The 113962-nt window shown below is 33.0% G+C and overlaps 4 protein-coding genes and 2 long non-coding RNA genes across 6 annotated transcripts; 4 read left to right on the top strand and 2 right to left on the bottom strand.

Moving 5' to 3' along the window:
• Positions 1-3369: 3369 nt before the first annotated feature.
• LOC133333688 (uncharacterized) lies at positions 3370-94307 on the top strand. Its single transcript, XR_009754464.1, has 2 exons — positions 3370-3461; positions 93973-94307. It is a non-coding gene; the product is annotated as an uncharacterized LOC133333688 (long non-coding RNA).
• LOC133333689 (uncharacterized) lies at positions 3872-78447 on the top strand. The gene is made up of 2 exons (XR_009754465.1): positions 3872-4037; positions 77966-78447. It is a non-coding gene; the product is annotated as an uncharacterized LOC133333689 (long non-coding RNA).
• Positions 36707-44137, top strand: LOC133333660 (proton-coupled amino acid transporter-like protein CG1139). The gene is made up of 7 exons (XM_061541950.1): positions 36707-36748; positions 37570-37643; positions 37705-37933; positions 42613-42734; positions 42810-43349; positions 43630-43874; positions 43949-44137. Exons 1-7 carry the CDS (start codon positions 36707-36709, stop codon positions 44110-44112), a joined length of 1416 nt encoding a protein of 471 aa, XP_061397934.1. The 3' UTR covers positions 44113-44137.
• Positions 60169-65173, bottom strand: LOC133333687 (chromatin-remodeling complex ATPase chain Iswi). The gene is made up of 6 exons (XM_061541975.1): positions 65119-65173; positions 64726-64946; positions 64399-64653; positions 60716-62831; positions 60496-60656; positions 60169-60424 (listed from the first exon to the last, which is right to left on the bottom strand). The coding sequence occupies exons 1-6, from the start codon at positions 65170-65172 to the stop codon at positions 60169-60171; spliced, it is 3063 nt and encodes a 1020-aa protein (XP_061397959.1). The 5' UTR covers position 65173.
• LOC133333696 (protein preli-like) lies at positions 68569-71528 on the bottom strand. Its single transcript, XM_061541982.1, has 3 exons — positions 71434-71528; positions 70948-71161; positions 68569-68964 (listed from the first exon to the last, which is right to left on the bottom strand). The coding sequence occupies exons 1-3, from the start codon at positions 71523-71525 to the stop codon at positions 68569-68571; spliced, it is 702 nt and encodes a 233-aa protein (XP_061397966.1). The 5' UTR covers positions 71526-71528.
• A 9009-nt stretch (positions 94308-103316) lies between the features above and the next one.
• LOC133333666 (transmembrane protein 164) lies at positions 103317-108355 on the top strand. Its single transcript, XM_061541956.1, has 3 exons — positions 103317-103674; positions 105592-105885; positions 107660-108355. Exons 1-3 carry the CDS (start codon positions 103345-103347, stop codon positions 108353-108355), a joined length of 1320 nt encoding a protein of 439 aa, XP_061397940.1. The 5' UTR covers positions 103317-103344.
• The last annotated feature ends 5607 nt before the right edge of the window (positions 108356-113962 follow it).

Here is a 113962-nt window from a genome sequence, read left to right as displayed (position 1 = left end):
AGAGGATAAGGTCTTCGGATGAGCAGGCGACTGTCAAATCCGCCAAAAAAGGGCTTCCCGTCGACCGATAGTAAGAGAAAGCTGAGTCCAGCTGAGAATCCACTGAGCAGGACAGAAGAAGCTGGCTCTGATTTCAGGAAGACGAGTGCAGAGTCGGAATCTTCCGCAAAGACCGGGAATCCCAAAAGGACCAATCGGTATTTGCGAAAGAGGAAGATGACAGCAACAGATGGTAAGCAGATGCCGTCTTATGCCAAGGTTGCCAGGAAATGCTATCGAGACGAGCTCTGCTGACCCATAAGGAAGTGTTAAATGCGGTCAACAGCAAGATTATGGAGGAGGGGACTCTATTGAACTGGATAGCTGCGCTTTCAAAGGGGGCTATCTAATGCTGGAATTTGAAACTCCAAAAAGCATAAAAGCCCTGAGGAAGATAGTGGCAAGCATCGGACCCATAGATGGAACAATGGAACTCAAGCTGGTGAGGAAAAAAGACATTCCTCAATTAGAAAAGGATACAGTCTTTGTCAGAGGTTAGGTCAGGGATTTCGACACGGAACACATGCTCGAGGTTTTTAGACTACAAAACAAGACACTGCATGTGAAGAAATGGGAAGTCTTTCACAGGGAGAAGAAAGAGGAAGGGATTGTATTTGTGTTAGGCTTCGACAGATCTTCAATGGCAAATTTTGTCCAATGCCGTTTATTTCGAAACCGGGAAGGCAAGGATCAGAGATGATAAAGCCAAGGACAACAGCGAGGGTAAAGTACCCAGCAACAAAGAAGAGGGAGCCGAGGACAAGATTACGAACTCCCAAGAAAACCGTTTACTGGAGGACAATTGATAGAAGTCATCCAGATTAACCTCCATCGGAGCGAGACGGCAACCCTGGCCCTGATGGACAAAATAATAAAAGGTAAAATACACATCGGACTGATCCAGGAATCTTGGACAATAAAAAAAGGGTCTGTGGATGTTAAATGTGACTTTCGATTTCTGTCAACTTTGACAGTTAGAGTTATATTTCCGAATTTCAAGCTTCGTCCTTTTATTTTTTGTCAAATCAGAAATTTATTGGACTTAAGTCTTTCGCTGATCCATGACTACATACATGCTCTTATCCTGGTTTTATAATATTTTTATATGTATTTTCGTACATTAATATGACAATATAATTCATCAAGCCTATTTGACATTTATTTCCCACATCGTTCGACCCCATTGTATATCTCTAAATAGTATGTTTAAAACATGAAGTCCAATTTTATTTTGGCATGTAAACCATAAAGTCAGTAGTCAATCATTAATTGATTTAAATGGTCATTTTGAAATTCTTGTTTGGGGCTTTTTGTTGTTTCTCCCTCTCTCCATCTTTTACGGCCTTTTTTACAACAGATTTTAGAGAAACGTGTAACCAAATTTGGTATTTATGCTGAGAGTGGCCATAACTGAATATGGGCAGCAATAGGTATGGTAGGAGATAAATGTGTGTTGTTTTTGTTGTTGTTAGTCGTTTTGTATTGGTGGTAAATGTAAACAATATGTTTGTTTACATTTCTGTTGTCGTCGTTTATGTCAAATGGGATATCCTCACGTTTGAAGGGTTAAAAGGCTTGTGATTTTTAAGGCACTTATATAAAGTTTGGCACCCTAAGTACAATATGCAACTTGGCATCACTTTGGATATCAGGTGATCAAAACAAAAACATTTGTTTTTGTCTCGACCATCTGACAAATTTTTCCTTATAATATTTTAAAATGTTGGCAGCATTGCATGAATTCAATATGACAGTTAATCAAACATAGCTGTTCAGTTCTATTCATTGTGCCATGGATGATATGATAATATGCCTTCGTACTATTGCAGATAATGTATCAAAACAAAAACGTCTGTTTTTTTTTACTCGACCATCTGTCAAATTTTATCTAGTAATATTTCTTATGGTTGGCAACATGTCACATCGAATTCAAGTAGAAATTAGGCACTTTGACAGTTAATGGGATAGTCAGCTCATGATGCAATAGTAAGGTGATTTGACCATCTGTCAAATTTTTCCTTATAATATTTCACATGGTTGGCAACATTGTACATCGAATTCAAATAGAAATTACGCACTTTGACAGTTAATCAAGTCATCAGCTGCGCTAAATAGACTACCTATTTATTGTACCATGAATAAGCTGATCTAAATGGCCGATGGACCTATTTATTGTGGCATGGTTGTAATCAATCTGATTTTAGGGTAGTCAAAATTTTTTAAAACACATTTGAAATATTTTGTTACTTTTATATATGACTCATAAGAAAGATATGAATGGAAACATAAATCCTGAGTGCTTAGTCACACATCATAAATTAGCAATTTCAATTTGAAATTCTAATCAATAGTTTATGAACCACAATGACCTTCGATTTAACACCCTCTGGGGTGTTAATTCTTTTGACGTATTTTATTTACTATTAAATTCTTAAATATTTCCTCTACAAATTACTTGGAATAAAAATTTATGTTTAATTGAATTTTATATTACAAACATGATTTTCTGTTCGTGTACGTTGAATTAAACTTCCGTTTTTTGCGTCATAACACATTTTTTTTCTGGGAAATCCCCCTATACTCTACATAGGAAACCAGTAAGAATATTCTTTATAAACTCAAACGACAACAACAATAACAAAAAAAAAACTAGCGTTTCCTTACATGTCATCAAACTGTCTCTAAACGTTTCCTCAACCAGTTCCAACCAAGTCAATTTTACTTTGTCACAATCAACTCAATTTCTCTTTTTTGAAATGTGTGCATGCTCTCTCTGATGTTTTCCTTAATCTGAATTTTATATTAGTAGATTGTTTACATCATACCAACATTCTATGAGATTTTCTCAGAAAAAAAAACAATCAAATCAGACAGATGTTCATTCATTCATGCAGAAAGTTTAGATTTGGCACAGTGGTTTCGGAAGAAATTTGTTTTTTTTTAATTATAAATGGAAAAATCCAAAAAGAAAAAGAAACATTATTAGTTGAAGATTCTCTAAGGTTCTGGAACAGCCAATACAGATGCGAGAAAAAAAACTGAGATGAAACAACTGCAACCAACTTCAGACTGCTGTCATTTCTATGAAACTCGTTCGACAGCTGTTAATATTATTACAGTTCATTATATTGTTTACAAGCGTAAAAAAGCATTTTGGTGAGAATTTTACAGAAAAAAAGTTATTCGTGACTGAATTCAAGCATGATAGTGCGATTTCTTTGTATTTGGCTGAAAAACCACAGGTGGCAATCGCTAGAGCACTCCAGCATTTCAAAGTGAATAAATCTTTTGTGTCTCATACCATCGCTGGTCACCGTAATACTGGCAGCGTAGCCCGACGTCATGGAAGTGGACGGAAGAAATCAGCAACATCAGCAGAAATGGTTCGAAAAGTAAAGAAGCGACTTGATCGAAATCGAAACGTCGCAGTGGCCGCGAAATGGTTCGTGAGCTGAAAATATCACAATATTCCATTCGGAAATATTGGAAAATTAGCTCGGCGTAATGCCACTGAAATTCCAAAAAGTACAAGAACTGATAGTACGTTTACATTATACCGGATTTCGTTAACCCAGTCGGTTTCAATTGTCAATTCCATTGTGTATATGTCAAATAAATCCTCATGAAGTAGGTTAACCCGGTAAAAAGTTCTAATGTAAATGCCGTTTTACACCGCAACAGGAAGAAAATAGACTCAACAGAGTTAAACAGTTGCTTGGCTTGGCCGAAAATGGTGAACTGCCGAATTTGGTTTTCTCAGATGAGAAAACATTCGTTGCCCAGCAGTTTGTAAACAAACAAAACGATCGTGTTTACTTGCCAAAGAAGTCAGCCACCAGAACGACCGAATAAATGCCGAATATTATCGCGAAAATATTCTGGAGGTTGTATTAAAGCCTTGGGCAGGCAAACATTTTGGACGCAGACCTTAGATATTCCAACAGGACTCAGCGCCATCGCACTCAGCACGCGTCACCCAAGAACGGTTACAAAATGAGGTTCCTCGCTTCCAGGAGACCACCTGGATATCAGATGTTTCTCAAGTTTGCTGTCAACATCGATTATTGTGAATTAGCTTCAATTATGAAAACATAAACAAAGTCCAATGTGTTGACTTTAGACTTGAGAAAAAACAGCTGACTTTCGCTTCCTGAATGACTATATTAATAGATCTAGGTCCCATCTTTGACAATACCTCAAATGATCCTCATTGAGTTGTTGGCGCCCAACTTAAGTAACAAATCGTAAATACAATCGTACTTTAAAATCTACTGAAGATTACGTGGTCGGGTTTTTTTTTACTTTTGCCGCAAAATTTCTAGCAAAATCTCGAAATGTAAAGATTAATTATTTAAGAATATCGAAACCCGCGTCGCGTACAACGGATATTTTTGTTAAAAATTCTTGTTCGATAATCGAATAGCTACGTTGGACTGGTTTGTGTCTCATCGACATAAATTAACTCTTCTAAAATACGCTTTCATATATGCTCATGATCTCTTCGTAGTGCTCCATAGTTTTTCTATTAGTCATGGGCCACTTCATGCACTCTATGATTAGAGTTTTTCGCAATTTGTAGGGTATTTCCTCATAGAACACCTCCTAGGGCAATCGTTTTTTTTTTTTTTTTGTCTTAAATAGCTCTCATCCCCTTAATCATTATAAACATTGAGAGATATTCCATCTATAATAGACCTATAGAACCCTATTTTCAAATCACTTTTTAATATTGTAGGCAACTCTGGTTTATAGTCTGAACCATGATGCAATAATAAGGTGATGTATCAAAACAAAAACCTTTGTTTTTGTCTCGATTATCCGTCAAATTTTTCCTTATAATATTTCACATGATTGGCAACATTGCACATCGAATTCAAGTAGAAATTACGCAATTTGACAGTTAATCAAGACATCAGCTGCTCTAAATGGACTACCTATTCATTGTGCCATGGTCGAGACCTGTCGTATATTTCCATATAATATTTGACATGGTTGGCAATATTGCACAAAGAATTCAAGTATGAAATATGCACTTTGACAGTTAATCGAGTCGTCAGCTGCGCTAAATGAATTACAAATTTATTGTGCCATGGTCTGAACAAAAAGTATCCAAGTTTCGAAAAACAAATATATTTGGTTATTTTTCTATGTAAATCTCAATTTTGTGAGTTTTGAATAATTTCAATATTAATTTCAAATTTGTTTTCTTTTTGTGTTCCTATATTTTAATTACGTCCGATTTCGAGCCACTGTGTTCAATGTAAACAAAGCCTAGACAGTAGCGCATGCGCTTTGTAACAAATGAATAGTTTTTTGCTGAGTTTGCGTCAAGCCATATTCACTTGTTAATTGAACACAATATTGACGTTTAAATTGTTTGCTGTTTTGTTGTTGTTGTTAACGCTTGATGCTGCTGTTGGCTACTCTCTGTCTCGGTAAAGTTTGCTGCTGCCGGTGGTGATTGTTTTTGGCCTTTTTTATTCCGAGTTTGATGTTGTTCGGCGGCTCAACGATCAACAGCAGCAACAACAACAATATGTTTGTCACTCTCCGTACATATCATCACACATTGTTGCTGTTGTTGTGTTTTTTGTTTTTGTTTAGTAAATCAATAAGTTTTTTTGCACGATCTGTTTTAATAAAAAAGTCAGTCACTAAATGTACGCGCCACTGTTAACAACGTATCAAATCTGAAAAAAACGACGACGCGTACTCGTACATCATTATAATAAATGCGCGCCAAACATTAAATATCGAAAACGAATTTGAAAACTCAACACAATAATTAGATTTATTTACATTTTCCTAGCTAAAAAAAAAGGCGGGGTAAAAAGTTTTTCAGTTATTGTGTTTTCGTTTTTTTTTGTTACCGGAAAGCAACAAAAAATAATTATTTTGAGCCGGGTATCATCACGCTTATTTTTGTGTGGAGCATAGCAAAGTGTGAAAAAGGTGAAATATATATTTTTTTTCAAATTTCTGTTAAGAAAACTTCTGTGGAATAATTTGAAATATAATAAAAATCGAAAAAATAAAAAAGGATTTTTAGTAAAAAAATAAGAAATAAGTGTCATAAAAAATTGTGGTGCGGAAAAATACCCTAACGGATTTGTGTTCAGAATTCCTAATCGTATCGTAAAGTTTCTAGAAACTAAAAGGTAATTTATATATACTATATCAAAAATTTGTACCGGTTCGTATCTGTGAATTGTGTTTAATTAACCAACATGAACTGTGGGAAATTTTATTATTAATTAGTTAGTTTTTTTTTATTTCTATATATGCCAAGGTGAAATATTGCTGTATCTAATAAAAGAATAATTAGCACAAACATAATAGTAAAACCGGCAATTATTTTTGTGTTTAAAGGCGGATCTAAATTCATAACAGATGTATTTACTATAATAAGAAAGTTAATTTACCGAATTTATAAGCAGTTCACACAACATACGTTTTTGTCAAATACAACTCTGATTGGATAACACATAAAAAGGAATTAATTATTCTCGAACAGCTGATTGTGATTTTTTTCTGTCAATGACGATATTATGGCACAATAAATAGATACTCCGCTTAGCGCAGCTGACTATCCGATTAACTGTCAAAGTTCACATTTTCTTCAATTCGACGTGCAATGTTGTCAACCCTGAGAAATATTACTAGATAATATTTGACAGATTGTCGATTAAAAAACATATGTTTTGTATATGGTGCATCATCTTATTATTGCATCATGGACATTAATCATGGATTTTAATAATACGAACGTTTACATTTAACCCAGTGGGTTTCAATTGCCAACCCTGAGAAATATTACTAGATGAAATTTTACAGATTGTCGAATAAAAAACATATGTTTTTGTTATGGTGCATCATCTTATTATTGCATCATGGTCATTAATCACGGATTTTAATGATACGTTCGTTTACATTTAACCCAGTGGGTTTGAATTGTCAATTCCTTTGCATATATGTCAAATAAATCCTCATAAAGTTGGTTAACCCGTTAAAAAGTTCTAATGTATATGCCGTTTAAGCTTTCTAATTTTGAAATTAATTATACCTTTGAGATCGTATAAATCCGAAAAGAAGCCCTAAAAACCCCATCAGCTGATTTATTATGCCAAAATGAGATCTTGCAGTATTTCTTTTCATACCTTTTTATATACTTTTTTAATTTCCAATTTTTTGGGGTTTACACAAGACAATATTCCTTCAAATAAACAAAAAATGAGATAATTTAATTCAAACAGCTGATTGTAATTCTATTGTGTCTACAAAGGACGACATTAATACGCTTTATAATTGTAGTGTTAATTATTATAATTAATTATAATTGCTAAAATGAGATCTTGCAGTATTTTTTGGATTAAACACATATCTCAGTTCATAAAATATGTATTTTCTTGAAATCAAAAATTCAATTTCTAATTTTTCACAAATTTTCTTTTTTTCACAAATACAACGCTGATTTTGGAATTGCCATTTCAAAATTGGCAATTCCAAATTTATTTATTAGTAAAAGCAGATTTACATATAGCATTTGATCATGATTTAAGGCCGAATCAGGTTTTATTTTTTTAATCATGCTGAATTTACCATGATTTATCATACAAATTTAAATCATCTTACGGCAGGGTTTATTTAAAATCATGGTCGAAATCATGATACTGATGTGATGCAACGCAGTTTTTGTACGAAAAAATACATCAGTATCATAATAAACTATCATAAAATTTGCCACGATTGTCAAATGCAAAATCAAAGGAAAATAAAAATTATGAGATTTTTTACTTTCCAAACATCATTGCAAAAACATTTCCATTGTTGTAGTTTTTCTTTTAATTTTCAATTTGCAAACAAATATTTTTGGCGCAAATTAATATTTTTTATACTAACAAACATTAGCTGATCAGCAAATTAATATTTTTTATACTAACAAATATCAGCTGATTGACATTTAGACCATGATTAAAGTTATGTGTAAACAATTAGGTTGTATTTTTGGATTTCATTAATTGAGTCGATTTAAAATCGTATATGTAAATGTACTTTAAAACACATGATCAAAACAAAAACATCTGTTTTTCCTTAGATTTAGTAATTTTAGTTTTTCGTGGTTGGCAACATTGCATGTCGAATTCAAGTAGAAACTATGCACTTTGACAGTTAAGGGAATAGTCAACTGCGCTAAATGGAGTACCTATTTATTATGCCAAAGTAACGAAATAATTAAATAAATTCTAACATTCTGCACCTATTTGGAGATGATACAAATTACATTCAATTAGTTATTTTTGACATTTACAAAGATAAATTGTAATTTAAATAACAAATCTTGTGCCGTAATGTGATAGTTATCAATTTTAAATACATTTGAATATTAGACTACGTTTAGACTACTAAATCCACCCGATCTCAAATGTCAATTCAATTGCGCATACACCACCTTAATCATATTCACAAATCTAGTGGATTATATTCAACGTATGCGCTATGGAATTGACATTTCAGATCGAATGGATTTCGAAAATCTATACGTTCAAAACCAGTGTTGCATTTCAATAGCATTGCATTTTGTCACGTTGGATGATTTGATTTGCAAAATCCTGAAGACACTTTGCCTATAAATCGAGGTTCAAAATCTAGCTGTTTATATTAGTATTATGAAATATATAAATTTAAAGCCTGTCAGCTGATATTTGTTTATGTATACAAACGCATTGGTATAGTTTAAACTTTATACAAACAAAGCATTTGAAATATATGTCAGCTGACAGTCATTTCATATGGTTTCAGAGTTGACATTTCATTTTCATAATAAAACATATAATTTATATTGTTAAATGAGGTAGCATTTTAAAACGTGTAATTTAGTAGCCAGTGATAGTGGTGGCTAAAATCTTACAAAGGCGTCCTATTGTTTTTTTAATTTTCTTTTTTTCTATTAATATCGTTTAAGACAATACACTTTGAGTTGAAACCGACCAATATTTAAACAACAACAAAAAAATACACATATAATTTTTTCAGAATATACAACTTCAAATAAAATATTAATATTGAATGCTAATTAAAATTCATAAAGTCATTTGACCATGTCACAGTGGCTAAAATATATACGCTCATAAATGGGTGTGTGTGTATAAAAAAAAGTACGAAAAAGTTATATTTTGCCGGGGATATTTTTTTTGGCTTTTATTTATTTACCACCGCCACCACAAAGAAACTCTTGGTTATTGACATAATGCAGAACCGTAATATTTAACAAAGAAGTTCACTTTTTATTGTTTTTTTTTTTGTTGTTAATTTTAGCCAATAACACATTGTTACTAAGGTGTTAATAATTGGTTTTGAGACAAAAAAAGCTTTTGTCAATACAATAAAATATTTAACACATTGGAAACTTTTGAAAATCGTATCGTTAACACACCAAGAAAAATTCTATATCCACAGAAGATATCCTTAAATGTCAAAATTCTTGTCATTAGACACTTTTAGTAGTTTTTTACTATTAATAAAAGTATTGGAACAAAGCTCATAACCATGATGCAATAACAAGGTGATGTATCAAAAAAAACATATGTTTTTGTCTCGACTATCTGTCAAAATTTTCCTTATAATTGTTCACATGGTGGGCAACGTTGCACATCGCAGTCAAGTGGAAATGACACACTTTGAAAGTAAACCGAGTCGTCAGCTGCGCTAAATGGACTATCAATTTATTGTGTCATGGCACATAACAAAAGTTATAACACAGGGTTTACACAGGCCAATTTTGTATAATGTTTAAAATTAAAATATTTAGAATTTTTCAATAAAAAGAAAATATTATGAACAGGAAATGAGTCAAAATAAATATTTAATAATTTATTAGATGCGTCAGAGTTATTTTCCTTGAATCTAATGTATTTTCTTGATAGTTAATAAATTATCTTAAGTAGTAAAGGAGTAGTTTTTAAATCACAGTATTAAGCTACTTTAAACGGCATATACATTAGAACTTTTTAACGGGTTAACCTATTTTATGATGATTTATTTGACAAATATGCAAAGGAATTAACAATTGAAACCCACTGGGTTAACGAAATCCGGTTAAATGTAAACGTACTATTATGTTGCCTATTATTAATTGTCAAATTAAAAAGAAGTATCTCTTTTATATATTACCGCCTTAATTGTGTAATTTCTTACATTCACCCCCTAGAGATTGACCTACATTTTTTTGTTTATATTTTTAAACAATTTATATAAATACAACTCTTTGAAATATGAATGTAAGTTCATTGACCAGGTGAATGTCCTTTGCTTAAATTTAAAGTAAACATTCAACTTTCAGTTATATTTGATGTAAAATATAATGAACTCATCTCGTATATATTTTTTTTAAATACAATAGGTATGTCTTAATCTTAATTAAAAGCTGGATCAGAGTTTATTTTCTTAATCAGGCTGAATTTACCATGATTTATCTGGGAAATTTAAGTCATCGTGCGCCAGGGTTTATTTTTAATCATGATACTAATGAGATGCAACGAAGTTTTTGTACGAAAAAATACATCTCTCACAATGAACCACAATTTGCAACTGTTTTCAAATGCTAAGAAAAATAAAAATTATTTATAGAATTATTTTAATTTAATTTTATTTTTGAAACGATCACATCATTGCAGGATATTTCCATTGTTGTAATTTTTCATTTCGTTTTGCAAACAAATATTTTTGGCGCCTATTAACAATTCTGTATGTATACTAACAATCATCAGCTGATTGACATTTAAATCATGATTACACGTATATATAAACGATTGGGGTTTATTTCTGGATTTCGTTAATCGAGTCGATTAAAAATCATATATGTAAATGTACTTATAATAAGATATTAAAATCGGCGGATTTAAAACCATCTTTTGTTTGGAAAATCTACAGATTTCTTGCAGACAGCTTAATTTTGATTCCTATAAATATCAGCTGACTGGAATTTGCATTATCTCAAAGTTTATATACGTTTAGATGATGCAAATTTCAGTCAGCTGATACTGGTACAAATAAATTAAATTTCGACAAAAAATTAACAGTTTAGTTTCAATTTTTTTTTTATAAATATCAGCTGACTGGCAGGATTACCGTGACGTATATGCAATGGAATTGACATTTGAGATTGAGTGGATTTAATAGTCTAAACGTAGCCTAATTTTACCAGAGAAGAACAGCTGTTTCTCAAGTTTGCTGTCGAAGAACATTATTGTGAATTAACATCCGTTATGAAAACATAAACATTTAGATTAGGAGAAAACAGCTGCCTTGTTCTTCTTTGTTGATATTTTTAATAGGTTATAAATTTCAAAAAGTGTAGCTTTGTAATCAAGGCCTATTAATAAGGTCATCGAGGGATACAAGCTGGATATTAGCTGCTTTTCAAGTTTGCTATCAAAATCCATTATTGTGAATAGACTTCCATTATGAAGAGATAAACATAGTCGAAATGTCTGACATTAGACATGAAAAAAAAAAGCTGAAATTCGCTTGCTGGGTGACCTATCTAATAGATCTTGATTGTAATATGACAGCTGTGGAGTTCAATCAGCTGATATTATATTTTCTTGTATTTTACCTTGCGCCGCCATACATATTTTTATATTGTCATGATAATATAAAAAATTACAAACAATGACTATAATATTACTAAATTATCAGTTAAGTTGTTTATTTTAATTCTTTTTGTCGCTTTAACATTTTTAATAAACCATAACACATATATAATTATTATATGCATATTATTACAATAAACCGGCAGTTAATTTCCATATGTCACAGACCAGATAAAAATTCGTAATTATTTGCATTTCAATTAAATTTAATTTTTATACAAATATATTACCGTATTAAAATTTTGTCACTTGTGGATATTTTTGTTTTATCTCCAAAACAATGACTCGAATTTATTTTGTTTGGGTTATTGTTTTTTTCCTAAAAACCCCTTAAAAGTCATGTCGCATACAAAGTTTATAATCTTTCAAAAGTTTAGATAAATGCAAAAACATAAACATATTATTAAATTATTTTATAGTATTTATTTAATGCAAAATACGCAAAGGAAATTTTAGAATAAAATTAAAGAATAAAATTTAAATCATTATTTGACAAGTAAAATTTGCATTTAACTGGTTAAGTTTGGTTGAATCTTTGAAACGAGAAGTTCATTTTGATAATTAACCTGTTAAGAACTTAAATTATGTGGCGTTCACACAACACATTTTTGAGTAGACAATAGTATTTATAATTTTTTTTTTGTCAATTGCTATTAAGAAAATTTGTAAAAATAAGAAAAACCTACGAATATTATAAAACTTAAAAAAAAATAAACGATATAACAAATGTGAATGCACATGTAAACAAACATCAGCTGACAATCATTTCAAATGCATTAATTGGGTATAATGCCTCTCAAGTTTGCTGTCAAAATCTATTATTGTGAATTGAATTTCATTATGAAAACTCAAAGTAAAATTTTTTGACATTAGGCTTAAGAATAAACAGCTGATTTTCGCTAGCTGGGTGACCTTATTAATAGATCTTGATTGGATAGTTCTGGAACGACCTAATTCATTGAAACTATTCCCATAAAGGAACGACAGGAACTACAGGCAGTTCTATAAGTCCTATAGTTCCATTTTGCGATCTTGTTCCTTTATTTCCATATTTTTCATTCATTCTCGTTCGTTTTTAAGATTCTGGCGTATTGTTAAAAATATATAAACATATGTTCGTCAATATATTATTGTGTAAATAATATAATTATTTATAAAAATAATGTTTGTTATTTGAATTTTTGTGATCATTTTGAAAGTGATTTTAAAAAATCTGCTTTGAAAAGGACTGTTCCTAGAATGAAGACAAATGTCGAACTTTGACAAATTTGAATTTAATTCGCATATGCAAGTTTCGCATCAGGGCGGAATAAATACAAGTTATCAACGTACGACCTTTGTAAAGCCACATAGCCCAATATGCCTGATGAGCCGCTTAACCAACGGCGAAACGCGTCGCATAATGGTGGGTACGTAGGTTCTTCTCCCGGCTTTCCTTTTCATTGCAAAAATTTAGATCATCAAGCTCGACTCGAAAGAGTATAAATAATCACTTAAAAAAAAAATATATAAAAATAATGTTGATAAATAATAAAAATATATGTTATTCTTATCGTTCCAATACCATTGAATTCAAGTCCTATATAAAATATGAATTTTCATAAAACGCATATTTTAATCGCCATTATGTCGCACATTTTATAATCTTTAAACTGCTATAGACTATTTACTGATCTAATTCTAGAGATATAGTATAGAGTGTTTAGCAATGTTATTTATCAAGTTTTTGTTAGTAGACGATCGCAATAATTATCTTCTAAATAACGCGATTAAACATATTAATGTTTATTAATATGAATTGATTATCAATATAGAACATCTGTTTAGTTTAAAAAAAAATCTACTCGATTTCAAATGTCAATTTCATAGCGTATACGTCAAATATATTGCATTCGGTTTGTGAACAGGATTAACGTGACGTATACATTATGGAATTGACGTTTGGAATCATGTGGATTTAGTAGTGTAAACACGGTCTAATCATGCTGAACTTCACATGATTTCTTATACAAATGTAAATCATTTTGTGGGTAGGATTTATTTTAAATCATGATTCTCAATTTTGGTACATTTTTTTACTTCACAAATAATCACAAAATTGCGGAGAGATAACGCTTGTTATAATTTTTCTTTCCATTTTCAAATTAAACATATATTTCTTGTAAAAATTAATTATTTAGTATGTATACAAATAAACATCAGCTGATTGTCATTTTGATCATGATCGAAGGTATGTGAAACAATTAGGATGTATTTCAGTTTATCGCTAATAAAGTCCTTTTAAAATGGTATATGTAAATGTACTTTATCTCCTATTCGAATACTAGCTAGCTGTTTGCAATTACAAATATTTATTTAAACGTAAACAAATATCAGCTGATTGACTGTATATAATTTTAATACTACTCTAAACTAGAGTTAGTAAAGCGATTTAGAAATAGAGTCGATTTAGAAGGCATAGCCAAGATGCACTTTTAAATAAATTTATTGTGTTTTAGGAAATATGTCAACAAACTGCCTTATAAACATCAGCTGATTGTTATATTACAGTATGTGTAAACAATTAGGGTTTATTTCTGGATTTAGTTATTGGATTCGATTTAATATCATATATGTAAATATACTTTAATTCCTATTAGAATTGTGAGAATATTTGCCGGCTACTTGCAATTTGAAATGTGTATTTATACGTAAACACATATCAGCTGATTGACTTTATGGCATTCTAAACAGCTAGGATTTAGTACATTGATTTAGATATAAGATTTATATAGAAAAACATCAGAAAATTTACAACGGTTACAACTTTCTGTCCATTTTCAAATAAATATTTGTTTCTGAAACTTAATTATTTAGTATGTATATGAACAAGATCTGGATAAAAGGTATGTGTAAACAATTAAAGTTTATTACTGGATTTCGTTAATTGTGTCGATTTTAAATCATATGTGGAAAAATAATTTAATTCCTATTATAATTATGAAAATACTAGCCAGCAGTGTAGAATTAGTATGTAAACATACACAATGATTGACTTTATATTTTATTTAATAGTCCTCTAAACAGCTAGGGTATATAATTCGATTTAGAAATAGAGGAAATTTAGAAGGCATAACCAATAGGCGCTTTTAATCTCGAAAAATTTGTAATAATTTAGGAAATAAGTCTATAAAATGCGTAATAAGGTATAGTGCAAATGTTCTATTGGGGATTTACATAAAATCGATTTGCATAAATGATGGTTTTTTGCATCAAAAGCAGGGTTGTATTTGAAATAATTACTATTTCCAAATTGCGTTACTTAATCCTAGCTGTTTGGACTAGAATTTAAATGATATACATTCAGTCTGCTGATATTTGTTTACGTATACACACATATTTCTAATTCCGAACTTCGAATAGGGATTAATCAACATAAGGCGAAAAGTGCATATAAACATATGTTATTTTAAAATCGTTTAGTGTTCATAATAATTACAAAAATATTTTTAGCTGTTGCCAATAAACTATCTTAAATCATATCAGGCGGTATATTTAGGCGCGTTTAGACTATGCGTTTAGGTGGTCTGCCTGGAAGACTTTACGAATGGACCTTGACCAGCTGTTTCTCAAGTTTGTTTTCAAAATAAGTTATTGTGAATTCTAGAAGAAAGCCTCAGTCATTGCCTATAAATAATGTCACCCAGGGAGACCAGCTGGCTATCTGCGCCACTCAAGTTTGCTGTCAAAATGCATTATTGTGAATTGACTTCCATTATGAAAACGTAAACAAAGTCGACATTTTTGACATAAGACTTGAGAAAAAAAACAGCTGTTTTCCGATTTCGATTGCTACCTGGGTGAACTTATAATAGATCGTGGCCTCAGTCAAACCTGCGTTTGGCAAAGTTTTGAAAAGTGTTGATATCCCTTTTCTAATAAAACAACTGGAGAGAAGTAATTTTTTTTTCTGCATCACCCCTTAATGGGTTAAATTTATTCTTTATCATATTTACAATAGACAAAAGTAGGAGAATATTGCAATAAACTCTAATAGACAGTTCACAACAAACATAATAACAATGACATATATGATAACAATTAAGATATGACAAATACGTCACTTATCACCCAAAAACAAAAAAAAAAATAAATAAAATAAAACGAGATAATATCACCTACTCACCTGAATAGTTCACTCTTAAGCGCCACGCTTAACTTTTTAATACTCATACAACTTGTGTTTATTTTCTTAAATACGTAATTATGATATAATTTTTGTTTGGTACGAATTTTTGCAAAACACAAATAAACAAAAAAGAAAATAAAACGTGACCCATTACCATATGTATACACATACAAAAAATTTGTCATACCGAGGCAATTATGATAAGAACAGTGTTTTTTGTCTTTCGCATTTTTATGTAAATTAAAACCTGTATGGAATTCGAGTTTCAGGAATGTTCACGTTTTTCATTATGTTAACAAATAATAAAAAATTTGTTTTGTTTACCTTTTATTTTTGAAAATTGTTTTCATTTTTTTTTCGAATTGTTATTTTAAATTTGAAACAACTGCATTGTAAGCAAAATTCTTTTTTTTTTTTAAATACGACCTGTGTATAAAATTTAAATGAAACGCAAAAGTTTCAAATTTTATTTTTTGTTATTTATGAGTAAGAATTTGTTAGGGTATTGGGTTTTATGTTTTATTTTTAATTGGCTGCCATTTCATTTTTTAGGAAATTTTCCATTCGACTTTTGGAGTAATTTAAGATGGGGAAATGGGGACATAATATAAACGTGAATGGTTTTTTATGTACCATTTGCAAAAAATTGTCTATTTAAACTGTTGATAAATCTCTATTCGAATGCTGTTTAATGTAATTAGAAATATGTATACGTAAACAAATATCAGCTGATTGACTTTAGATCATCTGTAAACTAGGGATTTTTAGTAACATGATTTATAAGGCATAATGTAAAAGCTCCTTAATATACCCGACTGATATGTCTTAAAATAATTTAATAATGGCAACTACCCGACTGAATTGTTTTAAAATAATTTAATAGTAGCAGCTAAAAAATTACATAAAACAATAAACGATTTTAAAACCCTATAAGTTTATATGCACTTATAATTAATCCCACCTTATGATTACCTCTTTAAGAATTATTGAATTAGAAATATGAATGTATACATAAACAAATATCAGCTGACTGGCTATATATAATTTTAAACTAGAATATTTTTTACCGTAATTTAGAAACGGAGTCCAAGGATCATTTAAAAAGCATTTTAATAGACCGAATAGTTAATGTTTTATGCATATTTCACCATATGCTGATAAATTCCTATTTAAATAATGAAATTAAAAATATACATGTACGTAAACAAATATCAGCTGACTGGCTTTATATACTTTTAAAACTAGTATAAACAGCTAGTATTTTAAATACCTGGATTTAGAAATTGAGTCGATTTAGAAGGCATAGTCTAAACGCGCCTTAATATACGCGGCTCATTTGTTTTAAATTAATTTAATGGTGGCAGCTAAAATATTGTTTTTTTATAAAATATTTAATTTTTTAATCGAGTTTTAAACTAAACGTAGCCTAAAATATTAAACAGTTTTAAAACCACATATGTTTATATGCACTTTTCGCCTAATGTTGATTAATCCCTATAAGAATTATGGAATTAGAAATATGTATGTATACGTAAACAAATATCAGCTGACTCGCTATATATCATTTAAATATATCAGCAAACATTTTTTGTACCTGAATTTAGAAATTGAGTCGATCCATATTAGTATTAATGAAATGGAAATATGAATATATCCATAAACAAATATCAGCTGACTGATTTAAAATCATTTTAATTCTATTATAGTATAAACAGTAGGGATTTTTAGTAGCTCGATTTGTAAATCGAGCCGATTGATTTGATTAAAAATTATATAGTTTACAATAATTTTTTACTTTTTTTAACATTTGAACTACAATGTTGATTAATCCCTATTATAATTATGTAATTCGAAACATTTATATGTAAACAAATATCAGCTGATTGGTTTTTTATCAATTTAAAAGAGCTAAGATTTTTAATATATCGATTTAGAAGATACATATATCTAAACGCGCCTTTAAAGGCATTTACATTGGAATATTTTCACCGGGTTAACCTAAATCATGAGGATTTATTTGACATGTATGGAATTGGCAATTTAAACCCATTGGGTTAACGAAATCGAATACAATGTAAACGTACTATTAATATAACTCGATGATAGACTGAATTTATATAAACAAAAAAACTAATATACCCTCCATACCATGGCACAATGAATAGGTAGTCAATTTAGCGCAGCTGATGTCTCGATTAACTGTCAAAGTGGGTAATTTTACTTGAATTCGATGTGCAGTGTTACCAACCATTTGAAATATTATAAGGAAAAATTTGACAGATAATTGAGACAAAAACAAATGTTTTTGTTTTGATACATCACCTTGTTATTGCGTCATGCTCCAAACCATGGTGGAGGATATAAAAATTAATTTACAATTATCATTTATTTATTTAATTTTTTTGGGACTGCAAATTTCATTTCTTTACGTGAATGTAGCAATTATCAACTGTATTGTAAAAAAATAAAACTGTATCGAGTGTACAGGGAGAAATGTACAAAATGTTTGACATAACCATGGCATTAAGGCGAGCCTCCTTTTTTTGGGCGTAAGTCTATATTGATGTAATGCCATTATTATCATCATCAGGTTGCAAAAGAAAAAAAATGCCATGCACGTGTTCATGCGCATTAATGGGATCGCCTCCACTTAACCACATACATATGTATGAATGTACCCATCCACAAGTGAAATTTTTATTTTCATTGAACACAACATACATACCAACAGGAGAGTCAGAGTAATTTACTTCATTGAGTACTTTTTTTGGGGATATTAAAACATTCAAAGGGTATGCAGAGTTTTCGTGAGGATTTTTTTAAACTGGGATTTTATGAAAATCGCAATTAAAATAAATATATACTTGACGTATACCCTGTGAAATTTACATTTGAGATCGAATGGATTTAGTAAATATAAACGTAATTATAGACTAGTATTAAAATGATATAAAGCCAATCAGCTGATATTTGTTTACATATACATACATGTATGTAAACGTAAACAATAACATGTATGTCAACAATAATCAGCTGACTGTTATATACATTATCTCAAGGGATGTCTAAACGGTTAGTGGGAATTTCAGGATTTAATTAATCCCGTCGATTTATAATCGTATATGTAAAAGTGCATTAAGAATCATTCTCAAATAAAATTATTATTTCCTTAGTGTGTCAGTATGACAAGCGTTCTTTTTACACAATTAATCACTTGAGTTTTTTTATTTTGCGCAACATTGCATCACATGTAAACGCAATTGGGAAATACCACTTATTATTCTAATTAAAAAAAAGTGTAGTAAGTTTTTCCAAGAACAATGTAAAACTGCTTAGCATTCTCCAGTATTGGGTATTCCCAACACTTTGGAAACTCTAACCACATCAACATGCCCATGCAACAAAATAAACAGACGATCAACCAAACCAAGAAAGGAGAGAAGAGAATAAAAACAAGTTTCCTTTGGCCATCACCTGATATTTATACCAACCAGCAACATGTATTGCACATCATCATCATCTCTGAGATCATTGATGATAAGGTAGCAGTCCTCACACACACAAAAATTGCATCCCATTGAAGGGAATACGTCATACTTACATGCGTCTTTTTTTTTGTCTGTTTTTGCTAGTTAATATATTCCTAAACCCTATATTAAATGGAGCGCTATGTGAACATTGTGTGCATGAGAAAATAAGACGAAAAAACTAGAGTGAAGCAAGAGAAAAAATTGTCGGCAACTTTTGTTATCTTCGCGGCTGTTTTATATAGTTCGTGTAAATCTCTTTTTTTTTTTTTTTGTAACGGTACACCCATCCCTTTTTTGGGATGCTACCTTTCGTTATGGGAAATGTTCGTGCCTTGTGTAAATTTGGTGAAATTAGGACAAAAGTTTATTTTAAAATGAATATAGGATTCATTAAATATTTTTTATAATGGGACTACGAGATGAAAAGGAAAATGAATAAGTGTAGGGATTATTTTTCAAAAAACTATAAAATGTAATGGTTTTTTTCCTTGTGACTAAGAAATGAATGAAATGAATGACGGAATAGATCTAGAGGGGTTTCCAACATGAAGAAAATCAAAATTATCCCTTTTGGACATGGAACAGCTGTTTAAAAATAACAACACTAATAATAATACATACGACGTGTGTTTTTCTTCATCATTTGTGTATTTACATGTTAAGAATAATCAGCCGACAGTTTCATATTATTCCTTGTGACCACGAAACAGCTGATTAAGACATCAGCTGATATCTTAATCATTTTGAAATGCAAAAACGTTATGTAGAATAGAATTTTTTATACCAAATCGTGTACAATGTAAATGTACTATAAGCGAGATAATTTCAAATACAACACTGTTTTTGTCTCGACCATGTGTCAAATTTTTTCCTTATAATATTTCACATGGTTGGCAACATTACACATCGAATTCAAGTAGAAAATACGCACTTTGACAGTTAACCTATTTATTGTGCCATGGAAAGTACCAACCAAGATCTATTAATAAGGTCACCCAGCAAGCGAAAGTCAGCTGTTTTTTAGTCTAATGTCATTTGGACTTTGTTTGGCGTTATCATAATGGAAATCAATTCACAATAATGGATTTTGACAGCAACCATGAGATGCAGCTGATATCCAGCTGGTCTCCCTGGATGACCTTATTAATAGGCCTCGATACCAACATAGCAACGCTATGCAACGCTTTATCAGTTGTCAGTAGTTCACATTAAAATATAATATCCGTTAAAATTCAAAATAGTTGTAAAAACTAGTTTTTGAAAAAGTTTTGAAATTTAAAAAATATAATTAACATTAAACGATTTAAAAAAATTGCATATTGATATGCATTATTCACCTGATTGAGGGAAATTCCTAATATTATTATTAAAATTGGGCAGTTACGTGGAATTAGACTTGTGTATGTTTACGTAAACAAATATAAACTGACTGATTTCATATCATTTAAATACTGGTGTAAATGGTTGGGTTTAGTACCCAGATTTTAAAATCGAATCGTAAACAAATATCAGCTGACTGATATCAAATCATTTAAATACTGGTGTAAATGACTTGGTTTTAGTACCCTGATTTTAAAATCGAGTCGATTTAGAAGGCATAATCTAAATGAGTCCTTGATATGCTCCATCTCTAATATAATATGTAATTGTATTTTTAAAGCGCGTTTACACTACGAGACCCACTCGATTTCAAATGTCAATTCCATAGCGCATACAACATTTGAGATCGAGTGAATTTCGTAAAGCTTTTTACTTAATATCTCTCAGAATTTCATAATCGTGAAGATTTGTAATCACAAATGTGAATGTGCTATAATAGCATTCCTAAAGATATTCAACATTATCGATTAAAAAAATCGTTTAACATTACACAAACTTAAATTATAAGGATATATTAGACGATATTAAAAATACGCATGTTTGTAAGCGTTTTTCACTTTATGGACATTAATTTTTATTATATTTATGAGAATTATGGTTAGCTACGTGGAATTAGTTATGCGTATTTATAGGGTAAACAAATATCAGCTGACTGACTCTTTATAATTTTAATACTAGTCTAAACAGTTAGGATTTAGTACAACGATGAAGAAATCAAGTAGTTTTAGAAGGCATAGTCTAAATGTGACTTTAATTTGTTCCATCTAGTATCTTATTTGCAATCGTACTTTTAAAGCCCGTTTAGACTACATAACTCATTTGATTTCAAATGTCAATTCCATGACACAATAAATAGGTACTCCATTTAGCGCAGCTGACTATTCGATTAACTGTCAAAGTGTATAATTTCTTCCTGAATTCCACGTGCAATGTTGCCAACCATTAGAAATATTAATATGTATAATGTGACAGATGGTCTAATTAGAAAAACATATGTTTTAGATTTGATACATCACCTTATTATTGCATATTGTTCATCATCTTATTATTGCACATTTATTTCAAGTAAATCCTACTCATAAATCCTTTGGATTTTTATATGCCGTATACGCCATTGAATTGACATTTAAGATCGAATGGATTTCGTAAATCTTTCGTAATCGTGGCGATTTGTAATCGCAGATGTAAACGTACTTTAAGAGCTTTTCCGCAGGTATTCGACCTTATCGATTTTACAAAATTCCATTTAACATTAAAGAACTGAAATTATATCACCCAAATACTTGACGTTTTCATGACCTACAGAAGTCGGATAAAAAATAAACGGTAATTCATTAACCTTCATATGCGATAAACTCTGCTGTTATCTAGAATTTTTTTGTTTTGTTTTTGGTGGTCATGTCATGATGCGTGTTTTGGATCGGACGAGGTACTAAAACAATCACCTACATATGTACGTAATTACCACCTAGGTGTTTATATGATGTTTTTTCTTGTCCAATTTCAAACATTTTAGATAAGATAAACCATACCAAACCAAAAAATGACATTTGATTGGTTTTATTATTCTGTGATTTGTTTTCAGAAATTGTGCAACATAATGTTGAAGTAATTGAAACATGTGGTTGGTTTATCGGTGGTCGTGTTGTTTTTTTTTTTTTTGTCTGGCTACTCCAGAAAAAATCTCATGATAACACACTGGCATAGTGTAAACCTATTATGGTTTATTGCGTCGTATCGAAGGTAAACATAACAAATAACATATTTATCAACTATTTGTAGGTGGTAGGTAGATATTAAAAAAATACGTCATTTAGTAGTAGTTTTTTATTTTGTTATTGGCCAAGATATTTTCAAAGGATGATGATGGTAATAATGATAAAAAAAGAAATCACCTGCAAGATTTCATTAATGGATCAAATAAATTTCTTAGAATTTACTATATCAAATATTTTTTGGTAATAATTAAAACATTTCCTGTAGTAAAATCTATTAGATTTGTGGACTTTATGGGAATACTAATCTGAAAAATTTATTACATTATTTGCAAACACAATTAGCCTTAATAATTAAAAAAAAATAATAATGTTAATTTCTAAATAAAAAACAAGATAAATGTTAATGACCCTTATCTCAAATTGACTTGTGGCCAGTGCATTGGAACTTTAAACAAAAAATGTTAACATAAAGGCAATCAATCTCTTCTGAAAATGTCAATATAAATATCAGTAATATACGAATTTCAATGATAACAGGTAATAAATTCCAAGAAAATGTTAATGACTTTCCAATTTATTTTCAGATTTTAGTTTATAGGCATATCTTTGTCTCTCTCCATATATATATACATATATATATATATATATTACAGATGCATTGATATCAAAATTTTATTTTAATATATTAAAATTAATTAATATTTATACCATGACACAATGAATAGGTAGTCCATTTAGCTCAGCTGATGTTTTGATTAACTGTCAAAGTGGGTAATTTCTACTTCAATTCGATGTGCAGTGTTGCCAACCATATGAAATATTATATGGAAAAATTTGACAGATGGTCGAGACAAAAACAAAGGTTTTTGTTTTGATACATCACCTTATTATTGCATCATGATCTATGCATTAAATAAAAAAATACTACGTTTACACTACATCTTACGAACGAGCATAAATTATAATGGATAATAAACGATTATAAAAATACCCATGTTTGTAAAAATTTTCTACCTTATGGAAATTAATTCTTATAAGAATTATGAGCATTTTGGCAATCTACGCGGAATTAGATATATGTATGTATAAGTAAACAAAAATCAGCTGACTGACTTTATATAATTTTAATACTAGTTTAAACTGCTAGGATTTAGTACCTCAATTTAGAAATCGAGTCGATTTAGATGACATACTCTTAAAGCGTCTATTCAACGTAGATTTTATATATAATCGTAATTTTAAAGAACATTTAGATAAATCCTCCCAACAAAAACATCTCATGTAAATGTCGTTTTATGAAGAATAATTCCTAATCGAATTAATAAAATACAGACCACCTACCTGAAATTAGAAATGTGTATGTATTGGTAAACTAATATCAGCTGACTGTTCACTTTATATCACTTTAATAGTAGTCTAAACAGCCTCTAGCTGCTTCACAAGTTTGCGGTCAAAATCTCTTATTGTGAATTGACTTACATTATGAAAACGTAAAGGGAGACCAAATTTTTGGCATTAGTCTTAACAAAAAACCACTTATTAACATATTAGGTTGTCCCATAAGTTTCTTCTGCGCCATGCTATGAATGAGTCTGTTTGGCTATGCTTATATAAACATGCAGGCCTATCTCTTTGTCGTTTATGGCATCGGTTTCAGTCGCACGAGAGCTCTTAAAAATTAAGTTTCGTTGGTGACAAAGCCTCTTTTTAAAATGTTTTCTGTCCCGTTCAATATGGAGAACCAAAAGTCGCATTTATGCTTCATTGCTTTAAAAAAATGCAATAGTTTAAAGGACTCTGCAGAAGAGATTTGCACCGTTTACGGGAGTGGTACTACGACCATTAGGATCATCGGCAATTGGTTTAAGAAAATTTTAAGCCGGCAATTTTGATTTGCCAGATGAAGACTGCATCGGCCGCCCAGTAACGACGGATTCGGACCTTATCAATGCTGTGTTCGCTGAAAATCCGCGATATAGTGTGCGCGAGATAGTGGATGACACTAACATTCCAAAGACAACGGTACGTAGGCATTTGATCAAGATGTGATATGCCAATCGGTATGAAAAGGGATAAAACTTATGGGACAACCTAATATATTGGTCTTCACCATGGCACAATATCAAGCTCAGTGGACTATTCGATTAACTGTCATCATTCCTTGTTCTTAATTATATTTTACATGAAAGTTTTGTATTTTAATGATCGTAAATATTTGGTATTCACAATAGACCTGGTCAGTAATTATTTACAATAGAGTGGTTTCCTTTACGATTATTTTACATACATACTAATAGTACGTTTACATTACATCGGATTTCGTTAACCCAGTGGGTTATAATTGTATATATGTCAAATAAATCCTCATAATGTAGGTTAACCCGGTAAAAAATTCTAATATAAATGCCGTTTAAGCTAGGTCAGTGCAGCTCAGGACCTCTTCACCTGAGTCATTCGTCTTCCACAATCTTATGTTATAAGCTTCGATCACTCCATCATCAGGGATTTGGGTGATCTGACAACTTTTAATGTCTTTGACTACGTATCTATCAATTGGAAGCATCTTCTTTATGACATAAGGACCCTTAAATTTTGGCAATAGTTTTTTGTTAACTCCTATTGTTGTGCCTACATTCTTTATTACTACAAAGTCTCCGAATTTTAATGAGCTGACTTTATAACCATTTTCCTTACAACTTTGCTTGTCGAACTTTTGTGTCTTTATAATAATGGCTTCTGCTTTGTCTCTAATTTCTTTAAAATGATAAATTATAATTTTATTATTTACCATACAAATTCTTATTTATGAATTCAGTTCAAATCATGATACAAGTAACAATAATAAGAAAATGCAACACTGGTTTTTGACCTGAAATAAAATAACTTTTTGTAGAGAGTGGAAAAATTTGCAAGCTTAGTTAAAGCATCAAGAATAATACGTAGGGAAAAAATCAACATTAAACATAATGATAAAAATCGAGATATAAAAATGTTTGATATATTGAACAATTAATTATCAGCTGACTGTCATTTATAAAAAATGTCGAAGTAAACAGACATGCATTGACTCATAACAGACAATGATGTTCAATTGTTTTGATTCGTTTACAATAAAAAAATATTTGATTTTATTAAAACACTCTGAAATCTCAATAAATTACCATAACAATTAAAATTGCATGTTATGTATGTAAGCATTATAACGTTTAATTGAAAAAATACACTAATCATTTAAAAAATGTTTCTACTTATTATAATATATAAAACTATCGTGCTATTTTGCATAAATAAATTTTAATTAATATCTATCGATGTAAATATAAAATTTGCATAATTCTGGGGAATGTGATATTTGCATTAACATCATCTCCGTTTTCATAGTCGAATTAATTTTAATAATGATGACTAGCATTTTTTCTGTGGGTTGCAATTCTTATGCCTTCAACAAAAAAATGGTGTTTTCAAAGTCAAGTCTATACCCTTTAACTATCAAATAAATTACGCACTTTATGAAGAAAGGGCACGAGATACGATACATAATCAAGAGAATTGTCAATCTAAATACTACGCTTAGATGAAAATGTGATGCATAAATCTAAGCTTCAATAACGCAGTGACATCCTTGTCAAATAAATTCACTTGCTTGACAAGATAATTAACAAATATAAATGGTATATTTTATTAAAACATCTTTGATGTAAACATATAAACTTATCTCTAAAGCAGATAATCTGTCAAAACTTTATGGAGTATTATCATCTCTTATAGGTTATTTACATACATTCACATATTAACGTGATAATCTCACATTATCATAAACTAATGTCAAGTTAATCACGTGCGATGACACGTTACTTATTTGATGTATAATCAATGGAATTGACATAATCTAATTTTATTAGAAAAACGTTTATGTAAATAAAACTGTTTGTACAGATAAATGGGTAGTCCATTTAGTGCAGCTGGTGTCGCGATTAACTGTCAAAGTGCATAATTTCGACTTGTATTCGATGTGCAATGTTGCCAATCATGTGAAATATTATAAGGACAAATTTGACAGATGGTCGAGACAAAACAAATGTTTTTGTTGTGATACATCATGTCACTAATCAAAATAATATGTCAGTAATGTCAGACAGCTTAATCAACTCTTACACATCGTTTACATATGCTAAAATTAGTTCCTGGTAAGAATTTTATCATGAGTTGATTATAACGCTATTTTGGGAAATATAAATCGTGATTCACGCTTAGATTTATTAATATGTACTGAAAGTTCGTTAACATTAATTTAGGTATTTTCATTTCGTTGTAATTCTTGTTGTAACAAAATAATTCCTATAAGGTAATGTATCAAATGAAAAACATATGTTTTTTATTCAACCATCTTTCAATTTTTATCTAGTAATATTTCTAATGGTTGGCAACATTGCACGTCGAATTGAAGTAGAAACTATGCCCGTTGACAGTTAATCGGATAGTCAGCAGGCTTAATGGAGTACCTATTTATTGTGCCTATTTAGTGACCCGTTCTATCCAATTAAAATACATATTTTCTGTGTGAATAGTTAATTAAATTTAAATATAGTATATCAATTAATTTTGACATAGTATTCAATATGTCAAAATTAATTTATATATATTAAAATTTATTTAAAATTAAACCTAATTATTACAGCATTTGTCTGGAAGAAATTACTCTGCTATGAATGAAAATAATATATATATATATATATATATCTATTTTTTTTTTTTTTTTACGGAAGAAGCCACTAACAAAGGAGTTGTGTTTTGTTATTCACCCCAAAATATTATTTTATTTTTATATATTTAAATAAGAAGTCATTCGAGTCTAAACCACATAAAGTTTTGCATTCAAAATATAATTGTTTTCAAACAGTTCACCGTTCGATCAGCTGTTTCGACATTCTTTTATATTTAAATGTCTGTAAAATTTTTCCTTATAACATTTCTCATGGTTGGCAACATTGCACATCGAAATCAAATAGAAACGAGACATCAGCTGCTCTAATTGAACTATCAATTTATTGTGCCATGGGAGTACCTGTTTATTGTGCCATAGCTAAACCCTACATTGTAATAATTATACCATGTTTACACAATATAAAAAAACTATAGTAGCAAAGTTGATACTCTCCATACATTTCAATTTCTCCTTGATCTCCTGATCCTCCACTTTTGTTAAATCCTCATTCTTATATTTAATTCCTTATCACTGTTTGATTTCGAAAAAAAAACTAAAGGGAATTTTCTTTTTCACTTTCATTGCATTCAATGTGACAATGTCTAATATCTATAGAGCATATAAATATATGTCAAATTGACGTTTAGATACACTTGAAAATGACTGAAATTTCAGTTCGTTGTCGTTGTTGCTGCTCGACTAACTGGAAATTAACAATTTAATTAAAGACCATAATAATTGATTACCTGAAAACAAAAAAAAAATACAAAAAACTGTTGTTTTTATCAAAATATATAATTGCACCCACACACCTTTACATATATACAAATACACCCTACATACACACACATAGAAATATATATGTAAGTGCATGCTAACTTTTCTAAAGAAAACAAAAAAAACATTTGAAGTATATATTTGCAATATGAGAAAAATAATACCTACATACCTTAACTGATCATCAGCGAAATATATACCTAGCTATGTGTGAGTGTGTGCACCACTCACACACACACACAGCGTTACCTGTAAACATAGCCCGGCACTTCACTTAACTGTGATTATCGGCCACATTGACGTTTCAGTCCGCAGTACTTCTATGTAGCACTCAATACTTAATAGTGAGTGGATCGATCGTTGTTGTTTTTGTTGTTGTTGTTGCTGTCGCTGCTGCTGTTTCAATAAATCGAAAGAAAAATACAGCAACAATAAAACAAAAAATCGCAACAAAAAACTGTCGTCGACGGCAGCGACGTCGTTGTCGATACCAATTTCAGTCAAAGGCGCCTTAATTCAATTCAATTTTTGGTATGATCAGTTAATGTTGGTCAATCACTAAGAACGGTTGACTGCTGGGCTCTCCTGCCAATTTCAAAACGAAAATCAAAAAATAAAAAATATAAAGTTCGAAATAAACATTAAACAAAAAAAAACTTTATAAAAATTCAATATTTATTTTAAAAGGTAATTTATATTTAAACAACAACAAAAAAAATTAATAATGAGTGAAAATGATTGATGATCGCTTGAGTGTTTGTGTCCCTGTGCCATTTTAATTTTATAAAAAAAAACCTCGTGCAAAAAAGGATTAATATTTCGATAAACAAAATATTTCAGTGACATGAATTGCAAAAAAAAAACAATAAATTTAAATCGAATCGAATTGTGATGAATATTAATTAGTGGTAATGAAAATAAAAATAAAAAAAAAATATCCTGCAAAAACCCCCCAAATGAAAAATGGTTCGAGTTGAAAAAAAAACACTAATAAATTTAATGCCAACGTTCGTTAAATAGATTTTGATTTAAAAAAAGTGTATCTTTTTATTTAAAAACACTGAAAATAAATTTAAATATATTTACATTCCTTTTAGTGCCACTACCCAACAAGCAACTTTTAGTAGTTGAACTTCATTTACCTAGAGTTTAGACAAGACATTTTGCACAATACGATACAATAAATAGGTACTACATTTAGCCCAGCTGATTATCCCATTAACTGTCAAAATGATTACTTTCTACGTGAATTCGATGTGCAATGTTACCAACCATTAGAAATATTACTAGATACAATTTAACAGATGATCGATTAAAAAACACAGATGTTTTTATTGTAATAAAAGCGAATTTACATATAACATTTAATCATGATTAAAGGCTGAATCATTTTCTCAGGCCCATGATTTACCACACAAATTTATTCATTGTGCAGCATTAAATCATGTTGAAATCATGATAATGAGATGCAACGCGGGTTTTGTACGAAAAAATACTCTCTCACAATGTACCAAAATTTGCAACTGTTTTTACATGCCGTTTTTAAATTTAACGGCTGACAAATACAAAAATGACAGATCAAAGGAAAATAAAAATTAATTATAGAATATTTGTATTTTTAGGTGTTTTTTTTTACTTTCCAAACGATCACAGTATTGCAAAAACATTTCCATTGTGGTAATTCTTCTATTCTTTTTCAAACTTATTTTTGAAATATAATTTTGTATGTATACTAACAAACATCAGCTGATATTTAGATCATGATTAAGGGTATGTGTAAACAATTAGGGTGTATTTCTGGATTTCGTTAATCGAGTTGATTCAAAATCGTATATGTAAATGTACTTTAAATCACCTTATTATTGCATTATGTTAGAGATGGTTTAGACTACTAAATTTATACTACTAAATCTGTAAACGTCACCTTAATCATGTGCACAAATCCAGCGGAATGTTTGACGTATACGCTTTGAAATTGACATTTGAGATCGAGTAGATTTCGTAAATCTAAAACCAATTTTAGCTACTGAAGCGGGTTTACACATATAAATGTTGATCATAATAAAAATTCCAATCAGGATCTGTTTTCTTAATCATGCTGAATTTCAATCATTTAAATTTGCAAAATAAATATCAGCTGATTGTCATTCATGGTCATAATCAAAGGTATGTGTAAACAGTAAAGTCAGCTATTTTTTTTTTCTCAACTCCAATGTCAAAAATTTGGACTTTGTTTACATTTTTTTAATGGAAATCTATTCACAATAATGAATTTTTACAGCAATCTTGAGAGTCAGCTGATATACAGCTGGTCTGCCTTGATGATCTTATTAATAGGGCAAGACTTATTAATAAGGTCAGACAGGAAGGAATGATATCAGTTTTTTCTCATAATCCAAAACAAAAACATCTGTTTTTTATTCGATCATCCGTCAAATTGTATCTAGCACATCGAATTCAAGTATAAACTATGCACTTTTACAGTTAATCGGAGAGTCAGCTGGACTAAATGAAGTACAAATTTATTATCGTCTTCAGACCGGAATTAAATGTTATAAAATCAGTCAGCTGATATTTGTTTACGTTTACATACAAATCGTAGTAATAAAGTGATTTAATTTTCGTTTTTTAATAACTCGAAGTAAATTCAACTCGATTTTACAATTGGATGAGATAGTTTTAGTTTTTAACATATGTAAAAACAAACAAATATGAGTGTAGCTTATAGCGAAGTCTTTTAATATTATTATTTTTTTTAATAATGTATGTCTATGGCTATGACACCTTTTCAACCCACTTCACATACCAGAATAACACATTTCTAAAGGTGAACTGTTTTTAACTATTCAAATAAGACACGTGCTGGCTTACGACATAATATTGACGTCTATAAATGTGTAGCAAACGAACGTGATGCAAAGAATTTTTTTTTTTTTTGAAAACAATTTATAAACATTTTTTTAATTATATGAACGTTATGAAATATTTTATATGCAATGTTAGAATGCTATGGCTTACGTTCCTTTTTATTTATTTCCTTGTCCATAATAAGAAAGGCAAATTTAATAATAAAAATAGTTAATTCCATATTGAGAACAGTAAATTTCATAAAAATGTATTTATAGCCTACTAAATCCACTGATCTCAAATGTCAATTCCATAGTGTATACGTCACCTCAATCATGTTCACAAATCCAATGGCTTATATTTGACGTATACGCTATGAAATTGACATTTAAGATCGGGTGGATTTCGTAAATCTAAACGCAATTTTAGGGCATAAATCTATCGTATTATGTCTCATTCAGAATAAATTCTTGTCGTTTTAGAAGTATTAAAGAGTAGATAAATGCTACTACTATCATAATCAGCTGATTGTCACTTACAATCATTGTAATGAATTCGAGAATAAATAGATGTCACTTACTACATTTCTCTATTTACATATGTTTACATCAAACATACATACATTGTATGACATATAATCAAATAAAATGCAAAATTTAATAAAGTGATTTATTTTTTAAACATGCCATGAGAATATGTCAAATACTAATATATTTTCCTAAAACATATTTGTAGTAAACATATATTTAATTTTCATTTGTTGCAATGAAATTACTTGTCGTTTTCGAAACTTGGCACAATAAATAGGTACACCATTTAGCACAGCTGACTATCCCATTAACTGTCAAAGTGCATAGTTTATATTTTGCAATGTTGCCAACCCTGAGACAAATGGTCGAATGAATAACATATGTTTTTTTTTATATCACTTTTTTATTATAGCATGTTTCCAATTGAATCCATTTTTATAATAAATACCTGCCTGTCTTTTAATAATGCCCACTTCTTTTCCATTTAAAGTTCATGGCTATTTTGTAAAATTGACAGTCAAGTCGAACAAACAACCACATGCAAAATTGTTCGATAAAACGTGATTAAAGCCAATGAACCTTTTATTCGCCTAAACAATTGCACCTTTAGAATAGATAACTAATAAGCTTTTATAATCTCTCAGATATAATAAATAGTAATGCCAATAATACCACCTTAAGAACGACAAATAATTGGCAAAAGTAGGCGTCTTAAAGTGGTTATTTAAATTGTGACAAATTGTCATTAATTTACACAACAAAAAATATATAAAATCTATGAAATAAAAAAAATATTTTAAAACTATACATTTTTATTCAATTGGGATTTAGTTTCACTATTTATAAATCGAATAATTAATAAAATCACTCCGAAAGCGAAAGTCAGCTGATTTTTCTCAACTCCAATGTCAAAAATTTGGACTTTGTTTACGTTTTCGTAATGGAAGTCTGTTCACAATAATGGATTTTGACAGCAAACTTGAGAAGCAGCTGGTCTCGCTGGATGCGCTTATTAATAATATACATTGATATAAAGTTGTCAGTCAGCTGATATACATTAAAGCATATTATTATTGTCATGGCTGCCTAATAAGGTCAACTAGAAAGCGAAAAAACAGTTTTATCACAAATTTATTATCAAAAATATAGACGTAATTTACGTTTTCATAATCAGAAGTCAATTCACAATAATGATTTTTTACAGCAAACTTCAGGATAGCTGATATGCAGTTGATATTCCTGAAAGACGCTATTAATAGGTCGTTTTCATAATGTAACTTCAATGCACAATAATCCATTTTTACGGCAAACTTGAGACCAACAGCAAGCGAAAGTCAGCTGTTTTTTTCTCAAGTCGAATGTCAAAAATGTGGACGTTGTTTACGTTTTTGAAGTCAATTCACAATAATGCATTTTTTACAGCAAACTTGAGAACAGCTGATCTTCCTAGACGGTCTTATTAATAGGCCTTGAATAATGCATTTTAAAAGCAAACTTGAGAACAGCTGATATGCAGCTGATCTTCCTGAAGGACGCTATTAATAGGCCGTTTTCATATTATATCTTTAAGATCTGATTAAGATCTATTAATAAGGTTACCCAGTAAGCGAAAGTAAAATGTTTTTTTTCTCAAGTCTAATGTCAAAAATTTGGACGTTGTTTACGTTTTCATAATGTGAAGTCAATTCACAATAATGAATTTTTTATCTTATCTTCTTTTGATCTCCCTGTGGGAATTATAAATAGGTCATTTTCATACTGTAAAGTCAATTCACCATAATGAATTTTGACAGGAAGCTGTAAGATCTTAACATAAATTAACCTAGAAAACCTGTAACTATAAATCGATAAGTAATTACAACCAATCGATTAGTACTTATAGTACGTTTACATTGTCCCGTATTTCGAAAACCCAGTGGGTTTCAATTGTCAATTCCTTTACCCCGGTAAAAAGTTCTAATGTCGTTACGTAAAAAAAAAATTAAAAAGAATATTTATTGTAATTTTTTTTAATCAATGTACTCATTGACCTTTGTCTCAAAAAAAAAAAAAAAATACTTGAAAACAAAAACCCCAATTATAAATCACTACTCATTTTTGTATAAATTAATTATTCTTTTCCCTTATTTTAAAATTTCCGACACATGCACTTCACTTACTTATCACAAGTACCTAGGGACGCGTGTAATAACCTTGATTATTACTATTATCGCAGATAATTTGTAGTAAGGTATGACAAAATACTCTCTCACATGTGTTACTTTCCTATGGCTCTTAGATTATCTTAAGTGTGGCCAGCCAGCCATCCAAAAAAAAAAAAACTAATCAATAAATAATTTCCTTGGGAAAAATAAGGCAATTGACATTAAAGATAATAATACAATAACAAAAGAAATGACCACAATCTCCAAAAAATTGATTGAGTTTATCAGTGTGTAATTGTCAAACGTCAAACGATCATAAAATGAATTGTCAAAATGGCTAACATATTTATGTTTTAGCTAACGTGTGCCTTAGATTATCAAGGGGTAATATTTTTTGGACTCAACGCCTTCGGTAATCGCAAACGATTAATAAATTCCTTAGAGGGGCATAAATAAAATAAGGCAATTTGTTTTTGGCATATAGGCCCACAAATCACATGCCAAAAAGTAAAACCTACTGACCAAAATTTATGAAATCTCATGCTATTGACTTATCAGACGTCAAATTCAAAACGTCAAATGTATTATAACAACAATTTAGCAAAAGCTTACTTTAAATCATTGTTAAATATGAGTCTTATTGCTTTTTTTGTTTACCATTATTTAGCAATTCCGACAAGAAGTTATAATAATTTCTGCTGGTTTTATGTTTTTGACAACTCAGCAATGACATCAATTGTATTTTATATGAACCTACCATAAAATGTCACATGTGACTGCAAAAGAAACAAAATTATACTTTGTTCACAGCATGTTATCATTTTATGACAGCGAGTACCGGCAGCGGCTGCACTTACCGATGATAAATGGTTAATATTAGTATTGGATTATTGATAAATAAATAATAAACTGTTCGGGGTGTATGAACTACTTGTACGCAATATACATACAAATATACAACAATAAAATAGTCTTTTAGATTTCCCCTTTTATAATTTGTTTAACTTTTTGATAAGAAATCTTCGATTTTCTTTAATGCAAAGGAGAGGTGTAATAAATTGAAATATGTATGCCACTTATTGACATAGTAATTTATGATAAATAAATGTTTTCGCGGAATCCAATCATGTACATATTTTATAAAATCAATAGACGATAGATAAATGAAAACAAAAAAAAAATAATATGGAAGCTGATAAAATATAATCGTGTCAGCTGATTGGCGCCCGGCGAACACACTATCGATTAAAATGTGTTGCTTATTTAATAGTACGTTTACATTTAACCAGATTTCGTTAACCCAATGGGTTTCAATTGTCAATTCCTTTGCATATATGTCAAATAAATCCTCATAAAGTAGGCTAACCCGGTAAAAAGTTCTAATGTATATGCCGTATAATAGACAGAATTAAACCGGTTTGATGTAAACTTAGTCATATATGTGCATATACTTAATATTAAAATATAATTCCATTTAATGAAAAATGTGTCGAATTGATCCTCGAGATATAAATGTCCCTTAAACTAGCTCCTTGTCACGTGATTTAATAATTTAATTAATAAGGACACCCAGAAAGCGAAAACAGCTGTTTAAAAAAAATTGCTCTTTACGTTTCATAATGTGAAGTCAATTCACAATAAAGAATTTTAACTTGAGAACAGGTGATATGCAGTTTATCTTTCTGGATTAATAGGTCCTGACATTAGTCGTGACCAAAAAAAAAAAAAAAACAGCTGATTAAAAAGTCAACTGAAAAGTCAACTAAGAATTATTTAATAAGCGCAACCAGAAAGCGAAAACAGCTGTTTAAAAAAATGATTGCTCTTTACGTTTCATAATGTGAAGTCAATTCACAATAATGATATGCAGCCCTGACATTAATCGTGTTTAGACCATGCCTTCTAAATCATCACTAATTGACGAAATCATGATGTTATTTAGACTAAACAAGGCATACATTATCAGTCAGCTGATATTAAAAACGAATATACCTAACAAGGTTTATTATAAGGTAACAAAAAAGCGAAAAACAGCTGTCAAATATTTGGGTTTTTTACATTTTCATAATGTGAAGTCAATTCACAATAATGAATTATGACAGCAAACTTGAGAACAGCTGATACACAGATTATCTTCCTGGTTAACCTAATTAATCGGCCTTGATTCCTTTTTTTAATAATTGCTACCTTAAACGCGTTTAGAATATCCCTACCAAGGCTTATAAATAAGGTCATCCAGGGAGACAAGCTGGATATCAGCTGCCACTCAAGTTTGATGTCAAAATTGGCTTCCATTATGAAAACGTAAACAAAGTTAAAATTTTTGACATTAGATTTGAGAAAAAACAAATAGATCTTGATCCCTACCATGGCACAATGAATAGGTAATCCATTTAGAGCAGCCGATGTCTTGATTAACTGTCAAAGTGCGTAATTTCGACTTGAATTCGATGTGCGATGTTGCCAACCATGTGAAATATTATAAGAAAAAAATTGACAGAATATCGAGACAAAAACAAAGGATTCTGTTTTGAGGCTATCCATGAAGATCAGCTGTTTACCATACGTTTACAAGATACAAGACAGTCAGGGTTTATTCACTAAATTGTCAATTTTTTACCTAATCCATTACTTTGGTTTCAGAATCTATAAGAATAAGTCTATTAATCGAATTTATTGCCGATTTTCCCTTTATAAATTTGAAAAGTTTTACCAATTTTTGGAGTTCGGGAATAGATTAATATCAAACAGCTGATATTAGTTAACATACCCATATGGTCTGCTCCCGTACACAAAACGTGGTAAATTTTTCTAAATTTATATCGAAAACAATTTCTAATCGTAGAAGACCCATGCAGGTTCTTGAACAGTGCATTAAATTACAAAAAAAATTCAAAATTTATTCAAAAATATTTTCATAAAAAACTGTCAGTTGTGTTCGTTTACTGTCGCAGTAAATATTGCTCCTTACCATTATTAAATTAAATAGTTTTTTCACTTTATAAATGAAAATTTTAATTTTGTATTGGTTTTTATTTGTTATCCACCCTTTCTTAATTCATTTTTTGCAATATAAACAAAAATTAAACGAATTCTATTTACATTAACATCTAAACGATATAAACACCAATCAGCTGATATTTGTTTACATACCCATATGGTATGTTACCGTACACAAAAAAGTGTCAAAACTTTTTCAAATTTATTATAGTATACAATGAATAAGAATAAATATGGTAATAATTATCACGATCTAAAGGTACGTTTAGATTTACAAAATCTAATGGATCTCAAATGTCAAGTTCATAGCTTATATGTCAAATATAATCCACTGGATTTGTGAACAGGATTAATGTGACGTCTGTGCAATGGAATTGATGTTTAAAATCGAGTAGATTTAGTAGTCTAAACGTTTTCTAAAATGTAGTCAGAACGCGATTTAAAGGTTCGTTTAGATTTAAGAAATCCACTCGAACACAAATGTCAATTCCATTGCGTATACGTCAAATATTGAATTGTGAACTGAATTTACGTATCGTATACGCAATGGAATTGACGTTTGGGATCGAGTGGATTTATTAGTTTAAACGTAGCCTTAGTTTTAAATGCAACTCTGCTGATACTTTGAAGAGCCGTGATTACACATTTCGGCGGCAGAAACCACATTTACACGATTATGATTAATTTGACACAATTTCCTTAGAATAACGTAAAAAATGTGAAAGAAATCTAAAAGTAGAAAAACTCACAATTGAAAAATATATGAAACACCCCCTTTCTTTTAGGCCGCCCTTCATGATAAGATATTGAATTCATTCATTTTTTTCACAATTAATTATATCTCAATTATATTTCAATTTCTCATTGCAAAAATCTAAAACTAAAGTATTAACATTTCAACGCAATGAGAAACGAGATTAAAAAGTTGTGAATAATTAATCATTTAGGTATTAAATAGTAAAACAAAAACAAAAAAATGGTGCACACACCCCCTCAGAAAATATATCTACTAATTAATTAAAAAAAAATTAAATTGAAACAACAACTAATTACTTTTTGTTTATTTTTATTTTTTTATAGATGTCTTCAGATAGCATATCTACATCGAAAGAGAAGTCATGTTCAGTGGCCACATTAAGTGATTTTCACTCCAGGTAAGATTGAAAAAATATCTATATTTAAAAAAAATATATACTAACTGTCATATTTTCTTAGAACAAATCTTACCGAAAAGGGCCAACAAATCGATGAATATGATCCCTTTGCCAATCGTGATCAGGAGGGTGGCGCCTCAACAAGTGGTGCCTTGGCCCATTTACTAAAATCTTCATTGGGTACGGGTATCTTGGCTATGCCCTTGGCCTTTTATAATGCTGGTCTATTATTTGGTTTAATTGGCACAATTGTTGTGGGTTTCCTGTGTACCTATTGTGTACATATTTTGGTAAGTAAATTTATTAAAGTTTTTAATTTTTTCCTTGAGTGTAAACACAACGAGAGAGAGACAAAATTTTCAAAATTTTGGATGCAAGATCAATTAATATAAAAAACAGCTGACATTCGCCAGCTGTTTTTTTTCTCATATCTAAGGTCAATAAAATTGTACTTTGTTTACGTTTTCATAATGGAAGTCAATTCACAATAATGGAGTTTGACAGCAAACTTGAGGATCAGCTGATTTGCTGCTGGTCACCCAGGATGGCCTTATTAATCGGCCATATTTGCATACATGCAAAGATATATTTTATAATGTGACACAAGTAGCAATCGAAATCGGAAAACAGCCGTTTTTCTCAAGTATAATGTCAAAAATGTTGACGTTGTATACGTTTTAATAATCTGAAGTCAATTAACAATAATGCATTTTGACAGCTAACTTGAGAATCAGCTGATTTGCAGCTGGTCACCCAGGATGGCCTTATTAATCGGCCATGTTTGCGTACATATCGTACGTCACATTATCGTATTGTCATTAAACACTGTCTCAATAGGTCCATTATCACATTGACGTGTTTATTTAATTTGATGCTTAAATTGTATTAATAATTAGTGACAAATGGCAGTCAATTTTGACACTTCACTTCACTTGTTTTCATTCGTTCTCAGAAGAAGTTCTTAGCGACAACAAAAACATATATATGGGTAATTTTTTTTTTATTTATCAGTGGACATGTGAATTAAATTTTGCTACCCAATGATTGATCACACTCTTCTTGTGATAAAAAAAAACAACAAAAATTAGTTCAAGGCTTGAATTCTAATCATATCGTTGTAATATAATATTAGGGTGTCAGACATATTTGCTAACAATTTCCGATAAAACCCATTGCTTTTTTTTTAACAGCCATTGTTCTATATTCTGAAGTAGTTGATAATTTATATTAGCAATAATTGCATTGAATTTATCAAAGGCATTTATATTGTGGTTAAATATGCACATTAATGGCAAATCTATGTTGTTTTTTCTGCGACAATAAAATTTTAAATCAATTTAATTTGTTGCCTACGATATGAAATTTATATCTAAATGGCTTTTTGAGTAATAATTCTAGATAATAGCATTTATGCGATTTAAACGGCATGCACTTGAGAACTTTCTGCAGATGTTATAGTACATTTACATTGTACTGGACTGGGTGTAGTAAATTCAGTTGGTTTAAATTGTCAATTCCACATACATATATGTCAAATAAATTCTCATAAAGTACCCTTCAAAAAATTACAATGGATTTGTTTAAATTCAGGTACGTTTAAATTTACGAAATCCAATCGATCTCAAATGTCAATTATCATTGCTTATACGTCAAATATAATCCACTGGATTTGTGAACAGGATTAACGTAACGTATACGCAATAGAATTGACATTTTAGATCGAGTGAATTTAGTAGTCTAAACTTAGCCTAATATGCAATGAGATTGACAATTTAAAACCATTGGTACAATGTAAATGTACTATAATGTAGATAAGATTGTGATCTTTATATCAAGATTTATTAATAAGGTCACCAAGATAGCAATCGAAATCGGAAAACAGCTGTTTTTTTTTTCTCAAGTCTAATGTCAAAAATTTCGACTTTGTTTATGTTTTCATACTGGAAGTCAATTCACAATAATGCATTTTGACAGCAAACTTGAGAGGTATCGATTATCAGCTGGTCTCTCTGGGTGAACTTATTTATAGGCCATGCCATGATGCAATAATAAGGTGATGTATCAAAACAAAAACATTTTTTTGGCAGCATTGCACATCGAATTCAAGTAAAATTTACCACTTTGACAGTTAATCAAGACATCAGCTGCTCTAAATGGACTACCTATCCATTGTGTCATGGCCTATGCTTTATATGTTTCATTTACTTAAGCGGCCTATACACGATACATTTAAAATTTATAATTAATGGTTATTTTTTGGGTAATAAATTGCATTGCTTATAACTCGATTGTTTATGTTTTCAAACTGTGAATAATGTATTTTGACACAAAAAAAAAATAAGAAACAGCTGATGGACATTCTTATTAAAAGCCATTGACACAAATATATTATTCAGCAAGGACTATCAATAAGGTCATCTACGGAGATCAGCTGCTTTTCAAGTTCGCTGTCAAAATCCACGTTCAAATGTTTGACACTGGACTTGAGAAAAAACAGCTGTCTTTCCTTGGCTAGGCCAACTTATTAATAGATCTTTCAAAATGTTTACATTTAATTTGAGAACAGCTTTCAGATCGAACTTATTAATAGACCCTGTTCTTCAGAAATCAATAAAAAAAAAATGGTAATAAAATTTGATAGTGTGTTGTATAGGCCTTTATAGATGAATTTTAAAAGCGAGTATACACGAAGTTTAGAATGGCCGTTCGGCCTAAATTTAGGGAATTTTATATATGACATTTAATGCGACTTTATATATTCAGCTTGAAAATTTATTCGAGCTTTTTTTAGATTTCGGTTTGTATTGTATATTTTCAAATAATATTAATTAAAAATTATTTAAAACGCTATTTACGTTAGAACTTTTGACCGGTTTTACCTACATTATGAGGATTTTTTTAAATATTGGAAATGAAATTGACAATTCCATTGGGTTAATGAAATCCGGTACAATGTAAACGTATTATTAATTGGTGTTTGTAAGGAATTTATCATGGTACAATTATAAAAGGTAACAGCAAATCCCAGCTGATTGGATTCCAACGTAATACTAGTGTCAATATTTATATAAATTTGAAAATGGTCTTTATTAAATGTGCTCTTGTATTCAATTTACTCAATCTGCCTGCTGGGAAAGTTTCTCTCTTCAAGGAATAACTCGTATTCCCAGCATTTTCATATGTGTTGCACATATATATGGCAATGGCTCAATTATAGGAATGATGTGGAAGCGATAGAAATATAAATTTGATAGATTTTCATTCATGTTTTTCAATTTTTATTTTGAGGATTCGAAAATATTTCATTTTCAAAATAAAAATAATTTGATGATAATTTGTTTACATTTTTCTGTCAAATGAGTTGACACTAGTAGAACTTACAACAACAAATTTCCATGTGGTTGTTGTATCGTTTTTTGTACAACAACACTTGCTGTTACCTTCTATTATTATACCATGGGAATTTATATAAATGACTTTAAAGGTGCATTTGTTATGACCATGACACAATGAATAGGTAGTCCATTTAGCGCAGCTGATTGATTAATTGTCAAAGTTGGTAATTTCTACTTGAATTCGATGTGCAGTGTTGCCAAACATTTGAAATATTATATGGAAAAATTTGACAGATAATCGAGACAAAAACAAAGGTTTTTATTTTGATACATCACCTTATTATTACATCATGGTTATGACTTTTAATGCGTGTTTAAAGATGACATTTAATGCATATTTACATATGACTTTTGCGCCAACCTTCTAGATGATTTTTTAAAGTACGTTTAGATTTACGGAATAAACTCGATTTCTAAATGTCAATTACATAGTGCATTATTCAAGTAAATCCTATTCATAAATCGAGTTGATTTTATGAGACGAATTCGAGATTTTCATTCTACAAATGATCACAACATTGCAGGAACATTTCAATTGTTACAATTTTCCTTTTCGAATTCCAAAAAAAATATTTATATTTGTTGCGCACATTAATAATTGAAGTATGTATGCAAACATCAACTGATTGTCATTCCTGGCCTAGGATAGTTGTAAACAGCTAGGGTGTATTTATGGATTTTGTTAATCGGTTCGATTTAAAAACTTATATGTAAATGTACTGTTACTATTAAAAAAAAAGTACGGGTACGAGCCATCATATATATTGTTTGCACACCAGGCCCGCTAATGAGATCATCCAGAGAGACCAGCTGGATCTCAGCTGATTCTCAATTTTGGTGTCAAAATTCATTATTGTGAATTGGCTTCCTTTATGAAAACGCAAGCAAAGTTCAAATTTTTAGCATTAGACTTGAGAAAAAAAAAACGTTGAATTTTATTAGACATGTTTTACAAAAGCATTTCATTAAAATTTTTAATATTTAACATTTGAAATTAAGATAATGTATGAATATAATAGAATATTCAGTTTTTACTCGATTTTTGGTAAAAATCATAACAATTTGTTCGCATTTTTAGTTGAAAAAATTTCAAGTGAACACACATATTTATTTTATAGCTGACAGGAGAAGCCATTCCACACAGAGTTGCATTTTTGGGTTATTCACCTCAAAATGTACTACTTGTATTTTCATACCATGATTATTTTCTTTTCGTGTCTTTTGAAGATATTTTTCGTTATAAGGAAAACATGTTTATATCATGCATGTTTTATGCAAAGATTTAATTAAAATCTTTAATATTTGAAATTAAATTCATATTCATAGAATATTTAGATTTTACTCGATTTTTAATAGAAATCATAATCATTTTTCGCGTTTTTAATTATGAGAGGAAAAATTCAAATGATGTTCCTAAACACAACAACATGTTGGGTATATTTGATTCATATGTGACGGAAGAAGGCAATACATACAGAGTTGCATTTTTGTGTGAATATCCTATTTGTTATTATTATACCATGATTATCTTTTCAAAATCTTTAATATTCTCAACATTATTTGTTTTCTTTTAGGTTAAAACATCCCATGATATTTGCAAAGATGCCAAAGTACCATATTTGGGTTTTGCTGAAACCGCTGAGAAAGTATTTGAATATGGCCCCAAAGCCTTGAGACCATGGTCAAATTTTGCAAAGTAAGTGTAAAGGAAAATAAAAAAAAATAAACCCTAAATAAATTTTCTAATTGTTTTACTTAATTTCTTCCCTAGACAATTTGTTGATGGATCTCTGATGGCGACATATTACGCCGCCGCCTGTGTTTATATTGTCTTCATTGCTACCTCATTCCACGATGTTATCAATTATGATTTGGGCCTTAACTGGGATGTACGCATTTACATTGCCCTAACCCTGATACCCTGCCTGTTTATTGGACAAATTCGTAATTTAAAATGGCTGGTACCCTTTTCGGCAATGGCTAATGTCTTTATTGTGGTGACATTCGGAATTACCCTTTATTATATGTTCAGTGAACCATTGGTGTTCAGTGATAAACCATTGGTGGCTAAGGTGACACAGATTCCATTGTTCTTTGCCACGGTCATTTTTGCCATGGAAGGTATTGGTGTAGTTATGCCAGTGGAAAATTCCATGAAGAAACCACAACATTTCTTGGGTTGCCCGGGTGTTTTAAATACGGCCATGATAACCGTGGTGTCGCTGTACGCCATTATTGGTTTCTTTGGTTATGTGCGTTATGGTGATATTGTGCGCGGTAGCGTTACATTGAATTTACCCGATGGTGCACCGTAAGTTTTGAAGCAAGATCTATAACAAGATCTATTAATGAGGTCACCCAAGTAACAATCGAAATCGGAAAAAAGCTGTTTTTTTTCTCAAGTCTACTGTCAAAAATGTCGACTTTGTTTACGTTTTCATTCAATTCACAATAATGCATTTTGACAGCAAACTTGAGTGGTGCAGATATCCAGCTGGTCTCCCTGGGTGACCTTATTTATAGGCCATGTTTTGAAGAGATTATCATTTTTCCAAATGTGAATTTGATTTTATTTTGATTTTCTTTTTTAGATTGGCCGATGCTGCCAAATTGTTAATGGCCATTGCCATTCTCTTTACCTATGGCCTGCAGTTCTATGTGCCCAACGATATTCTGTGGAAGAAAATCAATCATAAATTCGATCCCAAAAATCACAATAGAACACAAATTCTGCTTAGAACGGGTATTATTTTAATAAGTGGTGGTATTGCTGCTGCCATACCAAATTTGGAACCCTTCATCAGTTTGGTGGGTGCTGTATTCTTCTCACTGCTGGGTAGGTGTAAAATAAATGAAATCTTCTTTTGTTATTTTTATTAATTTTTTTTATTTTGTTTATTTTCTTTTCAGGCATCTTTGTGCCCAGTTTTGTAGAATCGGTGTATTTGTGGCCCAATATGGGTTTCGCCAAATGGAAGCTAATCAAAAACGTTTTGTTGTGCATCTTGGCCATTTGTGCCTTGGTGGCCGGTGCCACAGTCAGTATTGAAGAAATCATTGACATGTATAAATAATTTCAAGAAAATAATTATACAATCCTCGCCCCCTTCTTCGATCCCATTAAAAAAAAAACATTCCCACAGTTTTTAAATACCATAAATTAGTTTTTTAAGCATGTAGATATAATTATTAATTAATAAAATGTATTATTATTTTTTTGTTTTAGTTATTAATATTGAAATTGTGGATACTATTTTATAAGTTAGAAAAAACGACAACCCTATTGTTAATGTTTTTGCTTTGCTTTGTTATTTTTTAAATTGTATTTATTATATATTTTATAAAATTATATATTATAATATATATATATATATATATATATATATATATAAGGTGCTTTCTATTTAATTCATTTGTTTGCAACATAATAGACTGCCCCTTTGCAAATTGATATTATTTCATAAATCACTTTTTTTTGTAATTTTAATATGGAAATTCTCTCTGAGTATCTGTTTTTAACCATTTTGTTTTAATATACATTTATTTATTCAACTAATATTATTTTTAAGTAAGATTTTTTAAAAGTAATTTAATTTTTTTTTTATCAAAATTCTATCTAACCTCAAAATTGTTTTCCCACTTTGCATTAATATATTATTAATATTATTATTTGTAATTAATTTTTTTTGTAATGTTGACTCTTTTCTTTAACAAATTTTTGTTTAGTTTTTTATTTTATTTGATCAAAATTCTACCTAACCTCAAAATTAGTTATTTTTTTAATGCCAGCCCCTAGTGATATTTTTTCTTTCCATATGTATATGCGCACAATTTGTACTTAAAAACAAAATTATATTTAAGTTTTATAACATAAGAAAAAAATGTATTAATACGACGATTTTAAAACTAGTTTAAGAATGTCAAAAAAATAAATTGAAAAAGAAATATATTTTTTACAAAAACAAATTTTATACTCTAGAATTGTTTTGGATATAAATAAGCAATTTGAAACAAATGACATACTTAAAAAAAGTACTAGAAAGAATACGCCAATAAGTCCAATCCAAAATCTATTAATAAGATCACCAAGCTGTCAAAAATCAGCTGTTTTTCCTCAAGTCTAATGTCAAAAATTTGCTATTTGTTTACATTTTCATAAGGTAAGCTTGAGAAGCAGCTTATATACAGCTGATCTTCCTGGATGAACTTATTTATAGGCCTTAGTTCAATCTTCCAACAATATACTGGCCAAGATCTATTAATAAGGTCATTCAGCAAGCGAAAGTCAGTTGTTTTTTTTTCTCAAGTCTAATGTTAAAAATTTTGACATTATTTACGTTTTCATAATGGATGAATTTTTGCAGCAAGCTTAAGAAGCAGCTTATATCCAGCTGGTCTCCCTGGATAACCTTATTAATAGGCCTTGATACAGGATTGAATAAAATATTAGGTTGTGCAAAGTTTGGCAAGCCAGGTAAAACCTAATTAAATCCGTTTATAAAGCCGTTTGATTTGTCTGTGTATCGTTATGAAGATTTCCAGAAAACTATAATTTTGTGTTAACATGGCGACTCTGCCAAAACTCGGTTCTAAGCAAGATCTATTAAGAAGGTCACCCAGCTAGCAAAAGTCAGCTGTTTTTCCTTAAAGTATTAGACTTGAGGAAAAATTTGGACTTTGTTTACATTTTCATAATGGAAGTCAATTCACAATAATGGATTTTGACGGCAAGCTTGAGAAACAGCTGATCTCACTGGATTGACTTCCATTATGAAAATGTAAACAAAGTTCAAATTTTTGACATTAGACTTTAGGAAGAACAGCTGACTGTCGCTAGCTGGGTGACCACATTAGTAGATTTTGGCTATTACTATCCATTCGAATTATTTCTATATCCTTGCGCATTCAAGTTTTGAAGAAAAGAAAATTCCGCTGATTTTTCCTAAATTTTGGCATCACTGGCAAATACTTGTCGTCCGCGCCATCTATTGAATATGTAGATCCAAAAATCTATTTTGCAAAATTTAAACCTCGATGAACAGCAATAATCTTGTCAAGATTTATATATTTCGAAAGTTGGACTCGAAAAACTGATATGCACTGATTTGATTCATGTCCATCAATAGATGGCGCTGATGCCGACAGATTTTTAAAAAAACAACACACCTCATTTGTTTTTGCCATAACCTTTTTTGTCGTGCAGATATTAAAATAAAATTGGTGTCATATAAAAGGTACAGTCGTATACTTTCTTGTTAAATAAATAAAATCTGAAAACTTGCTGAATATTTATATGAAACTGGTATTTATTGGCTTCCAAATTATCCTTCATAATATTTTATTTTTTAATGACTAGCAATGTATTATATTTTTTCTGTTAACATGGCAACTCTGTCAAGGAATACTTCATAGTGTATGTTCCAAGCGAATTATTTCTGTATCATTACGCATTCAAAAGTTATTAAGAATCTAAAAATTAGATGATTTTCTCTAAATTAGGTAGCACTGGCAAACACTTCTTGTCAGCGCCATCTATTGGTCTTAAGAATTATTTTTTATAAAATCCAGGCCTTAGCTGGACTTTAAACATGATTTTTTATAAAATCCAGGCCTTAGCTGGACTTTAAACATGATTTTTTATAAAATCCAGGCCTTAGCTGGACCTTAAACATGATTTTTTATAAAATCCACGCCTTAGCTGGGCCTTAAAATTATTTGAAAAATATTCACGGCTTAATTGGGCCTTAAAAATTATTTGAAAAATATTCACGGCTTAATTGGGCCTTATTATTAAAATCCACGCCTTTCTTGGGCCTAAAAATATTTTTTAAAAAAATCACGCCTATGTTGACCTTTGAAAAAAAATTTTAGAAATCCACGCATGTGTTGACCCTTAAAACATATTCCCTAAAAAAATTCACGCCTATATTGATTCATGAAAAACCATTTTTAAAAAAGTCTTCCCTATTGTGTATATTTTTGATATCGTCGTTAAAAACAAATATTGAATATATTAATATTAAATATTGAAATATTATCAATATTAAATATTGAAATAGACACCTTTACATATTTTTTTTTAATTATGTATATTTACAACATTTTCATTTTTTCCTTCTCAAATATTTAACAAAACCATTTGCATTTATATATTTAACTGTACGACTTAATACGATTAGGCAGCAGGGTAATCTTAACAGCCCGTGCATCATATTCCTCACCATCAATGGTATAGGTGGCCATATCGAATTCTTTGGGTTGTAATTCAATTGTTCGACTCTTCAGCAATAGACTAGGTTCCATTTTCTTTTTAATGTTGGTAATGAAATCAATTCCCGCCGATATGGTTTCAATAATTTCAGTATTTAATTCGGCAAACGATTGACCATTTTGTTTCCACACAATATCCATTTGTTTGGCCTCAACGGTATGCTCCTCTTTTTCGCCACATCTATCATTGACCACCGTTGTTGCCATGGGCGTCGAGGGTTTCGATACAAACAGTTTTTTGAATACACGTTGGGTATGTGTCTTGGTTTCAGCACATTTTGTACAACCCGGACAGGGTGGTGTACACGTTAGATTGGCTTTAATGCTGTGTGACATTTCATTGGTAAAGCTAGTGGCCAAGGCGGCAGCATGATGTCTTAGAAAACCAAAATACCAATATTTATCTTTTTTAGCTTCAATGTCACGCAACAGGCCCCATGAAAACTTTTGCAACCCGTAGATGGGTCGATGGGGTTCTGGATCATTTTCATCGGGTAAAACTTCATATTTCAGAACATTGCGATAGCGTAAACGTTCCTGTAGCAACGACAACACACAGGCCGACAAACATTTGACATATTCAACTTTCTTTTTCGAATCGACGGGTAAAAATGCAGACACAGTTTCATTACGTTCACCCAAGGGCAGTAGCAATATTGGACAAGGATCATCTTTGCGGCGCAGTAGACCGGTTACCACTTCGGAGGAGGTGCCATCACCACCGGCAATAACCAAAACATCAGGTAAATTGGGTAAGGATTCAATTAAGGTTTTGGCATGGCCAATTTCTTTGGTTTTTAATATTTCCACAGAATAACCGGCTAAATGCAAGATGGGTTCACAATATTTGCGAAAGGTTTTCTCACACGCCTTATCATTGGCCACGGGATTTATTACCACCAAGGCGCGTTGTGGTATTTTTGATGTCGATTCGGGTAGATTTCGACAAACTTCTTGCATATGACTTGATATTTGATGTTCGGTCCATAAATAATTGCCGCCATAGCCCAAAGGTACAGAGGCAAAGGCCAATTTTTTCCAATGATTTCGGACAAATGTGAACATGGTGTGGCAGAGGCTATTTTATTCTGAAAGAGAAAAAAGGGGATTAAAAAATGGAACTTTACTTGTTTGCCTACCAGATTTAAAAGTGAATGATATTCCCCGTAAATGCATGTAAGGCACCCTAATATTGTTTTGCTGTTAAGTAAGAGAGCCAACCACTGGGAAAGTTGTGAATGTGAAAGAAACCTTCTGTTTCTGAATTGGAAAACTTAAATATTATATATTTAATAAAAATATACTTTATTTTATTATATTACACTTATGTCCTTGTTTATTTTTCAATAAATATTTCATTTAATTTCAGTTATTTGTTCATCAATGTCCCTTCATGGTCGCGATTGGAGCGAGAGAGCATATATTTGACACTTGTTATCACTTCATACAAGAGTTTACACGTTATGTTCTTATGTTTGTGTTTATATGTAATTGTTTCTATTTTAATTTTTATTTATAATTAATAAACTTACACATAAAAATAACAAAAAAATAGCCCAGCAACACACTTTTTATATTTTGCTGATGATTGGCCCCCTTTTGGCAAATGACATTTGCCGCAAAAGTTGGGGTTGTCATGTTTGCAAGTACTTGGTAATCGATAACAATATTCGATAATTGAAAATGTAATATCGTTGAAAATAAAAAAATAGATTGTTATAATAAAAATTAAGATACTTAAGTACTATTTTTGTTAAAATGTATAGAAATGAATTAAATAATAATTAAAAATGTATAGAAAATTCTTAAAATTAATTAAATATAAATCTAAAGGGAATATCAAAAAATTTTTGAAGGGAATATCCATATATGTTTTCTTTACTAATTTTTACTAGAAGTTAATTGTTTTTTATTTTTTTCTTGTCAAAATGAAATCCATCTGCGTAATATTACTGATTAATATTTACTGGATAAGTAAAGAAACGAAAAACATTTTTTAATAATAAAGGAGAAATACAGCACTTAAGTATGGCTTGTTATGTCGAAATAAATAAAAACAAATTCAACTGATTGTTTTGGAAATAAAAATAGATGGCGTCAAGAAAAAATTAAAAAAATGTTACTCTGTTCCAGAACCTTTGACCGTATAAAAATTTATTTTTTTTAACAATGAAGGAAAAATACAGCACTTAATTATGGCTTGTTATGTTTAAATAAATAAAAACAACTGCCACAGATTGTTTTGGATTGGCTAGGTCTTGAGTTAACCTACAAGCTGGATTGCAACTGTTTTCCAAGCTGAAATCTTCGCGATTTGGAAGGCAGCGGAATTGATAAAAAGTCTGGATGCAGAGGTCGTTGAACCGGTGACTATCTTCGTGGATAGTCAAGCGGCTCTTAAAGCCATCACATCTAGTTATATCAAATCTGAGGCCGTTCTGAAGTGTAGAGCAGCTTTGGAAGAAATTCCAGCTATCGGTTTTGTTGGGCACCAGGACACTTTGACATCTTGGGTAATGAAAGACCATACGAATTAGCTAGACGAGGATCTCAATCCACAGATCTAGCAATTGATGACTCAACAAACCACGAAAGGGCCTATGAACTTTGGCACAACGAACCTAGCTGCAACGTGTCAAGATCCAATTTTTTTTCCTTTATGATATCGAAGAAAATATTAAAAATTAGTATATTATTGGAGTACTACAAAAGACCAAATGTAATAAAATTTTATTAACAAACTTATTACAAAAATTTTAAATATATAGCAACATATAGGGCTTGGGAAACAGCTTTTTATTATTTGATGTGATTAAATTGTATTCTAAATTAGTTATTCGATCTTTTCATCCAAAAGTTGCCGATTCTTCTCTATTATTTTCTGTGTTATCATGGACCAATAAAACAATGTATTGGAAAAAACGCCTCAAGTTTGTGTATAACAAAAAAGCAACTCTGTAGGTAGTGGCTTCTTCTGTCAAATATAAAATAAATATAAAAGCTCAGAGGAAAAGCATAGCTCCAAATGTCAAGAATAACTAAAAAATGGTTTTCTTAACAAAGTTTTTTTTTTAATTAATTTCAAAAAAAATAATAATAATATTTCAGAATTTATTATCTTGTTTGCAATTTGTTAAAATGAAATTTGTAAAAAATTCAAATAATGCAATAATAATTTATGTGGATCTTATATTTATATAAATATTTATCATATTTTATTCAGTTGTTGTTTTTTTAATTTTCATTTCACGCAAAAAATACTTCCAAATCAAAATTTTCCAAATTACTATGAAGAAACATGATTTTATTGATTGACGACATCGACTTGGAATATATATTGTATTTTTTATCGGTTATTAAATTACGAACTAAGGTAATCTTATCCTTGCAATAGGTGCTACTAGCCGGTGTGGCTAAAACTCTACAACTTGTCTTGTATAACAAGGGGAATGTATTTTTATTTCGATACCACCATTGCAGAACATTAAAATCATCTTTATATTTAATTGTTGTATTTTCATACATTTCAATTTCATGATCAATAGAATTTATTGTTTTACTAGTTTCGGGTTCTGCAATAAAATCGGAAAATAAATCATTTGTTTTCGACGCTGCTGCTGCTGCATCATGTTTGTCATTCTCGTCCTCCTCCTCCTCATCTTTACTCAGTGTCGACGAATTGGTAAGATATGTTTTCATTAGTTGTTTACATTTCGATTTAATATATTGTCGATCGGTGGCATCGTATTGTATCAGCTTATTGGCCGGTGGAAATAGAAATAGGGCAATTTTGTGAATTATACCCAAGCTTGGCATAATTGTTTCATCAAAAATTTTTAAAATGTTCGTTTTTAGTTGTTTTGTAATCTCCAAGTCATTGGGTTTGTGGGCACACAACTTCCGCAGACGATGTATGTAAACAATAACCAAATGAAGTGTGGGCTTCGTCGTGTCAGCCTGTAAATCTTGAACAGCATCTTCAAATGGTTGCAGTAGATTGACAATATCTTCGATTTCATAAAAACCGATTTCTTCTTTTTCTTTGTCCTCTTTTTCTTCCAAAATGCTTTGCCAATTTTTAACAATACAATTGAAAACTTTATAGATTTCTCTCCTGTTAGTTGAAGATGTCCCCTCTTCGATAAAACTATTCTGCAATGTTTTATTAATACTTAAAAGTTCTATACAACGTTTATATAGAGCTACAACTGTGGGGGTGTTAAGAAATGCCTTTTGTATCGAGTCTTGAATTAATTCCGAAATACAAACGATATTGTGACGGCTACCAGCGGCAAATGTATTTTTCAGATTCGTTTCATTACCGGTTACAACGATGGCATTATTCTCGAGATCACAATTGAATTTGCTGAGTACATTTTTGGTTGTTTGCAATATTTTTTCATCTGAAATTAGGAAAAACAAACATACTATCAAATTTCAGCCAATTCGGTAGCAAAAAGTGTCACAAAATCCTCAAAAACCGGAAATTTTGAGGTTATGTTATATGGCAACTGTACCAAAAAGAGGACCAATATTAATACCAAATTACAGCCAAATCACTTGGAAAATTTTTCGAAAATCCTAAAAAATCTGAATTTTTAGGGTACCGTTGTTTGGGGGCCATGCCAAAACTTGGACCAATATTTATAATTTTTGGTAGGGAGATTTCCCTTCCACAATTAACTCAAAATACCAAATTATAGCCTGTTCGATTGGTAAACGTGCTTAAATTTTAAAAAATCGAAAATTTTGGTGTACCCTTATATGAGGACTACACCTAAAAGAGACTCAATATTGATAATTTTTGGTAAGGAGATTTGTTACCCACTCAGAACGCAAAATACCAAATTACAGCCAATTCCATTGGAAAATGTGTCTGAAATCCTCAAAAATCGGAAATTTTAGAGTACCATTATTTGGGAGCTATGCTAAAAGTTGGGTCAATATTGATAATTTTTGGTTGGAAGATTATGCACCCAATGAGATCCCAAAATACCAAATTACAGCCAATTTGATTGGAAAACATGTTCAAAATTCTCAAAAATCGGAAAATTTGAGGTTACGTTATAAGGCGACTGTACCTAAAAGTGGACCAACATGAATTATTTTTTGTAGGCAGATTTGCTACCCAATCAAAATATCAAATTATTTATTTATTTCAATCTTAACATGTATTACGCCCAATCCGCTTGGAAAATTGGTCGAAAATCTTCCAAAATGGGAAATTTTAGAGGGTACCCTTGTATGGGGGCTATGTCAAAAGTTGGACCAATATAAATAATTTTTGGTAGGGAGAATATCTACTCAATGAGATCCCAGAATACCAAATTACAGACAATTCGGGAGCAAAAAAGAGTACAAAATCCACAATAAAGGAATATTTTGAGGTTATGTTGAATGTGGACTATACCTTAAATTGGACCAATATTGATAATTTTTGGTAGCGATTATAATCATTATAGCAACTAATTTCGCAGGTCTGACACCCTTGTGCCTCCTCACATGTTATTATTTATGACAAATTTAAATATCCTTATTTTATTTTTATTATTATTATTAAATATTCCACTTACCTGAACATGTGTCCCCTTCTATTGCCTGGATTCCCAACAGTCGATTAAAAATACTTCCACTCCATATATAGTGTATATTTAATATTAAAAATGACATTTTCAGGTGGGTATCAGTCCAAATGCCAGCCGTTAAACCAAAACCATTATCACGAATCGATGATATTTCCGATGTAATGTGTTCGAAACATGCCGGAAATATACCATTTATTGTTTCGCGTATTGTTGTCGGTGTGGGTAAAATACTATCGATATTCACATGTTTACCATATTTTGCTCCAATATATATAAAAAATTCCATCAATTTGCGAAATCCCGAATCTTCGACAATTTCCATCGGTCGGCAATTTTCTACAAACCATTCGGTAAAAATCCGTACAGCTGTTTCTTTGTAATCATCGGCAACATCAATTCGAAGTGTTTCTTGGTCGTCCGACGACGACACATGTTGCAAATAACATTTATGTCTGACTAAACTCGATGTTGTTCGACAATTAAATTTGAAAATACCATTACAAACACGACATGCCACCAGATTTGGCGACACATCTTGTTGCAATTGATTTTGAATTTTGCCAAATACATTCCAAACATTGCTGCGTCCTTCTTTGCCAACTATTTGATATTCACCATTGAGAAGTTTGTCTTTTATCGCTGACACACTGCTGTCGTTGTTGGTTTCCGTCGTGACATGGTTGGTGGGACTTGAAATCGTTTGCTAATTGGAAAAAGTAATTAATTAAATATTTAAATATTTGTTGTTGTTGTTTTTGTTTTTCAAAATTATTCACTTACATTATTAGCATCATCATCTGCAGGAGCAGCAGCACCAGTAGCCAGTGATATATCCAATTCACCAACTGACGACCCAGCCATTTTTTCCTTGGCTGCATTCTCCTCCATTTCCATGTAACATTTATGTTTAACCAGATTCGATGTTGATTTCTTGTTGCTCTTGTAAATTTTATAACATAGTCGACATATTACGAGATCGGGATACACATCTTTACCCAGTTCATTTTCAATTTTATAAAATAATGTCCAAACATTACTGCGTCCTGATTTGGGGACTATTTTCCACTCGCCATTAAGTATTTTACACTTGATTGCCGAATATTGGCCACCATCAATTACATACTCGGCATTGTTTTCACTGGCGTCGCCATCGTCCATTGTCTGGCAAAAAGAAAATATTTTCAACATTTATTTTCTTTGAAAAAAATTTTAAAGCCTCCAAAATCTAAAATTTTGGAGACCTTTTAAAAATTAAAAAAAAAACTCCAGCAACTTTTTGTGGCTTTTGGAAAAAATTTGGCTCAAATTTAATATTTTGTGTTCTTATTAGGTAAGCCCCCACACAACGATACCCCCGATTTTGGATATTTTGAGGATTTGACACTCATTTTCCCATCGAATTGGCTGTAAATTGATTTTTTTGGCTTTTTACTAGGTTAGAAATCTCTCCACCAAAAATTATTAATATCGGTCCACATTTAGGTCTGGCCCCCACACAACGATAGCCCCGATTTTGGATATTTTGAGGATTTTGCACTCATTTTCCAATCGAATAGCCTATAATATGATATCTTGAGTTCTCATACCAAAAAGTTTCAATATCGTCCATTTTTTAGCTATAGCTCCCATTGAACGATACCTCCGATTTTCGAAATTTTGAAGATTTTTGACACGTTTCCCCACCGAATTGGCTGTAAATTGAAATTTTGGTTTCTTATATGCTAATAAATCTCCTTACCAAAAAGTTTCAATATCGGTCCACATTTAGATCTGGCCCCCAAATAACGATAGCCCCGATTTTCAGAAAGTTCCAATATCGTCCATTTTTTAGGTATAGCTCCCATAGAACGATACCTCCGATTTTCGATATTTTGAAGATATTTCACACATTTCAACACAGAATTGGCTGTAATGTGATATTTTGGCTTTTTAATATGCAATAAATCTTTCCACGAAAAATTATTAATATCGGTCCACATTTAGTAATTTGATATCATGGGTTCTCTTAGGGTGACATACCTAAAAGTTTCACTATCTTCCATTTTTTGGTATAGCTCCCATAGAACGATTCCTCCGATTTTCGATATTTTGAAGGTTTTGGACACATCTCAACCGAATTGGCTGTAATTTGATATTTTGGCTTATTACTAGGTGAGACATTTTTCCAACAAAAATTATTAATATCGGCCGACTTTTATGTCTGGCCCCCACCCAGCAATACCTCCGATTTTCCGCATTTTGAGGATTTGGGACACGTTTTCCGGCCGAATTGACTGTAATTTGGTATTTTTGTTACTTACAAGGTGAGAAATCATTCCACGAAAAAATATTAATATCGGTTCATATTTAGGTCTGGTCCCCACACAACGATAGCCCCGATTTTCAGGATTTTTATGATTTTGGACACGTTTTATCACCGAATTAGTTGCAATTTCATATTTTGGTTTCTTAAAAGGTGGGAAATCTTTCCACCAAAAAATATTAATATCGATCCACATTTAGGTCTGTCCCCCACCCAGCAATATCTCCGATTTTCCCTATTATGAGGATTATGCACACGTTTTCACACCGAATTGGCTATAATTTGGTATTTTGGGTTCTCATTGAGTAGAAAATCTCCCTATCAAAAATTATAAATATTGGACCATCTTTAGGTATGGTCCTCTTGTGAAAGTGCCCTTAAAATTTTCCTTTTTAATGATTGCGGACAAATTTTCCAACCAAATTGGTCGAAATTTGAGGTTTTGTGTTATCATTGAGTGACAAACCTTCGAACCAAAAATACTAAATATTGGACGAAATTTGGATATAACCATCGTATATCGTTAGCTCCGATTTTCGGTATATTTGACAAGTTTTTCAATCAAATTGGCAGGTATTTCATATTTTGGTATCTCATTAGATAGAAAATAATACCCCGATTTATATCCTGAGGATTTCAATTCTATAATCTAAAATTTGGTAATGGTCCACATGACATGCGCTATACATAAAATGTTCTAAAACCAATTTGGCCCAAAGTCTAAAGCAACAAGGGTAAGGATATGGATTCATAATATATAAAATATAATCTACTCACCTCTGCATTATCTTCATCAGTATGGTTTTCATTTTGTATCATCGATTTCCCAACACCGTGGGTGACAAATGAATTTTCCTTTATTTCACTTTCCGATTTGATAAATTCCATTTCACTTGATGATGCAATATCGACAGCATCCAAATTACGTGAAGAATTCTCCACTATTTCAATTTCACTTTTAATTTCATTGACATCACCATCATCATCCTCGTCGGAGATTTCATCTATTTTATTTGAGCTTGTATTCTCCACGCCAGAATTGTTAAGTAAACATTTATGTTTCAATAAATTTGTTGTTGATCTACCATTGTATTTATAAATTTTATAACAAATACGACATGCCACAATATCCGGATATATATCTTCATTCAAATGATTTGCAATTTTGCCAAAGATATTCCAAACATTACTGCGGCCTTTTATGTTTGTGATTTTAAATTCACCCTTGCTGATTTTCATACCAATCGTAGAGAAACTGCAAAATTGTTTTGAAGGTGTTAACTAAAAAAAAAGGAAACATATTTAAATTTTATTCATAATTAATAATTTTCAAAATATTTCATGTTCTACTCACCTCATTATCACCCACAACAGGTGATGCAGAATTTGCGAGTTCTGGCTCAACACCACCTCGGGATTCTTTTGATGATTTCCTTCGTTTACATTTATGTAGTACCAAATCGGATATGGTCTTTGCATTGTATTTAAAAACATCGTGACACGATCGACAAGCAACAAAATTCGAAAATAACTCCTCCCCCAGGTGATTTTGAATTTTTCCAAATATAGCCCACACCGGTGAATTGCCACGTTTTCGACTTAATTGATATTCACCATTTTTTAATTTCGATTTTATGGATTTGAAATTGGGATCTTCAATTGATATATCGGAAGTACTGTTACTCTCTGTTATTATCTGATATTAATGATGCAGAGAGAGAAATTTATTTTTTGAGAAAAACTAAAATAATTTAATTTAAATCATTACTTACTTCGTTGTCGCACATTGTGTTTAGAGGTTAGGTATTTATTTTCTGGAAAAAATAGAAGAGATTTCAATTAAAAATTAAGCTTGAAAAAATGCATGATATCATATTCATAAAGTTAACCGGTAGGCGAATTCTTGCCATAGTCTTCTCTTGCTGTAAACTTTTTAATCGCGAAATACCAACCAGGACATTATAAAAACTCAAAACATATTTAAAAAAAACGTATTGATATGACTGTACACGAATATTTTGTTTTGGTTATTTATTCTCAAAACAATAAATTTGACAGTCAGTGAAGAAGACTGAATTCGGCTCCCTGTTATCCTTTGTAATCCATTTCATTATAAATGTTAACAATTTTACGTGTTTTCGGGCCTACCGTAGCATATAAAATAATAAAAAACACTTATAAAAATTTCGAAAACATTTAATTAACAAACCGTAATTATTCTCTACTTGATTGCCATAGTTACCAATGCTCTTTGTATTTAATTATCATAAAATGAAGTCTGGCTTTTGAACCAAAATTTGCCATTTAAAATAGATGTTCCAAAGGCAATTAATATATATTAATTTATACTAAAATAAAATTCACAGTAAAAAAATAATAATATCAAATATTAAACATATATATCTCATTTAAATAATTAATTATAAAATACCTGAATCGTTTCGTTTATGTATAGTCTCGTTTACTTTCTGCTTACATTCAATTGTCTTGTTTTGATTTGATTGTGCAAATCATTTGCATGCCCGGAACATTGAAATCAGCCGTGTTATTTTTTTTATAGACTTGAATGTATTGGCGATCAACAAAATATACACAATAATAACAATAAGTTATTTTTTTTTATAATATAACATTTTATTTTAATAGTTTTTATTTATTTCTTTGGAAAAATATTTGCTTTTGTTTGTAACAAAACAAAAAAACAAAAACTACCTTTTGATATTTGATGCCTTTCACGCTCTCTGACTCTCTTTCTCTCTTAACAAATTTATGCGGTTAGTGTTGTTGCCGTAATGCATTCGAGTAGTCGATACTTGTTGCTGCACCGATTAATCAAATAAAATTAATTAGGAAAATTTAGTTCAAAAGGGAAATTAATATTTAAATTTGATTTAGAAATATATTTCTTTATTTGTATTAAAGTATTAACAATTTAAGAGTTTTTTTATTAGAGTTTAATTTTTTGGTCAGCATATCTGTTCATTTATAACGCTTGTTATCGATAACGTTAAAGTTGCTGTTAATTAGTGTATAACGTAACGTATGTATTTTATATACTGGGAACAGATAATTATAAAGTAACAACATTTGTAAACAGGTGTCTGTTTCCGCCACAAAGAAAGTGGTAATTCCGTTTAAATTAATAAGAGAACTTACCTAATTGATCTGGACGGAAAAGGTATCAAAGTGGTGATACTGATTTCCGGAAATTTTTCGTCAACAATCTCGGAGCTTATGCAAAGAGACTTACTGACACTGGGCCAGGGCGAGCGGCCTTGGAGTAAATCCAACGAAGACGGAACTGGTAGTGTTCACTAGGTAGCGTACGCTCGGCGTCTTTGGTCCACCAACAGTGGTTGGAGTGCAGCTTCATCTATCTCCGAAGCAAAATACTTTGGCACAATACTGGACTGTCAATTACGATGGAACGGGAACGTTCGAAGAGAGGGCTGATTGCACTCTATGCATGCAAGAATTCCATTGGAAAAAGTTGGGGGTTGAAACCATCTTTGGGCATGGTTGTATCTTGATCGAACCAGGTATGACATTGGACCAACGCGTAAAACTAAGCGACTACATATCTCCAGTCCTGATGTAGATGTCGTTATTCCTAGTAGAGACGATTGACTGACTTTCTATACAGATGGATCCAAGTTGGAAGAAGGTACAGGGGCTGGCTAGGCCTTGAGCTTAGCTACAAACTGTATAGCAACTGTTGTTTTCCAATCTGAAATCTTCGCGATTTGGAAGGCAGCAGAATTGATAAAAAAGACTGGATGCAGAAGTCTATCTTTGTCGATAGTCAAGCGGCTCTTAAAGCCATCAAATCCTGCTACATCAAATCTAAGGCCGTTCTCATGTGTAGAACAGTTTTGAAAGATCTTACTTACAGCTATCGGCTGTGTTGGGTACCAGGATACCGTGATATCATTGATAATGAAAGAGCAGACGAATTAGCTAGACGAGGATATAAATCAACAGATCTAGCAATCAAACCATTCATGTGACATCTTTATCAAAACTTTGAGGCGTTCTTCGACGAAAGAGCCTATGAATTTTGGCACAATGTGTCAAGTTCTATTTTGCCGATTCTGTCTACCAAAAGAACATCTTCTGTGTCGCTGCCCAGCTCTAGACTAGTGGGTGCTCACTTTTCACCGGGTCTTAGTTGTTTCTTCTCAACAACGGAACCTGCTCTAATCTACAGGATCATTAGAAACCTAAAGTGGTTAGGAAAGTGCAACATTGGCACGCGTAATATATTTTCTGTCCGATCTCTATAGTCATCGATAGCATTTTAAACTTACCTTCTTACATTTTCTTGTAAGCTTCTCATCTCTCTTTATGTGCCCCTTCTTCTCTTCCCTGATTGCACATCCCCAAACCTAACCTAAGTATATTATAAAATTAAACAAACCTTTTGTTTTTAAATATTTTTTGTCTTTATTTTTATTTTAAATATTAAGGTTATACACGTTACTACAACTATAATACCGTGTCACAAAGAAATATGCTTCATAGTTTCTGGATGTTGGATGTTCCAATGAAAATTTGTAATTTTTGCTGCCTGATTAAAAATAAGTCTTGAAAATATTTAACACGCAATGGAATTTGAAACAAGATTTAAATGTAATTTTGTTCAATTAGGTTTTGTTTGTTTTGTTTTTTTACAATTTCGATTTTGAAAACGAAACTTAGAATTTAAAAGTAAAAAGAACTTAAGCAAATAATTATGGTATGTATATGTTCTGTAAAAAATGTCCCAAAAATATAACATCTTTCAAGAAGAGGATCAAGAAAAATGTGGAAAACATAATTGAAAAACATATTAGAATATTAAGGAAATATGTTAATGCATAAAGAAACGAATCATAAAAGAGAATGTTTTCTAAAATTAATCTCTGTTTAATATCTTAGCTTAGGTGTAAAGTAAATATATAGAGGAGGAAGTCACATGCACATCATCAGGATGTTTACTTTTTCTTTTTCTTCGCATTTTTCTCGGCGGCCACCACCTCAGATTTGCGTTTTTGATTGGCCTTAGCCGGTGGCGCTGTGGCGGATGTATTCGAATTTTTGGTAACCTTTTTCTTTTTCTCTTGACGTTCTTTTTCCTCCAATTCTAGATTTTCACGTTCGATTAGGGTGATAAGGGTATTGCAACGCCTTTGCAATTCCAAGGCGGTACGGGATTTGATAAACCAATTGAAACGGAATTGTGGTGAGGCTCTGGAAAAGATATAAAAAACGATTTAATTAATGGGGCCCAAATAAATAAATTTGTTATGAATTGTTCTTACCTTATTGCCGCTCTTAGTTCTTCATAGACATTTTCCTTATCAAAACCTAATTTGTGTAGCATGCACACCAAAAACCGATCCTCAATTTCGGTATAATTTTTACCCTTATTATTGCCATACTGCAGACGCAGTTGATGGAAAGGGGCACGGTAACGTGACATCTGTAAATAATTGAAATTAATATATTTTTTTTATTATTATTTTTTTAAGATCGCCCTACCTTCTGATCCAAGGCCTTTTTAATCGAGAGACGCCTTTGAATTTTACCCTCACCCCTTTCAATTTGTGCCATTATCCTCTCAATATCCTGCAGTTCATGACACCGCTCCCAAAATGCCGCATTATATTCAATAACCTCTTCCGGTGTTTTACCCTCAACATCCTTGGCTATGTTTTCGATATCATCACGACCATATTTCTCATTGGCCTTAATGAATTGATTAAAATCCCTTTTACTCCAATTGGTAAAACCCAATGTCAGCAAGTACTCCTTTTCAGCCAATTCCTCCTCGGTTAAGGGTTCAGCCTCATCGATTTTCCGCTGCTCTTCACGTTGTACCTTTGTGGCTTCGGAACCCAGTTCCGGATTTTTCGGAACCTTATAGCCCACCGTCTTACGGAAATAATATATTTCCTGATCGAGTATCTCAAAGAGACGTGGAGGAAAGAATTGGAAATCTTGCACAATAGGTTGCTTGGGCGGACGTGGAGCCTTGGGCGCCTTGGGTTCAGATACTCGCAAAGCCTCACGGAAATAGGCATCCACAGCATAGTTGGCTTTACGTTCACGCTTCGGTGGCTCAATCCAATTACCCAAAGCATTCAATTTTTGTTTCTCACGATAATCTTCACCCTCAAATTGATATACCGATGATGAGGCTCCTTCCGCATTTGTGTCCATGGTGAATGTGCGCAATGAGCTTTCACCCAACGAATCGTATTTTGCTTTCTCCTCCATTGTTTTGGCTTCACCTCTCTCCAAAATCGTATCAATATCTTCATCGGTCAATTCCGAATCCTTTGAGGCGAAAACATGATTGGCTCCGAAACGAATAATATTCAACATTTCATCTTTGTTCAACTGATTGCCCGTATTGTTGGTCAAACGTCCTTGTTGTATAACCATTTTATCCAAACGCAATTTTATCTCCGCCCTCTCAACGATTTTCTCCTCCACTGTGTTTTCGGTAATGAAACGGAACACGCGCACCTGCTTCTTTTGACCAATACGATGGGCACGATCCATAGCCTGCAAATCCATTTGAGGATTCCAATCGGAATCGTAGATAATAACAACATCGGCAGTGGCTAAATTAATACCCAAACCACCGGCACGGGTGGACAACATGAAAATAAATTTGCTGGAATTTTCGGCATTGTATTCTTGAATTTGACGATTACGATCCTCATGGGGTGTCTGACCATCCAAGCGGCAGTATTGATAGCTACGCCACAAACAATAATCCTCCAAAATATCCAACATACGTGTCATTTGTGAGAAAATCAATACCCTGGAACCTTGGGCTTGCAATTTGGGCAACAGCTTGTCGAGTATAACCATTTTTCCTGAATTATAAACCAAATGTGTATCAGTGGTATAGGGTGGTCCAGGTTCGGCACCATCAAACAAATAGGGGTGATTGGTACATTTACGCAATTGCATCAAAATATTTTGCAAACGCATTTTCTCCACTTTACCGGCCCCGTTGACAATATCAATATCCTTCATCAATACCTTGGTGTACCATTCTCTTTGCATTTTCGATAGACCCACAAAGATTTTGATTTCTTTCTTCGGTTTCAAACGTTTCTCTACCTCTGACTTCAAACGACGCAGCAAGAAAGGTTTTAACACTGCATGCAATCTCTGGACCAAAGCATCATCTCCCAAACATGAATTGGTATTAAACCATTCATCGAAATCTTCGGAGGAATTGAAAACATCAGGCAGCAAGAAATTCAATAGAGCCCACAATTCATGGAGATTATTTTGTAATGGTGTACCGGTAATCAGAAGACGATTTGTTGTCTTAAATTCTCTTAAAATTTCCGAAAGTTTCGACTTTTCATTTTTAATACGATGAGCCTCATCGATGACCATATAACGCCAATTGAATTTTTTAAATACCGACTTTTCACGAATACACATTTCGTAGGAGGTTACACAGACGTCCCATTCGCCGGGTAGCAGGACATCGCGTATAAATGTATTACGTGCCTCCTGGTCACCAATAAGGCAAACAGCTCTCAAAGAGGGACACCATTTTTGGAATTCATTAACCCAATTTTGTAATGTTGATTTGGGTACAATGACAATGTGGGGACCCGCTTGATTTCTGTAATGGAACAGAACATTTTTAATTAATAAAAATTATAGCTAAAGAATTTTGATACACGGAAAAAAGGTTCAGGCTATAAGGTACCCTATACTATTATCCATATAAATTTTATAGAGGGTCAGAAATTCAAATAGCGGATGCTCTATGGTAGTTAAATGTAGATCCAATATATGCCAAACTTGACATAGTTCATTCTAGGCTCAATTCGGTTCGGTCGTTGGGAGGAAATTATTTATCGGAGCTATATCAAAATTCGGATCGAATTGAACCAATCTTGAATCACGTCTCACTAGACTGAATTTAATTGTCTTGGAAACAATTAATGACTTTCGGAAATCGTTGGTGTCAAATATATGGGAGCCTAAAATCTGAACCGATTGGAACTAAGTTATATATATACTTCATTCAGTAGGTTATGCTAAATTTCATGACTGCCGGAAGAAAATTTAAATGAGAGCTATATCAAAATCTTAACCGATTTAAAGCAAACTTGGAGCACATCATTCTAGACTTAATCCAGTAGGCTATTGGGTTGTGAAAAATTTCCTTACAAATGGAACAAAATCTCTGCCTTTGTGGGCACCATTTACATAAGTTCGGACAAAATTATATATCGAAATCTGAACCGATTGGAACCAAATTTTGCACACATCATTATAGACTTCTTTCAGTAGGAAATGCAAAATTTCATGACAATCGAACAAAATCTGTGCCTTTAGTATGCCATTTTTTATTTATTTAAACTCTTACATGTACACAAAGCCTTTTTTTTTGCCAATTATTATGAATACATTATGCGAAATCGTTGATATATGGCATCTGAACCGATTAGAACTAAACTTTGCACACGTCATTCTAGACATAATTCAGAAGGCTACGCTAATTTTCATGACAATCGGATAAAATCTGTACCTTTGGGGGCAACATTTACACAAAATCGGACGAACATTTAAAGGGGAGCTATATCGAAATCTTAACCGGTTTAAAGGAAACTTGACACACCACATCCTTGATTCAATTCAATACGCTATGCAATATTGCATGTCAATCGGACAGACGTAGCATCCTTGAAACATCATTTGTTCGAAATCTGGACCGATTTTTATACATTTCTACAACTTTTGCTCTAGGCCAAATCGGACAATAAAAGTGTCTTGTAACGGGACCTCCGAACATTTACAAATCTACTCAAAAAGTGTTTCTAAGTATAACACCTATATAGAAAATGATTTCAAGCATTTGGGTTATGAAAATTTCCATAATCGTAATTAAAAATCCTAAAGATGAGTATATATTAGGAATTGCGTAAATTTGGACCGATTTTTAAAACCTCCAACGAGAAATAGCGCCATAGCATTGGCGGGAAAAGGGCTGGGGGTAAAACATAATTTCCTCAACATGTTGTTACTACAGTAGACAACATTTGCATCACATTTGATTTCTGCAGGAAGTTATTTGACGCCGTATATCATTGGCGGGAAACTGTCAGGAATTACATTGAACTCTTCGAATACCTCAACTATATACAAGAAAAGTAACACATTACAATATTTCATCTACTCACTTGAAATGTTTCAAATAGCCCAACAATGAAATGGTTTGTAAAGTTTTACCCAAACCCATTTCATCGGCCAGAATGCCATTGATGCCATTCTCATGCAACGATATCATCCAGTTAAGACCACGAATTTGATAATCACGCAGTTCACCACATTTAATATAGGCCGGCGAGGCTTCAAAACGGAAAATATCTTGTTTTTGGGTATCTTCAGCCAGCAGCTCTTCATCTTCTTCCTGTTCGGTTTTGCGATGGCGGTGACTGCAAAGAAAAACAAAAACAATAACACACACTCATACATATATAGATATTCGATTCGCATGTAGTACTTACTCTGCATTAGAACCACCATCTTTTTCCTTATCCTTGGGTGCTTTCTTCGGGCGTCCTTTGGGCTTTGTTGGACTCTTGATGCTATTACTCATAAAATGTGTGAAAATCTCCGTTTGCTTTAGCAAGAAATCGAAACGTTTGCTACTGTCCGATTTAATTTTATTGTCATAGCCCTCCTCTTTTTCGCCAGAGGATGAAGTCTTTTCCGAATTTGTTTCATTCTATAATGAAAGGAAAGAAAAAACAATGATTTTTTTACAATGTCTGGAACGAACATCCTTTTCTTGGCCAGCCAATACACTTTTGCATTTTTTGTGTATGGTCAAACAAGCACCATATTAGCGTGATTGTGTGCGTTTGTCTGACTGCGGAATGAAAATGCCAATATCTTACCGAATTTTCTTCAGTTGCCTCGGGCCCCTCAACCTTTTCTTCTTCGTTGGACATTTTGTTTACAGTCTTTCAAAAATTTTAAGTAATACAAATAATTATTAATTTAACAATGTTTCAATAAAGTATTGACTTATTTTTTCACTTTTTTTCTTTCTTTTTGCAAAACTTAACAAAACCAAGCCGCCGCACAACACACCAAGAAGAAGCACAGCATTGAAATGCGAGAGAAATGCTTTTTGTGTTATCGATAACACATTGGTTTCCCGCTTTAATCGTATATCGTTTACCACCTGGCGGTTACCGCTAGCAATCGGTTACTTTTTTGGTGTAGCAAAGAAGTTGGCAACATTGAGTGCATGAATTGCCAGTTAAAATTTTAAATTAAATGTGTGTCCAATGATTAGAACCTCTGCATTCTGTGTCCCGTGCCCAAGAATGGTGACAAGACAAGATATGTGTATAGAGGAATAAGTCTCCTTTCCATCAAATATAAAGTGTTATCCAGTGTACTTTGCGAACGACTGGAGCCAATGGTCAATGACATTATTGGAAACTACCAATGCGGCTTCAGACCTAGCAAATCCACCATTGACCAGATTTTCACTCTGCGCCAGATCCTGGAAAAGATCCACGAAAAACACATCGACACATTCCATCTATTCGTCGCGTTTTGACGACAGAGGGGTCTACGATCCGAAACGACCCGAGTCTTACTCGGCCAACGTCTGTCTCCTCAGCCCGTTGTGTAAAAGCAATAGGGCTGCTACAACAACAACCTATTCGTCGACTCTAAAGCCGCATACGACAGCCCAATCCACCCAAAATTAATACGGTTAAAGTCGGAAGGGACCTCTCGGTGCCCTTCAATACCGAACGATTCAGACAAGATGACAGTTTGTCGTGTGACCTTTTTAACATCTCGCTGGAAAAGGTCATACGAGAGGCAAGGTGAACAGAAATGGCACTCTGTACACCAAACAACACATGTTACACGCCTACGACGATGGCATCGATATAATGGATCAAGCATTGCTTGCGGTAACAGCCAACTTTGAACAAATTGAGTAGAAGTCTGCCAAAGTGGGGGTGGCAGTAAATGGCGAGAAGACCAAGCTGATGGTATCAACGCGCAGGATGGCTTTTAGACTTGGACCAATGGTGGAACTTGAAAACTATAACTTCGAGGTAGTCAACGATTTTATATACCTCGGTACCGCCATAAATAAAAATAATGACACCAGTTTTGAAATTCGGAGGAGAATAGTGTTGACCAACAGATGCTACTATGGCCTATGTAAGCAGTTCAGAAACAATGCAACCTCTCGCCAGACCAAACTCACACTCTACAAGACGCTGATACATCCCATGCTGTTATATGGATTTGAAGCATAGGTACTTGTGCAAACGGATGAGGCAGCTTTTGGAGTGTTTGAGAGAAAATTTCTCCGAAACATGTATGGGCCGATCAACGTCGAATGAACCATGAGCTTTACCATCGCTTCGACATATTGACCGCAAACCTTAGTGTCCGAAGTATGCTCGACGAAATGACGAACACCTGCAACATCATCCTCGCCAAGGACACTAACAAAAGAGGTGAGTCTATTTTCGATTTTGTATAATAGGGGTATAATTTACGTATATATAATAGGGGTAGCAATACGACCTTTATAATTAGGGCTAGAGAGGAGGTCATTGACTTAATCCTCTCAAATCTACATGACTCTGTCATCAGCAATTGGAAAGTATCTGATGAATGTTCCTTTTCGGATCATTTGAAGATTTCCTTCGAGGTCTCTTTCGACGGAGGTAGACAAAATCATTTGTAGAAATCCGAGGAGAATAAACTGAGAGAAATACACGGATATAACGAATTCCCAGCTGATTCTTTATACAAGGTAAGGTTCATATCTTTTGATCCAAAGGAGTAGTGTAAAATTTGGAACAAGTTTGGTGGGGGACTTTTAATTACCCTTATTCGACCTTTAGGGACGTTTTTAAACAAATCAGGGTACATACCTCCGTTTTTTACTGTATTTCCCAAGCATCCGTAAAATTAGGGTAAAAATACCTATCTCTGGAAAATTGTTAAAAAAATGTAATAATTTTTGCTAATTTGGAGTTAAGCCACAAATCCTTTATCTCAGGTCTTAGCAGTCAGAATCGAAGCAAACAGACATTGGTATTTAGCCAAGGGTTTTGAAGTGACAATCATTGACAAATTTGATCGATTGATACAGGACTTCGGTGCTGATGGGCATAATTCCGACTATGGCTCAGCCACCGTGAGCTAGGCCAAATGACAGGTACTCACAATAATTTCTCCAGATACTGTCCTCCCCCTTATCTTTAAAACCAGTATAAATCAAAAACATCCAAATAAATGTGATATATCAATAATTACTTTTTGTATTTCATTAAAATATTTTCGCTTATTATATATATCAAAAAATATACACACTAATAATAATAATAACATAAATTTTCAAGCTTATTTAAAAAGGAAACTATATATTAAATATTTTTAGATTACACACAACATGATTATTCCGTATGACTAAAATAGATAGAATAGAAATATAAACTAATTATTTTTTTTAGCTTTAAGGCTCTCTCAGAAAACAGGGAAGTGGGGGGTAGGTAGGTTGGTTGGTATCTTCTACTAAATTTTTTCTTTGAAGAACAATTAAGGAAATCAAGATGGGTGCGGGGGAAGGAAGTGTTGTTGAATTTGTCATTTAAAAGAAATCTTTGGAATGAAATGCATTATCTTCTGTTTTGAATAAAATAAACCGGATAAGCATTGAGAAAGATAATTTTTTAAGCTAACAAACAAACAAAACATGCTATATATTCGGATTCTTTGCACACAAAAATAATATTGAAAATCTCGGCTGGAGTAAACAATTGCCAAAATCTGTGGCACTATTCGATTGAAAGCTATACAGTGCAGTGTTAGAAACAACATATTGAAAAAAAATCCATAATTGAAAGATAGAAAAAAAAAACAGAAAAATTCGAAAAAAATTAAATTTTGATTTTAGCAAAAACAAAATTAAATTCTTCTTGAATTCTAATAACTCTTTTTGTTCACTATTTCCTTTTGTATCTTCGTATTGATAAATAGAATTTCAAAGAGAGGCAGTCATCATTTCATTCATTATAAGAAGAATTTGTAGAACTCCTCACAAAAATCCTTCAAGACCCCTTCTTCTTCAAAACTACTTAATATTACATGTAATACAATAGTCATTGCTTGATACAGTTATATGACGAGACGATCCAATTCAATGATGGAGTCAATATTTGAACCGTACTATCTGCACACCAAATTCTTTTTTTCCATCGTGATCATCATCTCCCAGGTGCGTTCCCACAATTGATGGCTGTTGCAAAAATCTATTATTGATGTAATGTTTCGATGATGTCTGTCTGTGAGTGTTGTGTTCATCAATTTTTCACCGAAAACATTTGGGCAACTTTACTGGCCTGGCCTTTAACAAACTCCAAACTGTTCGATATTCCCTTTTTAATGGCTTCAGTTTTATTTTGTTGTTGCTGCTGCTGTTGTTGTGTGCCAGCCGGCGGTGTGGCATGATGATGATGATGATCTACACTTTTTGATGATTCAATTGCATTATGATGATGTTGTTGATTTGGAAACATTCGCTGTAGAACATAATTAAAGCCGCTAGCCGCCTTATGACAATTCGATTTAAAACGTTCAATGCCGAATGCTCGAATTGCCCGCGAAAATCCAAATACTTGTGAACTGATGTAGGCTCGTCGTATTGCCAAGGTGCGACCATCTTTTTGTTCGGAATATTCAACGATTTCATCGACTTTCTGCAAAAAATAGGGAAATGGAAAAAATTAAAATGGAAAAAATTAAATTTTCGTATAAAAAATGTTCACTGGGACACATTTTTGTTGTAAGAAATATTTACTGGGAAACATTTTCACATAAGAAATGTTTGCTGGGAAACATTTTCGCAAAAGAAATGTTCGCTGGGAAACATTTTCGTATAAGAAATGTTCGCTGGGAAGCATTTTCATATATAAAATGATCGCTGGGATACATGGAAACATTTTCGTATAAAAAATGTTTACTGGGAAATATTTTCATATAAGAAAAGTTGGCTGGAAAACCCTTTCATATGAGAAAGTTCGCCGGGAAACATATTCTTATAAGAAATGTTCGCTGGAAAACATTCTTGTATAGAAAATGTTCGCTAGAAAACATTTTCGCATATGAAATGTTCGCTGGGAAACATTTTCGTAGAAGAAAATGTTCGATGGGAAACATATTCATATAGAAAATGTTCCCTGGAAAGCATTTTCATATAGAAAAATGTTCCCTAGAAAGCATTTTCATATAGAAAATATTCGTTGGGATACATGGAAGCATTTTCGCATAAGAAATGTTCGCTGGGAAATATTTTCGTATATGAAATGTTTGCTGGGAAACATTTCAACAGAATAGGCTGTAATTTGGTATTATGGTTTCTCAGTGCTTAGAAAAATCTCCCTACGAAAAATTATCAATAGTCGCCCAAATTTTCGGGTAGTCGCCATCATAGATTTTGCGCACGTTTTTCAACCGAACTGCCCGTTGTAATTTGGTATTATGGCTTCTCAATGGTTAGGAAATCTCCCTACGAAAAATGATCAGTATTGGTCAAATTTATAGAAAGGTCCCATATAACATAACCTCACAAATTTCGGTATTTTGTAGATTTTGGGCACATTTTTCAATCGAATTGGCTGTAATTTGGTATGTTGGGTTCTCATTGGATAGCAAATATTTCTACCAAAAATTATCAACATTGTTCCACTTTTTATATTAGACCCCATATAACATAACCTCCCAAATTTCGATATTCATAGATTTTAGCCGCGTTTTTCAACCAAATTGGCTGTAATTTAGTACTTTGGATATTCATTGGTTATAAAATCTCCCTACCAAAAATTATCAACATTGGTCCACTTTATAGGGTAGTCCCCATATAACATAACATACCAAATTTTGATATTCTTCGATTAACCGATTTGCTTGTAAATTGGTACTTATCAACAATGGTCAACTTTATAAGGTAGTGCCCATATAACATAACCTCCCAAATTTCGATATTCTTACATTTTAGCCAAGTTTTTTAATCTAATTGACTGTAAAAATTATTATCAATATTGGTCAACTTTATCGGACCACTCTTTCTGGTAGCTCCCATATAACGGTATCCTAAATTTTGAGTATTTTTAGTGAGTTTATAACCGAAGTGAAGTTTATAATCGAAATTGCTGTAATTTGGTACTTTGTGTTCTCATTGGTTGAGAAAACTTTCTAACGAAAATTATCAAATAATAAAAGGGAATCTTCCAAATTTCGAAGTTTGGATTATTTTTTACCCTAAATTGTACGTATTTGATATTTTCTCATTGTAATTGGGCGTGAAATCCGAAAATATCATAGCTCTCATATGGATTTTTGTTATTTTGAGTATCGCTGAATGGTTTCAATTTGTATTTTTTTTGATTTTATTTCCAAAACAATTAACGCCATCCCAATAACCAGTTGAACTACTTTTTGCTTGTTTTTGCTAATTATTGTCAATTGAAATTATGGCTGCATTGTTGATCTAATGCTAACAGCTAAAATCCACACAATAATATGTGAATGTGTGTGTGAGTGCGTATACAACAATAATCTCTACACATGCTTGTTTTGTGGTAGGTCCAAAGTCGAATATGAAAAATGAATCAAAACAAACTAAAATAGGTATAAAATATGAAATACACACACTCAACTATATATACATGTTATATACATACCATTATCTTCTTAAAGCCAATATTTCGGGTAAATGTTATCAATGTCTTTGTTTTGGGATCTAGGACGGAATCTTCAATAATTTTCACTGGAGTATTTTTATAGAAACGTTCACCCCATTTCGGGACACTGTTGGTTTTCGACAAGATGCGCCGTGAATATAATTTGCCATCCCGTATTTCTCTCGAAATGGTGTCCTCTGTTAGGACATGATGACTGAAAAGGATAAGAGGGGAAATAAATTAACATAATAACATTAATTTATACAATTTACAAAAACAATTATAACTAACTGAGTTCCCTTCCCTCCTCCCATAATGGCCTACGTGTTAGAATTCAAAATGTTAGTTATTATTATTATAGCGTGTTAAAAATATTCTGATATCAGCGAGGAGTTTCTTTGTCTTCATCTAAGTTTGCCAAAATAAAAATGCTTTGTTCTCTTTGAAAAATAAAACGCAAATTGAATCTGCCATGATGTTACTTACCTTGCGGGATTTGGATAACGATTCCAATAGGCTTGTACAACCTGTTTCCAGCTGTAATCGAATACAGTTTCGGTACGATAATGAGATGCCATATTTACTACTACTGCTGTTGCTGCTTTGTCTTTAATACGGAATGCACAGGAATTCTTTCCTTTCTACTTTAATGTCAATATTTTTCCGTGTGGTCGACAACGACAAAATCAAAACTGTTCACACCGGGTGTCTACAAAATGAAAAAAAAGAAAATCATTATTAATCATGTAGTTCTTATATATATTATACGTCAATAGACTGTGTATATAGCTAAAGAGAGATTATCTTATCAATATGTTTATTGGTATAAGATAATCGACAAAAAAAACACCGGTCCCCAAAAAAACCGGCATATCACCACTTTCTTACCACAATCGTTGAGATATGGATTTTTTTTCTGTTCAACTACAATTATTGGTTTCATGCACTTGCATGCTATCTTCTACTCATTTACACATAACCCTGAACCATAATTTTTTTAAGTGGTATATCATATAAATAGCTGAGGGCGTGCGGCGAACTGCATACACATCAATGTTGTTTCGGATTGTGGGTTCGTTTGATTTTTATTTCTTTCTATTTATTGTTAATTAAATAAAGAGGCATTCAGGCAGGCTCGCGGGGTAGCAACAAAAGAAAGTAAAAACAAATAGAAACCAAAAACCAACAATTTTTTCTTTTCAGTCACGTTGTTTAGGCCTCGAGAAGGAGGAGGTGATAAGCAGCAAGCAAATCGTAACGACTTTGTTTTTCCACCTCCCAAACGTGAACAGCTGATGTTCTTCTATTACATACATGTATTACTAAAAAAAATCTGCATCTTCTTCTTAAAGCAAGCAAATGAAAGTGAAAATAAACATCATATTTTTGGTAGCCACTCACACTTACCCTCTAGAAGTTTCGTAATCAAATCACTTAAAAAAATATACACTTTTTAGTTGTACCCTTTTTTACGCAAAGTTCTACACCACCAATCAAAACAACAACGCCGCACAAATTACAGGTAAATCCAATATTTTGTTGCTTTGCTCGTTTGTGTATGTGTTTGCAACCAATCAATCCAATTGTTAATAGGCATATAATTATAAATTAAAAATGAAAACAAAGTGCCAGAATAACTACACAACCGTCTTAATTTGTCATTGTCGAATTTATTATTGACACTAGTTCTCCCTATGCTGCTACTACTGAATTTACCAATGTGCGAGAGAGAGCGAGCGAACAAGTCAAAACAAGCCGATTGCATGCGAACGTGACAGTTCTCACATAAGGCGGTTTGGTTACAATGACAGCGTTAGCGTATGGCGTATGTCATATCCATAAGACTGCTGTACACTATAAGGCGTTATTACACAAAATGCTTGGGTTATTGCAGTGTTATGTGTTTTAATGATTGTTTAAATAAATCATAATAAAATAGAATAAGATTTAAAGAACATAAACGATTAATTCATGTTGTTTATTTACCTATTAACGCCAAAGAAATAATAAATAACAAAAGATATCGAAAAAAGTAATATTTTTATGATTTTTATAACATAAAAATGCCATGGCATAATTATGGAAGGTAGTCTCATTTGAGAAATTGATAATGGCAACACCTTTTAATTCTATAACGTTTGATGTATCAAAATAAAAACCTTTGTTTTTGTTTCGACCATCTGTCAAATTTTTACTTATAACATTTCACATTTTTGGCAACAGTGCGCATCGAATTCAAATTGATTTTACGCACTTTGACAGTTAATCGAGACATCAACTGCATGGTATACGTACATTTCGAAGAAAGATATTCCAATTATATTTTGAAAGCTGGGTGCTGTCAAAGGCGAATTTATGATAAAATTAGAAACATATGACTGCATGAGACTACCTTATATAATTCCTATCCTATGCATGTTTAATTACAGTATAGCAAGCATTGTATAATTAGGGCACATTTATTCCGAACTTTTTTAAAAATTTTTTGTATTTATTCAACATAAATTCGAAGGCAAAGACAACATATACAAGGTAGGCCATAGTATGACAAATAAAAATATTAAATTATTTTGAAGAAAATATTGCCGGTAAAATCCAATAAAAACAGATGATTCTGAAAATGTTATAGTACGTTTATATTGTAACGGATTTCGGATTTTTAACCCAGTGGGTTTCAATTGTCATGTAGTAGGTACAAAGTTGTAATGTAAATACGGTTTTAGCTTTCATTGTAATATTTCAAAGTCGAAATACAATTCGAATAAATGATTTTTATTTGTTGTTTTTTTATCTTGAGATATTTTATTCTGTACTACAGAAAATCTAAAAAAAAATTATAATAACTTAATTTTTTGATTTGATTTTTTCCTCATATGGTCATAAAAAAGCTGATTAAATATCAGCTGATGTTACTGGAAAAACAAATCACTGTTTACATTTTGTCTATAAGAATTTGTAACACATCTCGTCAAAATGCTCTCCAAACGTACTCTCTTTTACTAGACTTTTGCGAAAAACGAAAAAATTTTGCAATAATTTGCACACATTATTGAGTAAAAGAACAAACCCAGAATTTCATTTTTCATTTGCATGGTAAATATCGATGAATAGTAACATTGACTAAAAATTGTCACCGAAATAATCAAACCAGTGGAATATGTATGTAAACGTATACAAGTAACAGCTGACTGCCAACAATAAGGCTACGTTTAGACTACTAAATCCACTCGATTTCAAAAGTTCGTCATGTTCACAAATCCAGTTTGACTTATACGCTATGGAATTGACATTTGAGATCGAGTGAATTTCGGAAATCTAAACGTACCTTAATGCCAGACTAAACTGTTAGGGTTTTGTAGTTCTATTTGGAAATCAAGTCGATTTAGAAGTCATAGCTTAAACTCGCCCTAAATTTCAATTTACATTGATTTATTATACAAAATTAACAGTACGTTTACTTTGTACCGGATTTATTAAATCCAGCCGATCTAAATTGTAAATTTCATTACATATATGCCGAATAAATCCTCATAGAGGAGGTTAACAGTACGTTTACATTTAACCGGATTTCGTTAACCCAGTGGGTTTCAATTGTCAATTCCTTTGAATATATGTCAAATAAATCCACATAAAGAAGGTTAACAACTGTAAAAAGTTCTAATGTACATGTCGTTTAACCCGCAAAAAAGTTCTAATGTACATGCCGTTTAAATCTAATAAATTTCTCAGATACAACACTGCTTTTGCAAAAGAATAAAATCATCACATCTCCCGAAATTATGCTTCAAAATATGTTAAAATTCAAAACATATGGCAGCTGCTGCTGTAAAATTGAGATCTTTGTAATGAATAATTTATGAATTATAAATATTATTATAATTGAAAAAAAATGTATACGTATTGTTAGATTAGTATTAAAGTAATATATATAGTCAGTCAGCTGATATTTGTTTATACACAAGGCCTATCAATAAAGTCACCAAGAAATATCAGCTGATTTTAAAATTGTTGTCAATATTCATTTTTGTGGATTGTAAAGTAAATTATGCAAATGTTTAAATTCAAGGGTGGCCATCTGATTACAATTTTTTCTCAAAGTGGCCTATTCGACTCTCCTCTTGAAGTTTAATTGAGCGCTTTTAGACTACTAAATCCACTCGGTCTCAAATGTCAATACGGCACCTTAAGGTACGTTTAGATTTAAGAAATCCACTCGATCTTAAATGTCAATTGAATAGCATATACGTCAAATGTAATCCAATGGATTTGTGAGCATGATTAACGTGACGTATACCCATGGAATTGACGTTTGAGATCGAGTGGATTAAGTAGTAGTTCTCTTACCTTTTTATAAAATTGTCCGCGTCGCGTAAATAGTTGTTATAAATATAAGTTTCTTCCACGGAACTATTCTTCAGTATGCCCTGATTATCTTTGCTCAATGTTGTGGACGACGAGCCACATCATGTGATGTTTGGTCAAATCGTGTGATTATTACAAAATTCCGTATTTTTTTTTTGTTTTCTTTACTATTATCCCCCCTATTACATAAAAAACGTATGTTTTATTCTTTTTGTTATTTCCACCCATCCTATGTTTATTGATTATTAAATTAGGCAATGAAGAAGAAAAGGCGACAACAACAACAAAACAAACACTAGCAATATGACACGTTAATGACATTGCCAATGAATGGGTTAATAATAAATATAAAAACAACAACAACGACAAAATAAACCACACTACCGTTACAATGACCATGACTGTAATGTCATTAAGTGGGTGGAAGGGTGATAGAAAGGGGCTAAAACACAAATTGGAATCTATGCGAGAGTTCGAAAAAAAGAAAAGCATCAATGTGTGAATATCGTCTCGCAAAAAACTGTTAATTTTGCTCGATTATGCATTCACACACACACACACACACAGGCACACTTGCATCTAGGCATCCATATGTAAGTGTGATACCTATAACCCCAACAACACCACGACATGTGGCGGCAGCTTAGAAATGGAGGGAAAGTAATGCATTACTGTTGGTTGAGCTTATGTCAAAATGAGGCATGTTTTTGTTTGCAAGGTAGTAATCATGATGCAATAATAAAGTGATGAAACAAAAACAATTGCTTTTGTCTCGACAATCTGTCAAAATTTTCCATATAATATTTCACAGTTTTCCATATAATATTTGACAGTTAATCGAGACATCAGCTGCGCTAAATGGACTACCTATTTATTGTGCCATGGTGGTAATTATTGTTCATATTGGCCGTGATTACAAAAAGAGGCAATTGTGTAAAATGTCAAATAGTTAATTGTAACGTTAAGCTGTCAAAATAAAATATGTCACAAAACATATGTTATATGTACTACTAATTAGGTTTGTTCCCATTTGTTTTTAGCCAATCTGAAGTTGACATCCTAGATCCAATTGGTCGAAATTTTTAAAATTTTTCAATATGTTATAGTACATGTTTACAATGTACCGGATTTAGTCAACTCAGCCATTCGTCCGACAGCGGTTAAAATTACAAAATTTTCCAGAAAAAAATTATTCGTGATGGAATTCAAGCATGATAGTGTGATTAGAGCACTCCAGCATTTAAATGTGAATAACTCTTTTGTGCAAGGCATAATTATACAAGGTAGTCTCATGCAGTCATATGTTTCCAATTTTTTTTATAAATTTGCCTTTGACAGTATTCTGCTTTCAAAATTTAAATAAAAATATCTTCCTTCGAAATGTACGCAAATCTTGTGACCAGTGGCAACAATTTTTGAATCATTTATATTTAATAATATTTTTAAGTTCCCTGCCTATAAAACCTATAAATATACTGGAATCGTAGACCGACGTCAAGGAAGTGGATGGAAGAAAACAGCAATATTCGATCATGTAGCTCATCTCGAAAAAGAAAAATAAAAAAAACAATTACATGAATGATCCTTCGCCCTAAAAAGGCATAAAACACAAAAATTCAGCTTGAGCCCGGCTGGGATTTGAACCGTGGTTCCCATGGCATCTGTTGATTGTTGTCCGGCGCCTTAGCGTTTACAGCCACCTCCTTATCTTCCTAAGGTTGCACAACATGCAGTTATATACCATTGAAGAAAAATATTGTAGTCTGTATAGAAAAAAGTCCGTCACTACAAGAAAAATCTGCTCTGAAACGCTTGACAAATGTCCGAACATTGACATGGTTGATTATAATTCGTAGATACAATTTCGCAACAATATTCGACATAAATCAAGTAACGACATTTGTAAGCCACATTGCCCAATATGCCTGGTGAGCCGCTTAAGCAACGGCAAAACGCGTCGCATAATGGTGAGAATGTAGTATATCTCTGGATTTCCTCTTCATTACAACTTCGATCATGTACATCATCTCGAAAGAGAAATTAATAAAAAAAATCAGCAGATGGTTTGTAAAGTAAAGAAGTGACTTGATCAAAACCCGCGTCGCTGTGGCCAAAAAATGTCTCGTGAGCTGAACATATCGCATTTATTGAAAATTCGGCAAATATTAAAAAAATGAGCTCGGGGTAAAGCCATTGAAATTCCAAAAAGTGCAAGAACTTACACCGTAACAGAAAGAAAATAGACTCAAAAGATCTAAAGATTTGCTTCGCTTGGCCGAAAGTGGTGAACTGCCGAATTTGCCGGTTTTCTCCGATGAGAAAATATTCGTTGTCCAGCAGTTTGTAAACAAACAAAATTATCGTCTTTACTTGCCAAAGAGGTCAGCTGAAAATGTGCACCTACGGTTGGCCACCAGAACTCAAGCGCCGGCCATGGTGATAGTGTGGGCCGCCATAACAGCCGATGGCCGCTCTCCGCACGTATTAATCGACCGTGGCATCAGAATAAATGCCGAATATTATCGCGAAAATATTCTGGTGGGTGTATTTAAGCCTTGGGCAGGCAAACATTTTGGCCGCAGACCTTGGACATTCAAACGGGACACAGCACCATCGTACTCAGCATGCGCGACTCAAGAATTGTTTACTAAATGAGGTTTCTCGCTTCATTTCCAGTGCACAATGGCCACCAAAATCTCCGGATACCAATCCGTTGGACTATTGTGTCTGAATTACTTTGGAAAGCAAGGTTGGCTCTAAAAAATACCAAAGTGTCGATCACCTCAAGCAAGCGTTTCGCCGGGAATGGACCAAAATACCGCAGAGCAACATTCGGGAAGCGTGTGTCAGTTTCATTGGCCGTTTGAAGGCCATAATTCGTGCCAGAGGTGACCACTTCGAACAAATCTACACTCGTACAAAATCTCCGGATACCAATCCGTTGGACTATTGTGTCTGAATTACTTTGGAAAGCAAGGTTGGCAATAAATAATACCCAAGTGTCGATCACCTCAAGCAAGCGCTTCGACGGCAATGGGCCAGAATACCGGAGAGCGAAATTCGGGAAGCGTGTGTCGTGCCAAAGGTGATCAATTCGAACAAATCCAAACTTATTCTAAAATTTGATGCTATTTCCGAGATTTTTTGCTTTAAAAATTATGGCGTTTAATTTTGTTGCAGTTTTTTTTTATCTCATCCTATATATGTGTTAAATAAATCATCATAGAGTAGGTTAACCCGGTAAAAAGTTCTAATGTAAATGTCATTTTACCTCTTTTTGCAGTTTCTTTAACCAAAACCATGGTACTATTATAAAAGGTAACAGCAAATCCCAGCTGATTTGATTCCAACGTAGCACTAGTGTCAATATGAATTTGACAAATTATGTTTTTAAAAATCACCCAACAGGAAAATTGGGAACGCATACAATTTGAAATTGTTCTTTATTAAATGTGCTCCGGTTTTCAATTTACTCAATCTGCCTGCTGGACAAATTTGAGGAAACAAATCTTTGTTCATGGAATAACTCGCAATTCCCTGCATTTTCATATGTGTTACACATATAAGTGGCAATGGCTCAATTATAGGAAAGATGTGGAAGCGATAGAAATATAAATTTGATAGATTTTCATTCATGTTTTTCAAATTTTATTTTGAGGATTCGAAAATATATAATTTTCAAAATTGTTTGTTTACATTTTTCTGTCAAATGACGTTGACACTAGTAGAACTTACAACAACAAATTTCCATGTGGTTGTTGTATCGTTTGTTGTACAACAACACTTGCTGTTACCTTTTATTATTATACCATGAACCAAAACATAAGTACGTTTATACTATGCCTTTTAAATTGACTCTATTTATAATACGATTAACTAAATCCTAACTGTTTACACTGGCCTTAAAATTATATAAAGACAGTCGGCTGATTTTTATTTACATATACATACGTCAAATATCTCAAAATGTAAACAAATGTCTTACTGAAAGTCTATGCCGTAATTTATAGAGTATTAAACTAAAAAACGCCTCTATTATTAGACAATACCAATGCAGTCATGAAAACTCACACATACATAGCATGCACAAAATTTTCTTTGTGAGTGGATTTCTGTGTGTGTGCGTGTTTGGAGAAAAACCCCCTCCACAAATTGATTGAGGGTAAGACAAGTGTTAAGATATGATTTTTTTGTTTTGTTTTTTATTTTTTTTTTTAACTTTTTTGCATTTTTTATTTTTGTGTGTTTTTTTTCTTGTGGAGCGTAATTTAAATGTTGTGCTTTTGTTTTAGTTTAAAATAGAACGGGTAGTGATAAACATTCAAATAACGGTAGCTTGACCATTTCCGGCCAACAAAAAAATTTTATATATCTATTAAGAAAAAATTGTCTAATTCATTTGTCACATAGTGTTTTATAATTGGATGGTAAGTGTGTGATTTCATTCATGTAATGTACTATTAAGTGTCAAAAAGAGATCACTACGTATTTTATTTTGGAAGAAGATTTCATCGTAAGTATATAAAATTATAAATTTTCTTAAACAAATTTAATTTGATAATAGTAAGTTTACATTGTACTGGATTACTCGTTAATCCAGTGGTTTTAAATTGTCAATTCCTTTGACTATATACCAAATAAATCCCCATAAAGTAGGTTAACCCGGTAAAATGTTCTAATGTAAATGTCGTTTAAGGAATAAAGAAGCGTGTTCTTCGAAAGTGTTCCAATCATTTTTTTTAATCTACTGCACATAAAAGTACGTTTACATTGTACCGAATTTGGTTAACCCAGTGGGTTTAAATTGTCAATTACTTTGAATATATGTCAAATAAATCCTCATAAAGTAGGTTATCCCGGTAAAAAGTTCTAATGTAAATGCCATACAATATACAACCAATCGATTAAAGGTACGTTTAGATTTACGAAATCCACTCGATCTCAAAAGTCAATTCCATTGCTTATACGTCAAATATGATCCACTGGATTTGTGAGCAGGATTAACGTGACGTATACGCAATGGAATTGACGTTTGAGATCGAGTGGATGTAGTAGTCTAAATTATGAGCGCGTTTAGACAACTAAATCCACTCGATTTCAAATGTCAATTCCATAGTGTACAGGTCACCTTAATTCTGTTCACAAATCCAGTGTATTATATTTGACGTATTCGCTATGGAATTGACATTTGAGATCTAGAGAATATAGTAAGTCTAAAAGCACTTTAAATCCACTCGATTTCAAACATTAATTCCATAGCGTTAGAAATTGACATTTGAGATCGGGTGTACATTGAAGACCAACAAGAAAAGGAAACGGATATCCAGGGCAACCAAACGAACAAAATTGAAAGGTGATGCCAAGACCAGGAATGATTTGCAAATAGTAACTCTGAAAGATTGGCGTGTGTCAAATACAGCCTAGTTGCTAATGTCTGGTTTAATAGAACAGCTGATGAAAGTAAAATAAATAAACATAGAAAAATTGTGGGAAAACTAGGAAAAAAAACATTAAAACCTTCGGCTGTGGTCTTTTTCGAGCCAATATAAGAAGGTGAAGAAGGAACATCTAGGAGATCAGTAGTCAATCCTTGTGAAGCGCATATTAAATAATCTCATGAAAAAATACAAAATAATAAATTGTTATTGCCAATACAAAAAAAAAAATTAAAATTATGCTACATGGAGCATTCAGATGAAAAGTGTCCTAGTCCATATGGATTTGTGGGGAATCACATGTGGAAGAGAAATAAAGACCGAAGGCGCAGGAGCAGCGGTTTTTGAAATCAAGGACGAAAAGGCGTTGGCATTAATATTGCTTCATGTGAAGACAAATCAAATTCATCATTTAAAGGATTGCAAATCAGCAGATCGGGCTTGGATAAAGTTGAAAGGGACTCACCAAGCAAAGGGGCCTGCATGGAAGATAATGTTGTTTAAGTAACTCCTCTCAATGAAGTTGCAAGCCGGAGGCAAAATGGTGGATCATCTGATAGTGGAGCGACTAGTCATTTCTGCTGTGTGCGTGAATTATTTGAAACATCAAGAATTGAGAAATAAAGGATCAAATCAAGATGTTGAAACGAGTGAGTTTGAGCCAGTAAATTTTTCTCAAGACGGAGAAGAAAATATGGTAAATGGCGAAACTCACGTATATGAATTAGAATTTACTTCGGGACAAAGCGATCCCATGGAAATGTTCAACATGCAAACAAAAGTGAAATTGAGCCGTTAAGAAAAAGGCCAGAAAGACCTCGAATTCTACGTGATGGAGCCAAAGGAAGGCAATGAAAGCTGTACAATGAACTTAATGCAGTGCGAATGTGTGGTGTTGAAACATCAGAAAATGAGAAACAGGCATCTATGAAGACGGAATATGATTCTGTGATGAAAAACGATTCTTGGCACTTATGATGCAAATGGAGTAACAAAATTCATGTCATCAACAATAAATTTCCTCTTATTTTTCACCGGATAATTGCATTATTTTTTAAAAATAATCTGACATTCCTTTTGAGAATATGCATAGAATCACTTTCTGAGTCGACGGACGGAAGTCTGTTGATGTTAAATTGGAAAAAAGTACATGTCGCATTTATAATTCGGCCCAAGGACTAACCCTATTGAAATTGAGAAAAATCGGTTCAAATTACATATGGCTCCCATATATATTTTCGTCCGATTTTATGTAAATGATGCACCGAAATCCCTATATATTTTTACGAAATATGGCATAGCATATTGATTTATGACTAGGATAGTGTGTGCTCAATTTTGTGAAAATCGGTTCAGATTTAGATATTTAGATATGCGTGATTTCAGTAATTGGACAAGCAGTTCAATGAAGCGGGTATCGGATAATTGGTTTTTCGGTTAATTGAACAAAAAATTGTGCAAATTTTGATGTGCAATTAACCGAAAAATACTGTAGTCCTTGCCTTATACACCTAAGTCTGTTTTTACACGGTAGATTGGTTTCAGAAGAAGCCGTGTAAAAAAGACCGAGTAAAAAAGGGAATTCCCCTAAATTAGTGCTATTCACATTTGCTTTGACCAGTAAAAATTGTTTGTACGCGCTAAAGGGGAATTCACTTAAATCTTTAAGCTAGTGTTCGCAAACTATCCATACTATCGATGGTTTCAGACTTTTTTCTTTCATAAATACTGTTTTGTGATATGAACATACTTCGCAAAAATTAAATTTGACAAAAAAAAATTAAGTACATGAAATTTCAAATCGTAAAAATATTCAATTTTCAAACCGTGTAAAAACAGACTAAGGTGTACATATTTTTGGTTTTGTTTGTCGTTGGAATTATTTGAAATGTTAGTCTCTATTGAATTGTCTTGCTGTTAATATTAATAAATATCTCGTCGGAAGTTTATCTGCGGGTTTCACTTCCAAGAAAGAAAGACCTAGAATTTTTCAGAAACCTATGACTGCATGAAACTACTTTGTATAATTATGAAGAAGCATCTGATTTCTAGTTTGTCTCCCTTTGAGCAGTTAGTCTGCTCTAAATGGAGTACCAATTTATTGTGCCATCGTATAGCGTATACGTCAAATAACTCTTATAGTACGTTTACATTGTACCGGATTAAATTAAATCAATGGGTATCAATTGTCTATACCTATTTGTCAAATAAATCCTCATAAAGTGGGTTAACCCTGCAAAAAGTTCTAATGTAAATGTCGTTTTACTCCTAAATTTATTGGATTTATTTGACGTATAAATCGTTTTAATTTCGTTTTTTCATACAAGGTTTACCATAATGTTATAAATCATTTATTTTAGTAATTAAATTATTGACAATTAAAAAAAAACAAACAAAAATAAAGGTCATTACACCTCTCTAAAGCATTCGGTGTATTTTTCACATTTTTCCCATGATAAACAAAAAGACTCAAGGCTCTATGACCTGTGCGAAACTGACAGCTGTGTAAAAAAACAACAACAAATCACAAACAAATAAAAAGCTTTTTCTAACAGTTACCTACACTACCACATGACACACAACAATGACATTTACTACATTTACTGCTCTTTTGTCAAATTGTGTTAATTTCTCTCTCACTCTCCATGGTGGAGACTTCATTTGTAAAGAGAACGCGCGCACACACACACACATGACGCCGCAATGAATGACACACACAGGACCAAAGGCAATGCCAATGGTGAAAAAAATGAGTTATGATTGTGCATGGTTTAGTTCCTTTGTAAAAATGAAAACGTATAGAAGCACAACGCAAAGCATCACGATGAAGTAGAAATTAAAAGAAAAAAAAAACAAATAATTATAAAAAAACCAAAGGATCCCAAAATAAAAAAAGAAATAAATTGGGAAAAGGAAATCCTTAAAAAAATAAAATAAATATTTATTTAAATTAATAAAAAAAATGAAATTGTTAGTGATTCAAATGTGTTAGTGCGTCGTGTGTGTGCGCTGTGTCTGCGAGTGAAAATGTTTGAAAAACCACTAATCAAAGAAAAATCAAATTACAAATATTTATTGTATCCTTTAATAAGCAAAGGAATGTAAGCTTTTTAAACAAAAAAAAAATATTCGATGTGATATATACATAGGTATAAAAGAATAGACGACAAAAAAACTTGGCTGCGTGTGTGTAGTAAATTGCTGTTGGTGTGTATGTGCGCGTGTGTCTCCTGTATAAAAAAAAAAAACAACAACAACAAAATCAACCAATTAAAAGTGGCTATTAATAGCAATTTATTATAACAAAGAAGTGGTGAACAACAACAAAGAAAAAAGAAAATATGGAGTGAAATTGTGGAAAATTTTACCCCCTGGTGGAAAAAGAAAACACTGGGGAAACACACAAAATTCCAATTGATTTTTTTCTCGTCTTGCCAAACAATGATTTTGTGAAAGGTGTATGTTACAAGCAGCAGCAGTAAGGATATCTTCTCAATCCTCCGCTGTGGAGACTGAAAACACTGAGCAGAAAATAAAAGAGCAAAATTAGAATGCTTGTCATTTGGCATCCTTAGAAATTTGAAGTTGTTTTTTATTTTATCAAATTTCAAACCTGTGAAATCATGATTTTCGCATCTCTGTTCAACACACAACAATATTAGGAGTGGGTATTCAAGAACATATTTCTGCTGTCCGCAGCAAGTAGTGGATGAATGATACTTCCATTATGCCTGCCTTTGTTGCAGTTCGAAGTTTTGTTATTATAATTCATGCGTTGCTAACAATCCTAGGTTATCAAAAACTTTTTTTGAACCTTCATTGACATCTCAACTGATCGATGTTCGGACTCAAATTCATGCTTTGTCAATAATCCCAATATATCAAGAAAAATTTTCGGTGTTCGGAAAAAGTAGTTGATAACTGATCCTATCTAATATCCAATTTTGTTGCTACATTTTTTCGTGCTTACTAAATTATTGAAAATAACAATTTCCTGATTGGGAAGCAAGATAGTACCAATGGAGTGGCCGGCAACGAATCAGAATTCGAAAAAAAATTTTTGGACCAATGAATGTAACCTACCACGTACGCAGATTTTTTCTACTGATTGTATTATTTTTTTTAAATTGTTGTCTAAATGGCGCCCAAGGTTATTACTTAGCTGGCTAGTGTCAGAACGTTTGTTCCATAAGCCAAACTTGAAAAAGATTTCCAGGCGCGTCGGCCATGTGCGTGGCAAATCCAATTTGAAAGACCATGTTCCGAGATGCTGTATTCCACTTGATCTTTTCATCGGAATCATGGTCTTCCCCTTGGTTCGCTTTTATATGCCATTTGAGTTGGGGCATTCGTCATCCATTTTAACAATTAGACCTTACCAATGTAGTTGCTGCAGCTCGATACGTCTGACTATGTAGATGCCCGAGAATATATGGTACAGCTCATGGTTCATTCATTCGACGGTGATATTCACCGTCGACACAGATCGGCCCATAGATATTCCGGAGATTTTTTCTCTCAAACACTGCAAGAGCTGTCTCATCTGCTTGCGCAAGAACCCATGCTTCAGGTCCATATAACAGCTCGGGTAGTATCAGCGTCTTGTAGAGTGTGAGTTTGGTCTGGCGAGAGGCCATAATTCGTGGCAAAGGTGACCAGTTCGAAAAAATCTAAACTTATTCTAAAATTTTATGCTTTTTCCGACAATTTTTGCTTTCATTTAATAAAATTTAAACAAATGTAAAAATGATGGCGTTTGACTTTGTTGCTGTTTTTTTATCTCATCCCGTATATTCGTTATGTATTTAGGCTTTGAATTACAGTTCCTGCCAGTCTTAAAGGGTTTGTTCAAGATAATTCTTACCCTCTGGTTCCCAAACTGCTTTATATTGTCTGAATTCAGATACAATTTTCTATTCAGAATGGGTGATAAAGAGGCTCCAGATTTGAACTTATGTTATTCTGAGATTTTATTGCCACTGAACAGAGTCGGCATTTCTCCTGAACTCATTCGTCGATGTAACCGTCGCATCTCAGCTGCTCGATATTAGAACTGAAGACCATACATTAGAGAGTACTCCTATTCTCTCCTATTTTTATTGTTGTTCGATGCTCGAACTCAAACTCATGCGGTCGTACCAATCCAGCTTATTAAGAACAATTTGTGGTGTTCGAAAAAAGTAGTCGATAAATAACCTTCCATGCACATTTGAAAATCATGCATAGCTAACAATCCAAGATTATCAAGAACATACTTCTGATGTTCGGAGAAAATAGTGGTGGATGAATGATACTCTCATTATGTCTGACTTTGTTGGAATCCTAACTCATGCGTTGCTAACAATCCTAGATTATCAAAAGCAATCCTACATATTCGAAAACAAATTATTCATTGACTGATTATCCCACTACAAATGGCTTTGACGTTTTCAGACACATCTGAATGGCCCTAGGGCTGGGCTGAAATGTATACTTTTCTTACAATTAAGAATTGCATGAAAAGTTTTTGTTTTGTTCGCAGAAATTAGTTGATGTTTGATCCTGTCATTGAGCCAGTATTTGTTGATGTTCGGTGGTCGAACCCCAATTCATGCGTTGCTAACAATCCGAGGCTATCAAGAACTAATACTGACGTTCACAAAAAGTATCTTATGAATGATCCTCCGATTATGTCTGCCTTTGTAGTTTCCAGGCACATTTGACCTGCTCGATAGTCGAACTAAAATTTGTGCGTTTGTAACAATCCCAGGTTATCAAAAACAGATTTTGGCGTTTGCAGAAAGTTTTTGATGAAAGATCCTCACATTGTGTCTGTTTTTGTGACTTTCAGGAACGTCTGAACTATTCGATGGACAGACTTAAATTCATACATTGATTAAAATCTCACATTCTAAACAAAACATATTGGTGTTTGCAGGAAGTAATTGATAAATGACGCTCCCATTATGCCTGCCGTGGCTAATGCTCGATTTAATAAACTTCCCATTATGTCTGACTTTGTAGTTGAGAGGCACGAACAGATCATAGCTCGTTAGTGGAACTTCAATTCATGCGATGCTAACAAATCTTAGGTTATCAATAACATTTTTTTGGGGTTTGCGGAAAGTAGTTGATGATTGATCCTGTCGTAATGCCTGCTTTTATTGTTGCTCGGTTGTCGAACTCCAATTTAGGCGTTTCTAACAATCTGAGACTATCAAGAACCAATATTGAAGTTCCAACAAAATAGTCAATGAATGATCTTCCCATTATGTCTGACTTTGTAGTTTCCAGGAACATAGGACATGTTCGATGGTGGAAATCAAAACTAATGCGATGCTACAATTCCACGTTATCAAAAACAGTTTTTGACCTTTGCAGAAAGTAGTTGATGAATGATCGTCCCATTGTGCTATCCGGCATACCTGATTTAATCGAAATTCAGATTCAAATTCATGGTATGTTTTGGTGTTCCCGGAAAGTAGTATATGAATGCTTTTTGGCTGCTCCAACACCAATTCATGCGTTGCTAACAATCTGAGGCTATCAAAAACCTATGATCGAATTGGTCACCTTTGGCACGAATTATGGCATTTAAACGGCCACGCTGCACTAATGTTGCTCTGCGGTATTTTGGTCTATTCGTGGCGCAGTGCTTGCTTGAGGTGATCAACACTTTGGTATTTTTAGTGTCATCCTTGCTTTCCAAAAAAAAAGAAACTCCAGACACAAGAGTCCAACGGATTGGTATCCGGAAATTTTGGTGGCCATTGTCCGCTGGAAATGAAGCGAGGAACCTTATTTTGTAAACAATTCTTGGGTGGCGCGTGCTGAGTCCTGTTGGAATGTCCAAGGTCTGCGGCCAAAATGTTTGCTTTAGTGCACCCTCTAGGATATTTTCGTGATAATATTCGGCATTTATTCTGATGCCATGCATTTATTCAGATGGTCGATTAATATGAGCGGAGAGCGACTATCGGCTGTTATGGCGGCTCACACCATAACTGGCGCTTGAGTTCTGGTGGCCAACCGAAGGTGCACATTTTCAGCTGACCTCTTTGGCAAGTCAACACTACCATTTTGTTTGTTTACAAACTGCTTGACAACAAATGTTTTTTCATCGGAGAAAACCGAGTTCGGCAGTTCACCACTTTTGGCCAAGCCACTTTTGGCCACTCTTTAGCTCTTTTGAGTCAATTTTCTTTCTGTTGCGGTGTAAGTTCTGGCACTTTTTGGAATGGCTTCACCCCTAACTCATTTTTCAATATTTGCCGAACGGAATATTGCGATATGTTCAGCTCTCGGGCCATTTTTGGCCACTACGACGCATTGATTAATGATCAAATCGCTTCTTTACTTTTCGAACCATTTCTGTTGATGTTGCTGTTTTCTTCCGTTCACTTCATTGACATCGGGCTACGCTATCAGTATCACGGTAACAAGCGATGATACGAGACACAAAAGATTTATTCACATTTAAATGCTGGAGGACTCTAACGATAGCCGCTTGTCGGTTTCCAGCCAAATATAAAGAAATCTGACTATGACGCTTGAATTCCATCACGAAAATTTTTTTTCTGGAAAGTGCTCAGCAAAATGCTTTTGCACGCTTGTAAACAATATAATGAACTGTCACTGGAATAACTTTAACAGCTGTCGGACGAGTGGCTTAGAAATGACCGCAGTCTGAAGTTGGTTGCAGTTTTTTCATCTCACGTTCGCAAGAAGTAGTTATTGAATGATCTTGTCTTTATATGTTTTTATTGCTTCCCAATCCCAGATTCACAAGAACAATATTTGGTGTTCGCAGAAGGTAGGAGACGTCTGAACTAGCAGAGATACAGATTGAAATTCATATTAAAAAAAACATTCTCAAGAAAATAGTTTGGAGTTTGCAGAAAGCTTTGGTTGGTGCTTGATTGAATGATCCTTCCATTATATCTGACTTTATTGTTACTTCTCGTCACATCTCAACTGCTCGATGGTCGGACTTAGTACTAGTTTAATACATATGCATTCTTAAAAAAAAAAAAAAAAAAACGACCATGTTTGATATTGTATTTTGTTGTTTTTGTTGGCATTGAAATTTTGTTTATTTACAGGATATCGATATGTTGTACACATATATTTATATATATATATATATATATATATATATGTATATATAGCACTTACAACAATTTATATCTACATAGGCTTATATGCATACGTACTTGCTACATTTCCCTCTAATGGGTTTTTAGTGTATCAACTTGCTCTCCCTCTCTCTCTCTATCTCGCACTCTCTCTTTATCTTGGGTACTTGTTTAATGTAACAAATGCTTATACTATGTATGTAAATATGTATGTTTGTGTGATTTTCATGGTGCGAAAAAAATCCGAATTATATTTCTGTGAGAGTGTATATGTGCCCGAAGCTCTTGGTTTCTGTTTAACACAATCAAGTGGCACACACTTGTATTGGCAGCGTTGTTGTAATAAAACAATTATTAATCACTTTGTGTTATACAGTTGTACTACGAAATTATAGCATATGTTTTAGTTGCTATTATTATAAAAATACCTAATAACTAATATACATAAATAAATGGCGCCCAACGTTATTACTTACTTAGCTGGCATGTGACAGAATATTTGCTTCATAAGCCGAGCTTAAAAAAGATTTCCAAGCGCGTCGGTCTTGTATGCATCTCTTGCAATTTGAAAGACCCTGTTCCGATATGTTGTCTTCCACTTGATCTTTCCATCGCATTCGTGACCTTTCCTTTCTGCGTGAACCATCAGCTGGTTCGCTTTTATATGCATTTTGTGCTGGGGCATACTCCTCCATTCTCACAACATAACCTAACCAACGTAGTCGTTGCAGTTCGATCGTCTGACTATGTCTATGTCCGATATTCAGCTTCACACGCAGATCGGCCTATAGATCTTTTGGAGATCTTTTTTCCCAAAAACTTCAAGCGCTGGCTTAGCTGCTTGCGCAAGTACCCATGCTTTAGGTCCATATAACAGCATGGGTAGTATCAGCGTCTTGTAGAGTGAGAGTTTGGTCTGGCGGGAGATGGCCTTTCTGTTGAGTTGTTTGCTCAGACCATAGCTCAGATCGGTTGGCCATTACTATTCTTCTTCTTCTTAGCTGGCTTGTTACAGAACGGTTGTTCCATAAGCCGAGCTTAAAAAAAGATTTCCAAGCGCGTCGGTCTTGTGAGCAAGTCCACCAATTTGGAATACCACGTTCCAAGATGTTGTTTTCTACTTGGTCTTTCCATCTAATTCGTGGCCTTCTCCTTCTACGAGAACCATCAGTAGGCTCATTTTTATATGCCTTTTGAGCTGGGACATTTTCATTCATCCGCACAACATGGCCTAGCCACCGTAGTCGCTGCAGCTCAATACGTCTGACTATGTCGATTTCCGCGTATAAATTGTAAAGCTCGTAGTTCATTCGACGCCGATATTCACCGTCGACGCAGATCGGCCCGTAGATCTTTCGGAGAAATTTTCTCTCAAACGCCCCAAGAGCTGCCTCATCTGCTTGCGCAAGTACCCATGCTTCTGATCCATATAATAGCACGGGTAGTATCAGCGTCTTGTAAAGTGTGAGTTTGGTCTGGCGGGAGGTGGCATTTCTTTTGAGTTGTTTACTCAGACCATAGTAACATCGGTTGGCCATCACTATCCTTCTCCGAATTTCAAAACTGATGTCATTCGTTTTATTTATGGCGGTACCAAGGTATATAAAATCCTTGACTACCTCGAAGATGTAGTTCTCAAGTTCCACATTTGGTTCGAGTCTAATGGGCGTCTCACGCATGATACCATCAGTTGGTCTTCTCGCCAGACCCACTTTGGCAGACTCATTCTCAATTTGTTCAAAGGTGGATGTTACCGCTCGCAATGTTCTAACCATAATATCTATGTCATCGGCTTAGGCGAGTAACATATGCTGTTTGGTGTACAGAGTGTCATTTCTGTTCAACTTTGTCTCCCGTATGATCTTTTCCAGCAGAATGTTAAAAAGGTCACACGGCAAACTGTCACCTTGTCTGAATCCACATTCGGTATTAAGGAGCTCCGAGAAGTCCTTACCGACCTTAACTGCTGACCTTATGTCAGTTAAAGTTATCCTGCATAGCCGTATTAATTTTGCTGGAATACCGAACGCAGTCATGACTTCAAAACACCTATGATCAGTTAGGGCTGTCAAATGCGGCTTTATAGTCCACGAATAGGTGGAATGTGTCGATGTGTTTTTCGTGGGTCTTTTGCAGCGTTTGGCGCAGAGTGAAAATCTGGTCAATGGTGGATTTGCCAGATCTGAAGTCGCATTGGTATGATCCAATAATTTCATTGACCATTGGCTTCAGTCGTCTTGCCTGAATCCTCGTTCGGTACTGAAGGACTCCTAAAGGTCCTTTCTGACATTAACTGCTGACCTTCTGCCAGTTAAAGTTATCCTGCATAACCGTATTAATTTTGCAGGAATGCCCAATGCAGACATGCCGCATAGTGAAACTCTGTTTAATGGTGGATTTGCCAGATGTGAAGGCGCATTGATCTGGTCCAATAATGTCATTGACCATTGGCTTCAGTCATTCTCACAGTACGCTGGATAACACTTGATACGCGATGGGAAGGAGACATATAGTTGGCATATATTTTGTTCTTTTCTTATTGGTGCACAGGACACAGGATGCTTATGTTCCAATCATTGGCCATGCATGCATTCCTATAGCCAAATTGTACTAATCAGCTGGTGCAAGCTCCTGACCAGTGTCAGATACTGGTCATCGGTCTTGAATTGTTCGGCTGGTAATCTATGGACACCTGCTGCTTTCTTATTATCAATTGATTAATTGCTATTCTGACCTCATCTTGGCTAGGTGGTATACAATCTCTACCGTCATCTCTTATTGGTTCTGGGGTATCTTCTTCATCGCCACAATTTATTACCAGAAGCAAAATTGCAAAATCTTCCTTCCAGATCTTCAACACGCTGTATTTGTATCTGTCACCAGATTTCCATCTTCATCTTTATTTATAGCCGCAACAAGCAAAACTCCTCATGCGATCTGTGTTTGACCTGACCAGGATTTCTACAGGGTGAGGTAAAAAAACTGCCACAAGGTCAAAAGCCACATTTTTTAAATTTTTTAAAATTTTATTGAAGTAAAGCAAAAAATATTGTAAATATCATCCAATTTTAGAATAATTTTAGATTTGTTCGAATTGGTCACCTTTGGAATGAATTATGGGCTTCAAACGGCCAATGAAACCGTCACACGCTGGCCGAATGTTGCTCTGCGGTATTTTGGCCCATTCCCGGCGAAGCGCTTGTCAACCTTGTTTTCCAAAATATTCCAGTCGAAATAGTCCAACGAATTTTTAGCAACAAATTTCCTAGGTCTACGGGTAAAATTTTTGCGTACCCAAGGCTTCAATATACCCTTTTTGCGATAATATTCGGCATTTATTCTGATGGCCACGGTCGATTAATGCGAGCGGAGAGCGACCATTGGCTTTTATGGCGTCCCACACCATCACCATGGCCGGCGCTTCAGTTCTAGTGGCCAACCGAAGGTGCAAATTTTCAGCTGACCTCTTTGGCAAGTAAACACGATCATTTTGTTTGTTTACAAACTGCTGGACAACGAATGTTTTCTCATTGGAGAAAACCAAATTCGGCAGTTCATCACTTTCGCCCAAGCGAAGCAACTCTTTAGCTCTTTTGAGTCTATTTTCTTTCTGTTGCGGTGTAAATTCTTGCACTTTTTGGAATTTCAATGGTTTTACCCCGAGCTAATTTTTCAATATTTGCCGAATGGAATATTGCGATATGTTCAGCAAACGAGCCATTTTTTGCTTGCAGTTTTTTCATCTCACCCTGTAGAATAAAGTTCGCTGAACATGACGATCATAAAACTGTAGGTTTCAACATTTTTATTATTTTTTACTATTTGAACACTAAGTGGCGCCCAATGTCAGTTTGCAGCCTGCAGCAAGATAGAGAATATTTAGTTCATCTGCTAGTCATAAGATCGTCCTTTTATATTGCGATTTATTTGTCCATACACTGTAACTATTCATACAAAAAGTCCTGTGAGAACCATTTTGCCATTGTTTCAATATGATTTTCTAATTTTCCGCCAAAGTGGCGACCAATATTAGTTGGGTGTTTTACAAATTTTCTTATTCAATTATTCATTCAAAACATACTGATTCTAACGAATATATCCTCCATATATATATTGACATTAAATGGTATTTCGATACTCCTCCAAGCCATAGAATTTCATCACTCTTTACCGCCCCTCAGAATTAAAAAGGTTGACATTTTAGATTTCTTTTTTTGTCGTATAGCAAACACGCGTTAACTGGCTGCCAAATATACCTGTACAGAGAGAAAACTTGTAACTGTAATAAAAATTTGATAGTATAAATCTGTGTGTGTGTGTGCATTTACACAAAATCTCTTATTACATTCAACTGGCATTTGATTTGATATGCTCATTTGAGTTTTCCTGTTAAGAAGAAAAAAATAATAAAGAAAACAAAAAAATACTACCGGAATTTAAGTCTCCACAGACAACATGTGTCAGTGAAAAATACTCTACAAATCACATGTTTACTCTCCCTTAACACCGCTCTCTCTCTCTCTCTCTGTCACTCCATGGTTTACAAACTACCCCAACATTTTTTAAAGAGCGTTACACCATCAGAAAGCTTTTAAGAGCTTAAATTGTTTGTGGGCTCTTTGTATCACTCTTTCTCTCTCCCTCTCTTTTTGGCATTTTAATGAAGCAAATAAAAAACACGTGAGTTGATTATTATTTTTCCAACTATTTGTGTTTATCCGACATACATACAGGGTGAGATGAAAAAACTGCAACCAACTTCAGACTGCTGTCATTTATAAGCCACTCGTCTGACAGCTGTTAAAATTGTTTCCAGTGACAGCTATATTGTTTACAAGCGTACAAAAACATTTTGGTGAGAATTTTCCAGAAAAAAGTTGTTGTTCGTGATGGAATTCAAGCGTGATTTCTTTATATTTGGCTGGAAACCCACAAGTGGCTATCGTTATAGCACTCCAGCATTTAAATGTGAATGCATTTTTTGTGTCTCGTACCATCGCTCGTTACCATGATACTGGTAGCGTAGCCCGATGTCAACGAAATGGACGGAAGAAAACAGCAACATCAGCAGAAATAGTTCGGAAAGTAAAGAAGCGACTTGATTGAAATCGAAGCTTCGTAGTGGCCGAAAAATGGCCCGTGAGCTGAACATATCGCAATATTCCATTCGGCAAATATTGAAAAATGAGCTCGAGGTAAAGTCATTGAAATTCCAAAAAGTGCAAGAACATACACTGCAACAGAAAGAAAATTGACTCAAAAGAGCTAAAGAGTTGCTTTGCTTGGCTGAAAGTGGTGAACTGTCGATTTTGTCGGTTTTCTGCGATGAGAAAACATTCGTTGTCCAGCAGTTTGTAAACAAACAAAATGATCGTGTTTACTTGCCAAAGAGGTCAGCTGAAAATGTGCACCTTCGGTTGGCCAACAGAACTCAAGCGCCGACCATAGTTATGCTATGGGCCGCCATAACAGCCGATGGCCACTATCCGCTAGTATTAATCGACCTTGGCATCAGAATAAATGCCGAACATTATCATGAAAATATTGTTACTTACTTAGCAGGCTTCTTACAGGTTGTTCCATAAGCCGACCTTAAAAGAAGATTTCCGAGCGCGTCGGTCTTGAGCGTAACTCGTCCAATTTGAAACACCACGTTCCAAGATATTGGCTTCTACTTGAACTTTCCATCTAATTCGTGGTCTTCCCCTTCTGAATGAAGTAGACTCGCTTTTATAAGCCTTTTGAGCTGGGGCATTCTCATTCATCCGCACAACATGGCTTAGCCACCGTAGTCGCTGCAGCTCAATACGATGGAATGTATTATATTCGCATATGGAATGTAAAGCTCGTGGTTCATTCGATGCCAATATTCATCGTCGACGCAGATCGGCCCATAGATCTTTCGGAGAATTCTTCTCTCAAACACCCCAAAAGCTGCCTCATCTGCTTGCGCAAATACCCATGCTTCAAATTCGTATAACAGGACCGGTAGTATCAGCGTCTTGTCATGTGTGAGTTTGGTCTGGCGGGAGGTGGCCTTGTTTCTAAATTGCTTACTAAGACCATAGTAAACATCTGTTGGCCATCACTCTTCTTCTCCGAATTTCAAAACTGAAGTCATTCGTTTCATTTATGGCGGTACCAAGGTATATAAAATCTTTAACGACCTCGAAGCTGTAGTTCTCAAGTTCCACAGTTGGTCCGAGTCTATGGGACGTCTTGCGCATTGATACCATCAGCTTGATCTTCTCGCCATTTACCGCCAGACCCACTTTGGCAGACTCCTTCTCAATTTGTTCAAAGGTGGTTGTTACCGCTCTCAATGTTCGACCCATTATATCGATGTCATGTACTTCTCAAGTTCCACAGTTGGTCCGAGTCTATTGGACGTCTTGCGCGTTGATACCATCAGCTTCATCTTCTCACCTTTTACTGCCAGACCCACTTTGGCAGACTCCTTCTCAATTTGTTCAAAGGTGGCTGTTATCGCTCGCAATGTTCGACCCATTATATCGATGTCATTGGAGTAGGCGAGTAACATGTGTTGTTTGGTGTACAGGGTATCATTTCTGTTCACATTTGCCTCTCGTATGACCTTTACCAGTAGGATGTTAAAAAGATCACACGACAAACTGTTACCTAGTCTGAATCCTCGTTCGGTATTGAAGGGCTGCGATAGGTCCTTTCCGATTTTAACTGCTGACCTTGTGCCACTTAAAGTTATCCTGCATAGCTGTATTAATTATGCAGGAATGCCGAACGCATATATGACTTTAAACACCTCTGAACGGATAGGGCTGTCGAATGCGGCTTTATAGTCGACGAATAGGTGGTATGTGTCGATATGTTTTTCGTGGGTCTTTTCCAGGATTTCCAGCGTAGTGTGAAAATCTGGTCAATGGTGCATTTGCCAGGTCTGCAGCTGCATTGGTGTGGTCCAATAATGTCATTGAACATTGGTTTCAGTCGCTGGACTCGCACTTTATATGCGATGGGAAGCAGACTTATTCTCCTATAGTTGACGCATATCGTCGTCTTGCCTCCTTTTTGTGTACGAGATCTTTTTCCAGCAGGATGTTAAAAAGATTACACGACAAACTGCCACCTTGTCTGAATCCTCGTTCGGTACTGAAGGCCTCCGATAGATCCTTTCCGATTTTAACTGCTGACCTTGTGCCACTTAAAATTATCCTGCATAGCCGTATTAATTATGCAGGAATGCCGAAAACAGGCATTACTTCAAAACACCTCTGAACGGATAGGGCTGTCGAATGCGGCTTTATAGACGACGAACAGGTGGTATGTGTCGATGTGTTTTTCATGGGTCTTTTCCAGTATTTGGCGCAGAGTGAAAATATTCTGGAGGGTGTATTAAAGCCTTGGGCATGCAAACATTTTGGCCGCAGACCTTGTACCTTTCAACAGGACTCAGCACGCGCCAGCCAAGAATTGTTTACCAAATGAGGTTCCTCACTTCATTTCCAGCACACAATGGCCACCAAAATCTCTGGATACCAATCCGTTGGACTATTGTGTCTGGAGTATTTTGGAAAGCAAGGTTGCCACTAAAAATACCAAAGTGTCGATCACCTCAAGCAAGCGCTTCTCCGGGAATGGGCCAAAATACCGCAGAGCAACATTCGGGCAGCCTGTAACGGTTTTATTGACCGTTTGAAGGTCATAATTCGTGCCAAAGGTGACCAATTCGAACAAATCTATACTTCTTCTAAAATTTGAAGCAATTTCCGAAATTATTTGCTTTCATTCAATAAAATTAAAAAATCTTGTTAAAAATATGGCGTTTGACTTTGTTGCAGTGGTTTTTTATCTCACCCTATACATCCATACCCACAATAGACAAGCGTCATATTCTGTCACATTGCATTTGCGGATAAGACAGAAGAAAAACAAAGCAGAACATTTCGCTGTCATTGCCATTTAAACAGAACAAAAATTTTCCCTCCAAAAATCCCTTGCATGTGTATGGGTTATGTTATGTTATGTCTCTCACACTGTGTTCATAACCCCCAATATGTAATTAGTGGGATATATGTATGTGTGTTAAGTGACCACCTATTATAGATTTGAAATAATATTTTACTTAAAAAAGAAACACACTAAATTGACATTCTATTGATTTTTTATTGGACTTTTGTTGGATTTTTATACCCTTCCTCTTCCTTGCGTTTTCCTTTGGGGCGGGATTGCGTGTCAGCGTTTCTAACCACGTAATTGTTGTCGGTAGTGGATAAAAAAAAAACCAAAATTATTACAAATTACGTTTAAAACAAATGTTTGAACTTGTAAATGGTAAATGACTTTGGAATGCTTTTTGAAAGAAAGAAAAAAAAACGAATAACCACAATTTGTTTTGGGAGCCTTCGCTACTCCTTAATTGTGTTCGTTTGTAATTAAGAGGAAAAAATTAAGGCGTTTTTTTTTTGGGTCACCAAAAATAATAACAATTTTGTTAGTTGGGGGGAAAAGTTTGATATTTTATTTATTTAATGGTCACATTTCGATAATATTAAAGTATCAATTGATGTGAAGTTCTGCAGAGCGTATGCTCATTATAGCACAGTATGTCAATCATCTGTCAATTTTTTCCATATCATATTTCACATGATTGGCAACACTGCACATCGAATTCAAGTAGAAATTACGCACTTTGACAGTTAATCGCGACATCAGCTGCTCTAAATGGACTACCTATTCATTGTGCCAAGGTGCTATCCAGCGTACATTATTGGACCCATGATGTAATAATAAGGTGATGTATCAAAACAAAAAACTTTGTTTTTGTCTCGATTATCTGTCAAATGTTTCCATTTAATATTTCAAATGGTTGGCAACACTACACATCGAATTCAAGTAGAAATTATCCACTTTGACAGTTAATCAAGACATCAGTTGCGCTAAATGGACTACCTTTTCATTGTGCCATGATTGGACCATATCAAATCCAACATTGACCAGATTTTCACACATACCACCTATTCGTCGACTATACAGGGTGAGATAAAAAAACTACAACAAAGTTAAACGCCATGATTTTTACATTTTTTTTTTTTAATTTTATTGAATAAAAACAAAAAAAAATTCGGAAATAGCATCACAATTTTAGAATATAAATTTGTTCGAATCGGTCACATTGGCCTTCAAACGGCCAATGAAACCGTCACACGCTGCCTGAATGTTACTCTGCGGTATTTAGGCCCATTCCCAGCGAAGCGCTTGCTTGAAGTGATCGACACTTTGGTAGTTTTTAGTGTCAACCTTGCTTTACAAAATACTGCAGACACAATAGTCCCATGGATTGGTATCCGGAGATTTTGGTGGCCATTGTGCGCTGCAAATGAAGCGAGGAACCTCATTTTGTAAACAATTCTTGGGTGGCGCGTGCTAAGTGCGATGGTGGAATGTCCAAGGTCTGCGGCCAAAATGTTTGCGTGCCCAAGGCTTTAATACACCCTTCAGAATATTTTTCGCGATAATATTTGGCATTTATTCTGATGCCACGGTCGATTAATACGAGCGGAGAGCGACCATAGACTGTTATGACGTCCCACACCATTGCCTACGCTTGAGTTCTGGTGGCCAAACGAAGGTGCACATTTTCATCTGAACTCTTTGGCAAGTATAGATCATTTTGTTTACAAACTGCCGGAGAAAACTAAATTCGGCAGTTCAACACTTTCGGCCAAGCGAAGCAACTCTTTACCTCTTTTGAGTCTATTTTCTTTCTATTGCGGTGTACGTTCTTGCACTTTTTTGAATTTCAATGGCTTTACCTCGAGCTCATTTTCAAAATTTGCCGAATGGAATATTGCAATATGTTCAGCTCAAGAGCCATTTTCGGCCACTGCGACATTTCCCGACATTTTCCCGTGATCGACACTTTGGTCGTTTTTAGTGCCAACCTTGTTTTCCAAAATACTCCAGACACAATAGTCCAACGGATTGGTATCCGGAGATTTTGGTGATCATTGTGCGTGAAATGAAGCGAGGAACCTCACTTTGTAAACAATTCTTGGGTGGCGCATGCTGTATGCGACGGTGCTGAGTTCTGTTGGAATGTCCAAGGTGTGCGGCCAAAATGTTTGCGTGCCCACCCTCCAGAATATGCCCACCCTCGATAATATTTGGCATTTATTCTGATGCCATGAACCAGTGGATCGACACCGACACACACAACACACCGCACGAAAATATACTACATGCTACAATCATATACTCAATTAGCCACTTTGAGTCAGATCGAATACCTGAAACAAGAGTAATCACATTGTGTTAAATCCTGATACCGGACAGAGACTCAAGGAACAGCGGAACACTAGGACATATGCCTCCGGGAAACTGTTGTTACACGGATGGCTCCCGGCTAGCGGGAAAGACGGAACTGGGACTTTTTATTGACGAACCGGAAACTGGAATCTCACTTCGCCTGCCAGATCACAATACGATCCCACAGGCGGAGGTTCAAGCCATAACAGAGTGTCTAAGATGGTTAAGCTCTAACTCTGGGCATAATAACATAAATATCATGACAGATAGTAAACATGCTATTAATGCAGCAACATCCAAAACGGTTACATCAAAAACTGTATTGGAATGCATAAAAACAATAAACAATTTCTCACGACAGGGTCTTGTACGTATAATCTGGGTACCACCGGGTCACTCAGGAGTCATAGGAAACGAGATAGCCAACCAACTCGCCAGACGTGCTACCGACCTAAGCAAAATAGATGTGAACAGTGCAAAACCTTTTAGCACTTCAGAGGTCATGGGCGAAAGAGACGCACAAAACACTCTGGAATAACGAGAGGACTGGAAAAAACACAAAAATCTTATGGGGAGACCCAAATGAGGATAAGACTAAGCAAATACTTACGCTAAACAAGAAAGAACTAAGCAGACTGGAAGGCATTCTCACAGGACATCCTGTGAACCTGCAGTCACATTTACACAAGATTGGGTGTTTGGGAAGCAGTAGGTGCAGAGCGTGTGGGGAAAACAACGAAACGTTGGAACATTTCCTATGCCACTGCCCAGCTTTTGCATGCATCCGAACCCAATTCTTGGAAATCGACACTGTTCCTGAACTAAATGACCTAAGGGGGTGTGAATGGAAAATACTAAAGGATTTCAGAAAGAACACAGAATTCCCAGAAGAATAGGCAGACAAAAAAAAATTAAGAATAATTCAATCTAAATACCTATCCTTCCTAGAGCGCACAATAGACCTCCTATGGCTTAAATGTATGTCCCACAATGGACATGTGATGGTGTAAACCACCCCTCTTTTCAATCTAACTAACTATTCTGATGCCACGGTCGATTAATACGAGCGGAGAGCGACCATCGGCTGTTATGGTGGCCCACACCATCACCATGGCCAGCACTTGAGTTCTGGGGGCCAAACGAAGATGCATATTTTCAGCTGATTTCTTTGGCAAGTAAACGCGATCATTTTGTTTGTTTACAAACTGCTGGACCACGAATGTTTGGCTGTTCACCACTTTCGGCCAAGCGAAGCAACTCATTACCTCTTTTGAGTCTATTTTCTTTCTGTTGCGGTGTAAGTTCTTGCACTTTTTAGAATTTCAATGGCTTTACCGCGAGCTCATTTTTCAATATTTGACGAATGGAATATTGCGATATGCCATTTTCCGGACTACGCTACCAGTATCACGGTAAGGAGCGATGGTACGGGACACAAAGGATTTATTCACATTTAAATGCTGGAGTGCTCTAACGATAGTCACTTGTGGGTTTCCAACCAAATATAAAGAAATCTGACTATGACGCTTGGATTGCATTACGAATAACTTTTTTTTTCTGGAAAATTCTCAACAAAATGCTTTTGTACGCTGGTGAACAATAATATTTTTAACAGCTGTCGGACGAGTGGCTTAGAAATGACAGCAGTCTGAAGTTGGTTGCAGTTTTTTTCATCTCACCCTGTAAACCCGCATTCGACAGCCCTATCCGGTTCGGCATTTCTGCAAAATTACTACAGCTATGCAGGATAACTTTAACTGGCACAAGTTCAGCAGTTAAATTCGGAGAGGACCTCTCGGTGCCCTTCAATACCGAACGAGTATTCAGACATAGTGACAGTTCGTTGTGTGACCTGATTAATATCCTGTTGGAAAAGGTCATACGAGATACAAATGTGAAGACAAGTGGCGCCGACGGCATCGACATAATGGGCCGAACATTGCAAGCGGTAACAGTCACCTTTGAAGAAATTGAGAAGGAGTCTGTCATAGTGGGCCTGGCAGTAAATGGCGAGAAGACCAATGTGATGGTATCAACCCGCAAGAAGTCTAGTAGACTCGGACCAATTGTGGAACTTGAGAACTACAACTTCGAGGTAGTTAAAGATTTTATATACCTCAGTGCCGCTATAAATGAAACTAAAGCATCAATTTTGAAATTCGGTGAATGATAGTGTTGGCCAATCAATGCCACCTCTCGCTAAACCAAACTCACACTTTACAAGACGCTGATATTACCCGTGCTGTTATATGGATGGGTACTTGGGAAGCCACTAAAACGGCATATACATTAGAACTTTTTACCGGGTTAACCTACTTTATGAGGATATATTTGACATATATGCAAAGGAATTGACAATTGAAACCCACTGGGTTAACGAAATCCGGTTAAATCTAAACGTCGTTTAAGACAGCTCTTTCAGTGTTTGAGAGAAAAATTGACGGTCAAATGAACCATGAGGTGTGCCATCTAATCTCCGACATGAGCTGTACCATAGTCTGACGTATCGAGCTGCAGCGAGACTGCGTTGGCGAGGTCATGTTGTAAGAATAGATGAGGGTTCCCCAGCTCAAATGGCACATATGTGGGATATTTTCTAATTTATTTATGTGTAAACGGATTCTTGACATACTGTACACGTTTTTCTTAAAATACGTTTAGATTTACGAAATTCACTCAATTTCAAATGTCAATTACAAGGCCTTTTTATAGGGTCACACATAAAGCGGAAAAACAGCTGTTATTTTCAAGATAAATTTTGATGGTTGTTTTACGTTTTCATAATGTGCAGGCGTTCATAATAAAGGATTTTGACAGCAAACTTGAAAATCAGCTGATCTTTCTGATTTACTAGCAGGTCTTTGTTAATTCCATAGTGTATACCATGGTGCAATAATAAGGTTATGTATCAAATCGAAAAACACTTGTTTTTCATTCGCGCGTCTGTCAAATTTTGTCTAGTAATATTTCGCGTGGTTGGCAACATTGCACGTCGAATTCAAGTAGAAACCATGGGGACAATAAATAGGGAGACCATTTTTAGCGCAGCTGATGCCTCGATTAACTGTCAAAGTGGGTAATTTCTACTTGAATTCGATGCGCAGTGTTGCCAACCATGTAAAATATTATAAGGAAAAAATTGCCAGATGGTCTAGACCATGACACAATGAACAGGTAGTCCATTTAGAGCAGCTGATGTCTTGATTAACTGCCAAAGTGCGTAATTTCTACTTGAATTCGAAGTGAAGCGTTGCCAACCATGTGAAATAATATATAGAAAAATTTGACAGATGGTCGAGACAAAAACAAAGGTTTTGGTTGTGATGTTGTTGTGTGAAAATGTTTTTCTTTTGATACACACCTTATTATTGCACCATGGTAGAAACCATGGCACAATGAATAGGTAGTCCATTTAGCGCAGCTGATGTCTCGATTAACTGTCAAAGTGGGTCATTTCTACTTGAATTCAATGTGCAGTGTTGCCAACCATTTGAAATATTATATGGAAGAATTTGACAGATAATTGAGACAAAAAACAAAAAAACAAAGGTTTTTGTTGGTATACATCACCTTATTATTGCATCATGGTAGAAACTATGCAGTTTGACAGTTAATCGGATTGTCAGCTGGTGGACTAAATGGAGTACCTATTTATTGTGCCATGGCGTATACACCATAGATCTTTCATTCACTAGATTATGATAAGGATTTACATGACATGTACGTTATGGAATTGACATTTGAAATCGTTTAGAGTTCGTAGACTAAACGCACATTTACAATGGAGTTTAAACTAATTTGAAAACTATGTTTATATTGGTCTACGATACATGTTCTGTAATTGATAAAAATTTTCAAAAAAATATATATGTTTTATTTAATGAAATCTTTTCTTTTTCTTCTTTTCTTTTATAGGACACAACAATAATACCATGATTACCTTCTAGAACATAACATAAAAATCAAATTAAAAAAGAACAAATACAAAAAAACATACAAAACTGGAGGCCTTTTCTTAGTAATAACGTAGACTATATATGTATAACTAAGACATAAATATATATATATATATATTGAACCAGATATCGTATTCCTTGTATGTAGTTGTTATTATTATTCAAAAATTAAAAGAAAAACCCCAACTCCCCCTAATTGCTCAGCATTCGCAAAAAAAAAAATAAATATTCAACAACATCTTTAACATGGTTTGGGATTTTGCTGTTGGTGGCGTCACCGATGAGGTGCCACGCACTATGGGTCCCGAATGTGAAAATTATATGACAAATCGTCGACGCTTTATCGAGGCGGTACTATTTTGCATATTATTTGCCTACATCATGTACTGGGCGATTAAACGTTTGGAACCCATAAAATTGCCAGATGCCAAAGAAATAAATCGACCATATAGTGGCATGCGAATAATACTCTTGCTCACAATGACAATGACATTTGGCATTGAGATGGGCTTTAAGCTAGCCAATAGATCTGTGATATTTGTCTTAAATCCATGTCATATCCAAACGATAGTGCAAGTAAGTATGAAGAACAACAACAACAAAATGAAACATTTAAAAAAATAGAAGAATGACAGTGACATAAATTGCAATGTGTAAACTTAATATTAAAACATTATTGTGTTTTATTTGATTTTATTTGTCACATTTCGAATTTATAAAAATCCGCCTGATGTAAATATGTATATCATTCTCGTGATACATTTGTTTATAAATTAATTTGAAATGTATTTGATAATATAAATGATGATATTTATTTAAATTATTTTATTATAAACACGACAAAGAAAGCTCTGAGTTTAGAGTATTTACATGAAAATTATTCTATATTAAATCATAATTTACCCGTAGTTTATCATTTTCTTTGACATACATATCAAAAAAACATGTTCAGTGTAAATGTACCTTAAGATAATAGTAATTGATCTAATTAGAATGCCATGGTACAATTATAAAAGGTAACAGCAAATCCCAGTTGATTTGATTCCAACGTAATACTCGATTTCAATATGAATTTCAAATTATTTAATATTAAAAATCACCCAACAGTCAAAAAAATTTTTCTTTAATCCACAATGCCTGCTGGGAAGCAAAACTTTCTTCATTGAATGTTTCCTGCATTTTCATATGTGTTACACATATATAACAGCTCAATTATAGGCAACATTGCACGTCGTATTAAAGTAGAAACCATGGGACAATATATCGGTAGTCCATTTAGCGCAGCTGATGTCTCGATTAACTGTTAAAGTGGGTAATTACTACTTGAATTCGATGCGAAGTGTTGCCAACCATGTGAAATATTATAAGGAAAATTTTGACAGATGGTCGAGACAAAAACAAATGTTTTTGTTATGATACATCGCCTTATTATTGCACCATGGTAGAAACTATGCACTTTGACAGATAATCGGATTGTCAGCTGGTGGGCTGGATTTTGAATAAGATTTATGTGATGTATACGCTATGGAATTGACATATGAAATCGAGAGGATTTAGTAGTCTAAACGTGCTCTTAGTTTGAATTTCGAAAATGCAACCCTGTTAAGAGAAAAGAACAGAAAAGATGATGAAATAAATGAAGACGACATTCGTTAGAGTGACGCTAAAAAGCCAACACTAGTAATATTTCTCATGATTGGCAACATTGCACGTCGAGTTCAAGTAGACCATGATGCAATAATAAGATGATGTATCAAAACAAAAACATTTGTTTTTGTCTCGACCATCTGTCAAATTTTTCCTTATAACATTTCACATGGTTGCAAACATTGCACATCGACTTCAAGTAGAAATTACGCACTTTGACATTTGATCAAGACATCAGCTGTTCTAAATGGACTACATATTCATTGTGCCATGAAGTAGACAATATGCACTTTGACAGTTAATCCGATAGACAGCTGCGCTAAATGGAGTACCTATTGATAATTTGCCACAATTTAACCGTTGATTAAGTTGGCATTTTCTTTGACATACATGTCAAAAAAAAAAAATGTTCAGTGTAAATGTGCCTTAAGAGAATAGTAAAAAACGTGATCTAATAAAGAAGCTTTATTTAGATTACCTTTCCTATTGAGTATATGTCATATGCTTTTCATAATTAAAATGTGTTATCCTATATTTAAGTGGCGTACATACTATAAATTTTGAATGACAGTTTCATGATCGATCCTTTTTACAGGCAAAAATCCAAAAAAAATCAGAATCTTTAACATCCAACAAATCCAATTTAAATCATCATATTTTAATGTGTTCCCATTAAAGGCCGTATTTACATCAACTATGTTTTAATAAAAGTGTGTGATAAATCACAACTTTTCAAAAAAAAAAACCATTGCAATTTATATCAAACATTCTTTTTCAATCATAAATTCCATTTGTAATAATTTTTATAATTAAAAAATAAAAAAAATTGTTTTTTTCTTTTTCCAGATATATATTTTAGCAGCCAAACCCAGCAAACTAACAACGACACTGTTTCGTGTACAAATGAATAATCTGAACGGTCCAGTTCTGGCATTTCTCTTCCCCGAAGTGGAGTGCCGCACTCTGCCCTTTGAACAGGCCACCTATTGGATACAACACGCTATGCTGTACATAATCCCCGTTTATGTTCTGCGTTCGGGCCTGTGTCAGGTTGAAGATTTACACGATTATAATTGGTCAATAATTGGTGTGGAATTTCAGTTGTTGTATCATTTTAGTGTATTAAATTATTTCTCTGTGGTAAGTATAGGTCATGAATTATTAGTTTTTTTTAAAGGAAAATATGGATATTTTATTGCGACTTAAATGGTGTACACACTATTACTCATAAAATGATAGTTTTTAATAATGTGACTGTCCCAACTGAGTGTGTACCCGCCTTTATACCTTATTCTAAAAGGATGTACACACCATGATGCAATAATAAGGTGAGGTATCAAAATAAAAACTTAATTTTTTCGACAAAATTTTGTTTATTGAATGCTGTGGTCGCTCATGTCTGTCATTCTGCAAGCATCCACATTTATATTTATGGTTCTTAAGCGATAAAAAGTCAGCCTTTTTATCAAATTCTGTCAAATTTTCGACCATCTGTCAAATTTTATCTAGTAATATTTCTTATGGTTGGCAACATTGCACGCCGAATATAGTTCATACTTAAACAATGTACTTTGACTGCTGCGCTAAATGGAGTACCTCTTAATTGTGTCATGGTACACACTATCACTTTTGAATGACAGTTTGGCCCACATTTTGCTTGTTTAATTGTGTGATCGTTCATTTCCGCCTTTTATCAGGCAAACACGAACATATTCATGGTTGTTGGACAGTCAGTAATCGATTAGAAAAAAACTAACAGTTCAAACCGATAATGTGTACCCGCTTTTACACTTTATTCTAAAATAAAGTACACATCATGGCACAATGAATAGGTAGTCAATTTAGAACAGCCGATGTCTTGATTAACTGTCAAAGTGCGTAATTTCTACTTGAATTCGATGTGCAATGTTGCCAACCATGTGAAATATTATAAGGAAACATTTGGCAGATGATAGAGACAAAAACAAAGGTTTTTGTTTTGACACATCACCTTATTATTGCGTCGTAGTACACACCATGCGTCAATAAATAGGTACTCCATTTAGCGCTGCTGACTATCCGATTAACTGTCAATGTTGTATTCGACGTGCAATGTTGCCAACCATAAGAAATATTACTAGACACAGTTTGACAGCAGGTCGAATAAAAACAGATGTTTTTTGTTTTGATACATCACATTAATAGAATATGGTACACACCAAGATTTATTAATAAGGTCACCCAGCAAGCGAAAGTCGAAGCTGTCATTCAAAAGTGATATTGTGTATCAAGACAGGCTCTAATCGCCAAAAAATATGACTATCCTAACTGATAGTGTGTACCCGCCTTTACACTTAATTCGAACATGAGGTTTACACAAGATATTTTTGAAAGAAAATTACAATGATACAACCATGATGCAATACTAAGGTGATGTATCAAAACTAAAACCTTTGCTTTTGTCTCGACCATCTGTCAAAACTACGCATATTGACAGTTAATCAAGTCATCAGCTGCGCTAAATGGACTAACAATTTACTGTGCCATGGATACAACCAATAAATAGGAACTCCATTCAGCCCAGCTGACTACCTAATTAACTGTCAAAATGCATAGTTTTTACTTGAATTCGAAGTGAAATTATGCCAACCAGATACAATTCTGCAGAATATCGAATGAAGACCATATGTTTTTATTTTAATACATCAAAATTTGTTATTTAAAATTTCAAAAATGCTGCATTTAAATCGAACGTGTTTTTCATTTTTGTAGTGACATATTTACAAAGGAAAAATCATTTTAAATTATAAATGATATTTTATCTGTAGTTTTAAGTACTAGACTGTGTAAACATAACCTTAACAAAACATCTGATTTCTGTCAAAATAATTAATCGTTATTGCTTTTACATTTGTTTCTTTTTGTTTCTTTTCAGAAAACTGGCATTAATCTAAATCATATGCTTTGCGCCGCCGAAAGTGATCCTTTTCAAGGACAAAATTATCGAATTGCTGCTGTGATACATGAGTCAATTCTATGCCCCATTCTAAATAAATTAACCGTATATATGTTTGCAACACCGGCTAGTATACAAACGTCATGCAAACTGAAAGCAAAAACCCAAAAAGAACAACAACAACAACCACAACAATATGAAAAGTTAACAAGCAAACAAACAATGGCATTAAGCGATTCAGCAACATTCGAAGATTCAGCTAAGCTGAATTTACAACAAAAAGAACAACATAAACCGCCCACTATAAATAATCAATTATATTTACATAAGGATGGAGGAGAATGTGATGGCAATGATGCCACATCACAGTTAAAGCATCGTAAAACAGCTGGTGCAACATCCACCTCAAATGACAGCTGTAGTAATCATTCAAATTATCCCAGTAGTAGTCATAGCTGTCATACACACTGTGATCATCAACAAAATGCAACACTGCAACAACAGCAACCGCAAACGCAACCTGAAACAGAAGAAGAAGACATAGATTATGTTCTCGAACAGGATGACGATGATGATGGCATGGAAATGGTTATGTCACCAGAAGCTACCCAAAAAGAAGAAAAAGAAGCAGATGAAGTCAAAGATTATGGAATGCCTACAAACAAAATTGATTAGTATTTAAGAGAAACCGATAATAACAATAATAATTATAATATTATTAATAATAAACCTAATAGTAGTTTCCTTTTCTAAAATCAGCAGTATAATCAACTTTTATCTAAAACAGAAAACAACCCGAAACAGATTACTTGATTGATATACATAAATACATATACAATAGGGCCATACTCGAACCACATATGTAACCAATGTGATGTAAGTGATTATAATTATTTATCAAAAAGATATAAACTATATAAGAACAGTAAGTTATAATAACAATAATAAACATTGTGAATACTAATAATAATAATAATATGATGATGATAATGAATTGTATTCTAACAGGATTGGAACTATTTTTCGCTTTTCTTTTCCTATAAAATATTGTTGGCAACTCTTTTTAGGGATATGACAATTTAAATGATAAACGAAATTGTTATTTATTATAAAACTTGTTTGATGTAAATGTGTATAATTTCTATATGGGGGATTGAGATAATAGAGCATGCCATTTTTATTAAATACAAAATAGGATATGATGTAAAATAAAAACATCTGTTTTCTTATTCGACGATCTGTCAAATATTATCTGGTAATATTTCTCATGGTTGGCAACATTGCACGACGAATTATACATTTGTTGTTATCTCGACCATCTGTCAATTTTTCCTTATAATATTTCAAATGGTTGGAAACACTGCACATCGAATTCAAGTAGAAATTACGCACTTTGAAAGATAATCAAGTCATCAGCTGTGCTAAATGGACTGCCATGTGGAACTCTATGCTAACCTGGTGTTTACAGACGATTTTTTGGTAGACAATAGCAAATATATAAACCATGTTAAGCTATGGGCAGTAAACCTGGATAATTTATGACATTTAAAAGCAAAAGAATAAACAAATGATTTTAAATATAAAAAAAAGTTGGCCGAAATGGATTGAACCATGTTACAATAATACAAGATAGGGCAGCTTGTGGTGAATAACAAAAAAGCAACTATACACGTGTGGCTTCTTCTGCCATAAATATACCCAACAAGTGTTTGTGTTATAAAAAATTATATTCGTATTGTAATATAATTTTTATTTTCATTCATGATTTCAGAATTATTTTTCAAATTGTCTGGACGCCTGCGTCACAAAGACAATTTTTAATTTTTTTGACAATTAATGCATGAACGCATTTGTTTTTGACGAGCATCAATGTCACATGTACCAATACTTGTTGGAAAAATGCCACTGATATTGACAATATAAATTATATGTTTTATTAGAACCAATAGTCCAGAAGTATGGTGAGGATATCCTTAATAATATTGGTATCTTTGGCATAATATATTTGACATATATTTCTATACAGTATATACGAATCCTCACTTATGGGACAATAATTGGTACTCCATTTAGCGCAGCTGACTGTCCGATTAAGTGTCAAAGTGCATAGTTTCTACTTGAATTCGACGTGCAATATTGCCAACCATGAGAAATATTACTAGATCAAATTTGACAGATGGTTAATCAATATTTATTAGGAAACTGTCAATGAAATTGAAATTGTTTTATTATGTGTAGGTATCTTTGGTATAATTGACATATATTTCTATACAGTTTGCATCGAATAAATGTCATTTAAATGTAAAGATTAGAGCGCATTTACACTGAACGTGTTCTATGTAAATTCTCATTTATGTTGGCATTTTCTTTGTTTATATTCATGACCAAATGAATAGGTACTCAATTTAGCCCAGCTGAATATCCGATTAACTGTCAAAGTGCATAGTTTCTACCATGGCACAATAAATAGGTAGTCCATTTGGAGAAGCTGATGTCTCGATTAACTGCCAAATTGCCTAATTTCTACTTGAAATCGATGTGCAATGTTGCCAACCATGTTAAATATTTTAAGGAAAAAATTTACAGATGGTCTATGTGGTTGTTGTATTTTCGATAAAATATAACGCGACGGATGGCTTATCGCGAGCATTCTGCTTAGCCCTTTATTATTGCAGCATGGTTTTTACACTTGAATTCGTCGTGCAATGTTGCCAACCATGAAAAATACTACTAGATAAAATTTGAATAAAAAACAGATGTTTTTGTTTTGATAATATTTCATCAAAAAAGACAGCTGTTTTTTCTCAAATTAATTATCCAAAATTTAGGCTTTGTTTATGTTTTCATAGTGGAAGACAATTCACAATAGTGCACTTTGACAGCAAACTTGAGAATCAGCTGATATGCAGCTCATCTTCCTGGGAAACCTTATAAATAGCTCTTGTTTTTTCTCGAACTGCAGTGCCCTACTTCAATGTACATAACAATCCGTATAAACTAGACACAAGACTAATATGGTATATAATTGTTTTCCTTTTTCCGCTTCAAAAATAAAAAAACAAACATTTTCAAAAAAATCCATGTCAATTTTTGGAAACTTATAAAAAATACATGACATATTTTTTTTAAAATACGTAATTTAGGACGTAAATTAATTCATATAACATAAAAGTTTGATTTTAAAGTGACATAATATTTAGAATATAGACAATAAGTTCTACTATTTTACTGTTTTTATTTAGGGTCAGCAATGCCGACAACTGATCCAAGGCAGATTTAATAAGGTAGCCATATCCGCACAGCTGTTGGTAAAAATAGACAATGAATGAAAATCTTCGAATTTTAATTCATTATATTTTCTAAATGAATTTGTGTAAAAAAATTGATTCATAAGATTTATTTTACTTTTGGAAAATTGTTTAGGCATATAATTATACTACAACTGTTGTTTGTTATAATAAATTGCTTATGCTCGTTAACTTTTTTAAATCTGCCTTGTTCTGATCAGCTGATCTGTTCAATTTTGTGTAATCAGCTGTTCTGTTTAATGGTTGTCATCTGATACTGATATTTGGTCTGTTCCCGTACTGCATGAATCTACTCGATTTTACTATTTTCTTCGATATCATAAAGGAAAATTCGTTATCGTAGTAAAAACTAGTAGATTCTTGCAGTACGGGAACAGACCAATTATATATATATATATATATATATATATATTTCTGAATAATTCCAATATTTTTCAAATAAAAGTTTCTTAAATTAACAATAATAATTTGGAACTTGTGCTCAATTTCAAAATTTGTCATTATAATATTAAAAAAAAATGAAGTAAATGATATAATTTGTCCTGATGTATAATAGAAATCAATTAGTTACAAATTAGCAAATGGTGTAAAAGTGAATAGCTTAATTTGCATATAAAGTAAACAATTAGGAATTAAATTAAATTATATGATTTTTTTTTTTAATTTTCCGCTGATTGCTAAAAGTGATAAATTATGTGATTTATCCTGTCTTAACAATATGTTAGACCAAGGCCTATTAATAAGCTTATCTAGAGATGCCAGCTGCAATTTGTTTTTGTCTCCATTATCTGTCAAATTTTTCCATATAATATTTCAAATGGTTGGCAACACTGCACATCGAATTCAAGTAGAAATTACCCACTTTGAGAGTTAGTTTTAGAACTTTTCCAAACAAAATGTTGAATGAAGAAATAAAACTATCACTTTTACACCAAAAATTAATTATATTTATACACAATATTAACTATATAAATATACATATATAGATAATATTTAAAAAAACAACAAATTCTATATATTTAACTAATTATTTATAACAAATAATAAGAATAAAACTTATTAAAGCAATAATAAAATTTGTAGTTTGAAAATAGTTAATAGTTTTATATACATATATATGAAATTTAAATAATTTTTCATTATTATTATCTTAATAAAAATAAAATATATTATAAACAATTTCATTGGTGCAAAATTTTTGAATTCGCTATAAAGTTCATTTTGTAAATTATGTTGGTAGCTCTGTAACAGAAAAATATTGTATATCTATATCGAAATGCATATTGACCAACGGTTTCTATTGAAGCTAAAAATAAAAACTATTTATAATATAATTTTGAAAAAAAAAACAAAAATAATGTTAAATGTTTTATTTTATTTTGTGTTAAAAAATAATAATTATAAAAATGAACAACAATAATAAAGAAACAGAATTATATATTATAAAGAATATGAAATCAAGTTGCATTATTTAGAAACACGTAATGTATTAATTAGTCAGTAACCGTAGACATCAAAGAAAGAAGGTTAAAAGGCGTTATAAATTAATCGCTATTACAAGTCCTCCAAGGTTGAGATCATGATGTAATAAGATCATCTGTCAAAATTTTCCTTATAATATTTCACATGGTTGGCAACATTGCATATCGAATTCAAGTAGGAATTACGCACTTTGACAGTTGACGACATCAGCTGTGAACGTATTATTTTTTGGCAAATGTAATGGCCTGTTTTCCTATTTATATCAATTAGGGAAATATTTTTCTTTTACATTTTACAAAATGTATTAAAATGTTCAATTCTGGAAGGCAAAGGAACACATCTATTTAGATATTTTCATATACAATACTTAAATACATTAAAGTGAGTTTGAATACACGAAATCCACTTGATTGGATTTTATAGTCTTTTACGTTGATTTGTTTATTTATCGGCCTATGCAGAAATTTTGACAGAGAACAGCTGTTTTTAGGTTTTTTACATCGTTCTATATTGCTATATTATATACCAAAAGAGTATTTTGGTTAGGTTTAAAAAGTGTTATACCGATTGCAAGCTCTAAATCGAAGTACAAATTAATTTTCCTAAATTGTTTAAGCCAAATTGTGTTTTTTTTCTCATTGCCTTTTTTTAACTGTCCACACCTTCCATATGCCAATGCAGAAATTTTGTCAGAAAACAGCTGTTTTTTCTATTCAATGATTTTTTACCTCGTTCTGTATGATTATATATCAAAAGAGTATTTTAATTACGTTTAAAAAGATAAAAATATGTTATACACGTTTTATATTCTGATTGCAGGCTCTAAATCGAAGTAAAAAGTAATTTTCCCATTTTTTTAGGCAAATTGTGTTTTTCTTCCCATTGCGGCATGACAACGGCCGCTTTGGTTGTGTTGTAGCCTTTGACAGCGGCAAACGCTGAAGTTTCCATTACGCCGTTAACTTATAAGGCGGCTTTGTTTTGTTTACATATGCTCAACGCTTTTTGTTTAGGTTATGATCACAACGACGCCGCCATACACATTTTCTATTTATTATTCTTATTTATATGGAAATAATATAAATTTTCAATTAAAAAAAATCTATTTTAGAAAATAAATACAACATTTTGTTATATTATAATTTAATAAATCCCCTGTTAATGTATTTATAATAACCCTAGCCAAGTTGTATATACGCCAAACGTTTATCGCCGCCCATTGTGTTTACTCTGGCCGTTCTCCTCTCTAGTGACAGACTGTCAACGTTTTGGCATTCGTATCGTATAGAATATATTTTTTTTATTATTTCTTGTCAATACTTTTGTGCAAAAACAACGGAGAAAATGTATAATCGCGAATTTTTATGGCAACAAATTTTAAAAAAATGATAAAAATATAAAGCATTTGAAATGTTATGGAAAAAGTAGCTAACAATGAAATTCATTGGAAAAGTAAATACGTGTTACAATTGTGTTTTCTAACAAGAAAGAA

The sequence above is a fragment of the Musca vetustissima genome, unplaced genomic scaffold (assembly GCF_032173495.1).
Source record: "Musca vetustissima isolate MV318-11 ecotype Yass unplaced genomic scaffold, APGP_CSIRO_Mvet_v1 utg8392, whole genome shotgun sequence".
Lineage (NCBI taxonomy): Eukaryota > Metazoa > Arthropoda > Insecta > Diptera > Muscidae > Musca > Musca vetustissima.
The sequence above is the reverse complement of the archived record's forward strand: the minus strand, read 5'-3'. Positions and strand labels throughout refer to the sequence as shown.

What these genes read in the sequence shown, in the direction of transcription:
- LOC133333660 (XM_061541950.1), top strand. Translation starts at nt 36,707, where the DNA reads ATGAATAAGAATAAATATGGTAATAATTATCACGATCTAAAG. An exon ending in ATAATTATCACGATCTAAAG is followed by an intron (nt 36,749 to 37,569) that starts GTACGTTTAGAT and finishes ATTTTTTTATAG; the next exon opens with ATGTCTTCAGATAGCATATC. An exon ending in CCTATTGTGTACATATTTTG is followed by an intron (nt 37,934 to 42,612) that starts GTAAGTAAATTT and finishes GTTTTCTTTTAG; the next exon opens with GTTAAAACATCCCATGATAT.
- LOC133333687 (XM_061541975.1), bottom strand. Translation starts at nt 65,172, where the DNA reads ATGTCCAACGAAGAAGAAAAGGTTGAGGGGCCCGAGGCAACTGAAGAA. An exon ending in AGGCAACTGAAGAAAATTCG is followed by an intron (nt 64,947 to 65,118) that starts GTAAGATATTGG and finishes CTTTCATTATAG; the next exon opens with AATGAAACAAATTCGGAAAA. An exon ending in GATGGTGGTTCTAATGCAGA is followed by an intron (nt 64,654 to 64,725) that starts GTAAGTACTACA and finishes TTTTCTTTGCAG; the next exon opens with TCACCGCCATCGCAAAACCG.
- LOC133333696 (XM_061541982.1), bottom strand. Translation starts at nt 71,525, where the DNA reads ATGGCATCTCATTATCGTACCGAAACTGTATTCGATTACAGCTGGAAA. An exon ending in CGTTATCCAAATCCCGCAAG is followed by an intron (nt 71,162 to 71,433) that starts GTAAGTAACATC and finishes TATCCTTTTCAG; the next exon opens with TCATCATGTCCTAACAGAGG. An exon ending in TTGGCTTTAAGAAGATAATG is followed by an intron (nt 68,965 to 70,947) that starts GTATGTATATAA and finishes TATTTTTTGCAG; the next exon opens with AAAGTCGATGAAATCGTTGA.
- LOC133333666 (XM_061541956.1), top strand. Translation starts at nt 103,345, where the DNA reads ATGGTTTGGGATTTTGCTGTTGGTGGCGTCACCGATGAGGTGCCACGC. An exon ending in ATATCCAAACGATAGTGCAA is followed by an intron (nt 103,675 to 105,591) that starts GTAAGTATGAAG and finishes TTCTTTTTCCAG; the next exon opens with ATATATATTTTAGCAGCCAA. An exon ending in TATTAAATTATTTCTCTGTG is followed by an intron (nt 105,886 to 107,659) that starts GTAAGTATAGGT and finishes GTTTCTTTTCAG; the next exon opens with AAAACTGGCATTAATCTAAA.